General features: G+C 46.5%; 2 protein-coding genes across 3 annotated transcripts; both read left to right on the top strand.

Moving 5' to 3' along the window:
* Positions 1 to 7746: 7746 nt before the first annotated feature.
* On the top strand, positions 7747 to 53499 carry LOC103181848 (metabotropic glutamate receptor 8-like). Of its 2 annotated transcripts, none has more exons than XM_042335318.1 (9): positions 7747 to 7873; positions 17751 to 17886; positions 22732 to 22886; positions 23074 to 23211; positions 32159 to 32359; positions 33641 to 33780; positions 34492 to 35427; positions 50495 to 50748; positions 53380 to 53499. In XM_042335318.1, exons 1-9 carry the CDS (start codon positions 7762 to 7764, stop codon positions 53429 to 53431), a joined length of 2124 nt encoding a protein of 707 aa, XP_042191252.1. In that variant the 5' UTR covers positions 7747 to 7761; the 3' UTR covers positions 53432 to 53499. The 2 variants fall into 2 exon arrangements, with proteins under 2 accessions (XP_042191252.1, XP_007896768.2); XM_007898577.2 differs by having other exon boundaries at positions 50495 to 50741; positions 53379 to 53499.
* A 40339-nt stretch (positions 53500 to 93838) lies between these two features.
* pot1 (protection of telomeres 1 homolog) lies at positions 93839 to 123228 on the top strand. The gene is made up of 20 exons (XM_042335715.1): positions 93839 to 93882; positions 96551 to 96675; positions 96822 to 96894; positions 97400 to 97491; positions 97720 to 97830; positions 99043 to 99111; positions 104453 to 104555; positions 106932 to 107062; positions 107262 to 107552; positions 108673 to 108828; positions 113139 to 113287; positions 113605 to 113693; positions 115406 to 115489; positions 116159 to 116315; positions 116647 to 116849; positions 117038 to 117173; positions 118352 to 118440; positions 119311 to 119405; positions 119950 to 120055; positions 120863 to 123228. The coding sequence occupies exons 2-20, from the start codon at positions 96553 to 96555 to the stop codon at positions 120976 to 120978; spliced, it is 2373 nt and encodes a 790-aa protein (XP_042191649.1). The 5' UTR covers positions 93839 to 93882; positions 96551 to 96552; the 3' UTR covers positions 120979 to 123228.
* Positions 123229 to 137077: the final 13849 nt, after the last annotated feature.

Consider the following 137077-nt stretch of genomic DNA (forward strand, 5'->3'; position numbering starts at 1 on the left):
TTACTGTGTGCAAACTAGCTGCCGCATTCGCCTGCAAAACACACAGTCACTACACTTTTCACTACACGTCGGTTTGCGACGTCCTCCCGAAAAGCGCTGTCTCAAACGTAAGGAGCGTTTTGCAACAGCGGGGCAGGCATTCCAAGATCAGTCATTCAGAGTACATCAGACGGATCGCGCCCATTCAACAGTTATGAGGAGTTAGATTTAGAGAGATTAACATAAGGATGGGATTTATTTGAAGAGTCAAATTGGCAATTGTTGAAATCAGCCGCTTTTGCTCTGGTGAAGTGAGCGAGTGCAGGTGAGGGATTAAATCTCCATTGATCTCCAGTGGAAAATGACTCAGTGAAATAATCACGGTTTGGTATAGGGACAGGACATCCCACTCCCCATCTAAACATCTTGGCTTTAGCTAGTTTAAAGCTGGTGTCAAGCGCTTTTGACATCTGGCGTTTAAGGCGCGTTATAAATGTAAATTTGTGTTAAACTTCACCATTTACGCCAAAACACACTCTGAGGTGCCTTTGGCTCTCGCCAACCTATACCTAATATGCTCCGAATTAGGCAGGTTGTATTGCATTCCAATACACCTGAATTTCCATATCTAGATGGGATGCATACTCAATCGGTATTGGGTACTTCGTTGCATCGTGATGGAATTCTGCATGTCAGACACCCACCTTATCACGGATTTACATGTGTGTCAGACACCCGGCTGATCACGTTGATAGGTTTTCACGACATGATGGGGAGAGCAGGAGAATGGGAATGGAGGAGTGAGCTCCAGTGGGGGAGAAAACACCAGCACAGATATGATGAGAAGAGTGCACGGGAATAGAAGTAAGGTTGAGAGCTCCAGTGGGGGAGAGAGCACCACCACAGATTCTTGTGGGCTAAAAGGCTTTACCTGTGGTTTAAATCGATGTTTCCGGACAGCAGACTGTAAGTGGTTTTGATTTATTTCCAGTGATGTTTTATCGACTTTTCATCTTCTGTGAGAAAAAGTTCTCAAACACGACAGTTTCAGCTACTATAGTTTAAAATATAAATAAAACAGGCAAATATGCTGGTGCGGTGAGAAGACTGAGCCAGCCATGAGCAATATAAGGAACAGATTGCCTCCTAATGCAGCATTCAGAGACATGGAAATGGCAGGCAGCCAACAGGCCAGAGTGACACCCATTCATATCTTGCTGATATTGGAGGTGCCGTCCTTCAGATGAGACATTAAACCGAGCTCCCCATTTGTCCTCTTCAGGTGGATGTTAAAGATCCTGTGACCCTGTTGGAGAATAATTTCTCCCAATGTCCTGGCCAACAATCCCCCAGATGAAATCATTGTCACTTTGCGGCTGTTTGTGGGACGTTACTGTACGCAAATTGGCTGCCTCATTCTCCTACAAAACACATAATGGTTTTACTGTATATATGAAGTGCTTTGCAACGACATCCCGACGTGAAAAGCACTGCATCAAATGCAACAGCGTTTTGCAACAGCGGGGCAGACATTCCATGATCAATCATGCAGAATACATCAGACGGCTCACGCCCGGTCTTCAATTTTGAGGAGTTAGATTTAGAGGGAATAAAGCAAGAATGGGATTTATTTGAAGAGTCAAATTAGCAGCTGTTGAAATGAGCCGCTTTTCCTCCGATGAAGTGAGTGAGCGCAGGCGAGGGATTATATCTCCAGTGATCTCCAGTGGGAGATGATTTCTGTGCACTCAGTGAAATAATCACCGTTTGGTGTATGAACAGGATAACGGTCATCCCACTCCCCATCTAAACATCTCAGCTTTAGCTAGTTAAAAGCTGGTGTTAAGCACTTTGGACATCTGGCGTTTAAAGCGCGATATAAATATAGATTTATATTAAACTCCAACAGTTACCCCAACACACACTCTGAGGTGCCCTTGGCTCTCGCCAACATGCATAATACGCTCCGAACTAGGCAGTGTGTATTGCATTCCAATACACCTGAATTTGCATGTGTAGATGGGATGCATAGAACTCTCAATCTATTTGGATACTCTGATGCACAGTCCAAGATTACTGCATGTTAGACACCCAGCTGATCACAGTGACGGGTTTACATGTGTGTCAGATACCAGACTGATCATGGTGATAAGTTTCGACTTGACGATGGGGAGAGAGCAGGGATTAGAGGAGTGAGCTCCAGTAGGGAGCAAGCACCAGCACGGAGATGAAATGAAAAGAGCAGGGAATGGGATTAGAGTAGGGAGCTCCAGAGGCAGGGAGCGAGCATCACCACAGATATGATGGGGAGAGAGCAGAGGGATGGGGTTAAAGTAGAGAGTACCAGTGGGGGAGAGAGCACCACCTTAGACCCCTATGGGCTAAAAGGCTTTACCTATGGTTTAAATTGATGTTTTTGGACAGCAGATTTTGGAGTGTAAGTGGTTTGGATTTATTTCCATTGATGTTTTATTGACTTTTCATCTTCTGCGAGAAAAAGTTCTCAAACACGACAGCTTCAGCTACTGCAGATTAAAATATAAATAAAACAGGTAAATATGCTGGTGCGGTGAGAAGACTGAGCCAGCCACGAGCAATATAAGGAACAGGGTGCCTCCTAATGCAGCATTCAGAGACATGGAAATGGCAGGCAGCCAACAGGCCAGAGTGACACACCATTTGTATCTGTGGTGGTGTTGGAGGTGCTGTCCCTCAGATGAGACATCAAACTGAACTCCCCGTCTGCCCTCTTCAGGTGGATGTTAAAGATCCCGTGACCCTGCGTTTCACAGGATTTTCAGTTAAGTGTAGTGACCGAGGCAAGCCGATGCCTAACACAGCAACAAAATTACATTTGTATGGTGCCTTTCACGTCAGAAGGATGTCCCAAGGTGCTGAACAGTTAAGTGTTTGCACCCGAGTTGGGGATTGGAATCAAGAGGTTGGAGGATAAGTCCGGGGAGGATGTCCGAAAGCACAATCAAACAGGAAATTCGAGATGGACCTTGTTGAGAGGCAAGGGAGGGGTGAGGCAGAGGGACTCTGGGATGGAATTTTAGAGGCTGGTGGCAGAAAAGCTGAAGGCCTGATTGCTAATAGCGGGCAGGGTGGGGGACATTGAGAAGATCAGTGCCTGCCGAGCGGAGGGACCACACAAGTTGGTAATGGTGTTAATAGGTCGCACACTTAGTGAGGAGCAAGGCCATGTAGGGTTTTTAAAGTGAGGACGAGGAGATCCTCTGAGTAATGGGGAGCCCATGGAGCCAGGCGAGGATGAGACTCATCAGTTCACGGAATAACAGCTTGCATTTATATAGCACCCATCACGTGGGGTAACATCTCGGACAATGACGGGGTTGGGAAATTAGAGGGGCAAGGGGGAGCTGTTGATGATGTGGCAGGATGGACAAGAGAGAGGCTAGCATGTAGAGTGGGATCAGATGTGGGGAGAAACCACAACACAGACCTCGATTAGCAGATGGTTCACTGATGTGATAGGTGTGTCTGGCACTGATGATCATTGTCAGGAGCCGAATTCAAATCAACAAGACCCAAAAGTGCCGCTGCTGTGATTTAAACCTCGCTCCGTGTGCGAGGCAGCATCTGACGGCCAGTGATTACTGTGCCTGGCGGGAGTGGCACGGAGGAATGTAAAGTGAGAAACTTAACGTTCACTGACTCCTCATCCCCCAGAGGATCGAGTTCAAGATCCTTGTCCTCACCTTTAAAGCCCTGGTCTTGCTCCTCCCCATCTCTGCAAACTATTCAAACTTCACCAATCAGTCTGCTCCTTCTGCTCTGCAGGCAACCTGCTCCATTGCCCAAGCTCGGCCTGCTCCACTATCGGAGGTGAGGCCTTCAGCATTTATGCCCCAACCCTCTGGAACCTCATCCCAGAGCCCCTCCACATCGCTCCCTCCCTTGGAACCTCCAAGGCCCATCTCAACACCTTCCTTTTCGACCGTGCCTTCGGTCATCTTCCCTCCTCCGTTCCCTTGTGCTCCACCCCTCTCTTATCCCAACCCGCAGCTCGGGTGCAAATCCCAACGTGAAAGGTGCAATATAAATGCAATTTGTTGTTGTTCTTGTTGAAACTCGCTGAAAGCTATCTTTAGCTCTGATATTGCTGGCGAATCAGCAGTGAACATCGGCTCGTCACCATCTGCTGTGAGGCTTTACTGCCTTTCATCTTTTTGACAGATTTAGATTCCAGGTGTAGCCAATCCTGGCACACATTCACAGCAGAGCCCCCTTCACTTTTCGAGCAGTGCTTTGGGATCTGAATAGGCAAACGGGGGCCGCTGTTTAACGTCTCATCCAAAGTACAGCATCTCTGATATTGTGTGCAAATTGACTGCCGCGTTCACCTACAATATACACAGTCACTGCACGTTACAGTAAATCTTGTCAAGCGCTTTGAGGCGATTTGACGACCAAATAAAGTACTATATCAAACGCAAGGATTATTAAAATCATTCGTTACATCCTTGCTTGCCCTGGGGAGGAATGGAGAGTGTGAGATATGGTCGATTTAATTCTGGCTGCTGTGGCCACATTGTGTAATTACATGTCCGTAAGTTGTGTTTTATGTTGATTTGCCTGATAGTTATTCTCCAAAGGAGAGCCCAACAGGATATCGCCATCTGCACAAATAATAATAATGAATAATCCTTGCATTTGATATAGCGCTTTTCACGTCTTCTCGACGCCTCAGGAAATATTTCAGGAATTGACTATTTACATGTAAATAAAGGTGTCAGCCCGGCTCAGTCTCTCGCTCTCTTACCTCAGAATCAGAAGATTGTGGCGTTAAGACCCACCTTGGGGGCTTTGAGCTCACAGTCTAGGTTGATGCTCCGATGCAGTGCTGTTGTGTGGGGGCGGGGGGTGGGAGGTGGGGTGCTACAGTGTTACTACAGACTGGCTTTCAAAGAGCTTATTGATCTGTTCAGGCGAAGGCACAAAGCTCTTCAGAGTTGATTCATCTAAACTTAATGAGCGTTCCACACAGTTAAGAAACAAATTCTATCAGCCAGAATGTGTCGGTCTGTTTCAATCGCCTACATTCTTGCCTCCAAGTCGGAAGACTATGGGTGCTCCAGTTCAGTGCTGGGTGGGGGGCAGCACTGCATTGTCTCATCTGATGCTTCAGTGCAACAACAACAACAAAATTACATTTGTATAGCGCCTTTCATGTCAGAAGGACCTCCCAAGGAGCTTAGTGCTGGGGGGAGCACTGCATTGTCAGAGACACCATCCTTCAGATGAACTGTTTTACGTATGAGCTCAAAATCCCAGGCAGAGGACCATGAGACAAAATAGGGCAATTGGGATTAGGATTGATGGCTTCTTTGAAGGAGAGAAAGCCTGGACAGGTGTGTGAACATGTTGGTTTAGTCAGCAAGCTGAGGGGTTGAACTCAGAACAACTTCCCTGTGCTTGAAGGTGCCAAGAAAGAGCTCAGCCTCGTCTAGGCTGCTATCCGTTATTTACTTGCACACAACAACAGTAGCACTTGCATTTATATAGGGCCGTTCATGCGGGGCAGCGTCTCTTGTACTCGGAGCACAAGGTTTGTGCGAAAACCCCTATCCTGCTCACCCTGTCTGTGCTGGGCTGGGCTTCGCTTCCCCCGCCTTCAGGGCAGTCGCTCTCTGGTTTTACAATTTTCACCCCAAGCACGACAGGGCTCATATTGTAACAATGATTATCCTTGCATCTGATGTTCACTTCATCACATCGTTGAGATGTCGCAAAGCGCTTCACAGAATTTTGCTGTAAAGTGTAGTGATTCTGCATTTTGTGGATGAACATGACAGCCAATTTTGCACAGCAGTGTTCCACAAACAGCCATGAAGTGTGTGACAAAATTAGCCTCTATACCTGACAGCAATCGGCAACAAAGCTTGAAGCTTTGAGATATTTTGTTTACCAACAAAACACTTTACAATAAATCCTGTGAAGTACTTTGAGAAATGCTCCTGCCGTCAAAGACGCTTTATTATTTTTACGTGATGAGCCGCTGGAGAAACATGATTCTTGCTTTCTTATTGTGTGTTCCAAGCAACAGGAAGACAAAATCGTGACAATACAATAATAATGGACCAACCCCTGTGCTGATACAGTGCTTTCCCACCTTGTCGAGGCATCACAAAGTGCTTCATGGGATTTGACTGTCATGATTTTGTGAAACAACCAATGGTTGTGTGTAAAGAGAGTGGAGAGCACGAAATGTGATATAGCGTCAGCCAACAGGAGGGGAAAATGAGCTGAACATCTTCAGGATAGGAAGGGAGAGAGGGGAGAGAAATGAATAAGAGATAAAATCGATCGATCTTGCTCTGGCTCCTCATTCATGCATTTCCAATGTAACTCGATTGTCGGATCGTTTTCAGGGGGTAATAATCCCTCCCCAAAATTAAAAAAATAATACTAACAATTCAGTCACTCAATCCACTACTGTTTGTGGGACACTGCTGTTCGCAATTGGCTGCAGCTTTTTTCCCACAGTATATAAAGTCAGTTCTCTTGACAGTATATTCTGAATTGCTTTGAGATATCTCAAAGACGTGATAAAGCATGACATCAAATGCAAGGATTTATTATTATTATTGTTTCATCTGCTTCTTGAGGACTCAGGTCGCAAAAAAGTCTTGCACCGAGTCTCCTTGTTGACACTCCTTTTGGGTCCCAGAGACAAAATGATGGAGGTTAACAATGCATGGCAGTGAAGCCAGATGTTGCCAAGACATCAAGCTTTTAACTAAACCCCAGGGCTATTCCTGAGCATAAGCAGCTTGTTTTATTCCTTGTTTGTTGGCCGGCCTGAATTTATTTTGCTAACTATGCTGGAGCGCTGCTCAAGTCAGTCTGACGGAATCATTCCCCAAATAAACAGTGTTTTACATCTGTCTCCACTGTGTAATTCACTCTGTGTAACTCCCTGCACAATTACACTGCTCTGTGTGACTTGCTGTGTAATTACACTGCTCCAAGAGTGGTCTGACCAGTGCTTTGGGTGGAATGCCCTGGCGAAAGCAATGGTTGAGGCAGAATCCATATTTGCTTTCGAAAAAAGAACTATAGAGATAGCTAAAAAAGAGTAGACTACAGGGGTATGTGAGGGAGGGGGGCAGGAGGAGGAGGACAGGTAAGAGGGACTGAAAGGATTGCTCTAAAAGGAGCTGACAGGCACAGTGGCCTTTTTCTGTGCCCTAAATTTCTATGATGCTATGGTTCTAAATCAAATGCTAGATTATGATAATATTATTATCATTATGTTTTACAGTTTAAATCATTCTGTAGAGGTAGTTTCTAAGTGGTTTGCAGGGATGGGTCAGCCAGACCAATAAAACCACCATTTTACATATGAATAGTTGTTACTTTTTAAAATTTATTTTATATTTAAAATTCCTAAATCAACGTTTTACAGGAAACTGGTATTTTGTTCACCAGGTATTTTGTCAAGCCATTTTTTAATAGTCTTATCAACAGTCCTAGGTGCACTGATGATTTATAGGAACCATGTTTGTTTCCTATTGCCACATACATCTGCATTAAATTTTAGATTTATTACTATTATTATATTTTTATTGGGAATAAAACTTGGACCAGGGGCTGTGTATTGTATTTTGGGGGATGTATGTCTGACCATGTCCGTTGTTCCTTTGCCCACAGATCCCTCAGATCAGCTATGCATCGACAGCTCCTGAGCTGAGCGATAACACAAGATATGACTTCTTCTCCCGAGTGGTGCCACCTGACTCCTACCAGGTCCAAGCCATGGTGGACATCGTCACCTCGTTGGGATGGAACTACGTCTCTACGTTGGCGTCGGAGGGTAACTATGGGGAGAGCGGGGTGGAAGCCTTCATTCAGATCTCCAGGGAGACTGGTGAGTGACTGCTTCTCACTGAGGTCTCTCTGTATCTCTCTTCACCAACGTGTCCACTTCCCTGTCTCTGCAGGCACTGGCCTGCTCCACGTCCTCCGCCCTCCTTCTTTCACCCTCGATGGTAGGACCTTCAGCCTTTCTGTCCCACCCTCTGAAACTCCATTCCAGAGCTCCTCTGCCTGGTCCCCTCCCTCACCTCCTTCAAGGTCCTGTAGCTGGTGGTTGGGTGGGGGAGGGGGGGAATCTGTCCCTCGATCATTGATGGAGAATCAGGAAGGTTAATCAGAGTTTTCACTCAAACTGTGTGTGTCAGCCGCCTCAGTGATTACACTCTCCCCTCAGGAGGTTGTGGGTTCATGCCCTACATCGGAACTTGGAATCACATTGTCCATAGCTGATGCTCCAATTCAGTGCCGATTAACTAGGACGATGAAAGGGGATCAGGAGGTAGAAAAGCTGGAAGCAGGCAGACCCGAGTAGAGGGTTTTTGGTTGGATTGTTTGATTTGTAACTTGTGAGCTGAGAAAAGAGTTTTCTACACACTAATTGTTGAGCACATAACAGGGGGAGTGCTTCTTTTTTGGATGTGCTGTCCTTTGGATGAGATGTTAGTACAAAGTCTTGTCAGCCTGTTCAGGCAGACATTAAAGATCCCATGGCAATATTCAAATAGAGAATGGAGTTTCTCTCTCCTGTTGTCCTGGCCAACAATCTTCCAAAATAAAATTGGTCACTCACCCAAGGCTGTTTGCGGGACCCTGCTGTGCCCAAACTGGCTGCTGCATTTCAAACACAGAATACACAGTCAATCCACTTTACAGTATATTCTGTGAGGCACTTTGAGAAGTTTCAATGACATTTTAAAGCTCTGTATCAAATTCAAGGATTATGATTATTATAATCATCATTATTATTATTATCACTTCCCGAGTGATCGTCCTGCAACATCGCACACTCCTTCTCTCACGTCTCACCGCCAGCCCTGTGGTGACACAAAATGTTACTGACCTCCACACACACATGAGGATGTTGTAAAAGAGATGGGAGCTTCTCCCCGAGTCTCGGTCAAAAAGACTAGTCCGTTGCTTCACAGCTGTCTGCAGGATCTTGCTGTGTGCAAAATTGTTTCATAGTCAATCCTGTGAAGCGCTTTGAGATGTCTGTCGATGTGAAAGGCACTGTATCGAATGTGAGGATTATTATCATTCACTGGGAAGCACGTATGAAAGAGGCGGAGAGCGTTCACCCGACAGAGCTGATCTTAAAGCCACTTTAAGGCCATCAAACCTAATGAATTTTTTAAATCAGCACTTGCACTGGGTATTGTTGCGAGTGTCTGCTAGGCCCAGGTATCAACCAGTAATCTCTCGGGGGGTATTTGTTGCTGGTGGTTCTTCACTCTGGACCCTGTCAGCACAGTTTACTTGCCGCCTGGCTGCTTGGAGCACTTCAGTTGGGTAGTGTTATGGAGCCTCATTTTATTTCACATTAAATAATAATGCCTGCATTTTATCCAGTGCTTACAACAGTTTACAGCCAAGCAACGCAGGGCCTTCCACATCGGAAGGACATCTCGGAGAATGAAGGGTTTTCCCTCTCCCCGTTGTCCTGGCTGACAGTGGCTCTCCCGGATAAAATCGGTTACTCACTTCATGGTGAGTTGTGGAACTTAGCTGTGTGTAAATTGGCTGCCACGTTTGCTTACAAGTCACTGTACTTTCCAGTAAATCCAATGAAGTGGTTTGATACGTCCTTCCCATGTGAAAAGGGCTATATCGTTACCAACCTGCCCGCTCCCTCCCTTTCGTGGGTGGGCCTTCAGCCTTTCTGACCCCACCCTCTGAAACTCCATCCCAGAGTCACTCCACCTCTTCCATCTCTTTGATTGTGTCTTCGATCATCCCCTCGCCCTTAATCTCCACCCAGCTAGCCCCCAGCTCAAAAGTACACCCTTCACTGTCCATTGCCTTGGGACGTCCTCCTGACGTGAAAGGTGCTCTATTTCACACCAATTTGTTATTGATGTAGTATCAAGCTTAAGGATTATTGTTTTACTGCTTACAGAGTTGACTGGAAGCCCCAGGGGAGGGGGGAGAACCTGACCAAAAGCATGGTGTGTGAGTCTGTGTGACAATCAGTGTGTATCAGTGTGTGTATGACAGTGTTGTGTTTTGTACAGATGAACTGTACTGAGGGACATTAAGGTGTTTAATGAGAAACTGCAATGTTTGTAGCAAATCAATCGAACGAGGCGACAGGCAATTGTTCACGGCTTGTAAATTCAAATAAAGGATTAGAAGGAGGTGTAGCTGTGAAAAGCTTTCTCTCCTGTTTTCTGACGACAAGAAAATACCCCAGTTTCGATGCAGAAAGGGGAGTGAACCAGAGTCTCCCTTAAGGTGGCAACAGAATGTTAGAATCGAGTCCACCCTCTGTGGCAGTCTCAGTAGTCCGGCTTCCAAGCCAGGCGGGTCCACAGTATTCCACAGCACTACGGATGACAGCCCAGCCAGCCTGGTCATCGGCAGGACTTGGAGGAGCAAACCAGGCAGCGATCCACTCAGCTCCTGTAACCCTGATGGCTAGGGTGGTCCTTGCAGCTAGGGTGGGATGCTTGCCAAACAATGATATCAATGGCAAGTTGTGCAGTTTTCGCTGATTAATCTCCAACAATATTTCAAAGCATACTCTACAGTCCTCAAGCCTTGGTTGTTGCCAGCCTGTGCTCAATACACTCCAGAATTGGGTAAGCATGTTGCCTACCTCTGCGGGGAGAGAGTGCACATTCCATTCCAGACACAGGCAAATTTTCTTGTGTAGGTGGTGTACATATGTGGTTTGGTGTCGAGTGTCTTGGGACTTCCTCCCTAGAGGAATGCAATTTACTGTTGTTGTTGGATACTCTTAAGCCCGTAGATAAATTTGCATGTCAGACACCTATCTGGTCAAAAAATATTGAGGTGTGTCTATATCACAGTTTGTCTGTTGAGCAGCTGGTTACATTAAATAACTCCCATCCCCAACTGCTAGTCTCACTTCATCTCAGAGGAGACAAAATATACCTCAATGAGATTGAGAAAGTAAACCCAGAATAGTACTCTCTGATATCCCCATGTACTGAGACAAGAGGACACAGGTTCCGGGTTGCAAAAGGCAATTTCAGAACAGATACCAGGATTGTGTTATTATCCTAGAGAGGAAATATTAATAATAAAAATAATAATACTTTAATTTGATGTATTGCCTTTCTTTTTGGGAGGATAATAATAATAATAATCCTTGCATTTGATTTTGCTCTTTACCACGTCGAAAGGGTTTCTCAAAGCGCTTCAGAGGATTTACTTTGAAATGTAGTGACTGTGTATTTGTCGGCCAGCACAGCAGCACAATTACACACAGTGATGTTCCACAGACTGCCAGGGAGTGAGTGATCAATTTTATTTTGGGGATTGTTGGCCATGACACCAGGAAAGATAAACTCCATTCTCTTTTTGAACAGTGCCATGGGATCTTTAACGTCCACCTTAGCAGGTAGACAGCAGTTTAACATCTCATTTGAAGGAACATACCTCTGAAAATGCAACACCCCCCAGGTCTGAGTGTCAACTCAGACATTGTGAGTTCAAGTCCCGATGTGGGACATCTCAAAGCGCTTCACAGAATTTCACTATAAGTGTAGTAACTATGTGTTTAGTGGCAAACAATTAAATTAATGTGTGGTTGCCAAGAAGGACGATTCAAGCCAAGTCTGTGTGAAGATGGTCAGGTGGGGATTCTGGAGGGATGACGTCTGATGGGCTAAAGATTCTTCATTCAAAACTCTTGTGATTTTGGGTTTGCACCAGTTTGGGCCAAGATGTTGATCATAAAATTGGAGCAGGTCATTATTTTTAAATCAGTTTTGTTATAAATCCTAACTTCCAACTCTCTCTCTCTCCTGCAGTGTTCTAACTCAATTCAGTTTTCTCTGAACGATTCCATTAATTTGTTTACCTAGCAGTAAATAGGAACCCGGTTGTTAGTCCATGCAGATCGCTTTCCCACATAAGTAATCCCTCAAAAAATATGTGGTCACTCAATCCAGTTTGTGGGAAACTGCTGTGCGCAATTGACTGCTGTGTTTCGTCCACAAAATACACAATATATTCTTGTGCAGCACTTTGAGGTGTCTCAACAATGCGATAAGACGCTGTATCAAGGATCTTTATTATTTTAAGCACTCCAAGATGCTACCCGCGTATCTCGGATGCTATATAAATGCAAGATTGTAATTTTGCAAGGTGTTGTATTTTGAGCTCACAGTTTAGGTTGATCTCCAGTGCAGTGCTGGGGGAACGTGACATTAAACCAAGGTCCAGTCTGTGCCTGTTCACGCTCTTCACCCCCACCCCCATCACCTCCTCCCTCTTATGGTAACCCTTTGAGCAGCTAAAAAAAGAGCGTGAGTGAAAGAAAAAATTCATTAAAACCTGCTGGAGATGTGCTCTGGGCTGAAACAATCTCTCAGCCCTTGTTTATTCCCCACAGACTCGCGTCCTGTCTTGTCCATGTTGTCACGTGAAGTTATTTTGGTTGAGGGGGGTCGGGGGAGGTTAAGTGGATTTTAATTATTCCAGCAATTCACTGAGCTGCTGATTCATTTAATCATCGTAACTCATATCCGGCTGATTCCAACCAGCCAGCAGCAAAGCCAGCAGCTTGTCTCATACGTGCAGTTTCACTTTTCAGTTATAATCCTTGCATTTATATAGCTTCTTGACATCATTGAGACGTCTCAAAGCGCTTCACAGAATATATTATCATGTGAATTGGCTGTATATTTTATGGGTGAAACATGGCAGCAATTGTCCACAGAGGTGTTCCAAAAACAGTCGTGGGTACAGTGACCAAATTTCTTTTTTTTTTGGAGGGATTATTATCACTGGAAAGTGAACCGCCAATCAACTAATAATCAGGTTCCTACTTACTGCTCGGTAAACAGAGGCGTGTAAAGTAAGGAAACTTGCCTAAGATTTTACCTCACCCGGAAATGGAACTTGGGTCCTCTCGCTTGCTCTAACTGATATGCGACACGACCACAGTTTGAGTCTGAGCTCACAGTCCAGGCTGACGATTGGAGGGAAGCGCCACACTGGCAGAGACTTTAAACCCATCTGTGCCCGTTCGAGCGGATGTTAAAAGATATTGCCACGCTGTTGAGAAAGAATCCCATGGTGCGATTGGAAAAGAGAAGGAAGATTCTCTCTCCCGGTCTCCTGGCCAACAATTCCGCCAGATAAAATAGTCACTCACTTCATGCCTTCATTTTGGAGACATTGCTATGTACAGTTTAGCTATTGTGCTTGCCCACAAAATACACAGTTACTACAACTTCCAGTTTTGCCAGCAAGAAATAGGTCAATTGACACAATATAAAAAGTTCTCTCATTCAGTGAATAGATCCGAAGTGGTTATATGACAGGAGGATAATCTAAGTCGGGCAAGCAGGGAGCTACTGCTGCGAAGTGCCTCAGACTTTTAACAAGACACATTTAATGAACTGACACCCCAACATTTCCGGTTTAAAGATCAGTAAGTCGAGGAGCGAGTCAGAGATCAGTCCGGGTGTCATGTCATTAAGCCCAGTTTCCGATCTGTAACACATGGACAGACGTACTATTTGGTAAGCTGAAGGCAAGACAGGGATATGTGGTTTGTCAGCACCTGTGTGCAGGAGGAAGGAGGTGAATGCTTTGAACATCGTTGTTGGTCTGTCATTTTATAATAGTAATAATAGCCTTGAGCTAGCCTCCCGATGTGAAAGGCACAATATAAATGCAATTTATTGTTGTTCCAATAATCCTTACATTTAATATGGCACACATCACGTCATTGAGACGTCTCAAAGGGCTTCACAGGACACTGTAAAATGCAGTGACTGTGCACTGTGTGGGCAAACGTGGCAGCCAATTTGCGTGCAGCAATGTCCGACAGAATGGGAAGCTAGTTTTATTTGGGGTAGGCCAGCTCATTCAGCTGCTGCCGAGACGATCACTATCTCGATAAGGTGTACAATTCACTGTTTGTGTCTCTAGTGTAACTGGAGACCCATTGCACGCACTCACTCTGGTGCTCTATTCAACATCAGCTATCCAATGGTTCTATCAATAGTCACAGCCTCCCCATAATCAGCGCAATGTAGCAATGTGCATAAGAGCAATACTTATCTGAAAGCACTCCCACAAATGCTGCAGATTGCAAAGGTTGTGAATGAACCCCCTCCCCAGCTGTTTATCATTAAATTGGCCCCAAACAATGGGAAGGATTTTGAAGCTCCTGACAGGGTGAGAAGCAGGTTTCCTCTCCAATTCCCTTCCCTCTCTCTTTCCCCTCGAATTCCCTTCCCTCTTTCCCCTCCACTCCCATTCTCTCATTTTCCCCTCCAATCAATTTCTCTTTCCCCTCCAATTCTCTTCTCTCAATCTTTCTTCTCCAATTCCCTTCTCTCTCTTTCCCCTCGAATCCCCTTCCCCTCTGATGTTCTTCCTGCTCACTCGCTGAATATGCTAAAATGCTCTGTTGAACACTCCACTCTGCTTCAAGCAGTATCTCTTTCCAACTCTGAGAATCCTCTGGGAGGCAAAGATTTCTTCTCCAGTCCTGCTGTAATCTTACATTGATATCCATCTCACCATCCACGCAGAATATCAGGCCAAGAGCCGTGCATCTGGGGTAACATTCTCATCACTTGCTTGTAAGTGTGTGTGGATCTTGCATTGAAATATCAATATAACAACTGAGAAGTGAAGATTTCTATCAGGTTGATGGAAATGCAAAGTTTGACGTTCTGCTCAATATACCTCAGTGAGATCCCGCTCTGAATTGTGAATATTACACCATCGCTCAGTGGTTTTCACATCACTGATACCATTCAAGAACAGAAGTTGCCATGCATTTGTTTGTGATCGAGGCCTTGATCGGGAGAGATGTGTCTTTATCACAAGGTATGTCAGCCTGAGTCAGAAGATTGTGGATTCAAGCCCACATTGGAGATTTTGAGCTCACAGTCCAGGCTGACACTCCCAACTCAGTGCTGGGGAGCACTGCATTGTCCGAGGACGTTAAACCAAGGTTTCATCTGTGCCTGTTTAGGCGGATGTTAAAGATCCATGGCACTATTTGAAAAGAGAAGGGAGTTACTCTCTCCTGGTGTCCTGATTAACAATCCCCCAAAATTGGTCATTCACTCCATGCCGTTTGTGGGACGCTGCTGTGCACAACTGGCTGCCTCGTTTCACCTAAAAAATGCACAGTCAATTGTATATGCTGTGAAGGCGCGTTGAAATGTCTCAATGTCATGATAAGACGTTATATCAATTGTAAGGATTATTATTATTATGAGGTTATGATCATTAGTGTAAGGCATCTTGTAAAGAAACCGGGACTCACAGTCCAGGCTGACGCTCCAATTCAGTGCTGAGGGGCGCACTGCATTGCTGGAGGTGCCCAGCTTCAGATGAAACGTAAACCCGAGGTCCCGTTTGCCTGTTCAGGTGGGCATGAAAGTAATGTTCCACAAACAATCATGAACCTCTGCTACCTCTGCTCCCTCCCTACATCTGTGACCTGCTGACCGCATATCAACCTGTCCTCTCCCTCTGCTGAGCAGACTCTGGCTTACTCCACGTCCCCCGCTCGGCCTGCTCCACCATCGGCAACCGGTCCTTCAAACTTTCTGCCCCATCCTATGGAACTCCATCCCACAATCCCTTTGCCTCTCCCCCTCCCTTGCATCCTTCAAGACCCATCTCAACACCCTCCTCTTCAACCATGATTTCGATCACCTTCCTTCCCCCTCTGTCATCCACCCTTCCCAATCCCGACCCCCAGCCAGTGTCTGAAACGCTGACTGTCCAGCACCTTGGAGCATCCTCTCGACGCTATACAACTGTAATTTTGTTTGTTGTTGTTGTCAGTCTACACTGTGAGCTCAACGTCCCAATGTGGGGTATTAATCACACAGTCTTATGACTCCGAGACGAGAGGTCGGGCGACTAAGCCAACCTGATCTGCAAATGGAATTTGTTTCTTAACTTTGCGGAATGCTCATAATCATTAGCTGAATTAATTCTAAAGAGCTTTGTGCCTTCGCCTGAACAGATCAATAAGCTCTTTGAAAGCCGGTTTGTAGCGAGCAATAGGTCTCCTCTTTATTGGAGATAATGAGAAAATCAACTACATCTTAGTTAAATTAATCTCCTTTACAGGAGAGAGGATATGCACTCGAGCAGTGCTGAGTGGATATGTACACCTTATCATGACATCTCGCTTTTTTCAGCATCTTGCTCGATCTGACGAGGAGCTTTCTGTTTTTTTTTGGTCAGCTGGGTGACACATGTGGAAACTCATTGTGGTGCTTAAAAGTATCCAAACCAGATTGAGTTCCACATATCAGTTAAACAGGAACACACCATGCTTACCTGATTAGGTGGGAGCCAAGGCTCAGGGATCCCAGAGTGTGCGTTGGGATAACTGCCTGAGTTGCACCAGTTAAAACCACAGAGTTTGCCATTGAGAGCACTGTCTGGCAAGCTTCCTGCTGGGGTCAGGGCACCATCCTTTGAATGAGATATTGAGAATCGAGGTCCCATTTACCAGTTCAGGTGGACATCAAATATCCCACATCACAGTTCAACAAGAGAAAAGAAGGTCACTCACTCTCCTGGTATCCTGGCCAACAGTCCCCCATATAAAACTGGTGATTTTCTTCATGCCTGTTTGGGGGACATTTCTGCATGGAAATTGGCTGCTGCGTTCACTCACAAACATAGTCACTTTACAGTAAAAGCCTGTGTAGCACTTTGAGACCTCTCAACGCTGTGATATGACGCTGTATCAAATGCTAGAATTTTGAGTGGTGTGGCCGATGGGAGCAGAAAAGTCTTGTGTTTATTGTGATGGAGTGTCACTGGGCAACTTGGCTGCTGCATTGCTATCCCAGTGTTGTAACTCAGCAGAAGGAGCCGGGTGATTTAAGCCGTCCGACCTTGAGTGTGCAGACTGGTACCGTCCACTGCTTGTGTGTACATGATACTTAGCTGGCTCCGCATCTCTGAGTTCAGAGAGTCAGGGCCATTGATCAACAGAAACCGATAGGAGCTGAGCTGGGAGATCAGACACTCCGTACCTGGTGTCTGTCAGTTCCTCTCTGCCAGAGACCTGCTCAAGTTCCCTCTGACGGTGAAACCAAAAAGCAACCAAACACAAGTTGTCCCCTCCTCCCCAGTGATGTATTCCAACAGAGCCACAATCCATTGATATACCTATGTGACAATAACAAGAATAGCAAATTGCATTTGTATCGAACTTTTCACATCGGGGGATGTCACAAGCCATTGGACACTGAAGGCTTTACTCCCGAGTTGCTGGTTGGAATCAATAGGGGTGGAGGACAAGGGGGGTGGGGGTGGGAGTGTGGCTGAACTCACGGTCAAACAGCGACAAGGGAGGGGGTGAGGTGGATGGGCTCCGGGATTGAGTTCCAGAAGGTGGGGTCAGAAGTTGGAGCAGGCGTGGTGGGGAAGTGGAGCTGGCCAGACGAGTGGAGGGAGCGGACAGGGTTGGTAATGTGTTAATAAGTCGCAGAGGTGTGACCTCCTGAGACCCGACATCCCAGCCAGCCACTTGCTACGTTCAGCAATCATCAGTCTGCGTCACATCTGTCTATCCATCCGTCCGTCACAGACACAGGGAAATTTCCATGTTTCCGTGGCATACCTACGTAGCAATCACAGTCTGGTGCGTCAGATACCCGGATGATCTGTGCATGAGACAAATCATTGAATGGCAGTGTGTGTGTGTATGAGAAATCGTTATTTTGTTTCTTTCTCTCCCTCAGGTGGGGTCTGCATCGCTCAGTCACTGAAAATCCCCCGCGAGCCCAGACCATCCGAGTTTGACAAGATCATCAGTCGTTTGCTGGAGATGCCGAACGCTAGGGGGGTGATTATATTTGCCAATGAGGATGACATCAAGTGCGTATCGCTGTTGCCTGTTCCTCTCTTGTATGCAGCAATTCACTGCAGACACACACACACAACATACACCAGCCACACATACCACAAACAACACACACCAACCACACACACCACAACAAACAACACACACCACACACCAACCACAAATAACACACACCACACACAATACACACCACACACACACCAACCACAGACACCACAAATAACACACGTGACACACATACACACACCACACACACCAACCACACATCACACCCGACACACACCGTACCCAACTCACAGCACACACGTACACACCACACACAACACACACCGACCACACACACCACAAACAACACACACCACACACGCCAACCACACAACACACACCACATACATACACACACAAACCAACCACACAACACACCATATACCAATAACACACACCAACCACACAACACATACCACCCACATCACACACATGCACACAGCATACACACCAACCACTAAACACACACCACACATTACACCAATCACACACACCACACCATATGCACCAACCACATACACCAACCATACCCAAATCACACTACACAAACTAACCACACAAACAACACATACACACCAATCACACACAATACATACCACACACATACACACACCAACCACTCACACCATGTACATCAACCACACACACCACACACACATACACACAAACCACACATACACACAATACCACATACACCACATACACATACACGCAAAACATCACACACATACACACACCGCCTGTCTGCCCCAGGGTCAACAAAAAACAAATTAATGACTCACGTTGATACAGCACCTTTCACATAAATAATAGTCTTGAATCGCTTTATAATAATAGTTCAGTGGTTAGAGCACTCGCTTTGCAAGCGAGAGACCCGAGTTCAATTCCAGGCAGGGCGAAACCTTGGGCAAGTTTCCTTACTCCACACGCCTAATAATAATCCCTCCAAAACAAAAAACACTAATAAATTGGTCATTTTCAATCTACGACTGTTTGTGGGACATTGCTGTGCGCAATTGGCTGCCGCGTTCGCCCACAAATGTACAGTCAATTCACTTTACAGTGTGTTCTGTGAAGCGCTTTGGGACGTCCTCTCGACGTGAAAAGCGCTATATCAAATGCAAGGATTATTATTATTATTATTATCATTCCAAATTCGAACAACTAGCTGAGTGAAAATATTTCTTCTAACCTCCCCTCTGCTTCTTTTGGTAGATATCTTAAGACTGTGACCACGGAAACAGCTTTTCCTTATCTAGCCTGTCGAAACCTTTCATGATCTTTAAGACCTCTATCAGGTCCCCGCATAACCTTCTCTGCTATAATGGGAAAAGTGCTAACTTCTCCAGCCTGTCCTCATAGCTAAGGTTAACCATTCCTGGTAACATTCTCGTGAATCTCCTCTGCACCCTTTCCAGTGCCTTAATGTCCTTCCTGAAGTAAGGGCCCAGAACTGGACGCAGTACTCCAGCTGAGGCCTAACCAGTGTTTTGTATAGATTAACCATAACCTCCCTACTCTTATACTCTATGCTCCTACTAATAAAGCTCAGTACACCAAATGCCTTTTTTACTGCCTTATCTACCTGCCCCGCTACCTTTAATGATTTGCTTACTTGAACACCCAGATCTCTCTGTACGTTCACCCCCTTAAGATTGAGCTACCAAGTCTATATTGCCTCCTATCATTTTTCCTACCTAAGTGTATCACCTCACACTTATCCACATTGAAATCCATCTGCCACATGTCAGCCCATTCCACCATTCTGTGTATGTCTGCTTGCAGTTGGTTACAGTCCTCCTCACTATTTACTACCCTACCTAACTTTGTATCATCTGCAAACTTGGAAATAGTGCTCTCTATGCCCAAGTCCAGATCATTAATATATATTAGAAAGAGCAGTGGTCCCAATACCGATCCCTGGGGGACACCGCTGCACACCTCCTTCCATTTCGAGAAACACCCATTAACCACCACCCTCTGCTTTCTGTCACTCAGCCAGTTCTTAATCCAAACTGCCACTGTCCCCTTAATACAGTGGGCCTCTAATTTTTTTATTAATCTCTTATGTGGTACTGTGTCAAAAGCCTTTTTAAAATCCATGTAAATAACATCCACCGCATTTCCCTCATCAACCCTCGCAGTCACCTCTTCAAAAAATTCTATTAGATTTGTTAGGCAAGATTTGCCTTTAACAAATCCATGTTGGCTGTCTCTAATTACCTCATGTTCCTCTAAGTAGAGATTTATTCTGTCCCGGATTATGGTCTCCAGTAGTTTTCCTATTACCGAAGTTAGGCTGACTGGCCTGTAATTTCCGGGTTTGTCTTTCTGCCCCTTTTTGTAGAGGGGGTAACATTAGCCACTCTCCAGTCTCTTGGCACCACTCCTGTGTCCAATGAAGATTGAAATATAATGGCCAAAGCCTCCGCTATTTGAACCCGTATCTCCCACAGCAACCTTGGGTGAAACCCATCTGGTCCTGGTGACTTATCAATTTTGAGCCCAGTCAATCTTTTCAGAACTTCCTCTCTGTCTATAGTAATCTGATCTATTTCCTCTACCCTCTCATCCAATACTGCGGCATTTGGGGCATCCATTTCCGTTGTGAAGACAGATGCAAAGTACTCGTTCAGTACATCAGCCATGCCCTCTGCCTCCACAACAAGATTGCCGTCATTGTCTTTGATTGGCCCCACCCTACCTTTAACTAACCTTTTTTCCTTTATGTGCTTGTAAAATATTTTAGGATTCCCCTTTATGTTACCCGCTAACCTCTTCTCATGCGATCTTTTAGCCTGTCTTATCACTCTTTTAAGATCACTCCTGCATTCTCTATAATGCGCTTTGCTATCCTCAGTATCTTGCGTCTTCCAATTGTCGTACGCCGTCTTCTTCTTTTTCATCCTAGACAGAATATCCCTGGTCATCCAGGCTGGCTTGGTTGTCGCACATTTCCCTTTTGTGGGAATATATCTATTTAGACCTTGAGCTATCATATCTTTGAAGATCTCCCATTGCTCATGAGTCGTTTTACCTGCTAGTCTTACTTGCCAGTCCACCAACTCTAGGTCCCTTTTTAGCCCATCAAAATTAGCCCTTTTCCAGTCAAGCATTTTCACCCTTGACTGTACTTTGTCCCTGTTCATGAGTAATCTAAATCTAATAATATTATGGTCACTGTTACCTAGATGCTCCCCTACCGAAACCTGTTCAACCTGACCTATTTCATTCCCCAGAACTAGATCCAGCAATGCTTCCTTCCTTGTAGGACTGGAGACTCAAGAAAATTTTCCTGTACACAGTTTATGAATCTTTCTCCTGCCTTGCCCTTAGTGCTGCTATTTTGACAGTCTATATTGGGATAATTGAAATCTCCCATTATCACAACTCTGTTCGTCTTACATCTATCTGCGAGGTACTGTCCTGGGGTATTGTCACTGGATCTTTAACGTTCACCTGAACAGGCAGAGGGGACCTTGGTGTAAATGTCTTATCCAAAGGATGGCACTTCTGGCAATGCAGCAATGTCAGGGATAATGTCGGAATTGAGCCCACCCTCCATGACGTTCCCGTTAATCAGTTTCTAAGTGGGGGCACTGCTGATAACAGCACAGCCACCCTGGCTCATGGGTGGGACTTGGAGTGGCAGACCAGCCAGTGAGGACAGGGACTCCTCCCACTCAGCTCCTGTTGACTCTGCAAGCCAAAGCCCAAATAATAAAATGTGTGTGGAGTAAGGAAACTTGCCCAAAGTTTCGCCCTGCCTGGAAATGGGAAAGCATGCCAGGTAGAACTATTGCTCAATGGGAAGAGACGTGCCTGAGCTGTGGCAATGCTCTCATACATATCATGTTGCTAACCAGAAAGCTCACAGAGAGTTCTTGGTACTTGCCATCAAGTGACTCACCTTCCATGGCTGTTTGTGGCATATTGCTGCGTACAAATTGGGCTGCCACGGTTGCCTACAAATACACAGTCACTCCACTTTACAGTAAATTCTGTGAAGTGCTTTGAGACATCTCAATGGTGTGATAAGGCACTTTTTCAAATGCAAGGATTATTATTATCTGAGAATCTGGAGCCGTCGAAAGGTACACTCGGTGTTACCAACACACACCCTCAGCACCAATTCTTGACCATCGCGTTTGATCTTTTGGTGTCTTGGCCGACAATCCCCCATGTTCATTTTGTGGCTGTTTGTGGGATGTTGTGGGATAAAAATTGTCTCTGCGTTTTACAACAGAACCCTGTGAAGAGAATTAAGAGGTCCTCCCGATGTGAAAGGTGCTTTGTCAAACACAAGGATTATTATTACAGTAAAACTCATATAAGTCGTATCAGTCGGGACCAAAACGTTTAATATCATTTACGCAGAGTCTAAGTTGCAGGTAAACTGTAGAAGTCATATAAAATCCGATTTAATCAATAATCTACACTGAGCATGCGTAATTCAATGCAGCCAGTAAGTGCAGGAATAATAGAGGATAGGAGAGTAATGTTACGATTTACGAGTGATAATTACGAGTAGTGCAAAGAAATCTAAGTGATTTTGATAGGAAACTGAATGGGATTCGGGTGGATGTATGACTTAGTCGATTATACAATTTATTTAAGTGAAGACAAGTGAGTTTTAATGTCTTAATAATAATTAACATCTGGAAGTGGGTTACCGGGACGAGAGATTGAGGGCAGAACTTGATAAGAACTTGCTGGGTGCTGTGTTGGGTGGAGGGTTGGGCGGGATTTGTGGAAGGATGAGATGGGCCGCGGGGTTTTGTCCACCCAAACCTGTGGTGTAATCTTCTCCACAGGCGTGTGCTGGAGGCAGCGAGGAGGTCTGTGCGGATCGGACACTTTCTGTGGGTCGGGTCAGACAGTTGGGGTGCCAAGGTGGCTCCTGTATATCAGCATGAACAAATGGCAGAAGGAGCTGTGACCATCCTGCCCAAAAGAGCCTCCATAGAAGGTAACAACACTGCGCTCTGGCTCCTTCCCCAACATAGAACAGAAACAAATCATAGAAACCCATGACACGTTGCAGAAACTCGTCAGGCATTGCAGAAATGTATCACGTATCGCGGAAACAATGTAAGCTGTATTATATTACCACGCTAAGTTCACACAGTCAAACTCTTCCTCCACCTCTCCCACAGGGTTCGATAAATACTTTAGAAGCCGGACACTGGAGAACAACCGCAGGAATCTATGGTTTGCCGAGTTCTGGGAGGAGAATTTCGACTGTAAATTAAGTTGGCACGGGAAAAGGAACAGCAAGGTCAAGAAATGCACAGGTAAACCAACATTGCTCAACACTCAACCCTATGTGTGGGACAATCTGGGTCTGGGTTGCACTGGACTAGGCTGCGCAGGGCTGAGTCGGACCGGGCTGGACTTGGCTGGGCTGGACTGGCTGGGCTGGGCCGCACCGGGCTGGACTCGGCTGGGCTGCACTGGGCTGGACTGGGCTGGGCTGGACCAGGCTGGACTCGGCTGCGCTGGGCTGCACTGGACTGGGTTGGGTTGGGCTGGACTTGCTGCAGGGAAGGTCGGAGTGTGTGTCAGCCAGGCTCAGTCAGAAAATTGTTTGTTCAGGGCCCCCACATCGGGACTTTGAACTCACGTTCTTCTGGAGGGATATACCCTACTTACCAAATTCCAGAAAGTCTTTGGCATAGGTTCCATGGAACATTGCTGTCCACAAATAGCTGTCCTTTTTCGCCCACAATATACAGCCATTGCGCTTTACAGTACATCCTGTGAAGCTCTTTGAGACAACGTGATTCAGCTCTACATCTAATGCAAGGATTATATTTTTAAATTGAAGAGCACTGTCCCAAGCTTTCCCACTGCTTGCCCAGCCAGGATCACCCTACCCAGCTATTGCTGACTGATCCTTACCTCTAATTCCTGTCGATGAGCCAGCCTGGCTGTAACTGCCACCTGGCTCAGGAACCAGATTAAAGACCATCACAGAGGGCTGTCTCGATTCTGACATTCCATTGCCAAGCACATCACCTTGGAGCCAGATGAGTTACAAGGAGACCCCACTTACCTCCGCCTTCGCCCTCCTTCCAAGGTCGTGCGATATGACTTGTGAGGATTGTTACTTAAAGAGATATTTCACAATTGGTACTTACTGTGCCTGTTAAACGTGAACTGTAATTTAATAGCCAACTAATTGGCCGACAGCCAACTCTCCTTATCTGTCAAGCAGAGAGGGTGAGAAAGTGGCGAAGAGCTTTGCCTCAGAAGGCGGTAAAGATCCAAACAAACTGGGGATGTTTTTGAAAGGGAGACGGAGGGATACTCAGGAAGTGAGGAGTCCAACAAAGTGGAATTGAAAAGATCCGCTGTGATAAAAGAGATATCTTGAGCTGCGTTGGGACTGAGTTCTTTAATGTAATTTCTGAGGAGGCTAATGGCCGCTAGGTCATATAATATTTATTAATTTTACCCATGTGTGTGTATGTGAAAGGGTTAGAATTTTGAATGCAGGCTCACGCGAGGCTTTTGAAGGCGAATCTGGAACAGCACTTGAAAGGGAATTGGATTAAGGGTTGAGGAAAATGGTGTGAAGGGTATGGAGGAATGGGATTGGACGATTCTGCAGCTTTTGCTGTGATCAAGCACGAACCACTGTGAGAGCAGCGATTGAAGTGTGGCTCCTGAAATCCAACAAATCCACTTCACACTCTGTGCTGTTCCATGGGGCTGTCAGTGTCCTGCAGTGTATTGGTGTTTACTATCTGTTAGAGCACTCGCCTCGCAAGCGAGAGAACCCAGATTCCCGGGAGGCAAGTTTCCTTACTCCTTACGCACCTCAGTTTACCTAGCAATTAGTAGGAATTCAGTTAGTCGATTGGCAGATTGTTTTCCAGGGGTAATAATCCCCTTAAAAAAATCGGTCACTCAATCCACAACTGTTTGTGGAATACTGCTTTGTGCAATTGGCTGCTGTGTTTCACCCTCAAAAATATACAGTCAATTCACTTTATAGTATATTCTGTGAAACGCTTTGAGATGTCTCAACGATGTGACAAGGTGCTATATCAAATGCAAGGACTATTATTATTATTATAATTCTGCTGCTCTATTGTGGGTAAAGGTATTGAGAGATTTCTCCATTCCTTGCCAGGTGTGGGCATGGCTCACCGATCGCATCTCTCCATCTGCCTTTGATTGGACGAAATGGCAAATTGCAGCCCGCTAACAACTGACAAACCTCTCAACACTGCACAATTGACAGTAATTCCCTGGAAGCCTGATAGAGTGCTGCCTTAATGATACCAAGACACACGATGCTTGACGAATCCTCATTTCTAGCCTGTTGCAGGCTTGGAATCTGTTTAATATCAAAATATTTCAGTTTCCTGTCATGCATATAGAGCAGAAATGGGAGTGATTTCGACTGGTCGTTAGTCGAGTTTCTTTTATGACGTGCATCTTAAGGCATCAGGCTCGGTTAATAATAATAATAATCCTTGCATTTGATATAGCGCTTTTCACGTCGGGAGGACGTCCCAAAGCGCTTCACAGAACACACTGTAAAGTGAATTGACTGTATATTTGTGAGCCAACGCGGCAGCCAATTGCGCACAGCAATGTCCCACAAACAGTCGTAGATTGAAAATGACCAATTATTATTGTTTTTTGTTTTGGAGGGATTATTATTAGGCTCTGTGTGGAGTAAGGAAACTTACCCAAGGTTTCGCCCTGTTTGGAATTGAACTCAGGTCTCTCGCTTGCAAAGCGAGTGCTCTAATCACTGAGCTACAGGACTCCAGTTGTTCGCATTCCCCACTTCCGAGGCAGAAGGTTGTGAGTTCGAGCCCGAAGACGGGGACTTTGAGTTCACAGTTTAGGCTGACACTCCAGTGCGGTGCTGTGGGGAGCGCTGCAATGTCAGAGGTGCCGTCCTTGGAATGAGACCATAAACCGAGATAACGTCTGTGCCTTTTTAAGTGCAGTCTTGAAAAAGGAAGGGAGTTTCTGTCTCCAATCCCCCAGATAAAATTGGCTGCTCACTTCAATGGCAGTTTGTGATACATTGCTGTGCAAAAATTGGTGAGAACCAGTGCAAAGCCAGCCCATAATAATGATGTCACGCTTATTTGACACATCGCCTTTCACATCAGGAGGACGTCTCAATGCGCTTCACAGGATTCACCGCAAAGTGTAGTGACTGTCTCTTTATAGATGTATAAAACGAGAGGCAGATGGTTCTGGACAGGACAGAGCTTGATTTACTTTGGGGTTGTTTGTTGAATTCATACTATTTCTTCCTGTTGTTTCTCCCTTCTCCTCCCTCCCACTTCCTCCACCAGGAAGAAGGCGATAAGCCTGCATCAGTGATGAGAGAGAAAATTCTTTGCTTTGTTGGCTGAGTTTATGTGTGACCTCTGTAATCACCGCGAGGGCTCAGGGGATTTTGCAGCAGTGCCTTGGCGGGGACAGATGCTTTATTGTGTGACCGTTCCTTTCAGCTGAGGCAGCGAAATTCAATAAGCAATAATAGGAGAATGATTATATATACATATATATTCATTGGGGAGCACAGCACCTGTAACATTTTATATATCTTGTTTTGGTCAAAGTGACAAATGACCTTCTGTCCATCTGTGACCAGGACTCCCTACTTGCCCTCTTTGACCTCTCTGTTGCCTTCAAAACCATTAACCACTCTATCCCCCTCCACTACCTCTCCTCTTACCTCAACCTTCACAGTTCTGTCCTTGAATGGTTCAGATCCTACCTCTCACACCATCTCCACTTCATCACCACAAACGGTTTCTCCTCTAGCCCCCGCACCATCTTGTGCGGCAATCCTCAGGGATCTGACCTTGGTCCCTCCTCTTCAATACCTATATGCTCCCTCTTGGTGACATCATCCGCATGGTCAACTTACACATGTATGCGGATGACACCCAACTCCATCTCTCTGCCTCCACCCTTGACTCCAGGTCCATTCCTGTCCTGAGAGAATGTCTGTCAGATGTCAAGTCCTGGATGATAGCTAACTTTCTTTAGTTGAACGTCAACAAGACCAAGGCCCTCTTCATTGGCTTCCATCAGTGCCTCCACACCACAGGCGCTGACAGCATCACCAAGGATGCACATTCAACCTTACTAAGCCAGTCTGGAACCCTCTTGTTTCACACTCAACTATCCTCTCTACCTCACATCCGTGCCATGACCCGCTCTGCCTTCTCCCACCTCCGCAACATTGCCCAGCTCCACCAGTGTCTTACACCGCAGGCCGCCAAAAGCATTCATAACATCCAGGCTTGAGTATGTAAACTCCCTGCTTGTCAACTTCCCCAATTCCTCTCTCCATAGACTTTAGATCAGAACTCTGCAGCCCGTGTCCTCTCCCGCACCAGGCTCCATAATCCTATCACCCCGATCTTCGCCTGACTCCACTGGCTTCCCATAACACAGAGTATACAGTTCAAGATCCTGGTCCTCACCTTCAAAGCCTTCCATGGCCTTGCTACCCCCTTCACCTCCCCAGCCTCGCCCACCACATCATTAGCAGGCGAGCCTTTAGCCAATCTACCATCTGGAACTACATTCTGCAGTCCCTCCGCTTTGCCCCCTCCCTTGCCTCCTTCAAGATCAATCTCAAGATGCTCCTCTTCGACCGTGCCTTCAATTACCCTCCTTTCCTCCCCCCCCACCCCACTTCCCTCCACCCGCCCCAATCCCGACCCCCAGCTCGGGTCCGAAACACTGACTGTGCAACGCCTTGGGACGTCCTTCCAATGTGAAATGTGCTATACAAATGTAATTTTGTTGTTTTGTTTTGCAACTTTGGAGAAGGAGCAAGTTTTGGTTTTGATGGTGTGGCTCTGACTAGATGGGAAGTCAGCCTGACTGAGTTGGTAGTTCTCTTGCCTTTGAGTCAGATGGTTGTAAATTGAAAACCCGCGTTGGGACTTGGAATCGTATAGTCTACAAGATTGACAGAGATGCCATACTTAGGATGAGATGAGATGCCGTGTGCCTGTCCAAGTTGGACATCAAAAATCCCACGGAACAATTGGAAAAGTGAAAGACGCTTCTCACAGTGTCCCTGCCCCACCAACAATTGATGACTCACTTTGTGTCTGTTTGTGGGACATTGCTGTGTGGAAACTGGCTGCCATGTTCAACTAAACGTAGACAGTCACTACACTTCACAGCTTATCCTATGAAGCGCTTTGAGAAGTCCTCCCGATCTGAAAAGTCCCAGATTTTATTTTTTATCAGATTTCACCTGTCCTCATGCTCCGCTCTCCCACTTCCCTCATTTGTGCAGTTTCTTCTCATCATTCTCATCAATTCTCTTCTTTCCTATCGATTGACACTTGCATTTATCCCAGCCCTTCACCATGTCACAACCATATTGGGATGAGGTGCTTAATCGGGAATATTAACAACAATCCTTCGCTCTTGGCACCATTTCACATTATCGAAATGTTTCAATGTGCTTCACCTGTAAAGCCCAGTGACTATGATCCATGAAGTGAAAAATGCAGCAGCCCATAAGTGCACTGCAATGTTCCACAAACAGCCGTGGAATGAGTGACCAATTTTACCTGGAAAATTGTTGGCCAGGACACCAGGAGAGAGAAACGCTATTCAATTTTCGAATTGTGCCGCGGCAATTTTAATGTCTACCTATACAGACACAAATGGGACCTTGGTTTAATGTCCCATCCAAAGGACCCCAGGCACCTCCAACAATGCAGCACTTCCCCCAGCACTGCACGGGAGTGTCAGCCAGACTATGTGATTCTAAGTTCCGACGTGGGGCTTGAATGCACAATTTTCTGACTCAGAAACGAGAGAGAGAGCAGCTAAGACAGTCTGATACCAGCATTGTTCTGATGTCAGGAGTGTCTTTACTGTAATATTTAATCTGGGGCAATAAGCACTTGAAAAATTGTATCCACTTGGCATTCATTTGCCCCCCCAGTGCAAGTGGGCTTTGTGAACGGGTGTAGGCTGGATGGTCTCAGGTGAGAATGGTGCTGTCCTTATTCATTTGACTTTGCCTTGTTTTTGAAACATTTTATGGAGTTATTTGTTCAGGGGCTGCCAAGCAGAAAGATGGTTTGTACAGGAGAACAGGGGAGAGTGAGAACAGGGCATAATCCAGGAATGACTGATAGACAGACTTCAGGGCAGACTGAGCGAAACAGAGAGATAGAGAGAGCCACAGAAAGGGCAGAGAAAGAGACCCCAAGATAGAGAGAGAGAAAGACAGAAAGAGAGAAAGATAGCCAACAACAACAACAAATTACATTTATGTCGCGCTTTTCACATTGGACGTCCCAAGGTGATGAACAGTTAAAGGTTTGCACCTGAGCTGGGGGTTGGAACCAAGAGATGTGAGGGGTGGGTTGAGGGTGGGAATGAGACTGAAGGCATGGTCAAAGAGGAAGGTCTTGAGACAGTCCTTGAAGGATGCGAGCAATCGGGCGAGGTGGATCAGAAAGGCTGAAGGTGGGTGGGTCAGAAAGGCTGAAGTCCTGTCCGCCAATCATTTTCAGGGCTGGGTCAGCCAGACCAATAACACTGCCTAACACTAATAACACAATAACACTAATATGTATGTTACATATTACTTTTATGTTACTTTTCTTAGTATTTTTGAGCTTCCTAAAATTCTTTTGCAGGAGGTTGATATTTTGTTGTCAAGCCATTTCTGAATAGGCGTATTAGCAGTCCCAGTTGCACCGATGATTACAGGAACTATGTTTATGCTGCCACATACGTCTGCACTCAATTGTACATCAATAGATTTCCTAATCTTTTCTAGTTCCATATTTTTATAGCCACACCAATAACACTACATGTTTATTATTATTATTACTATGAAAGGCAATGGGGTGAGGGCGGGGAGATCAAATTCACAATATTTTCAGACTTGCTGATGAATTAATTTAAGAATGTCAATAACTACCGGCACTCTGTCTTGTGATGGGATTAATAGAGGGAATCAATCCTCTGATTAAGAAACACCAAACATCGCTACACTCACTGGAGAGTTTACAGTAATCTGCTCATCCGTGAAAGAGGTCTCAGGAATTCAATTTGTACCAAACTGTGGCTGACACAAAAGGTGCGATTTGCTGGAATCAAATTGAATTGTGTTATCTTATTAGGAATTGCGACTGGCAGTCTTGTTGCTCTCTACTTTATCTCTGGTGAAATTCAGTGAGTTCGCCAAGAGCACAGATAGGCCAACACACCAGATCGTGTTGTTTTATTCCCATTTCCGCACCTATTCTCTATTCTCCTTAATTGTCATACTCTCTGAGCATGTGTGCACCTCTGTCTCTCTCTCTATCTCTGTTGATCTCTGTCCCTCTTGTCTGTCTGTCTCTCGCTCTCTCTGCGTGACTGTGTCTTTCTCTGTCTGTGTGACTCTTTTTTTTCTCTCTCTCTGTGTGTTTGTATTTGTGTATTGGTCTGTATGTGCGTGCGTTGACCAACACATGGGGCTGTGTACGAGGTGCGACCACACACACACACACACACACACACACGTGTCCCATTAAATGAGACAGCACGAGTCATTAAACACAGGTGTTTTGGAGCCCGGCTGCTGTGTGATTGCCGTGATTGGCCTCTGAGGAATGCTCCTTTGGGCTCTGCGAGCCGGCACTGTAAGACTGAGCAGCAGCTGCTCTGTGTTGAGATGAGGAGGGAAATCTCAATGGTGCAAGAGTGAAATGAGACTCAGAGGGAACGATGGTGAATGGAGTTTAGTGTAAAATGAGAGATTCCTGATCCAGTTTTGTCAGTAAATCCCGAGCAGCTCAGCAGGACGATTGTGTGGCTCACTGAGGAGTCACTGGCACTCACCCCTCACCAACACACCACATCTCTTGGGTTATGGGTTCAAGCCTCACTCACACACTCACACTCATACCCCTTATTCTGGCTTTGCTTGACAGCAGATCAGACTACACCTGGAGTATTGTGTCCATCTCTGGTCAGGTCACACCTAGTACAATGCCAGGTTCTGAGCAAGGGAGGAGAGAGTGAGAGATGATCCTGACAATCTCCTCCCTGAGTCAGAAGGTTGTGAGTTCAAATCCTCCCTCAGGACTTGGAATCACATAGTCCAGGCTGATGCTTCAGTGCAGTGCTGGGGGAGAGTGGCATTGTCAGATGTGTTGTCCTTCAGATGAAATGTTAAACCTCGTCCTCACCTACAAGGCCATCCACGGTCTTACCCCCTCCTATCTCTCTGACCTGCTGACTCCCTACCAACCTGCCCGCTCCCTCCGTTCAGCGGGCTCCGGCCTGCTCCATGTCTCCTGCTCGACCTGCCCTATCATCGGTAGCCGAGCTTTCAGCCTCTCTGTCCCCAGACTCTGGAATTCCATCCCACGGTCTCTTTGTCTCATTTCTTCCCTTGTCTCCTTCAAAGCTGGACTCAAGACTCCTCTTCAATCGTGCCTTCGGTCGCCCTCCCACCTCTCTGCCTTCCCTCACCCCTACCCCACCCCTTCCTCATGCTCGGGTCCTGACCCCTGACTGGCGCTCTATAAATGTAATTTTGTTGTTGTTGTCACCGAGATCCCGTCTGCATCTTCAGATGGACGTTAAAGATGCTATGATACTACTGAAAAAGAGAAGGGGTTTCTCCCAATGTCCTGGCTGACAATCCTCCAGATAAAATTTACTTCACGGCTGTTTATGGCATGGCTGTGCGCAAATTGGCTGCCATATTTGTCTACAAAAAACATTACTGTTTGCCGTTATGATGTTTTAGGCTCTGTTTCATCGTTTCACAGCTTTGATTTTACGACTTGATTTCCCAACTCTTCCCCCCATAAGATCAGATTATTCACAACTCTGCAGCTTGTGTCCTCTCCCACATTAAACATTGTGAACTGATTACCCCCATCCTCGTCGGCTCCACTGGCTCCCCATTCCCCAGAAGATCGAGTTTAAAATCCTCGTCATCACTTTTAAAGCTCTCCCAGTCTTGATATTTCCTGCAATCCGCAATCTATTAAAACTCCTTTTCGCCCCTGCCTTCAGTCATCTTCCCTCCACCATTCCCCCTTGCCCTCACCCCTCTCTGACCCAATCCACAGCTTGGGTGCAAACCCCTCATTGTTCAGCACCTTGTGACGTCCTCCCAACAAGAAAGATGCTGTATAAATGCAATTTGTTGTTGATGTGCTGTAAGAGGAAGAAGCCTTTTTTGAATGGAGCAACAATGTATTTTGATTGTAGGTCTGGAGAGAATTGGAAGAGATTCGTCTTACGAGCAGGAGGGCAAGGTGCAGTTTGTCATCGACGCCGTATACGCCATGGCTCATGCTCTCCACAACATGCACCGTGAGCTGTGTCCTGGCTTCATCGGGCTCTGCCCCATAATGAGCTCAATGGACGGTAAAGAGCTTCTGAGGTTCATCCGCACCGTGAACTTCAGCGGTGAGTAATCAGTAGTTCATCCGCACCCCACACACATACACGTACTTACACAATCATACATTGACACTTATTCAGTTGTTGTTGTTCAGGTGGACTATAAAGATCCTATGACATGATTGTAAAAGAGAATGGAGTTTCTCTTTCCTGGTGAATTCACTGACAACCCCCGGGTAAAATTAGATCATTTACTTTATGACTATTTGTGGGAATTTTCTGTATTCTGCAGCTGTTCTCACCCCTTGATGTATGTGAAAATGTTATTAGTGCTTTTGTACTAAGTGGCATCTGCTTCTCTCCTATCCCTGTCGGTCTGAGTCCCTATTTCAAAGTTGACTCAACCAAGTCAGAGTCACACACACAGACAGGTATTCCCAGTTAAATCCCAATGCCCGGTAACTGGAATGTCGAATCGGAGTCTGCTCGCACTAGTAGACCGCCGATGTTGACAATTACCATCCTTTTCTTGTCTAGAATACTACAGAGACTCGAGGATACATTTGGTGGAAACAAGCTCTTTATTAAAACCTAGCAACCCTAGGCTACTCTGCACATAAGGAACACAACAATGGAAGATATACAGCAATGGGAACAAACATAACAATCACATATAATTTAACAACTGGCAGCACAATATTCCGTTATAAAGGAATATAAAACCAACCCTGACTGTACAGTAGCCTGTACACATCAGTCACACTGAATGATGACCATTAGTTAACGACCATGAGGAGTGCCAAACGATGCCTTATATATGCATGTGGCTCCACCCACCGTATGATACGAATGCGAGTTTTTTCCCGCATTAGCGCCCATGTGTTATTTTACGCTGCAACTTCTTGTTAGCTGACTGGATCTATACCTTGTTGCAAACTGATGTCCGCTGTTTACTAACTCTGTGCCCCAAGCAGCTTCTGTAATTTGAAATCTTACAGAACCTATTTCAAGGGCCAGGCTTGCCCATTTCTCTTAAATATTATTATATAGTTATATATACGTATTATTTACACATTACAAAAGACTGCAAGAATAGGGTAACCGTAACAGTTTGTCCACAGTCACTACACTTTAAAGTGAATCCTGTGAAGCGCTTTGAGATGTGCTCCTAATGTGAAAGGCGCTGCATCATATTTCAAGGTCATTATTACTATTTGTTACCAAAGTGTCCTCACATGTTTCTATCCAAGCTCTGCTTGCGAGCCTGAAGCTGGCCAAGTGTAAGACACACTGCGCAGTAAAGAGGACTGTCTTTATTTTCCAGCTCTCTCTGTTTGTGATTCACAGGAAGTGCTGGCACCCCGGTGACATTCAACGAGAACGGAGATGCCCCCGGCCGGTATGACATCTTCCAATATCAGGTGACCAACGTGTCACTCCATGAGTACAAGATCATCGGCCAGTGGACTGATCAACTCCACCTGCACGTAAGACAGCGCACAGCTACATGCCTCACACACTGGGTCACACTATATACCACTGGGTACCTAATCCACATACGCTACTGAGTATCTCAGCCTTGGCGTTCACTCCAATGCAGTGCTTGGGGAGTGTTGCATTGTCAGAGGTGCTGTCCTTCAGATGATGCATTGAACAAGTTCTCTTCAGGTGGACGTTAAAGATCCCATGGACACTATTCATAAAGAGAAGGCAGTTTCTCTCTCTTGGTGTCCTGGCTGACAACCCACCAGATAAATTTGGTCACTCCATGGCTGTGGGACGTTGCTGTGTGCGAATTAGCTGCCATGTTCACTACAGTCACTACGCTTTTCAGAGACAGTCCTGCATGATAGACACCATATGAAATGCAAGGATTATTATAATTCTGTGGTGCTGCGAGTACTCGATGTCAAGACATGGTAGTAATAATCCCTGCATTTGCACAGCGCATGGAATCTTGATACATCTTAAAGTGCTTCGAGGTAAGCGTAGTTACTGTAGGTTTCCCGGTGAAACCTTGGGGTCAGCTTGGAACGTTTCCAGGTATACCTCCTGCCTCCCAGGAGTGCAGTTAATATTTTGATTACCCCCTTTTCTCCCCTTTTGTATCCGTGCCGATGCATCTCCTCCCCTCTCCCCTCAAAAAAGTAATTGTGTCTCTTCGGGATCCTTGAACCCTATGTCATTGGGCTTTGCAGATGGAGGACATGAAGTGGAGTGGAGGGGACCTGGCTATCCCGCAGTCAGTGTGCAGCCTGCCTTGCAAGCCCGGGGAGAGGATGAAGACAGTGAAGGGGGTTCCTTGCTGCTGGCAGTGCGAGCGTTGTGAAGCCTATCAGTACCAGGTGGACGAGCTGACCTGCGAAATGTGCCACTTCAACAAGAAGCCCAACGAGAATGGCACGGGGTGCGATCCCATTCCTATCATCAAGCTGGAATGGCACTCGCCCTGGGCCATCGTCCCCGTCTTCATCGCCATGTTGGGCATCCTAGCCACCACCTTTGTCATCGGCACCTTTGTCCGGCACAATGACACACCCATCGTCCGGGCGTCCGGTCGGGAACTGAGCTATGTCCTGCTGACGGGAATATTCCTGTGTTACCTGGTGACCTTCCTCATGATTGCCACCCCCGACACCGTCCTCTGCTCCTTCCGCCGCGTCTTCCTCGGGCTGGGCATGTGTATCAGCTACGCGGCACTGTTCACCAAGACCAACCGCATCCACCGAATATTCGAGCAAGGAAAGACGTCAGTCACTGCTCCCAGGTTCATCAGCCCAGCTTCCCAGCTGGCCATCACCTTCAGCCTCATCTCCATCCAGCTGCTGGGCGTGTTTGTGTGGTTCGCCGTAGACCCCCCTCACACCATTGTGGACTATGGAGAGCAACGGACAATTGACCCCGAAAAGGCCAGGGGCATCCTGAAATGTGACATCTCAGACCTCTCCCTCATCTGCTCTCTGGGCTACAGCATTCTGTTGATGGTCACATGCACTGTCTACGCATTTAAAACCAGAGGAGTCCCAGAGACATTCAATGAAGCCAAACCCATTGGATTTACAATGTACACCACGTGTATCATTTGGTTAGCCTTTATTCCAATATTTTTTGGTACAGCGCAGTCAACGGAAAAGGTAAGGCTTTCAACTGGCTTCCAACTCTCCTTTGCTCATGCGCCTGTGAAGTGCTGTGATAAATGAAGGGCTAATATCTATGGTCACATCGTTGGCCCCGCCAACACGCACAGAACGTAGGGTTTTGATATTACTTGGGATCCTCTCTATTGGTGTTTCTTTCATAATTAGCCCTTGAGCTATGAACCCAGCTCGCAATTTAGACTCTTTACTTTCTTCCCCTCGCCCCCTTCCCAATACCACTCATTTGTTGCTCGTGTCTATCCGTGGGGATATTCCTACATCATCGCTCAGGATAATGGACCTGAATGGGTTGCCTCCGTGTCTTCACCCTTTGTTCTGACTGAAGAACATTCCTTATCATGTGTTCTGTGAGAGGCACCGTTTAGGTGATTCATTTGTGGTGCCTCCATATCCACCCACCCTCCCCCCCACCAAATCCACGCTGACAGAGCTATGGTTTACAGACCAAGAGCTTAGCTAGCTCGTTCAAATCCATTCCATACAGAGTTTGCTGGCCTGACTTCCCCAGGTCGGGGTGTGGGGTTAGGGTAAAATAAGACAGGTTTATTGCTCCTGGTCGTCTACAACACACGCTGCAGATTATGTGTGACGGGTGGCAGCTGAGTGGGAAGAGGTCAGGTTCGGCTGTTACGCACTCTCAGTCGAGTGACCTGATGAAACTCACATGTGTTCACCCCGGTCATTAGGTCACGATGACATCACTTCCTGCTTCCCCGCCCATGCTGAGTCTGCCCAGAGTGAGCATTGACGCCAGGGCTGGACTAATCTCTTTATTTCCTGTGGGAGTATTCAGATGTGAATGTCTTCCTGTAGCCTCTAATTCCCCTGTCACTTATTCTTATAGCATCCTCAGGGTCCAAAACAAAGGGAAGTCAGGCCAGGCGGTGTCTCAAAGCGCCTCACATGACTTACCAAAATGTGCAGTGACTGTGTTTTGCAGGTGAACACTGATATCTCAGTGAATTAGAGAGGGGCTTTGCAGCAATGAAATGTAAGACCTGCGGTGATTAATTCCCATTCTCTGTTGGTTCTCCTCTCAGTCCGCCCTTTCACTTTCTCTTAATACCTTGACCACCAGGTCTCACCCCTTGCCCCGTAATGAGTCTAGACTGTAAGTTAAAAATCCTGACGTGGGGCTTTAACCCACAGCCTTCTGACTTGGAGACTGAGCCAGCCTAACACACAATGGACTATTGTTTGCGAGGAAGTGGCTGATGTAGATAAGTTTTCGAGAAAAAAAACATTCACTTTGTTTCCAGTTAATCTGGAAATTAATGCCCCTCGAGACATTCATCTGACAAGAAAGATGCTGTGCGAAGCAAAGTTATCTTTGGGATTTGAAGTGAGAAGCTCTGAATTCAAGACTATGACTCAGGCAGTAAAGGAGAAAAAACAGAAGTCGCTGGGAACACTCAGCAGGTCAGGCAACATCTATGGAGAAAGGAAAATGATTCAACATTTCAGGTCCACGACCCTTTGTTAAAACAGGGGATGACAGGATCCCTTGACCTCTACCCCATTTTCTCCTGTGTCTTCCTTGCCCTGCCTCCCCCCTCTCTGTTAGTCCTCTCCCTCGCACACATGCCCCAGTTCTGACAATGGGTCGTAGCCCCGAAATGTAGACTCACTTTCCTTTCGCCATAGATGCCGCCTGACCTGCTGAGGTTCCCAGCGACTTCTGTTTTGGTTTCAGATTTCCAGTATCTGAAGTATTTTGCATTCAATAAAAGGAGAGGTTTATCAAAATGTAGAATGATTTGATGGGCAGCTGTCAGAGCAGAGCTGATTAGGATCAAAAAAGCATTGGACAGGCACAGGGAGAGGAAGGCATAGAGGGGACAGAAAAAGAGTAGGGCTCTGTGGTTGGGATTGGGATGGACGGATGTTTGGAGGAGCAAATGAAGGGTTGTAAGCAGGCTGTTGTGTCGATGTGTGATATGTTGCTCTGCCCTGGAGCAAGTGATAAAATTGATCAGCCACATGACTTTGCAGAATACAGGGGTCAGAAAGCAGGGCTCAATGTCTGCAAAGGAGTGACCATGGTCTATATTCTCCACTGGAGCTCTCCAATCTCATTGCATTCCCTGCTTTTTGTCTGAAAGATTGTTGGCCTAGTCAACCTGGGAGAAATTCCCTCCTCTGTATGTAGAGTCACGGGATAACTAACGTCCACCTGAACAGCACAGACAGGACCTGGGTTTAACGTTTCATCTGAAGGACGGCACCTCTGACCACGCAGTACCCCTCCAGCACTGCACTGGCATGGTCACCTGGACTGTGAGTTACTGACATGGGGGCTTGAACCCAGAACCTTCTGACTCACGAGGCAGGAGTGCGATCAACCGAGCCAGGCTGACACCAAAGAGACTGATATCTTAAAAAGTAGACTGGCAGTGATTTGGGAGGAAAGGCAGGTAAATGGGACTGAATGGATTGCTCTTTCAAAGAGCAGCAAAGACACAACAATTATTATAACCTTACATTAAATACACCGCCTTTCATGTCGGGAGGATATGTCAAAGTGCCTCACAGGATGTACTGTTGAGCCGAATTGCCTTCTTCAGTGCTGTAAAGTTCTACACTTCAAGATCGATCTCTTTGAGATGTCCACCTGACGTGAAAGGCTATTAATGTGTAGTTGTTGTGGTGGCTTCAATATTAAAGTCTCCACACTGATTCCATGTCCTGTTCCCAAGCTGAGCAGAAAGCAAATGGGACCTGCAGTCGCTGAGACCTCATTAAATCCGTCAGTGCTGAGGGCTGTGAGAGCACAGGATGGAAGGGCTACGTGGATGGATGATCAAAACAGCTGTTATTACAAACAGACCCAATTTAGCTACCACAGCAGGCAATCACCGCCGGTTGATGGCTGTCTGCATTTGCATACCCGTCCACTGATGAGAATGGTCGGAGATTGATTCCAGATTATTGTCTTTACAAGTTATGACTATTTGTTAGGTCAGGATATCAGGGGATATGGGGCAAGGGCAGGTAATTGGATTTGAGGTACAGATCAGCCATAATCTTATAGAATGATGGAGCAGGCTCGAAGGGCTGAATAGCATACTCCTATTTCTATATTTCTATGTTTCTATGACAGGGCGGAGGTCTCCTCAGAGCGAAGCTTTCTTCAAGGTGACGTGATCGGCAACAGAATATCAGAATCGAGTCCGCCCTCTGTGACAGTCTCTAGTCTGCTTCCTGAGCCAGACAGGTTTGCAGTACTCCAGGGCACTTGCTGATGACAGCACAGCCAGCCTGGCTCATCGGCAGGACTTGGAGGGTTAGATCAGTCACTGGGGTAAGGGACTCTTCCCACTCAGCTCCTGTTAACCCTGCAAGCACAGAGTTCCAACAATTTATGCGTGGAATTTCCTTGTGTGGGAGGGATGCGTGGAATTCTCAGTTTAGTTTGGAAACTCTTACGAAATGTGATGGGTTTCCGCGTGTGTCAGATACCTGGCTGAACAGAAAAACACTAAGAACATAGGAACAGAAAGAGGCCATTCAGCCCATTGGGCCAGTTTCTCCAATGTATTAGATCTCAGTAAATCTTTTAATCCCAATTCCTATGCTTTCCCCCAAACTCTTAATATCTCTTAGTCCAGAGCCAGAATCCTAGGCTTATTAATGTCCAGCCTTGCACACTTGCGGCCTCTAGCCCTCTCCTTCTTCCCATTTATTTGTGAAAAGGTGGCTCAGTCGGTCACCCACTCGCCTCGGGGTCAGAAAGTCATGGGTTCAAGTCCAAGCTCCCAATCTAGGCTGACACCCCAGTGCAGTACGGTGGGGAGGCGGGGGGATGAGGGGAGGAGGCGATAGGTTTGTTGTCAAAGATTACATCCTTTGGATGAGATGATAAATCAAAGTCCCTTCTTTGCTTGTTCAGGTGTTCGCAAGAACGGAAGGGAATTTCTCCCTCGACAATCCCCTGGACAAAATTGTTCACTCACTTCGTGGCTGTTTGGTTGTTGCATTCACCTGCAAAATGACATTATTTTTATTCATATAGAGTAATTCACATCAGAAGGACATCTCAAAGTGCTTGATATTCACAGCTGTTGCACCACTTCATGGAGTCCTGTAGCAAAGTTGTTAGCCTGCTTGCCTGTCAAGCGAAAGCATTGGGTTCGGTTCTTGGACGAGACGAAACCTTAGGCAAGTTTCCTTACTCCCCTGTTTGCCTAGCAGTAAGAAGGAACCTGTTTGTTAGTCGATTGGTGGATCGCTTTCCAGGGGTAATAATCCCTCCAAAAAAAAATGTGGTCACTCAATCGAAGATTGTTTAGAACACTGCTATGCGCAATTGGCTGTCATGTTTCGCCCACAAAAATACAGTCAATCCACTTTTCAATAGATTCTGTGAAGTGCTTTGAGAAGTCTCAATGACCTGATAAGGTGCTGTATAAAATGCAAGGATTATTATTAGTATATATTAACATTTTACAGAGACTTTCTGAAGCCCTTTGAGACAATCTTGACATAAAAGATTGGGTGACAGTGGGAAGATTACTGTTATTGTTACGCACAGCCCACACACAGTCCTAATCCCCTCCCCCACCTTACAACCAGCATCAATGCAGCTCTCATCATGTCAGCTGAAGAGCTCCATATCAGCGGTCCCTCTCGCAGAGACAGGACACCTCACCCCTGCATGACCTTTCATTTTGCTGCTGAAATTGATTTGATTTGAGCTCAGTGACCGAGACAAGTTGACTGGAGAGTGACAGGCAGCTCTGGGGCTGGGACGGAACAAACACAAGACCTCCAAGCTGTATTCTAGGCTTGACTGTAGAATGGCGCAGCAAAAGCCGCAAACCCCAGATAAAGCTGAGCTCTTGGTGTGTTGTACACATGGCATAGGAAGCCCTGCCTTCTGCTCACACGCATCACGCGGAGCTTGACAATTTTTTTTAGTCAGCCGGGTGTTTGACACATACGGAAACCCATCACCATATTTAAGAGTATCTAAACCAAGCTGAGAATTCCATGCATCCCATCCACACATGGAAATCACAGAAGATAGGTTGTTAGAATGAATGCGCACTTTCTCCCTGAAGCGACACATCCTGCTTATCTAATTCCAGAAAGTATAAGTACAAGTTGGCAAGAGTCAAGGCTTGGGAACCCCCAGAGTGTGCGTTGCGGTAACTGCTGGAGTCAAACCAACTAAAACCACTTTGAGAGCACTGTCTGGCAAGCTTTCCCACTGCTTATTCAACTAGGACCTTCCTGTCAGAACTTTAGCTTGAAGGGTTAGAAGCTGACAAATGAGCATGCTGTGGACATCAGTCTGGCTCGGTGGAGCTCTCACCTCTGTGCCAGAAGGCTGTGGGTTTGAGTCCCAGTGTCGGGGATGTTGAGCTCACAGGCCAGACGCAATTGGAGGAAAGCCCTGATTGTATAGTGGACAGAGTTCATAGCCACTTAATCTCAAATATTGCACATAAAAAATTAATAATCTTTTGATTCAGAACTTTTCACATCAGGAGGTGTCTCAAAACTTTTAACAGAATTTACTATAAAGTGTAGTGACTGTGTGATTCACAGGCATCCTTTGTACCTCTCTCACCCACATTGCATAGTTACTCTCAGAAGCTCCATTCCCCATTAAGTGTGATATCCTCACTACAGGAGTGTGATATCCTCACTAAAGTACAGTGTGATATCATCACTAGTGTGATATCCTCACTACGTACATTGTGATATCATCACTTGTGTGATAACCTCACTACAGTGTGGTATCCTCACTCCAGTACAGTGTGATATCCTTACTACAGTAGTGTGGTATCTTCACTATAGTAGTGTGTGATATCCTTACTACAGTAGTGTGGTATCCTCACTACAGTAGTATGTGATATCCTCACTACAGTACAGTGTGATATCATCACTACAGTAGTGTGGTATCCTCAATATATTAGTGTATGATATCCTCACTACAGTACAGTGTGATATCACTAGTCAGTGTGATATCATCACTAAAGTAGTATGTGATATCCTCACTATAGTACAGTGTGATATCGCTACAGTACAGTGTGATATCCTCACTGCAGTACAGTGTGGTATCCTCACTAAAGTAGTATGTGATATCCTCACAACAACAACAACAACAACAACAAGATTCCATTTATAAAGCGCCTTTCACGTCAGGAGGACGTCCCAAGGCGCTGTACAGTTGGGTCAGGACCCGAGCAGGGGGGAAATGGTCAGGGTGAGGGGAGGGAAGGGAGGGAGCGAGGAGGGGGGAAATGGTCAGGGTGAGGGGAGGGAAGGGAGGGAGCGAGGAGGGGGAAGAGAGTCGAGAGGCGAGCTGAAGGCTCGGTCAAAGAGAAAGGTTTTGAGACCGGCCTTGAAGGAGGAGAGGGAGGAAGCAAGGCGAAGGCACTGGGGGATGGAGTTCCAGAGCCTGGGGGCTGAGAGGCTGAAGGCCCGACCACCGATGGTAGGGCGATTGGGGCGTGGGACGTGGAGCAGACCGGAGCCAGAGGAACGGAGGGTACGGGCAGGTAGGTAGGGGGATAGTAGGTCAGAGAGGTAGGAGGGAGCAAGGCCGTGGATGGCCTTATAGGTGAGGATGAGGATCTTGAAATCAATCCTCTGGGGGATGGGGAGCCAGTGGAGGCGAGTGAGGGTGGGAGTGATGTAGTCGCGAAGCCTGGTGCGGGACAGTACACGAGCTGCAGAGTTCTGAATGACGTTCTGAATTCTGTACTCACTACAGTACAGTGTGTGATATGATCACTGCAGTAATAATAATCCATGCATTTGATATAGAACCTCCTCGGGTCTTTGAGATGTCTCAAACTGCTTCACAAAATATACTGTAAAGTGAATTGATTTTATATTTTGTGGGTGAAACGCAGCAACTAATTGTTCACAGCAGTGTCCCACAAATAGTCGTGGATTGAGTGACCAATTTTTTTTTGAAGGCATCATTGCCCCCAGAAAAGCGATCCGCCCATCGACCAATAATCGGGTTCCTACTTACCTTGCCTAACGTTTGGGCCGGCCTGGGAAACAAAACCGAGTTATCTCGCTTGCAAGTGCCTCAAAGCAATACGCTATAGAACTCCAAAATACAATGTGATATAATCAGAACAGTGTGATATCATCACTATAGTACACAGTTTGTTATTGTCTCTGCAGTTCACATACTGACAGAGTCCTCTCTGGGATCTTTCTGGGATAGGTTTGAGTGAACTCTGATAATCACAGTGCTATAGAGTTTTTGGATGTGAGCAGTAATTAAGCAGACTCCCAGCAAGCGTGCGACCGCATGTCCCTGTGGAATGTGGACACAGTAAATGGGGTGTAAAGCAAAGGCAGCCCAAGTGGAAGAACCCCCGGTCATTGACTGGATCGCACAGCAGCAGATGAAAGCTGAACGTCAGCCAGCTGCAATAATGTAAGGTGCAATTTGTCTGTGAAGTCCTGCGAGGCGTCCTCTCTGGACTTAAGCCTGTGTCCTTAAGCAATTAATGGTCCCAGAGTCAGACTGAGAGCTTTCAACAGACTCATGCAGGGGTTTGTTCCAGTTGCACAGTGTTCCTCTTGAAGGAAGAGTAAAATCATTTTGATTTTTACATGATCTCCTGTCTCTCAAGTCGCAACACTTCACAGCTGTTCAAACAATTTTCTGTAAGAGTGAAAGTGACCGTGTGCTTGTGGGCAAATACGGAAGCTAGGTTTCGGCACCGCAAAGCATATTGCAAGATAATAAATAATAATAATGATAATCCTTGCATTTGATATAGCGTGAGGTGGAATGGAGGAATTGTGAGGGAGGTGGACTGGCGGGATTGTGGAGTGGAGAGGCTGGAGCAACCTGTCCCATGCTTTGGCAGAGTTTGACAAGGGCCAAGGTTTCGGGAACCTAGTGTGCTGGGTTGGGTATTGAGCAAGGAAGAAGTAGGAGTGGGAGGTGACCATAAAACAGGATTGCAAAGTGAGGAAAGATTCAGCTAACAGTCCAGGCTGGCATTCTAGTGCAGTACTGGAATGCCATTGTCAGAAATGCCATGCTCAGATCAGACATTAAACAAAGGCCAGCCTGTGCCTGTTTAGGTGGACATTAAATATCCCAAAATTACATTTGTATAGCACCTTTCATGATGGGAGGATGTCCCAAGGCGCTGGGCAGTCAGGGTTTTGGACCCGAGCTGGTGGTCAGGATCAGGGAGTGTAGATGGCAGGGAGAGTAGGAGGGTGGCCGAAGGCTTGGTCAAAGAGAGGATTTTGAGACGCATCTTCAAGGAGACAAGAGAGTGAGTGAGGAAGGGGGAATGTGGGATGGAGTTCCATAGGGTGGAGGCAGAAAGGCTGAAGGTCTGACCGCCAATGGTGGGGGAGATGGGTGGAGAATGTGGAGCAGGCCACAGCCTGCTGAGCGGATAATAATAATAATAATAATCCTTGCAATTGATATAGCGCTTTTCACGTCTTCTAGACGTCCCAAAGCGCTTCACAGAATATACTGTATAGTGAATTGACTGTATATTTGTGGGCGAACTCGGCAGCCAATTGCGCACAGCAGTGTCCCAATGACCGTCTGGTCATTGATTGAAAATGACCAATTTATTACTGTTTTGTTTTTTGGAGGGATTATTATTAGGCGTGTGGAGTAAAGAAACTTGCCCAAGGTTTCGCCCTGCCTGGAATTGAACTCAGGTCTCTCACTTGCAAAGCGAGTGCTCTAACGGATGGAGCAGACAAGTATGGGGTCAGCAGGGCAGGATACAGAGGTAGGAAGGGGCAAGACCATAGAGGCCTTTGAAGACTAGTATTGACTTTGAATACACAACCATTGAACTTCTCGGTAAATTTGGCATTGCTTTGAGTAATTTCAATATTGCAGGCAACTATTGCATGTAATTAATGCAAATTCCCTTCTCTTTTCCAATAGTGGCAAGGATTTGTGAAGCTCATACTTTGTTTGCAAGGTGTGGAGTTAATGTAACCCCATTCTCTGTAACTCCAGCCGTGGATGTTAAAAATCCTACATCACTGTTCGAAAAAGGGAGTTTCTCTTGGTGTCCTGGTGAACTGGACTTTCTCTTCCTGGCTTTTTGTTAGACACTGTTATGCACAACTTGCTGCCGCGTTTCACCCACAAAGTACACAATCCATCCACTTTGCTGTATATCCTGTGAAGTACTTTGAGATGTCTCAATTACATGATATGGTGCCATATCAAATGCAAGGATTATATTTATTTTTAATAATGTTGTTCACAATTTGACTGTCAAGTACATCCACAAATACCCAGTCACTGCACAGTAAATCCTGAAGCACTTTGAGACATCTCAAGGATGTATTTAGGCGCTGTATCAAAAACAAGCTGATTAATAACTGGTGGAGCAGTTTTGTTCCTGTTCTCTATGTTCCTGTGTATGGCTGGAAACATAGGAGGTCTTGGATTCAAGTCAGATGGGAAATCATACTAATCATCGAGGCTAATAAGAGCTCATTTACATATGCTCATTTGGTTAATTAGATGTCAGACATTTCTCGGCTTCATTAAGTTTGGAGGTTATATGTTAATTTGACAACACACGCATTGTCCTCACTATCTAGATAATTTCCCCACACGCAGAACTCCCTCTTATGTGCCAACTGTCGGTTACTCAGAGTTTGGTGCAATGCTCTTTTGCATTGTTTAGCAGTGAATGTGAGGGAAGTGTGCTGAGATAGAGCTCTTCAAATTCATGGGCTCCATGTCAGCTGCCAGCCTGACTCAGTTGTTCACCCTCTCACTTCTGGAATCAGAAAGTTGTGGGCTTGAACCCCACATTGGAGACTTTGAGCTGATAGACCAGGCTGTCACACCATTGAAGCTCTGCATTGTTACAAGCATTATTCTTCGGTTGAGTTGTCAAACCATCCGTGCCAGGTGGACGTTAAAGATCCCGTGGCGCTATTCGAAAAGAGAAGGAAGTTTCCTTCTCCCGGTGTCCTGGCTAACAATCCCCCAGATCAAATTAGTCATTCACTTCATGGCTGTTTATTGGGCATTCTGGGAGGAAATTGGCTGCCATGTTTTTCCTACAAACTACAGTTACTACGCTACTACATATAACCACAATTCCCATAACCGCCCCAGCCAACTGAAGGCTTGTGCTGTCCATTTATCCATTTGGTTATTCTCCTGGAGGGGGTGAAAAGTTAGTGGGGTCTTCTGGAGTGACCTGCTCAGCAACGGAATATCAGAATCAAGCCAACCCTCTGTGACAGTCTCTAGTCCGGTTCCTGAGCAAAATGGGTCCCCAATACTAGGGCACTACTGATAACAGCCCAGCCCAGCCCGACTCATCAGCAGGACTTGTGGGGGCAGACTAGTCACCAGGAATAGGGACTCTTCCCCCACTCAGCTCCTATTAACCCTGCAAGCAAATGTCCTAACTAGTAGGATGGTCCTAGCTGCACAAGCAGCAGGAAAGCTTGCCAGACGTGCTATCAATGGCAAGCTGTGGTTTTAGCTGGTTAGACTCCCAATGGTTAACCCAACGCACGCTCTAAGGTCCCCAAGCTTTGGCTCTTGCCAACCTGCATCTAATACTTTTTAGAATTGGTTTAGTAGGGTACATCCCTCCAGGGAGAGAGTGCGATTTCTGTTCCAGATACAGCAAAATTTTCATGTGTAGATGGCGTGCGTATATGGAACTCTCAACAACAACAAGATTTCATTTATAGAGCGCCTTTCACGTCGGGAGGACGTCCCAAGGCGCTGGACAGTTGGGTCGGGACCCGAGCAGGGGGGAAATGGTCAGAGTGAGGGGAGGGAAGGGAGGAAGCGAGGAGGGGGTAGAGAGTCGCGAGGGGAGCTGAAGGCACGGTCGAAGAGAAAGGTCTTGAGACCGGCCTTGAAGGAGGAAAGGGAGGAAGCAAGGTGGAGGCACTGTGGGGGATAGAGTTCCAGAGCATAGGGGCTGAGAGGCTGAAGGCCTGGCCACCGATGGTGGGGCGGTTGGGGCGGGGGACGTGGAGCAGACCGGAGCCAGAGGAACGGAGAGTATGGGCAGGTAAGTAGGGGGATAGTAGGTCGAAGAGGTAGGAGGGAGCAAGGCCGTGAATGGCCTTGTAGGTGAGGATGAGGATCTTGAATTCGATCCTCTGGAGGATGGGGAGCCAGTGGAGGCAAGCGAGGGTGGGAGTGATGTGGTCGCGAAGCCTGGTGCGGGACAGTACACGAACTGCAGAGTTCTGAATGACCTGCAGCTTGTGGAGGGAGGTGCCGGGAAGGCCGGCGAGGAGAGAGTTCCCATAGTCCAGCCTTGAGGTGATAAAGGCGTGGACCAGTGTTTTAGCAGCGTGAGGGATGAGGTAGTGCCGTAGTCTGGCGATATTCCGGAGGTGATGGAAGGCGGTGCCAGTTGTGGTGCGGATATGAGGAAGAAAGGATAGCTCAGGGTCGAACAGAACGCCGAGGTTCCTGACTGGCTTTGAGAGTCTGGTTGGAGACTCTCAAACATGGTGATGGGTTTCCCCGTGTATCATATGCATGTATTTGGAGTGTAGTTGGTACTCTGTTTATAGTGAAGGTGAACACGTTTTGATATCAGTAATATAGAAATTGCCGGCCCAAGCAGCCGATGGCACCCTGGGAGCGAGAGATAGTGTTGGATCTGTGAAGAGATGTGATTGTAAATCAGAACGATTGGTAGCTACCCCTCTGTCTAAACCCTTAAATATGTTGACTTGCCCAGAGCGGCTTCAGCCAACCATCACCACTTAGACTCACCACTTGCTGCCTCCTGGGGCCACCTCGTCTTAACGTATGAAACCATCTTATCTCGACATTTATACAATACACTTCACATTTATATGTAAATATATGGAGTGGCTCATTGTTGGAGGTGCTGTCTTTTGGATGAGACATTAAACTGAGATCCCGTCAGTGCCTGTTCAGGTGGATGTCCCACGACACGATTCAAAAAGTGAAGGAAGTTTCTCTCTCCTGGTGTCCTGGCTGACAACCCCCCAAATAAAATTGGTCATTCATTTCATGGCTATTTGTGGGACATTGCTGAATGCAAATTGGCTGCTGCTTTTGTCCACAAAGTCACGGTAAAATCCTGTGAAGTACTTTGAGACTTCTCAACAACCTGATAAGGCATAATATGGAAAAGCGAGGATTATTATTTATCAGATTGAATAAAATGTTGGAACAGTCTCGAAGGGTTGAATGGCCCTCCTGCTTCTGTTTTTCCGATGCCAGGATCTCTTTCGTGTTAATCTGGTGAGGACGTCCCTCTGCAATGTAATTTGTGACCTCCTGCCCGTGTTCATTTGTTAGCTCCGAGCAAAACCCATTACCTAACATTGGAAAATGTGTCATATTGCGGGCATCAGCAAGTTCTGCTGAAGCAGGAAGGTAGCCACGGCCAATTAACCATAGTCTACAGAGCAGGCAATTCTGTCAGACCTTATGAGGGCATCCAAAGAGCTCTGTCTTCCAGTCCCAGTTGGTTGAGGCAACAATTGCCTAACAAGCCTTAGGCTGCTCATTCTGCAACACTGGAGAAACTCATCGAATCTGATTTTACCCAAGGGCAGTGGCAAGTGGGCTGCAACCTCAGTTACCCACTCTCATAGGTGAGATATTCCACTCACCAACTCATGATCAGCCCAGCTCAACACCAGCTCAGCCCAGCACCAGCTCAGCCCAGCACCCTCCTACCTCAGCCCAGCACCAGCTCAACCCAGCAGCCTCCTACCCCAGCCCAGCACCCTCCTACCTCAGCCCAGCAGCCTCCTACAGCCCAGCACCCTCCTACCTCAGCTCACCACCCTCCTACCTCAGCCCAGCAGCATCCTACCTCAGACTTGCACCCTCCGACCTCACCCTCGCACCCATCACAGTTGAGGTGGAGGGTGTGGGGGTTGAGGTGCAGGGGAGGAGGTTGTAGATTGTCTAATGTTCGGGTAGTTCAGGTTACAGTAAGCTCGTTGTGTGCACTGTAGGTGCTGGATTTGAGTCTGAGACGTGACTGAATGCAGTTTGTAGCTTGAGGCCATCGCTATGTAAAGATCACTAATGAAAGTTAGCTAATGCAGTCATGCTGGGACCCTGTGTGCCTCCGCGTGTGTGTGCCTGACTCATTGTGCACTGAAATGACAAACTTCCTCTGCTGTTGTTGCTTCATTAGCCTCTCGGCTGCTGGACAGATACATTTGTTGTGTTCGCCTCAATGCAGACAGCAGACAAAGTGACAGCAGACAAAGTGAGTCTCAGAGACTCTTGTTGATAATAGGGTCTGATGGACTCTTCTCTTCCCCTGTGTTTGGTGACACTGGCAGGCTGGCATTTACTGCTTGTCATTTGTTGAGTTGAGTCGCTTCACAAGGTACAGTCAGGGTTAGAGATTAGGGGAGAGTCAGATGTGACTGGAGAACGGACGACTTAGCGACAGAGAGGGAAAGATACACTTCAAAAGAGACAGTTTTTTGTTGGTGATCAAGGAGAATGACACATGCAGAAACCCAGCACTGTGCTGAAGTCTACAGCATTCCACTTGTGTAAGCCACATTCACATGAAAAATGGATTGCGCACTCTGTCCCCAGTAGTGTCTCGGAGTGCAGCACAGTGGTGAGTTTAGAAACTGAGCAAGGGATGTCCTGGCCAACAACCCTCCAAATAAAATGGTTGTTCATTTCATGGCTATTTGTGGGACATTGCCGTACTCAGATTGGCTGTCACGTTTGCCCACAAATACACTCCCAACAACAACGTAGCTTGCATTCATATTGCGCCCTTCATGCAGGGTAGCATAAAGATGAAATTCTTTGAAGCACCTTGGGACGTCCTCCAGACATGAAATGCAAGGATTATTATTATTATTATATAAGTAAAGGGCGAGACTCGGAGAGAATCAGTAATGGAGTTGGATACAGAGATAGAGAGGGACACCAGAGATAGGGAGAGAGTTAGAGAGTGCATTTTAAGAAATTATAAAACCAGTTTCAGTTCAGATTGAATGCAAACATTTTCCAAATTATGGACACTCGGAAATGCTATATACATAGAGTGAATCCATACATGTGTGCAATTTTACCTTGTGCTTTCAGCTGTTGAGTATTGTGTGAGATCCCCATTAATCCCTCAGAGGTGCTAAACCAAGCTCCTGTCTGTGCCTGTTCAAGTGGATATTAAGGCAGCATTATTGAAAAAGAAAGGAGTTTCTCTCTCCCACTCACTGGCTAACAATCCCCCAAATAAAATTGGTCATTCACTTCTTGGCTGTTTATGGGACATTTCTGGGAGCAAATTGGCAGCCACGATTCGCCCACAAAATACGGTCACTCTGCAGCAAGTCCTGTGAAGTGCTTTGAGACGTCAAACGCAAAGATTATTCTATGTTATAATAATATAATAATCCTTGCGTGTGAGCCTTATCACGTCGTCTAGACTTCTAAAAGCACTTCACAGAATATACTAAATATATATTAACTATGTTTTGTGGGCAAAACGCAGTATTCAATTACGCACAGCAGTGTCCTACAAACAGTCGTGGATTAAGTGACCAAATTATTATTTTTTTAAGGAATTATTACCACTGGAAACGCGATCTGCCAATCAGTGAACAACCGGGTTCCTACTTCCTGCTAGGTAAACAGAGGCGTGCGGAGTAAGGAAATTTTCCCAGGAATCGAACCTATGTCCTCTCGTTTGCGAGGCGAGTGCCTTTACCATTAAACTACAGCACTCCACAGGATCTTATGTTAATCTGGCTTGATATTTTATTTCAATCATGATAAATTCACTCGCTGCTCACTCAGGACTTCCACGAGATGACTTTGGTTCCCAAACAAAATTAGACCCTTGGGTTATGCAAAAAAAATACAGCCCAAAGTGGAGTGGTGTCCTTTATATGCTCTGCTTGCAGACAGAAATCACTTCAAGCCTGTGTCTTTGCAGCTCAATCAGTTCACGCTCCATTTGATCGTAGGCATGAATTTGCTTTGCACACTTGGTTGGGTTCGGATTTTCCACGGTTTATTGGATCTCAATTAAAAAACGTTGCCTTTCTGTTCTTCTTCCCGCAGATGTACATTCAGACGACGACGCTCACTATCTCGATGAGCTTAAGTGCGTCTGTGTCTGTGGGCATGCTCTACATGCCCAAGGTTTACATTATCATCTTTCACCCCGAGCAAAATGTACAAAAACGTAAACGCAGTTTCAAAGCCGTTGTGACAGCAGCAACAATGTCCAACAAGCTGACGCAGAAAGTGGCCGGCCGGCCCAATGGAGAGGTCAAGACCGAGCTCTGTGAGAGCCTTGACACCACCAGTAAGTAACTTCACTCTTGTGGCTCATGCGCGTACAACAAAGCTGTGAACAAACAGAATGGGGCGCCTGCCTCACCCTTTTTACACCTGCACTCCATCACCTGGTTAGAAATGAGGTACAGCTGAGGAGAGCGACTAGGTTGAACCCCAGTGTTAGAGGTAGAGCAGAGGAGAGCGAGGGGGCTGATCCACAGTGTTAGAGGCAAAGCAGAGGAGAGTGGCGAGGCTGAACCCCAGTCTTAGAGGTAGTGCAGAGAAAAGTGACAAGGATGTTAATCAATGTTAGATTCAGTGCAAAGGAGAGCGACAGGACTGATCTCTAGTGTTTACAACAACAACAAATTGCACTTATAACCTTTCAGTCTGGAGAACAGCCCAAGGCACTGGACAGTGAAGGGTTTGCATCTGAGCTGGGGTTTGGAGTCAAGAGGGGTGGATGGCAAAGGGGGTGGTGGAGGTGAGAGGACAATCAAAGGCAAGATCAAAGAGGAAGGACTTGACACTGGCCTTCAAGGTGGTGAGGGAGGGGGCAAGGCGGAGGAGCTCCAGGATGGAATTCCAGAGGATGGAAGAAGGCCGAAGGCTCAACCACTGATGGTGGAACAGTGTGGGGGATAATGAGCAGGCCAGTGCCCACTGAGCGGAGGGAGCAGGAAGGTTAAGTAGGTTGCAGAGGTAGGAGGAGGAAGACCGTGGAGGAATTTAAAAGTGAGGACGAAGATCTTGAACTCAATCGTGTACGGGATGGGGAGCTGTGGAGCCGGGTGAGGACAGGCATATGGAGCTTGGTGAGGGAGATGACATGAGCTGGCATATGAATAATCTGCATCTTATGGAGGGAAGAGTTGGGAAGTCCGGCAAGCAGGGAGTTAGCAATTTGGCTGATCTAGATCACTCTGCCGTAAGATAAATTAACGGCACCTCTTTTTCTCTAAATTTCTAAGTACTCTTACTTACAAAGGGGTGAGGAAAGCACGGTCTTCTTGGAGCTCAGCCAGCTCCTACTTGACACTTGGGTCTGGAATGTGGAAATCAAATCCACCATCTCTTTATTCCCATCCTGAGCCAGGAAGGTCCATAGTACTCCAGGGCACTATAGCTGACAGCCTAGCCTGGCTCGTCAGTGGTACTTGGAGGGTCAGACCAATCACTGGGGAAGGGATTCTTCCCACTCAGCTCCTGTTAACCCTGCAAACCTAATGGGCTGGGGTGATCTGAGATTGACAAGCAGTGTACTATACACTCAATAGCACTCTATGAGGTTTTAGCTAGTTATTGTCCAGCAACTTCCTCAACGCACACTTTGGGGTCACTAAGACTCTTGCTAACCTGCGCCTAATACTATCTGCAGCTGGATTCAGCCCTCCAGGAAGAGAGTGCATATCCCATTCCAGATGTGAGGAAATTTCAACATGTAGGTGACATACATATGTGGAACTCCCATCGGTTCGTATACTCTTAACCAAGACAATAATAATAATCCTTACATTGATACAGCGCTTTTCACATCTTCTAGACATCTCAAAGCGCTTCACAGAATATACTGTGAAATGAATTGACTGTATATTTGTGGGCGAAACGCGGCAGCCAATTGCACACAGCAGTGTCCCATAAACAGTCGTGGTTTGGAGTAACCAAGCTGATTTTTTTTTCTTGAGGGATTATTATCAGGCGTGTGGAGTAAGCAAACTTGCCCAAGGTTGCACCCTGCCGGGAATCGAACCCAGGTCTCTTGCTTTTGTGACGAGTGCTCTAACCACTGAGCTACAGGACCCCTAATGGATAATGGGTTTCTGCAGATGTCAGATATCCGTGTGAACAATAAAGCATCCAGATTATCAATCCATCTGCACTTGAGCTGATTCTACTCTTACGACTTGCTGGAGGCAGTGACAGGTCCACATTCTGACCGCCATTTTGAGTTAGCTGAGCTCAGATCTTTCCATTGTCCACCATCTTGAGTGCAGAGTGAATCAATCAATGGTGAAGGAACTGGCTTTGGGGCCAGACATCGTGGACATTAAATACTTTTGTGGAGTCCATGTGTTTAGCCTATGGTTTGCATATAGTTTCCATGTGGTTAACACATAGTTTGCACACAGTTTGCACATGAGTCTGCCCATCATCTGCAGTATCCTTTACCTTTTCATGTCAGCCTGGTTTAATGGGTAGCACTCTCGCCTCCAAGTTGCGGGTTGAAGCCCTTCATTACCATCCAGGCTGATGTTTTAGTACAGTGCTGGGGAAGCATTGGAACTACCGTCCTTCGGATGAGACGTTAAACCGAGTTCCCATCCACTTGTTCAGGTGAATATTAAAGATCCCACAGCACTTTTGGAAAAGAGAAGGAAGTTTCTCTCTCCTGGTGTCCTGGCCAACATTCCCCCAAATACAATTGGTCATTAACTTCATGTCTGTTCACAGGAAGTTGCTGTATGTAAATTGGCTGCCTGTTTATTTAAAAAATACAGTCATTGCACTTTACTATACATCCTGCTTTGAGACATCTCAAGGTACTGTATCAAATGCACAGATTCTGATTATTACTATATATGGCGATCTCATTGCCGGTCAGCAGTGGGTCCTACGAGCTTGCAGAATAATTGCTGAACTCTGGTTTTGTTGATCATTCCTCCAGCTGCTTCTTCCACCAAGACGTCTTACGTCAACTACAGCAACCACTCAAACTGACCCAGCAACAGGTGATGTGCCCCAGACCTGGTCTAACCAGACTGCACACACCAAATTTGAGTTCTGGAGTCCTCGCATTCGGAGAGCGGGTCAGAAGGTGCGACCCAGCATGAGGCTGCAACAGGAACCGTCGATCCTTACCCTTCCCTTTCCTCTTGGACCACCCGCTCAAAAACATGTCCGGCGTAGGGGCTCAGATCCCAAGCCTGACTTGGAACGACAGACACAGATCACTGTGCGATCTTCCATTCATTCCTTTTTATTGTCAAGAGAATGCCAGCAATGGGGGTGGGGGGTGGGATGACCATACTCGTCGTGCTGTTTATTGAACTTGTGTTTGTGAGAATTTCCGTTTCCCGTCCAACCTGAATGCAAGGCATTTCTCCCATTCCCTCACCCACCCACCAATCCAACCACATTCCCCCTTCACACCCTGCCCAAGGCAAAGTGTCCATTGTTGTTCTGACTGACTGAGTATTACAACTCTTTGGGACACAGCCACAGCCAAGGTTAATGCACGAGAATCAAGCATGTGCACATTTTCTACAAGTGGTTTCTTTGTAATAAAGGAGTGCGTAACTTTTCTCTTTTCCCTTTCGTTGGCAAAAAAAAATTTCAGAGTATTTTCGGTTGCGGGTACAAATCGTAGGTCAATGTGCAATGTGTTCAAATGTTCATAAATTTGGGGGAGTGGGAAGGGGTGGACGAAACACCCACCTAATTGTTGGAAGCTGTGATGTAGTTTGTAAACTCAGTCACACCACACGGTCCCATTGTTGATGTTCAAGTGCTCGCCAATCTTCAGCAGCGTGTCTTGAAAGTGCTGTCGTTGGTTTTTCTTGGCAAGTTCAGCATTTCAGTGGTTCTGTGATTGTTTTCTTGAATTTAAGATGTTGCTTGATCTCTGGCCGCGCTCCTGGTGAATCTCTACCATTCGGTGCCTGGCCCGTCTGCTGTGCCAGGCTGTACCAGGCTGCTGTAGTGTGGTAACCTCACGGTCAGGAGTTTGTGGGCTCCTGTTTCCGTGCTCTGACCTGACCCGAGCTGTGCTCCCAAGTCCAGAGTGACCCTTCCCTTGTTGGAGGTGAAGGTCCAGAAGTGAAGATTCCCACACATCTGTTTGGTGCAGAGGGCCTTCCGATCTTCCGATCAAATTCAATACCTTGACTCAATTGCAGATCTCAGAGGATCGGGCTTGACAGGTGTGGGTCTCGGCATGTACAGGCGAAGCTATTCAGTCCATCCAGCCTGTTCCTCCAGTCTATCAGATCATGGCAGATATTTTAACCATGTTTCCCCGACTTTAACCCTTCCCCTTGAACACCCTGATTTGCTGAGTGTCTGTCCAATACCCTTTAATACATCTCGGGTGGAACGTGCATCCTGAAACCTTTGCTCCCGCCAACTGTGACCCGTCTCTGTTCTGACACAATCTCAAGCTTGGTAGTTTGAGCGATGGAGTCAGTGCAGCCTTCGGTGTTCCCGGACAGAAGACGATATTTCCGAGTGGGAATTGACAGCTCATTTCGGAAACTCGAAGCTGGTGACTGGTGCTGGAATTTAAATGGCTGCAATTTGAATTTCCCTTCACAGTGTGTTTCCCCCACCCATGCCCCAACACCCACCATGAATGAGCTCAACACAACCACAAATCGGAACAAATCAGGTCGCACAAAGAGGATCTGATCTGAGCTGTGTTTGGAAGGTGTGGATGTTGGGGGCTGTTGCTTCACTTACATAGTGCAGCAACTGTCCAAATCCATTTGTCTATCCATGGGCCCCATCCACTTGCAAAGAGTAAGCAATTCTCACCCCCTCGCCTCCCCACTCCCACCGTGATTGAGGATGTTGATGTCGTGTGTTTAAGAATGTTTCGATGAGTTTATCTGACATGGTTTTTTTGGTGTATTTATCTGGTATTTTTTTATTAACTAAAAGTTATTGAATTTTTATGATTGTCTCTTGTTTCCATCTCTTGGCTTCGCAAAGAAAAAGGTGAGCACATGCATGGTGCTGCCGTGCGCTCAATGAAACATGGTGCACACTCATGTTTAAGCACTCTGACACGCTACCCCGCTTGAAAGGTGCTGTGTAAATGCAAGCTGCTGTTGTTAGGCTGCATGCAAGAGATCTGAGATCCCTGGTCTTTCCTGAGTAATGGGTTCCCCCCCACACCCCCTCCCTGAGTCCATTATCAACTGGGAGCAGCCAGCGGTGCAGGACTGGAGCCTAGCCTGGGATTCCTAGGTTTGTACGGCTCACTCTACACTAGGACATTACTAACTAAGCCATTTCAATGCTGCTAATGTGACTAACTGGGAACCTGCGTCTGGTGTATTAACCCGGTCCAGGACAGAGCTTCCATTTATAGCAGAGATGCTTCTCCTCAGTCATCGGGGCCACCTCCTCTCCCTCCAGTGTGGGTAAGCAGACAGTGTGGATAATTGGATTGGTTGCAGCGCCAACTAAACACTTCCATTAGGAGTTATACTGTCACTCTATACACACACCACTGTGGGGGTTCTCTCTTTGTCACTTCCTCTCCCATTCTGCCTTTTCCTGTCTCATTCCTTTCCTTTCACTCTGCCGCGTTCTCTCTCTCTCTATCTCTCTCCCCGAGTCTCTCTCTGTTTCCTTCTAACTTTCTCTCTCTCTCTTTCTTTCTCTGACTCTTACTCTTTCACTGATCAAAAATGGTCAGGAGATGGTAAAGAATACAAGTTAACACAGACAAAGAACAAGATGGTATGAGTGATGGTGTGGGATGGGGAGAGGGCAGTTTCATTGGAAGCGGCACTTCTGGAGAAATGTTTCAGAGAGAAACAAACATTTGAGAGACTTGAAGTATCAAAGGAGTGAATTGGGCTATATTCACTCTGCCTGACGGGCAGTGACTTTGAAGGGACGTCTCTGAGAAGACGAGAATATCCAAATGTGGATGAAACCAGGACGGCATCTGTGATGGAAGTCAGAAGATCAACTGCCCGAGGAGCCGTGGGTGAGGTAAGGTAAGTTGTCTGCTTTTGCTATTTGCATTAGTGAGGTGAAGATGAAGCGTTAGTGAGGTGCATGGGAAGTGTTGGTAAGGGAACAGAGACATGTTTCTTAAACCTGTTTTTCTACTGCCTACTTCCGATTCAGAACATCAGAACAGGAGTAGACCATTCCACAACAGCAACAACAACTTGCATTTCCATAGCGCCCTTCATGAGTGGTAGCATCCCGGAATGCTTGACAGTGGTGGTCAAGGCTCAGCCCCTCGAGCCTCTTCTGCCATTCTGTTGGATCATGGTTGATCTGTACCTCAACTCCATTTATCCACCTTTGCTATCAACCTCGTCTTGAAAATTTCAATTGATTCAGCATCCATGGCCTTTTGGGGAAGGGAGTTCTATATTTCCACTACCCTTTGTGTGAAAATGAGGTCTGTCTGCCCGTTTAAGTGGATTCTACACCAAGTGAGTGTCATGAATGGGGCAACAGGCCCAGGCTCGAGCCCCGCTCCTGACACTGTCTGGAGGTGGCAGCACCAGGAGTGGAGAGATTTCTGGCGTGGAATGCGCTCAATGCCAGACCCAAATTGCTCTGCAGCCAGACCCACACGACAGGCACTGGTCTGCTTTAACCCTGTCCTGCCTAACTCATTATCAGCAGTCACGCTTTCCACCAATCTGCCCCCAACTCTCTGGAACTCCATCCTGGTGTCCCTCCAACTCATTCTTTCTCTCACCTTGTTCAACTTCAGTCTAAAGACCTTCCTCTTTGATTGTGCCATTGGTTATCTGTCCCCTCTCCACCCCCTTTCGCTCCTAGGCCCAGCTCTGGTGCTGAACCCGGATTATTAAGCACCTTGGGGCGTCCGATCGATGTGAAAGGCACAATATAAACATAAATTTACGTACAATGAGTTATCAACAAGGTGATCGTGCGATTGATTTTGAATATTGAAAAGTATTGTTTGCCTCAGTTATGATTCTCGGCTCCGGATCAAACATTGAAACTCACAGACCAGGTCAATGTTCCAGTGAGGTACTGGGGCAGAACTGCATTGTTTAAGATCCTGACCTTGGGTTGAGATTGTCTGTGCCTGTTCAGGTGGACGTTAAAGATCCTGTGAAACTATTCTAAAAGGGAAAGCAGTTTCTCCTGGTGTCCTGGCCGACAATGAGCCAAATTTAAAAAAAAATTCACTTCATGGCTGTTTGTAGGCATTGCTCTGCACAAAATCGACTGCCACGTTCATCTGGAACATACACAGTCACTACACTTACTGGCCAGCACTGATGTCCACTGACCAGTCCTGACCTCCCCTGACCAGCCCTCCCGTGATGCCCCCCAACCTAGCATTTTATTAGAAGTCTTTTGACAGAGGGTTGACGTCTGAAAGTTACACAATGGGTGGTGAGTATAAAGGTCCATTACCAGCTGATTTGCTTTCCTGCAGTGAGGATGTTGATTGAAAAGTAGAATTACATTTTCTGCACAGAAGGGAACCCATTTGGCCATTGTTTCTGTGCCGCTCAGCTCCAGTTCTCTCTTCCCATGATCATTGGCGGGCAATGAGGGTAGGCACTAAGTGCAGTCAGGCTAGAAGAAAGGCTTTTCGTTTGCTGGGCAAAAGTTTCTTCACTAAATTTCTGCTCTGCTGCTTACAATCAGTGAGAGAGCTCATGTCACCTCCTGGGTCTACTTTCTTCACGGCAATAATAGGCGTCAAACAGGCTCAGTCGGTCAAGGTCTCATCTCGTCAGTCAGGCGATTGTAGGAATTTGAGCTCGCAGTCCTGGCTGATACACCAGTGCAAAGGTAGGGAAATGCTGCATTATCCTTCGGATGAGATATCAGATCGAGATCTGTCTGCCTGTTCAGGTGGAATAAAGAACCCCTTGGCACAATGTGAAAGGCACTGTTTCAGATGTAAAGATTATTATTCAGACTGCCCTACTCTTGAATTCAAATCACTCAGAAATCCAAAATTAGAATGGGTTACGTCTAAGTGTAGTATAAGTGATGGCATCAGAGGCAGCCGGTCTACAAACAGTAGAGAGGCGAGGGCACCGATTGATCTGAATTGGTTTTGGGAGGGGGGAATAGACAAGTGTTCTACTCAGAGGTGCAGAAAGAGAGGTACCTCCTGTGTCGTAGTGAACCAAGTCAGTGTGAAACATTGCAGGCCCATTCTGCACCTTGTGCAAAACGTTTGCTGCAGTTAACGCTTCACTGAGCTCACATGTATCCTGAGACATTCATTAAACAAATCTCTACGGACTTTTGTTGGTGCTTATGAAAAAGACCTCTTCATTATCTCCAAATTTGTTAGAGAATGAGACGTGAGCAGTCACTGAGATGCCATTAACACTGATGGTGAGTCTTGCTGTATTGATCGGTGGGGAAAGGAGATGCAGGCAGGTAGGCACCGCAGGGACATGGGATCTGCTGGATATGGTCATAATGTTTTACAACACAGATCATAGTGTACGTGATGGCATCAGAGGCAGTCACATCCTGTCTGTGCTGGCCCTCTGTTAAGAGATGTTGATTTCAGGCCACATGATTTCCCCAATCACTGATATTAAGAGTTTATCCACTCAGTGGAGATATCTGGAAGCTCTATCACTTTTTGGGTCAGAAGGTTGTCGGTTCAATCCTTGTGTTGGGACTCTGAGCTCACTGTCTAAGCTGACAGTCCAGTGCAGTGGTGGGGGAGCACTGAGATGTTGGAGGTGCCATCCTTTGGATAGGATGTTAAACCGAGGCCCCGTCTGTGCCTGTTCAGTCGGATGTTAAAGACCCTGCAGCACTATTGGAAAAGAAAAGGGAGTTTCTCTCTCTCAGTGGCCTGGCCAGCAATCCTCCAAAATAAAATCATTCACATCATTGCTCCTTGTGGGAGACAACTGTGTGCAAATTGGCTGCCTGGCCTTTGAGCTCAAAGCCTGTACTGACCTGCAGGCGAGAGTGTGAGTAACTGAGCCAGGCTGGCAGGTCATCTGCTCACTACATGGCTTTTTGTGGGACAGTGCTGTGCACAAATTGGCTGCGGTGTTTGCCTTAAATTACCCAGTCACTGTGCCGCACAGTAAAATCCCAAAAGGTTTGGCTTTGTGATAAGGTGCTACATCAAATGTAAGGATTATTACATCTGACCACTTCTTTGAAACACCTTCGTATTTCTCTTCCCTCAAATGGCAAATTCTGAATCCTGCTTTGAGTTCCCATGTTTCTGCTGAATGAGAAATGACAGGGAGATGAATTAATTTACTAATTAAATAACACCTCAATTCGCCTGAAACAAAATGCTGCCAGAGGCAGAACAGACGGTGATTTCACTGGCTCATGGCTGATAGAGTCTGGAGAAATTGAGGTTTAACAAGCGATCGGAGTGAAAGGTTTAACTTCAAACCTTTTTACTCTGGAGTAGATGGTTGAGAGAGAACCTAATCAAGGGGTTTAACATACAATGCAATTGAACATAGAATAAAATAATAATAAAATAATAATGATTTGGTCACTCAATCCACGAGCGAGGCAGAGATTTGTATGACAATCTCCAAATCTACATGTCAGCCTGGCTCAGTTGGTAGCGCTCTCACCTCTGGGACATTGCTGTTTGCAAAGCAGCTGTCGCGTTCTTCTGCAAAACACTCTACACATTACGTGTATCCTGTGGATATCCTTTGGGCCATCCAATCCATGTGGAAGATGGGATACCAAATGCAAGGATTATTAACCCATCAAGACTTGTGCCTGAGCACTGATGTGAGGCGGTCATTCTCCCCATCACAGGGCATCAGGGCTGTGTGACATGTGGTGGGAAAGAGCACTGTATGTGTGTATGCAAACGTACGCGCGTGTATGTGGAAGGAGGAGGAAACACAGGAGCAATGCATTTCTGTTGAGCCATGAAGCTTGCCCTCACAGGGTGGCGTGTTTCAGTAATTGAAAGTTAAATATAGAATACTTCGCACTTCTCTTTCTCGCTCCCTCTCATTCGCAAGTGTTTGTTCTCAGAGGAGCAGAACTGCAGTCACGAAAATCTTTTTCTGATAACACTCCTCTCCCTTGTTCAAAAAGAGTAATTCACCCCTTCTCAGTTAATGCATCACGCTTGCTCTTCCACTGGAGCTCTCTACTCTAAGCCGATTCCCTGCTCTTTCCTCCCAAACTGGTGTGTAAAGGTTTTCACACATGTCAATATTGCAGCGTGGGAATATTTTGCAGGCAGACTGTTTCATTAACAGTTTCTTTGTGTAACCAAGACTGAAATCTAACACTTTCCAGGTGAGATTCCTGCTGTTGTGTGAAGCTTTGCCTCTCCCTGTAATTTTGTCTGCTAGTTTTGGATTAACACCATCTCTTGTGAAGAATCCTGTGGTCAGTGTCTGCCTTATTCAGGGCCTTGCTCAAACCACTGAGCTACAGGACTCTGTCAATTACACCGGCTGGCTTTACACAACAGAAAGATTGATCTTCTTGGATACGATGGCGAGAAAGCTGACCATGTAGAACAAATATCCATCATATCTGTGCTGGTGCTTGCTTCCACATTCAAACTCTCTACTTTAATCCCATTCCCTGCTCTCTCCCAATCGTGTCATTGTGAGTGCTTGCTCCCCCACTGGAGCTCTCTACTGTAATCCCATTCCAACAACAACAACAAGATTGTATTTGTATAGCGACTTTCACGTCGGGAGGATGTCCCAAGGCGCTGGACAGTGTACAGCATTTCAGATCTGAGGCGGCGTGACTGGGGCTGGAATTCCAGATGTTGGGGGCAGAGTGGCTGAAGGCGCTCCCACCAATGGTGAGGCGGGTGGGTCGGAGGACATGGAGTAGGCCGGAGCCTTCTGAGCGGAGGGAGTGGTCGGGTTGGTAAAGGTTTAGGAGGTCCCAGAGGTAGAGTGGGGTGAGGCCATGGAGGGCTTTGTATGTGAGTTCTAGGATCTTGAGCTGAATCCTCTGAAGGAGAGAGAGCAAATGGAGTCGGGCGAGAATGGAGGAGATGGCATCTTGGAGTTTGGTGCGGGAGAGGTCACGGGCTGCAGAGTTCTGGATTATCTGCAGCCTGTCGAGGGAGTAGTTGGGAAGGCCGACAAGCAGGGGGTTTGCATAGCCGAGCCTGGAGGTGATGAAGACATGAACAAGAGTTTCAGCAACTTGAGGAGTGAGGTAGTGACGGAGTCGGGCGATGTTACAGAGGTAAGGGAAGGCAGAGCGTGGATGGCTTGGATGTGGGGAAGAAAAGACAGTTGAGGGTCGAACAAGACACCTAGGTTCCTGACTGGCTTGGTGAGTTGTAGTGTGCAACCATGGAGGTTGATGCTGCCAGAGCCTGAGGTGCTGAGGCGCTGGCACGAGCCAATCAGGAGGGCCTCAGTCTTGTTCACATTCAACTGTAGGAAATTTGCCCTCATCCAGGACTTGATGTCCGACAGACAGTCTGTCAGGGCAGCAGTGGGCCTGGAGTTGAGGGTGGAGGCAGAAAGATAGAGTTGGGTGTCATCCGCATACATGTGGAAGTTGACCCCATGTCTGCAGATTATGTCACCAAAGGGGAGCATGTAGATATTAAAGAGGAAAGGTCCAAGGGACGCCAGACATAACAGTGGGGGTTGGAGGAGAAACCGTTAGAGATAATAAAGTGGAGACGGTGAGAGAGATAGGATTCGATCCAGGCAAGGGCAGGTCCGTGAAGATTAACTAAAGAGGAGAGATGGTGTGTGAGGATGGAGTGGTCGTCAGTGTTGAAGGCGGCAGAGAAGTTGAGGAGGACAAGGAGGCAGAGCGAGCCCTGATCAGCATGTTCAGCATGTCATTAGTAACTTTGACCAGGGCTGTTTCCATGCTATGGGCAGCACGGAAGCTGGATTGGAGGGGTTCAAAGAGGGAATGGCGAGAAAAAAGGAGCAGAGCTGGGACGCGATGACTGGTTCCAGGACCTTGGAGAGGAATGGGAGGTTAGAGATGGAGCGGTCGCTGGAGAGTAGTGATGGGTCCAAGGATAGTTTTTTTAGGATGGGGGTGATGACGGCTGATTTTAAGGGAGTGGGAACTGAACCTGTGGACAAGGAGAGGTTGATGACGTTGGACGGGAGAGGGGCCAGAAGGTAGAGCTGGGAGATGAGGAGAGAGGTGGGGATGTATGGAGGGAGCAGGTGGTGGGTTTGAGTTTGCGGAGCTCTCTCTGCAGCGTATCTCTGCTGGTGCTCGCTCCCCCACTGGAGCTCTCTACTGTGACCATCTGTGAAGCTTAGTGTCCTGGCTAATAGGTCTGGTGCAGAGTGGCCCTGGGGCTGCTATTAAACTGCTCGCATGGGAAGCGCCAAGAGGACCTACAAGCAGAGATAGGTTTGATTCTCTGAGAAAGAAATGAAGAGAAGAGAGAAAGAGGTTAAGTAAGCCCTGGAGAATATCAATATCACTCAGAAATAACCCTGTTTTTGCATGTTCACTACAGTGTTTTTAAAAATGCTGAACTTCATATTAGCAGTAATGAATGCAGAACTTCTGAAGTTTCATAACAATAACAATTCTTGCAGCAACTCATCACATCAAAACATTTCAAGTGTTTCACAAGATTTACAGTGACTGTGTTGTTTTATGAGTGAATACTATAACCGATACGTGCAGCAGCGTCCCATAAATCTATGAAGTGAATGACCAATTTTATTTGGGGGATTGTTGGCCAGGACACTGGGAAGAGAAAAATTCCTGTCTTTTATCCAGTAGCAAGATGGGGTCTTTCATGTCTGCCTGAACAGGTACAGACGGGACCTCGTTTTAATGTCTCATCTGAGGAAAAGATAGTTATCTTTCTTGAAATGCAATGTTTCAGCTGTATTGCTCTCTTACTGAATATTTATTTGCCCTGTGGGTAATTGTTTTCTTGAACGAGGTTCCAAGGAAGGGTGGCTGCCAGGACACTGAGACTCATTATGTGATGGGAGGATGAGATTAAATGAGCCGAACGGTCACCTACAGCCTTCAGCCTTTATGCCATCACCCTTTGGAACTCCACTGCCTTGCCCTTGCTTCCTTCAAGGCGCATCTCAAGACCCTCCTCTTCGACCACTCCTTCAGTCATCCTCCTACCCCACCCTCCCTGCCCTCCACCCCTCCTGATCCCAATCCCCAGCTCGGGTGCAAATCTCTGACTGTCCAGTGCCTTAGGACGTCCTCCTGAAATGAAAGGTGATATACAATTGTAATTTGTTGTTCACATAAATCTTTCTTGTGAACGATCCAGTTCTAGTTTTTAAGGAACTGATGAATACAGCCTCGCCTCAAGGTTGTGGTAGAGAATTCCACTTTCCCCCATCCCACAGACCGCATGTTTTGTGTATCAAACCCATTTCATGCTTGGAGTCCTGTAGCTTAGTGGTTACAGAAATTGCCTCACAAGTAAGAGGACCTGGGTTTGATTCCCGGGCAGGGCAAAACTTTAGGCAAGTTTTCTTACTCCACGCAGCTCTGTTCAACCAGCAATAAGTAGGAGCCCAGTTGTTAGTCGATTGGCAGATCATTTTTCCGGGGGCAATCATCCCTTAAAAAGTAATAATAACAATTTGGTCACTCAATACACGACTGTTGTGGATCACTGTTGTGTGCAATTGGCTGCTGCATTTCGCCAAAAAATATGCAGTCAATTCACTTTACAGTATATTTATGAAGCGCTTTGAGATGTCTTGAAGACGTGATATGGCGCTATATCAAATGCTATGATTACTATTATAATTTCACTGATCTCCTCTTGCAGCTTTAACATTGTAATGCGCATGGTGATGATGGAGGATGTGGAGAGGAGTGGATGATGGAGCAGGCAGTGTTTGACGATCTTCTGCACCACCCAGAACCTCTTTTAAGAAATGATCCCTGGCACTGGTCAGACATTGCCCTTCTCAAAGGGGAGTTCAATCCACAATTTTACATGCTTGCCCATCTCTCTCTCTCTCTCTCTCTCTCTCTCGTGCTCTCTGCCCAGGTCAGGCAGGCAAGAGCAATTATTCATCACTGTGCAGAGCATTAACTCACAGTCTAAAGTTCGCATGTGACCTAAACCCATTTGGTGGGGATCTTTAGGCCAGGAGTTTAATGAGACCCGAATGTATTGCAGGTCAGAACAAGTGCCCAAAAGGTGAGCTGCCGCTTCCAGCCCATTTCCAGATCAGTGCCCATCATGTAGAGGCTGCACAATGTCTTCAGAGTGCTGTATCATCTCTGGCACTGGAGTCTACCACAAGGGCACGGATTCTTTGCATGAGTCTTCGAAGCTTGGAAGCGGGATTTGGAACAATCTATTCTCCCAGAGAAAGTCAATTGCCCCTCCACCAACCCCATACCCAACCCACTGCCCACCCCACCATGTCAACTGTCTCATTTGATTGTACTCTTGCCTCTGGACTAGCATGACATAACTGGGACATCCTCCTGATAATAACAATAATATAATAATAATCCTTGAATTTGATATAGCGCTTTTCATGTCGGGAGGGCATCCCAAAGCGCTTCACAGAACCACTGTAAAGTGAATTGACTGTATATTTGTGAGCGAATGCAGCAGCCAATTGCGTACAGCAATGTCCCACAAACAGTCGTAGATTGAAAATGACCAATTTATTATTTTTTTTTTGGAGGGATTATTATTAGGCGTGTGGAGTAAGGAAACTTGCCCAAATTTTCGCCCTGCCTGGAATTGAACTCAGGTCTCTCACTTGCAAAGCGAGTGCTCTAACCACTGAGCTACAGGACTCTAGCTAAAGGAAATAGATCAGATTACTATAGACAGAGAGGAAGTTCTGAAAAGATTGACTGGGCTCAAAATTGATACGTCACCAGGACCAGATGGGTTTCACCCACGGTTGCTGTGGGAGATACGGGTTCAAATAGTGGAGGCTTTGGACATTATATTTCAGTCTTCATTGGACGCAGGAGTGGTGCCAAGAGACTGGAGAGTGGCTAATGTTACCCCCCTCTACAAAAAGGGGCAGAAAGATAAACCCGGAAATTTTCTAGCCAGTCAGCCTAACTTCGGTAATAGGAAAACTACTGGAGACCATAATCCAGGACAGAATAAATCTCTACTTAGAGGAACATGAGGTAATTAAAGACAGCCAACATGGATTTGTTAAAGGCAAATCTTGCCTCACAAATCTAATAGAATTTTTTGAAGAGTTGACTGAGAGGATTGATAAGGCAAATGCGGTGGACTTTATTTACATGGATTTTAAAAAGGCTTTTGACACAGTACCACATAAGAGATTAATAAAAAAATTAGAGGCCCACAGTATTAAGGGGACAGTGGCAGTTTGGATTAAGAACTGGCTGAGTGACAGAAAGCAGAGGGTGGTGGTTAATGGGTGTTTCTCGAAATGGAAGGAGGTGTGCAGCGGTGTCCCCCAGGGATCGGTATTGGGACCACTGCTTTCTAACATATTTAATGATCTGGACTTGGGTATAGAGAGCACTATTTCCAAGTTTGCAGATGATACAAAGTTAGGTAGGGTAGTAAATAGTGAGGAGCACTGTAACCAACTGCAAGAAGACATACACAGAATGGTGGAATGGGCTGACATGTGGCAGATGGATTTCAATGTGGATAAGTGTGAGGTGATACACTTAGGTAGGAAAAATGATAGGAGGCAATATAGACTTGGTAGCTCAATCTTAAGGGGGGTGAACGTACAGAGAGATCTGGATGTTCAAGTAAGAAAATCATTAAAGATAGTGGGGCAGGTAGATAAGGCAGTAAAAACGGCATTTGGTGTACTGAGCTTTATTAGTATGGGCATAGAGTATAAGAGTAGGGAGGTTATGGTTAATCTATACAAAACACTGGTTAAGCCTCAGCTGGAGTACTGCGTCCAATTCTGGGCCCTTACTTCAGGAAGGACATTAAGGCACTGGAAAGGGTGCAGAGGAGATTCACGAGAATGTTACCAGGAATGGGGAACCTTAACTATGAGGACAGGCTGGAGAAGTTAGGACTTTTCCCATTATAGCAGAGAAGGTTACGCGGGGACCTGATAGAGGTCTTCAAGATCATGAAAGGTTTCGACAGGCTGGATAAGGAAAAGCTGTTTCCGCTGGTAGGTGTGTCTGTGACCCGGGGTCACAGTCTTAAGATATCTACCAAAAGAAGCAGAGGGGAGGTTAGAAGAATTTTTTTCACTCAGCGAATTGTTCGAATTTGGAATGATCTGCCTGAAATGGTAGGGAAGTCCGATTCGATAACAGCTTTTAAGAGAACTGGATAGGTATCTGGGGAAGACAGGTTTGCAGGGTTATGGGGAGAAAGCTGGTGATTGGGGTTAGTGAAAGTGACTTGCTCTGTCAAAGAGCCGGCACAGACTCGATGGGCCGAATGGCCTCCTTCTGTGCTGTAACATTCTATGAATCTATAAATATGAAAGGTACTTTATAAATGTAGCTTTGTTGTTCGTGTTGTTGGAATCATATATCTATGCTGCTGCTCCAGTGTACTGCTGGGGGCATGCTGCATTGTTGAAGGTGTGGGCTTTGGATGAGATGTTAAACCAAGGTCCCACCTGTGCCTGTTCAAGTGAACATGACACTATTGAAAAAGAGAAGATAGTTTCTCTCTTCCGGTGTCCTGGCCAATAGATAAAATTGGTCACTCAGTCCTTGGCTGTTTGTATGATGTTGCTGTGTGCAAATTGGCTGCAGAGGTCTTCCCTACGAAATAGTGTGACGGGATCTTAGCATCTACTGAACAGGCACAGGCAGGATCTCGGTTTAATGTCCCATCTGAAGTACAGTGCCCCCCAGCTTAGACTATACAGTTCCAAGTCCCAGCTTGGAGCTTGACTCCGCAACCTTCTAACTCAGCGGTGAGAGTGCTACGACTGCGGCAGGACAACACTGATACCATTGTTTCCCCACTGGTACACAAACATTGTCTCAGAAATTATAATAATCTTTACATTTGATATAGCGCCTTATCACATCGTTGATTCCCCAAACTCCCAAAGATCTCTCAAAGCAATTCACAGAATATACTGTAAAGTAAATTGTATTTTGTGGGCAAAACACGGCAGCAGTTTCGCACGGCAATATCCCACAAACAGCCATGGAGTGAGTGACTTTTATTTGGGGAATTATCGGCCAGGACATTGGCAGAGAGAAACTCCCTTCTCTTTTTGAATAGCACCACGGGATCTTTAACATCCAGCTGAACAGGCAGACAGGACCTTAGTTTAACATCTCATGCGAAGGACGGCACCTCCGACAATGAAACACACTCCCAGCACTGAATTGGAGTGTCAGACTATACGATTCCAAGTCCTGATATGGGATTTCAGCCCACAACCTTCTCACTCGGAAGGTGCTACCACTGAGCAGGGCTGACATACACAAATGATGCCTTTAAAGATGGAGCAGCCTTGAGTATAGCTGCCTGTTTTGAAATCCTGTCTGTCCCCAAGTTGTTTATACAAGGGTCAGCAGTTTCCCGGAGACAGGAGTGGAAATATCATGATCTGAAGTTATTGAACCACAAATGTTTATTTCAGAACATGCTTTCTTTACTTCTTACTTTTTTACAGAGAATATAGATTTGCCATCACATAACGTTGGTTCCGAGGATGTGTTTATGTGTGTTTGTTGTGGGTGGGAGGGTGGGAACGACCCTGTGATGTTGAATTTTCTTCTGTCTAATTGTGGTTGGGGGGCGTCAGGGTGAGGGAGCGGAGGGGGGGGTGCGTGAGTGGACATTTGCAGCTCAAAGCATTTTGAGTCGACCTCTGTCGCCTACCATCACATCAGCTGTGGTTGGAGCTAACGGCTCACCGCAGAGAACAGCAAAGGGATTTGTAAAGTGATCTGTCGGCTGACCTTTGAATCGGGCACAGACTGGCTCACAGGGGTCTCCGTGCCATCATTCAAGCAGTGACTGGTTCATGTCACCGCCTGACTGACTTCTGACTGACAAACAGGGAGAGCACCATAAGAAGGAAGACAATCCCTGAGTTTGCCTTATTGGGTTGGCAAAATCACTCAAAGCGCTTCACTGTCAAGTGTGGTGCTCGTGTATTTTGAAGCACTGCACAATACAACACTCATCAGCCCATCAGGTCTGTGCTGTGAGCTCTTTAAAAGAGCAATACTTTCAGTCCCATTTACTTACCTCATATTCCTCTTTTAGGTATTTATCTTGTTCCCTCTTGGAAGCTCTTGTAGATTCTGCCTGGCTCCAGGAATATTTGGGAAAAGATGTATCGATACAGGGAAGCCCCATGATAATATGTTTCATTGTGGCGTGGATTTGATTGTTCTGTCGACCCCACTCACTACACATGCGCTCAGCTAACCCATTAGTTTCCCACATGATCCAGGGTCTTCATGTTAAAGTCTCTGATGCCTGGGCTCATTAGGTCAAATGGACTGGGCATTAACACTGAGTGACACTGACTTTGTTCCACCCGGTCTGGCCTCCTCTTTGTCCCCCGAATCCTCCGCTCCACCATCGACGGCCGTGCCTTCAGCCACTACACCCCGAGGCTTTGGAATTCCCTTCCTCGCTCCCTTTGCCTCGCCCCCTCTCTTCCTATTTTCAGGTCTCAGCTGAAGACCTTTTTTTTCAACCGTGCCTTTGGTCACTTTCCTCCCCCTCCCCCGGATCGGCCCCGGGATCCGTTACTGTGAAGCACTCTGAGATACCGTCCAGCGTGGAGGGCGCTATATAAATCCAAGTTGTTATTGTTGTTGTTGACACTGTGGGTAAACATGGCAGCCAATTTTGACACAGCACTATGAAAAACTGGGGTAAACTCCTATATCTTTATGGAATAGCGCCACGGCATCTTCAACGTCCACAGATGGGACCTTGGTTTAGTCTCATCTGAGGAACAATGTCTCGGACAATGCAGCACACCCCCAGTACTCGGCTGGACTGCATTCACTGAAACAGCAAAGGGAGAGTTAATCAGAGTCTTTTTTTAACCTCATAAATTGTTAGTTTCTTGGAATTTCTGCCTTGGTTGAGTTGAGAAAAGAAGAAAGAAGAGTGTGTGTGTGTGGGGGGGGGGGGGGGGGGGAAGAATGGGACTGAAGAGATAGCTCTTTCAGAGTGCTGGCACAAGACACTTTGCATTTATATAGCTCCCTTCAAGCAGGGTAGTGTCTTGGAGTACTTAACAATGGCAAAGCCTGATGCTGAGCTGTGAGAGAGGGGAGGTGATCCTAGGTGATCCATGATCAAAGAGGAAGTTCTTCAAGTGCAATCTGAAAATAACAATATAATAATAACACTCCTTGCATTTGATATAGCACCTTATCACGTCTTCAAGACATCTCAAAGAGTTTCACAGAATATACTGCAAAGTGAATTGACTATATATTTTGTAAAATGGCAAAGGGGGCGAAGTAGAGGTTCAGGCGTAGTGGATGAAAGCATGGTGGTGCAGAGGGAACAAGGAGCATGAAGGAGGCCAGAGCCAGCTGAGCGAAGTAGCGGGTAGAGGAATGGGGTGTGAGCAGGTCAAGAGGTAAGCTCTCTGAGACGCTACCACGTGTGAAGCGCGATATTAGTTTTTGTTGTTGTAGTGAGTCGCCAGGGAATGAAGGAGTTTGTACATCAATTTGAGGATCTTGAAATTGCGTGGCATAATGGGACAAATGGCCTCCTTCTCTGCTGCACTAGGTACCTACGATCGTATTTAGGTCCACGTGCTGCACCATGTGAGACTGACAAGACATCAGGAGGACAAGATGCCAGTTGGAAATGAAGGGGCACTCATTAACATCGGTGGCAGCTTGGCTCAGCTGGTAGCACGCCTGCCTCTGGGTGCCTGTAACATTGTGGCTTCAACCCTCCCACTAAGGCTTTGAGTTCATAATCTCAGCTGATCAAAACAATAGGGAAGGTTTGGCAAGCAAGATAGTGGGCGATTCATGGAAAGATCTAAAACACGGACATAGATTTGAAATTGGCTGAAGGGAAGGAAGCGGAGGGTCGTTGTTTGGGGAGCTCGGTCAAAATCCAGGGAGGTATCAAGTGAGGTGCCTCAGGAATCTAACCTCACATATATTAATGACCTGGATTCACAGACCCAATTATAAGGGAGTTAAGTGCAATTGAGACCAAGTTAGAGGAACTGTGGAATCAGAGGAGGCAGCCAAACCTGATTGGGAATTCACATGAGCGCAGAATGAAGTTTAACACAGATTTCCATTTAGGAAGCAAGAGTTGGAATTACAGTATTCCATGGATGGGATAGACCTTGCCAAGGGGGAAGCTGAAAGAGACTTGGGATGTTAGTTGAGTTATCACTCATATGTAAAACAGTGAGAGGCAGCAATAAACAAGGCAAAACAGGATACTAAATCATTTGCCCCAGACATCTTACTCGAGTTGTACAGTGCTTTGGTCAGAAACCTTGAATACTACTTAACAGTTCTGTGTCACCATGACATAAGGGCTGCCCAGTTCCGAGAGGCAGCGCAGAGGAGATTAACAAGGATGATCCCCAGTGTTGGGAGGAATGAGCTGTGAGAAACGATTAGATAAGCCAGGGCTCTTCAGTCTTCGGAGAAGACAACTCAGAGGGGATCTCATAGAGGTGTATAACATTTTACACTGGATTGAAACAATAAACCCAGATCAATATTTTTGGATGCAACAAGAGGACGCAGGTTTCGATTTGTAAAGAGCAATTTCAGAACAGACACCATGAAGTGCATTTGTGCTGCTGGGTTCACCTACAAAATGCACGTTCGCTTTACTTCACAGTAAATCCCATGAAGCGCTTTGAGACATCCTCCCAACATGAAAGGCACTGTACCAAATCCAAGAATTATTATGTTTTATTACTTTGAGAGTAAGAAGATTAGGGATGTGAGGGGAAGTGGGATTCAAATCCAATAAGCTGGAGGAATGTGCTGAGCAGGCTGCTCATGTTTGATTATCACTTTTGTGTAGGCTTTTCTCAGTTTCTGGGGGAGATTTATTGTCTAGAGTTCGGTTCTTATTTCTTTCTCCGGCTTGTTTTCATTTCCGATATGCTGATGACATCAACGCATTTTTCCTCTGACCGTCCAGCGCGTTGCAGGCAGCAGCTCTGCATTGTCAGAGGCATTATCCTTCAGATGAAACATTAAACCGAGGTCCCGTCAGGTAAAATCCCATGAGTTTCTCTCTCCCAGTGGTCCCCACTAAAATTGGTCATTCATTTCATGGCTGTTTTTGGGACTTTACTATGAGCAAACTGGCTGCTACGTTTACCTACAAAATACACAGCACTTGACAGCAGTTCATAATAATAATTATTAATCCTTGCATTTATTATAGCGCCTTATCACGTTGTTGAGACATATCAAAGAGAATATCACAGGATATTCTGTAAACAACATACAACAACAAAATGACATTTATAGAGCGCCTTTCATGTCGGGAGGATGTCCCAAAGCACTGAACAATCAGGCGTTGGGGCCTGAGCATGGGGGAAGGGGGTTGTTGTAGGGGTGAGGGAAGGCAGAGAGGTGGGAGGGAGACCAAAGGCACTGTCGAAGAGAAAGGTCTTGAGACCGACCTTGAAGGAGGCAAGGGAGGAAGCGATGCAAAGGGACCGTGGGATGGAGTTCCAGAGTGTGGGGGCAGAGAGGCTGAAAGCCTGGCCGCCGATGGTAGGATTGACTGTGTGGACGAAATGCATCAGCCATTTGTGCATAACAATATCCCACAAACAGCCATGGAGTTAGTGACCATTTTTTTATTTGGGGGATTGTTGGCCAGGACACTGGGAGAGAGAAACTCTCTTCTCTTTTTTTGAATAGTGCCCTGGGATCTTTAACATCCATCTTACCAGGCAGACGTGACCTCGGTTTAATGTCTTATCTGAAGGACGGCACATCCGACAATGCTGACGGCATATCTGACAATACCCCCAGTGCTGGAATGTCAGCTTAGACTATGTGACTCCAAGTCCCAATGTGGAGCTTGAACCCACAACTTCCAGACTCATAGGCGAGAGTGCTACCACAATTATGGTGAAGAGCATTGAGATTTGACAGAGGCCTCCCGCTCGTCCCTCGTCCCCTCCGCTCCACTGTTAGCGGGGATGCTTTCAGTCATACATCACAAAGCTTTGGAACTTTTTACCTCAAACCCTTCGCCTTCCCCTCTTTTAGATCACCACTAAAGACCTTCCTCTTCGATCGTGCTTATGGTCACCTGCTCCTGGCTCAGCGTCAGACTCTGCCTCTACTCCAAGATGCTATGTATATAATTATATTTAAATATAAATGCAAGTTGTTCTTGTTGAAATTTAAGATGCATTTTAAGACAAAATCTTCTCATGATTTGCGCACAGTTCACAACGGATTAGAAAGAAATGCTGAGGCAGTGCATTCTAGCCCAAATCTCTCCCAACAGAGAAGAGTGTGACTGGAAAAGTGAGCGTTGGCATGAATTGAATTCAGGAGAGTTTGAATGCTGCTGCAGGCCTGATCAACACAAGAGTGTCATTCACTATGTAATTACCTCCCACTGATCCATTGTCAAAAGGCAAATGTTTCAGAATGTCTTTCATTCTCTTGTTTTCCCTCTGATGAGGTACCTCCCCTCTCTCTGGAGACTGTTATTAATACCTTGCATATAAAGCCCTTCATGCCCTAGCACCTCCCTACCTCTCTGAGCTGTTTGTACCCCACGCCTCTGCTCGTCCCCTTCACTCAGCTAACACACCACGGCCATGGTGCCTCCACACCACTGTCATTACTGTGTCTTCAGCCATTATGCTCCTAACTTCAGGAACTCCGTATTCCTCTCCCTCTTATTCTGTCTCTAAATCCTATTTGACATCTATGGTCACCTTCCCCTCCTCCCTAGCTCAGACCCCAATCCCACCACTGAGCGGAGCACCCACTCGTCCCACAACTGTGTATAAATGCAAGTTGTTTTTGTTGTTCAAGCATCCAGTCAATTCACTGACTTTGCATCAACTTCTGTTCATGACTTGTCTCTTCTGTTTCTCGGGGGTGAACTGGCTCCACGGTGATGTACTTGGGAACACTTGACCTCTGTGGTGGTCTCAGTTGTTGGTGTCTGAGTCACTGCTGAAGACAGCACAGCCTGGCTCATCAGCAGGACCGGAAGGACAGTCCAGCCACTGGGAGCAGGGAGTCTTACCACTCAACTCATGTTAACCCTTCAAGCCAAAGCAGTGGTAAAGCTTGTCAGATAATAATATCAGCTATGTGGTTTTACCTGGTTAGACGCCAGCAGTTACCCCAACACACACTCTGGGATTCTCAAGCCTCGACTCTCTTGCCACCTGCACCGAATACTTTTCAGAATTAGGTAAGCAGGTTACATCCCTCCAGGGAGAGAGTGCGCACTCCATTTCCAGACACAAGGACAATTCTGTGTTTCAGTGGCATACATATGTGGAACTCTCAGTCTGGTTTGGATGCTCTGAAGCATGGAAATGTTTTTTGTATATGTCAGACACCCGGGTGACCAAACAGAAAAACCCCTCTCTTCACTCACCACCCACTTCACACCCACTCCTCCATCTTTTCAGAATACAAGAATCAGTTGTTATTACACTCCACCTCTGATTGTGTTTCAACCCGCACAGTCTTACAGTTCATACTGACACTCCATGAAGACCCATGTACCAAATGCAATGATTATTATTATTCTCACTAACAACCCTTGATACAGTGCCTTTCGCGTTGGAAGGACATCCCAAAGCGCTTTGCACGATTCACTGTGTGTTTGCTATTATATTTACAGAATATACCACATGTTGATATTTCTGCTCTCTCGTCTCGTCATCTGCATTTAGCTCTGACAGAGATTGGTTGTACCAATCGCATACAGTATTCAACATAGCACAAGAGAGAGAGAGGGAAAAAATCAATTTCATATTGTTGATTAAAATCCACCATGAGACCTGCTGCCCCTCTCCATCAAACTACTTTTCTCTACATCAATAATAAATGAGGCTCAGGGGCTACGGCAGATTGTCTGCTGTTGTCTCGGGAGGCTTGCCTTTCTTTCAGTTTTTCCATCAATTTCCTTACTAGGACTAACTCTGCCCCCGAGATCCCTGGGCTCTGAGCCTCCACACCCTCCTCCCCAGTCTGAACAAACACCTGAGACAGATAGTCACCAAGGGCTGGAGCAGACCACACCCCACATACATGTGCACAAAGATCTGTCTCCAGGTAATTAACAATGATCAACAACCCCTTCCTTACACAGAGCATTTCACACAGGTCGGACGTCTTGGAGTGATTCACAGAAACTGAGCGGGGAAAACTTGACAGAAGGCAGCATCAAAGTGATTAGAATTTGTTTTTAAATGGGGTTTCAAAGCAGGGAGGTGGAGGGATTATGGGTGAGTATCATAGAGTTGAAAACAGAGAAAAGTGCTTGAAAGCTTGCTTCCTGAATCATGGAGCGGAGTGAATGAAACAGGCTGGAGCGGGCGAAGGAAGGAGTGGTCGGGACTGGAAATAGGTCAAAAAAGACCGTGGAGGGATTTGAATTCTAATAATAATAATAATCCTTGCATTTGGTGTAGAACCTTTCAGGTCAGGAGGGTGTCATAAAGTGCTTCATGTGAAGTGGAGTGACTGTGTTTACAGGCGAACACAGTAGCACAATTTATGCATAGCAACAACCCATTGACTAATATTTATTTGGGGAATTCTCGGCCAGCACACTGGGAGAAACTCCCTTCTCTTTTCCCATAGTTCCATGGGATCTTCAATGGCCACCTGAACAAGCAGAAAGGATCTTGGTTTAAGGTCTTGTCGAAAGGATGGTACCTCAGATGAAGCAGCGATTCCCCCCAGCACTGTAACGGAGTGTCTGCCTATGCTATATGCTGTAGTTCCAACATGGGGCTTTAACAGGCTGACACCAGTAATAATAATAATAATCCTTGCATTTGATATAGCGCTTGCTTTTCACGTCGGGAGGACGTCCCAAAGCGCTTCACAGAATAGACTGTAAAGTGAATTGACTGTATATTTGTGGGCGAACACGGCAGCCAATTGCGCACAGCAATGTCCCACAAACAGTCGTAGATTGAAAATGACCAATTTATTATTGTTTTTGGTTTGGGAGGGATTATTATTAGGCGTGTGGAGTAAGGAAACTTGCCCAAGGTTTCGCCCTGCCTGGAATTGAACTCAGGTCTCTCGCTTGCAAAGCGAGGGCTCTAACCACTGAGCTCCAGTACTCCAGCTATGGCCTGAGCAGACACTATATAACTCGAGTACATCTGGACATCTGAACCCAAATTATTTGGTAACATCGCCCAGCATCCTGTTTGTTTTATTTATTGCTGCCCAGCTTTGTTTTGACATAGGGAATGAGTCACCTAATCCCAGATATTTCAGCTTCCTCTGTTGCACTGGTGTTTGAGGTGAGGTCTGTTTGAACAGCTGATGTGGAGGCTCTGCAGAATTGTACAGATGAGAGAGAGAGGTGAGATTAATAAAAATGCCATTTAGAAAGTCAAACAGTACAACCACCAAGGGCTCATGCCCTCGTCATTTGCACAATATCGCTAAGTTTCTATTCAGAATTAATCCTCGACTCCGCCACCTACATCAAACTCTGCATGCCCATCACCCCAGTCCTCGCCAAGCTCCGTTGGCTAACGCTCACCTGAACAGGCAGACGGGACCTCATCTGAAAGACAGCACCTCTGGCAATGCAACCCATCCCCCAAGCAATGCATTGGAGTGTCAGATCAGACTATCAGTGGGATTTGAATCCACAAACTTCTGTATTAGAGGTGCATTATTAGAGGCACTGTCCTTCAGCGGCAATGCTGATGTCCTTTGGAAGAGATTTTTAATGTCCACCTGAACAGACAGAGGCCAACAACCCCCAGATAAAATTGGTTGTTCACTTCATAGCTGTTATGGGACATTGCTTTGGGCAAGCTGGGCATTCAGACCAGTTTCGCAGCTGTCCAATAGAATATTCAGTCACTACACTTGATAGTAAAATCCTGTGAAGTGCTTTGAGATATTTAGATGTGATAAAGTGCATTAGCAAATGCAAGAATGACAATAATAATCATAATTATCCTTGCATATGGATAATGTATTTCATGTCAGAAGGACGTTTCAAGGTGCTTCACAGGATTTACTGTGCAGTGTAGTGACTGTGTATTGTATAAATGAACATGGCAACCAAATTGCCACAGCAATATCCCACAAACAGTCACAAATTGAATGACTAATTTTATCTTGGGCGATTGCTGGGAGAGAGAAACTCTCCTCTCCTTTTGAGAAGTGCAAAGAGATCTTTAATGTCCACCTGAACAGGCACAGATGGGGACCTCAGTGTAACATCTCATCCGAAGAACAACATCTCCCAACAGTGCAGAGCTCCCCCTGAACTGTACTGCAGTGTCATCTTAAATTATATGACAACGTGGGGCTTCAAAGCAGAAACTTCTGACTGAGAGGGGAAAGTTCTCCTGACTGAGCCAGGTTGACACATTAGCACTGTCTTTCCCTTTGAAATGTGAATAGGATTGGCCTGCCAGGCTCAGATTGGGCTGTAAATTTGGTTTGAGGTCTCTAAGCGTGTATATTGTATGAAACTGCTGGAGGCAATTGCTGTATAGTCATAGAAAGCGTTAAATAGTTAGTGATCCGGTGAAAACTGATTATTTTCTTCAGTTACAGATGCTCTGGGTAATTACAGCTGTGCCTTGTGTTATATAATGAGATCATTTTGTGGTTTCCTCACTATAATTAAATGTGATGGAGCTTTCCCCCCAGGATCGTGCTTCACCATGCGTGTGGGTTTGATACTTTACGGTATGCATTTGTATTTATTTGACTGTAATTGGTACTAACTGGACAGTCACGCCTGCAGAAACTCATAGAGAGTCAAGCGTGGAAGGACTGTGGTTGTGTGCTCGCCTCAGTGACATGGGAAACACAGTGGGTCAGGGCTGCAGCCACATGGATTTCATCTCCAGAAATGAGAGCAATGTATTGCGTTCGCCTGCTGGTGACAGTGAGGGGGAGGGGGGAGTTTGAGGCATTTCTGCAAAGAGTTAATGCAAAACCTGCCTGAAAGTGGGAGCTCCTCAGCAATACAAATGACTGAACTGCAAAAGTTTCAAAAAGTAATCAAAAAGGCCAATGGAATGTTGGACTTTATCCCAAATGGGGCTTTAATACAAAGTTGAGGAAATTAATCTTCAACTTTTATAGAGCCTTGGTCGGACCCCATCTGGAATACTGCACTGAGTTTTGGGCAACACACCTCAGGAAAGATATATTGAGCCTGGAGAGGGGACAACTCAGATTCACCAGAATGACACCAGAGCTTAAAGGGTTAAATTATGAGGACAGTTTGCATCAATGTGGCTTGTATTCCCTTGAGTTTAGAGTTCAAGATCCTGGTCCTCACATACAAAGCCCTCCATGGCCTCGCCCCACCCTATCTCTGCGACCTCCTAACCCCTACCAACCCATCCAATCCCTCCGCTCAGCCGGCTCTGGCCTGCTCCACGTCCCCCGACCCACCCGCCCCACCATTGGAGGGAGAGCCTTCAGCCACTCTGCCCTAACCTCTGGAATTCCATCCCCCAGTCACTCCGCCTCGCTCCCTCCTTAGCCTCCTTCAAGTCCCGCATCAAGAACCTCCTCTTCGACCATGCCATCGGTCACCCTCTTCCCCTCCCCTCTCTTCTCCCCCCCTGACCCCAGCTCGGGTCTGAGATGCTGTACACTGTCCAGCACCTTGGGATGTCTTCCCCACGTGAAAGGTGCTATACAAATGTAATCTTATTGTTGTTGTTGTATATTAAATGCAAGGATTAATATTATTATATTTTACAGGACCTCGGTTATATTGTGGAGTCCTGTAGCTCAGTGGTTAGAGCACTCGCTTTGCAAGCGAGAGACCTGAGTTCAATTCAGGCAGCGGGAAACCTTGGGCAAGTTTCCTTACTCCACACAGAGCCTAATAATAGCCCCTCCGAAACCAAAAACAATAATAAAAATTGGTCATTTTCAATCTACGACTATTTGTGGGACATTGCTGTGCGCAATTGGCTGCCGCGTTCGCCCACAAATATAGTCAATTCACTTTACAGTGTGTTCTGTGAAGCGCTTTGGGACTTCCTCCCGACGTGAAAAGCGCTATATCAAATGCAAGGATTATTATTATTGTAATATTTTAGTGTTATTCTCCCATCTGTATTCCTGGGCACTCTTTGTGTGAGCTAGGCCTATGTTTTTAATCTATAAATTGAATGGTCAGACCCCCTGTTAACCACCAAGTGGGAATCAGGATTTGGAGCTGTGCTCTTTGCCGCTCGTGTATTGCTGAATCCCGTCTCTGAGGTCAGCACAGATCCTTCAATCATTTTTTGAATGCCTGATGCTCTGTCAAGTAAGGTGGGGGGAGGCACTACCAGTATACGTTTCAAGAAGAAAGTAGACATGAAGGATAGAGGTTTGAGAGGATGGGCAGTGGCATTGAATAGGCAGTTTGCCTTGAATGATGGTGCAGACTTATAAATGCCTATGGTCCTCTATTCATTGTTTAAAGAGCAGCAGATGTGACTGAGAAGAAGAAGTGGAGCAGCCTCCACCAGCAGGACTGGGATAGAAGATGGATACGACCATTGGGTGATCCATTCCTCTGTGCTCTGCAGGTACGTCTCATCACCAGCCTTTATATTATTAACTGCACTAAATTTTCATGTTACTAAGTGCCTTAGCTGTGGGCAGTATTAAAATTCAGCTCTGCTAATGTTCTATGTTCTTTTCCTTATAAATTGAATCTCGGTGAATCAAGTTTTACTGAGTCAGGAGAATGCCCATTATATTACTGTCTGCTCCCATTGTCTTTGTAGATAAAACTCTATCGCACCTTGTTCAACATGTTTTGTTTCACCCACAGAATAGCAGTCAATCCATTTTACAATGTATCATTGTTGTAAGAGGGAACGAGCTGGGATGAGAATGGGTGGCTCTTCGGGAGAGCGAACCCTGACGTGGTGTAATGGCCTGCTCTCCGTTTGTTCCTTGAGACCTCGAAAATCTGTGAAGCTGTGATCTCAGAAAGTCTGGTCTCATTCTCCATGGCTGTTTGTGGGAAATTAGCTGCCGTGTTCACCATGAAACACAGTCATTGCACTTTACAGCATGTCCTATGAAGCGCTTTGAGACAATAATAATATATTCATATTTATTGTTATATGAATTATTACTATTGAGATGGTCACCCCATGTGAAAGGTGTTGTACCAAATGATTTTATATAATTATACAATGCAATTAAATGTATAATTATATAATAAAATAAATTATGTAATTGATGATATAATTGGGATATGGGGTAAAGGCAGGTATTTGGAGTTGAGGTACATATCAGCCATGATCCTTTCAATAAAAGGGCTGGATAGGCTCGAGGGACTGAATGGCCAACTCCTGTTGCTATGTTCCTATTGTAACTAATTCCCTTCTTCAAGACTTTCCTTTGCTCACCTTCTCTCCTCCACTTGCCCTCAGCCCCTCCCTGATCCCAATCCGCAGCTCTGGTGCAAACCCCTCATTGCCCAGCGCCTTGCAATGTCCTCCCAATGTGAAAGGTACTTTATAAATATAATTTGTTGTTGTTATATAGTATACTGTATAATTGAATAAAATTATTATATGCTTTGCATCAGTGAAAAGGCTTGAATGTGGTTCCACTATTTCAGAGCTTGCTCGCTCAGCAAACAGTCCCTTCTCCCCAAGTGAGTTAAAAGCATCTGAGGTGCTGTGAGGTTCAAGACGTTAGCCCCTGCATTCCTTATCCACTCTGAAAGTGATTTCCTGCCGCTATTTAATATTATAAGAATAATCATCCTCACATTTGATATAGCGTGGATAATGTCACAGCACTGTATATGCAATTGTTGTCAAGCAGAGCTCTTGCCCTGTGTCCATGCACTCACAGAATGTTTCGTACAGAGTCATATCATATTTAAGATGTATAAATAGCAGGTCTGAAAACGTTACATTATTAGGACAGGTTGCATAAACTTGGGGAGAGATAGAAGGGGGAGAGAGAGGTGGGAGAATGAGAGCGGGGGAGAGAGGGGGGAAGAGAAGGGGTAGAGAAGAAGGGGGAGAGAGGAGGAGGGAGGTGGAGAGAGGAGGAGGGAGGTGGAGAGAGGTGAAGAAAGGGGGAGACAGAGAGGGGGAGAGAGGGGGGGAAGAGAGAGAGAAGGGGAGAGAGAGGGTGCCGGGGGGAAGGGGGGAGAGTGGAGGTGCACGTTCACCAGGAGGGAGGGATGGAATGGAAGTTGGAATGTTGGAAATGGTCGGGTGCTGCATAAAATCACCCACTGGACCTCTGGCAGCCCACATGATGCCCATTGGACCACGCTGGGTTAGGACATCAAAAGATATGGAGCAAATGTAGGTAAATGGAGTTTTGTTTAAAAAGAAACAGCTCTGCCTCTCACAACCCCATGACCGCATCTCCCCACCCCTAGTGTTGTGGGGGTGTTGTGGGAGGGGGAGTGGGGGTGAGGGTCCTAGTCCATTTCTGTGAGACTATTTCATCCTTCCTACATATGGAAATCCCAGAGATAGATTGTTGAATGGAATGTGTAGGCTCTCCCTGGAGGGACACATCCTGCTTACCTAATTACAGGAAGTATTAAGTGCAGTTTGGCAAGAGACAAGGCCTGGGGACCCCAGAGTGTGTGTTGGAGTACTGCTGGAGTCTAACCAGCTAAAACTGCACAGCTTGATATCAATAACAACAACAAATTCCATTTGTTTAGCGCCTTTCACATTGGAAGGGCATCCCAAGACGCTGGCTAGTTAAGGATTTGCATCCCAGTTGGAATCAAGAGAGGTGGAGGGTAGAGGGTTGAAAGTGTGGCCAATGGTATGGTCAAAGAGGAATTCGAGCCTTGAAAGAGGCAAGAGAGGGGGGCGAAGTTCTCCTGCTGCTTGTCCAGCTAGGACTATCCTAATGTCAGCACACAGTGTTCTGATGAAACAAGACCCAAATTAAACAGCAAGCTTGTCCTTTCTGAACAACAAATAAACTCTGACCCTCACACAGCTTGATTTCCATAATTGCCTCCCAGAATTGATGTGAAATCTGCTGGGGGGCGGACAGCCATTTGCCAGGACAGAAAGCAATTTGCAAGCTGTCTCTCCGAACCCTTACGCCACACCCCATGTCGTTGCCAAGATGCACACTACACTAAAAGTTACAGCTACTGGAAGGGACAGAAATGAGCTCCTCAACAATAGCCAGCTGAAACTACACAATTTACCATTTCTGGCCGACAATCCCCCAAATAAAATTAGACAGCTCCATGGCTGTCTGTGGAATATTGCTGTGCAAAAAAGTGGCTGCCGTATTCGCCCACAAAATAATAGTAATCGTTGCATTTGTTATAGCATCCTATCATATCGTTAAGATGTCTCAGAAGTGCTTCACAGGATTTACTGTAAAGTATCGTGACTGCATATTTGTAGGCAAGCCCACAAACAGTCATTAAATATCCAAACAACTGACCAATTTTTATTTGGGGGTTTGTTGGCCAGGACACTAAGAGAAACTCCCTTCTCTTTTTGAATTGTGCCATGAGTTCTTCAACGTCCACCAGAATAGGCACTGACGGGACCTTGGTTTAGTATTTCATCCGAAGAACGTGTCAACTTTGCTCACCTTCAATGCAGCATACCCACAGCACTACATTGTAGGGTTCTTCGATGTAGCACTACATTGTAGGGTTCTTCGATGTAGCACTACATTATAGAGTTCTCCGACAATGCAGCATACCCACAACACTACATTGTAGGCTCAGCTTAGACCATGTTAGTTCAAATCCTGATGTGGGATTTGAACCCACAACCTTCTGACTCAGAGGTGAGTCTGCCTGACACACAGTCACAATTTTCAGTATGGAGTCCTGTAGCTCAGTGGTTAGAGCACTCGCCTTGCAAGCGAGACACCTGGGTTCAATTCCAGGCAGGTCAGGGCGAAACCTTGGGCAAGTTTCCTTACTCCACACAGAGCCTAATAATAATCCCTCCAAAACAAAACAATAATAAATTGGTAATTTTTAATCCACGACTGTTTGTGGGACGCTGCTGTGCGCAATTGGCTGCCGCGTTTCGCCCACAAATATACAGTCAATTCACTTTACAGTCTATTCTGTGAAGCGCTTTGAGATGTCGAGAAGACGTGAAAAGCGCTATATCAAATGTAAGGATTATTATTATTATTATATCCTGTGAAAGGCTTTGAGACGCTTCAATGGCATGAAAGGACTGATGGACGGTTACAGTGCTGTGTTTCACAGGGGTAAACTGACTGATGCTCTCCACATCGTTCACTCAGCTCTGCTCCAGTGAGAAGGGTGACTGTAAGAAGAGGAGGAAGAAAAAATGTTCCTTTCAGTGAATGTGAAATGATTATTATGTTGGTTATTATGATACTGATGGTCTGATGAGATTGATGTTCAGTCTGTATTGCAATCTCTTGTCTGACTCCATTGAATATTGGTGTCAACCTTGCTCACCTTCAAATGAGAAGGTTGTAGGTTCAAACTCCATGGTAGTGCTTTCAGTGTTGTGGGTGTGCTGCATCGTTGGAGATGTTAAACTTAATTCTTCATCTGTGCTGTTCAGGTGGACGTTAAAGATCCCACCACGCAATTTGAAAAGAGAAGACAGTTTCTCTCTCACGGTTTCATGGCCGACAATCCCCAGATGAGATCAATCATTCACTTTGTGGCTGTTTGTGGGACATTGTGTGCAAATTGACAATCTCCTACACAATACACAATAAATCCACTTTACACTGTAAATCTTGTGAAGCACTTTGAGAAAACCTCCCAAATGTAAGGCTTATTTTTAAAAAGGATCTAAGTTCAGATCCAGTGTCCTATCACCACCATCCTGAGACATTCACACAACCCGTAACCTTTACCTAGATGATTCACTAGCTTAACAAATGGGATGAAGGGGCTAAGCTTGGTAGAATTTGGCGTTAAATTCCTTAATTGCTGAGCAAGTTGAGGTGTGTTATGATCAAGATTAATACAGTACTACAGAATTGACAAGTAAATCAGTGGACGACTGTTCCCTCTGGTGGATGCTCTGGAACAAAGGGACGTGAGAGCCAGGATGGTGAGATGTGAGATCAGTATGCATCACCATGCATGTCCCGGGAGATTGGACAGACCATCGTTTGTGATGAGATGTTGATGAAGTGAGGCAGATGGTCACTTTGGGAAGTGCGAGGATTTAGGGTGTTGGAAAAACAACAACAACAAATTGCATTTATATAGCACCTTTCACGTTCAGGGGACATCCCAAGGCTCTGGACAATGAAGGGTTTGCACCTAAGCTAAGGGTTGGAACCAAGAGAGGTGGAGGGCAAGGGGGTGAGGCTGCAAAGTTGGCCAAAGGCACGGTCGAAGAGGAATATTGAGATGGCCGTTAAAGGAGTCAAGGGGCGAGACAAAGTGCCTCCTGGATGGCGTTCCAGAGGGTGGGGGGGCAGAAAGGCTGAAGGCCCGACTGCCATGATGGGATGGGCATGGCAGGGACTTGGACCAGGCCAGTGCTTGCCAAGTGGGGGGAGTGGATAGATTGGTAAAGTTATATTATTTTGAAGAGATAGGGCGGGGCAAGACCATAGAAGACTTTAAAAGTGAGGATGAGGAGCTTGAACTCGCCCCCCCATCTCCTTGTGCAAGGATAGGGGTGATCGGCTCATGGAGCTTAGTGAGGGTCCTACAAGGTTCTGAATTATCGGTGGAGCTCGTGGAGGCAAGATTTGGAAAATGGCAGGCAAAATGGATTAAAGATTGTCCCTGATGTAATGAACCGGTGGAACATGCACGAAGCGCTGAATGGTCTCTTCCTGCCCCTGTGATGCTTCCTGGAATGTAGCAGACAAGTTTTATCGTACGTTCTGACCTCTGACATGCAGATCTCTTGTGTCATGTGCAGGACATTGTGTGCAAAAAGAGCTGCCGCATTCATCCACAAAATACACAGTAAATCCACTTTGCACAGTAGCTGTGGTGTGAAGAGCTACAGGAGGTCAGGGAGGGAGAAGTGTCAAAAGTCAAGATGCGGACTGGATAATAGCCTCCTCTTACCAGCATTGCTTTTCTATTGCAAGCACAAAAATGCAATGCAGTCACTTGTGAGCAGGGACTCCAATTTATTGTGTGTCTTGCTGCTCAGTCGAGGGGGGGGGGGTGGGGGGGGCGGTGCGGGGTGGAGGGGGCAGGGGGAGGTGGGCCTATGAATAGAGCAACTTTTTGTCTGAGTGTTCTTATTTATTTTGAAGCACTTCGAACTGCATTTTTGTTTCCTCACGCTGATGTGTTTTCATTGAAGTTTAGCCTTTCGTTGCGGGAGGTTTGCACCGAAGAACTGTGTTCACGTGAGACACAGTGTTTGAAAGAATGGCAGAGCTGCCAGCCTAACTCAATCTCTTACACTCTCGCCTCTGGGTTGTGAGATTGTGGGTCAAGCCACACATCAGGGGCTTTGAGCTCATAATCCTGGCTGACGCTCCAGTGCAGTGCTGAGGGAACGCTGCATTGTCAGAGGTGCACTCCTTCAAATGAGACGTTAAATAGCGATCCTGTCTGTGCCTGTTCTGGTGGACAATAAAGATCCTGAGGCACTGCTCGAAAATAGAAGGGAATTTCTCTTGCTGTCCTGATCAACAATCCGCCAGATAAAATTGGGTGTTCACTTCCTGGCTGTTTGTGGGACTTTCCTGTGCACAAATTGGCTGCCAAAATACACAGTCACTACAGTGTCAGCCTGAACAGTGAGGTGTCAGATCAAGAGAGGCCAAGAGCTGATCAAAAATTACAGTTACACAGAGCCTTTTGCCTCAGTGGAGATGTCTCAAAGTGCTTCACAGGATACACTGTAAAGCAAGGATTATTATTATTATTAATTCGGCAGCCAATTTGCACACAGTAATGTCCCAAAGTGAATGAACAATTTTGTCTGGGGGATTGTTGACCCCGACACCAGGAGAAAGAAACTCCCTTCTCTTTTCCAAAAGCACCACAGGATCTTTAACAATCACCTGAACACAGAAAGACTAGACCTCGGTTTAATGTCTCACCTCCGACAATGCAGGGCTCCCCCAGCACTGCGCTGGAATGTCAACTTAGCCTTTATGGGTTCCATGTCTCGAAATCCTTCTAACTGAGAAGCAAAAGTGCTTCCAATTTAGCCGGGCTGACACACAGGTGTCTGTAAATATGTCTTTATAGACACAAAAGGAGAGGAGAGCTCCTGCTGTGATTCACAATTTGCGAACATGCCAAGTGACGGGAAGAACAATTGGGAAGACAGGCACCTATTACCCAATATCAGCCCCTTTCAACAGTGATGACTCCTAATAACCATTCTCTAAGAAATCACAGTCTGAGACAGTTCTTAATAAGTGGGTAGTGAAACGCTGGTCTTCTTTGCACATGTTAATTGTCCCGTTTGTGCTGAAAGCGATTGTCAAGGTCTTTGCGGCACACATCACGTCCTGGAATTCTTGATTTATCTTTGGAAAAATAATTTGATCAATGAATAAGAGACACGGGTAAGATTGAGCTGAGTGGGCAGTTGCCCTGGAAGGCTTTAAATCGTTTAGCCCACAAAATATACTATCGATTCAATTTACAGTATATTCTGTGAAGCGCTGTGAAGCGTCAAAGACGTTATAAGGCACTAAATCAAATGCAGGATTATTATTATTGAATCGGGTTCCTCCCACAAGAGACAATCTTAAGCCCTCTTTGTGAAGGAAAATTGTACCATTTTTACTCTTGTCCAAAAGCTAGAGGATATAAATGCAAGCTCGCCACTGAGTAATCTAATAGGGACCTTAAACAGAAGCTCCATCTCTGCCTGTTCAGGTGGATGTTAAAGATCCCGCGGCGCTATTGGAAAAGAGAAATGAGTTCCTCTTTCCTGATGTCCTGGCCGACAGATAAAATTAGTCATTCACTCCATGGAAGGGATGTTGTGCCCACATCTAGATGCTGCAATGTTTACCTCAATCATTATTTCTGATAGCTGGCACAAAATATACAGTCAATTCACTTTATAATGTATTCTGTGAAGCGCTTTGGATATCTCGAGAAGAGAGCCCAGCGCAGAATGCAAGGGTAATTGAGTGAGGTGGAACAGGGTGGGAATTCTGTGCAGGAATTTGGTGAGAGTATGAAATAGGTGCAGAGGAGGAAGGAGGTGCATAATTATTAAATAATTAATATAAAAAATGTTTGGGAATGTGGCAGGGCAGCTAAAATATTGTGCGCCATATGGGATCTCCAGGATGTTGCATCTGGCCTGGACAAACAGATGTAGGAAGTACCTCCACTGCTCGAGGAGAAGCTGGTGTCACTTCACAGCATACCTGAGGCTGAAGGGTTCATGGATCGAATGTTTCAGGAGGTGGTCACCCCACAACCACAGTGGGTTCAGAAGGAGAGTGAGTGGGTGACTACCTTGCACGATAGGAAGAGGAGACAAATAGAGCAGAAATCCTCGAAGAGTGTGGTACTCGCAAACCGGTACTCTGTACTGAATACCAGTGAGGGTGCCGACACTTGTGGAAGGGTAGTCCAATGCAAATTGATATACCCGGGGACACAGGGAAGAATGCTAATACAGTTGTCACTGAGGACACAAAGGTCAAAGGGATAGACAGGCGTTTCTGCAACCACAGACGTGAGTCTGGCATGGTGTATTACCTTCACGCAATGGGTACAAAACATTCTACTGGGGGGGAAGGGGAACAGCCAGAAGTTGTGGTCCATGTTGGGAGCCATGACGTTGAGAAAAAAAGGACTGAGACAGTTACAGAAGCTAAGGAGAAAACTAAAGAGCAGGACCTCAAAGGTGGTAATCTTTGGATTACTCCCACTGTAGTATACAAGTGAATATAAGAACAGCAGGATAAAACAATGAATGCAAGGCTGGAGAAATGGTGCAGAAAGGAGGGCTTCAGGTTCATTGGGACCAGTTATGGGGCAGGTGGGACCTGTACAAGGTGGATGGGTTACACCTAAACAGGATTGGGACCAGTGACCTCGCAGGTGCTGTGGGGAAGGGTTTGAAAATGACCAATTTTTTTATTAATGTTTTTGGTTTTGGAGGGATTATTATTAGGCTCTGTGTGGAGTAAGGAAACTTGCCCAAGGTTTCGCCCTGCCTGGAATTGAACTCAGGTCTCTCGCTTGCAAAGCGAGTGCTCTAACCACTGAGTTATAGGACTCCACATGGCAATAACGGAGACTCAGCTTAAACAAGGGAAGGAATGGTAGCTAAATATTCCTGGCTACAATGTATTCAGGATTAGGGAAGGAAAAAAAGGAGGGTAGTGGTGGTAACAGTATTGATCAACGACACTCTTACAGCCCTGGAAAAGGATGATGTGCTAGAGGGTTCAACACAGAATCTATTTGGTTAGAGTTAAGGAGCAGAAAATGGGGAGTTACACTGTTAGGTGTACACTACAGATCACCACCAGTGGGAAGGAAATAGAGGAGGAAATCTGCAAGCAAATTTCAGAAAGATGTAAAACCAATAGAATATGGGAGACTTCAATTATCGTAACATAGACTGGAAAATAACAGTGTAGAGGGCACGGAGGGGGAAGAATTCTTGAAATGTGTACAGATAAACTTTCTTGATCAGTATGTTTCTAGCCCAACGAGGAAGGAAGCAGTGCTGAATCTCGATCTGAAAAATCAAATGGGGCAAGTGGAGCAGGTTTCAGTGGGAGAGCATCTGGATAATAGTGTTCACAATATTATTAGGTTTAGAAAACTTATGGAAAGGGACAAGGAACAATCAAAGGTGAGGACTTATTTCAGTGAATTGAAAAGGGATCTAGCCAAGCTGGACTGGAAAGAAATATTGGTAGGTAAGATGGCTAACGAGCAATGGGAAGCCTTCAAGGAGGAGATAGTTGGGGGACAGAACAAATACATGGGGAAAGGTACGGCATCCAAAGCTCCCTGGATGACTAAGAAAATTGGGGTTAAAATAAAACAGAAAAGGAGGCTCATGGTGGATGTCAGGTCCAAAATACAGAAGATAATCAAAAAGATTATAGAAAGTACTGAAGAGAACTAAAAAAAGAAATAAGAGGGGCAAAGAGATTTTATGAAAAAAGATTAGCGGTAAAATAAAAGGGAACCTTAAAGTATTTTACAAGCATATAAAGAATAAAAGATTAGTCAAAGGTAAGGTGGGGCTGATTAGGGACCAAGGAGGAAATCTTTTTGTGGAGGCAGAGGGCATGGCTGACATACTTTCATCTGTCTCACAAAAGAAGAGGATGTAGTCAATGCCACAGTATTTAGAGATGATAATCTGGGACAAAATAAATTTTCACTTAGAAAAATATGGGTTAATAAAGGACAGCTAAGACAGATTTGTTAAAGGCAAATCATGTCTAACAAACCTGATAAGAGTTTTTTGATCAAGTAGCAGAGAGTGTGGGTGAAGGTAGTGCAGTTGATGTAGTATATATGGATTTTCAAAAGGCTTTTGATAATATGCCACCTAATAGACTTGTTAGAAAAAATGAAGTCCACAGTATTAAAGGGACAGTGGCAGCATGGATACAGAACTGGGTATAGGGAGTACAATTTCCAAGTTTTAAGATGATGCAAAGCTAAGAAAAGCAGTAAACGGCGAGGAGGATAGTAGCAGACTACAGGAGGACATAGATAGATTAATACAATGTGTCAGATTAAATTTAATGCGGAGAAATGTGAAGTGAAGCATTTTGGTAAGAAGAATGAGGAGAGGCAATGTAAGTTAGATGGTTTAATCTTAAAGGGGGTGCAAGAACAGAGAGACCTGGGGGTCCACATAAGCAAATCTTTGAAGGTGGCAGGACAGGTATATAAAGCTGCTAAAAAAGCGTACGGGATTCTGAGCCTTATAAATAGGGGCATAAAGTACAAAGTAAGGAGGTTGTGATGAACCTTTATAAAACACTGGTTAGGCCTCAGCTAGAGCTCTGTGATCAGTTCTGGGCACCACACTTTCGGAAGAAGGTCAAGGCATTGGAGAGAGGGCAAAGGAGATTTACCAGGATGGTACCAGGAGAGATTAGAGAAGCTAGGATTATTCTCCTTGGAGCAGAGAAGGTTAAGGGGAGATTTAATAGAGGTGTTTAAAATTATGTAACCAGAGGAAACAGATTTAAAATAGTTGCCAAAAGAAACAGAGGGGAGATCAGGAGAATTGTTTTCACACAGCGAGTTGTTCGGATCTGGAATGCATTGCCTGGAAGGATGGTGGAAGCCGATTTGATAACTTTCAAGAGAGAAGTAGATAGAAATTTGCAGGGCTATGGGGAGAGAGCAGGGAAGTGGGATTAATATGAACAGCTCTTTCAAAGAGCCGGCATGAACACAATGTGCTGTACAATTCTATGACTCTATCATCTTAACATTGTGATAAGATGCTATGTTAAATGCAAGGATTATTATTGTATCACGAGTGAGGATTATTCTTATCACATGGCTCTCCACTATAGTGGCTCGATAATTCTTTCCCCTTGTTTAATCTCTTCCTCCTTTTACCAAATTTCTCTGACATTGAAGATGACAGAATGAATTGCCTCAGGCGTGTGTTGGAGCAGAGTCAATTTGGAGGGGAGGGAACGTTTAGAAGGCATATGTGGAGGAAGGGGATTAGAAGGGACAGGGAATGAGCAAGGAACTGAGATATAAGAACATAAGAATTAGGAGCAGGAGTAGGCCATTCGGCCCTTCGTGCCTCCTCCTCCGTTCAATAAGATCATGGCTGATCTTCTCGCCTAACTCTGATTACCTGCCCTATCCCCATATCCCCTAATCCCTCTATTTTTCAAGAATCTATCAGTCTCAGTCTTGAAAAGGTTCAAGGACTGAACATCTACAGCCTTCTGGGGTAGTGAATTTGGAGAGGGTTTTATTGGAGGAGCAAACAGCCACTATCCCTCCCGCTATAAGTTGCTCTGTCAGGTTGAAGTCAGTGTAATGTTAAGGGCAGAAAATGACAGCATTTAACAGGCTGAAAGTTCAAGGTTACGGAGTCTGCAGTCTGCTCTCTATTACTCCCCCCAGTGCTTTCACTCCGGCCTGGAGGTTCCTTTGCACGTTGCTCAGGAGCACTGAATGCAGAAACAGAAAAAGAGGCACAAACTCCCTGGGGGGCTTTTGCTCACTGAGGCAGTAAGAACCGTCTGCAACACTGGAAAATAAGATGATTGCAACTTCACAAGTAATGCCGTCACTTTGAGGAGGAAGGATTCAGACAATACACAGCAATGGAACGTCGACAGCTCCAGGCCTTGGTCCAATTTTTTTCTTTACGCAGGTTGATCAACAGGGTTACCAGAAAAAGATGGTTGAGCCCTGGTCATTGGACTCATTTAAAAAGCAGCTCGATGTTGTGATGGGGTGGGGGGGGGAACGGTAGGGTGGGTGTTCTGGAGGGATGAGATCAGATGGGCAAAAGGGTCTTCTTCATCCAGACCAAGCTTGTGCTTATTGTTGCTCCTGTCAGCTCTTCCCAGACCGCCCTCACCCTCTGTCTCTGTCTCTCTCTCTCCTCTCTTATCACCTCCTTCCACCCCCCTCACCCCCCCACCCTTACAAAGGAAGGACTTTGGGGATAATAATTTGTGACCTCACATGATTGCCCAGAAACATGAGGAGGCCATTCTACCCATCAATGTCTTGGGACATCCCCTCGACATGAAAGGCACTGTGTAAATGCAATTTGTTGTTTGTTGTTCTAATAATGGTAATAATAATAATAATCCTTGCATTTGGTATAGGACCTTATCATGTCAGAAAAATGTCTCAAAGCGCTTAACAAGAATTACTGTGAAATGGAGTGACTGTGTATTGGTAGGCAAGTGCGCCAGTACAATTGCGCACAGCAACGTCCCACAAACAGCTGTGAAACAAATGACCAATTTTATTTGGGGGATATTGGCTAGGACACGGGGAGAAATAAACTACCTTCCCTTTTCATATTGTACAATGGGATCTATTAACGTTCAACTGTACAGGCAGATTTAATCAGTTTAATGTCTCATGTAAAAGATAGAACCTCCGACAATTTACTTGGATGATACCAGGTATGAGAGGTTTGACTTGTCCTGGTCTTTGCTCACAGGTCAGACCACTGTGGTATATTTTGAGATTTGTTTTGAACTGAACAAGTGCCTCTGACTCTCACGCCCTCCCCTCGATCAATTCGACTCCCTAAATGTACCTCTTTGATCGTGCTTTCTGTTATCTTCGGAAGGGGCAAGGTGGAGGGATAGAGGAACCGTGTTCCTTAAGTTTTGGGCGTAGTGGCTAAAAGCGTGTCCACCAATGGTGGAACGGAGGGCACAATGGACAAGCAGGACATCTGAGTCAATCGAACGAAGGCAGTGGGTTGAATGTTGGGAAGTAAGCAGGTCGGAAAAGTAGGGAGTTGCCAGGGCATGAAGGGATTTGAAAACTTGTGTGAGGATCTTAAAATTGATCCATTCCGCAATAGGGAGCCAATGGAGCCTGGCAAGGACTGGTATGATGGGGTTATGGAGTTTATTACAGGTGAGTAAGCGGGCGATAGAGGTTTGGATCAGCTGGATGGTGGAACTATCGAGAAGGACATTTGAACAGTCGGGGGGTGGGGGGAATGAATGCATGGACGAGTGTTTTGGCTGCGTCTGGGATAAGGTACAGTCGGAGGCAGGCAATGTGGTGGAGGTGGACGAAGACGGACCTGGTTAGGGACTGGATGAGGGGTAGGAAGGACAGTTGTAGGTCAAACCTGACACCTAGGTTGTTCACCGCTTCAATGAGTCTGAGGGATTAGACCGAGAGCACTAATTATCCTCTGGGTAAAGAAAAACGTACTCGTGTCTATCCTGAAATTGCCCTTTACAACTCTAAACCTATGACTCGTATTCTACTATCTCTGTGTATCCGAAAGTATTGATACAATACAAAACAGATGTACATTTTATATAGTGCATTTTACGCACATTTTTTCAATCCGATTTCAGATTTTAACCACTTCTATGAGGTTCCCTCTGAGTCATTAGTGCCGACCAGAGACGGGTCTCTGTGTGTGTGGGGGGGTGCAGTTTAAAAATTCAGCTCAATGTATTTTCTTAAGCCTGCGGGGGCTGAGCTTCTAAGAAAGCAGACATTGCTGACAAGGGAGGGTGTGGGTGGGAACTGCCCACGCAGAACGTGACAGTGTACAGTGCTTAATGTTCACTTATTTAAATGCCGGGGGGGGGAGTGGAGAATACAATCTAAAATTCTGCCAGTTGCATGCAAATCCCCCAAATAAAATCGGTCATTCAATTCATGGTTGTTTGTGAGATGTTGCTGAGTGCAATTGGGCTGCTGCGTTCGCCCACAAAACAGACTCACACTACCTTACAGTTTGAGGCAATGCTCTCTGAACTGTCTCACAGCCTGTTAATGCAATGCTCTCTGCACTATTTCACAGCCTGTTAATGCAATGCTCTCTGCACTATTTCACAGCCTGTTAATGCAATGCTCTCTGCAGTCTCACAGCCTGTTAATGCAATGCTCTCTGCAATCTCACAGCCTGTTAATGCAATGCTCTCGGCACTGTCTCACAGCCTGTTAATGCAATGCTCTCTGCACTACTTCACAGCCTGTTAATGCAATGCTCTCTGCACTACTTCACAGCCTGTTAATGCAATGCTCTCTGCACTATTTCACAGCCTGTTAATGCAATGCTCTCTGCAGTATCTCACAGCCTGTTAATGTAATGCTCTCTGCAGTCTCACTGCCTGTTAATGCAATGCTCTCTGCAGTGTCTCACAGCCTGTTAATACAATGTTCTCTGAGGTCTCACTGCCTGTGAATGCAATGCTCTCTGCAGTGTCTCACTGCCTGTTAATGCAATGCTCTCTGCAGTGTCTCACTGCCTGTTAATGCAATGCTCTCTGCAGTGTCTCACAGCCTGTTAATGCAATGCTCTCTGCAGTCTCACAGCCTGTTAGTGCAATGCTCTCTGCAGTCTCACAGCCTGTTAATGCAATGCTCTCTGCAGTCTCACAGCCTGTTAGTGCAATGCTCTCTGCAGTCTCACAGCCTGTTAGTGCAATGCTCTCTGCAGTCTCACAGCCTGTTAGTGCAATGCTCTCTGCAGTCTCACAGCCTGTTAGTGCAATGCTCTCTGCAGTCTCACAGCCTGTTAGTGCAATGCTCTCTGCAGTGTCTCACTGCCTGTTAGTGCAATGCTCTCTGCAGTCTCACAGCCTGTTAGTGCAATGCTCTCTGCAGTGTCTCACTGCCTGGGGAAAGGGAGGTTGAGTGAGTGACAAGCAGAGTCCTGCCCCTGTGCCTGATCAGTTCCGGGTTGGAGGTTTATCTCAGTCCCTGGCTGTGGGTTTGCAGATAGGTGAGTGCATGTTTTGTCATGTTCTGTGTTCTCCCCATTGCACTGGTCGCCGAGGTTCATTTCGAGTGAAAAAGTGCATTTTAGGGAACATTCCTACAGATGTTGTTCGGTGACTGTCTTCAGACAGAGCCCTTCCTGATGTATTCACAGTCACCAGCCCCCTCCCCCCCCCTCCCACTCACTCACATGAATACATACACATAAATAAAATGATTGCATGCTTCAGCCTCAACGACCCCCCCCCTCCAAAAAAAAATAAACTGAAAGGAGAGAGCGAGAGCGAGAGAGAAGCGCCTGCAAAAGTTTCTTAACTTCTTTTAAGAAAGAGTTGGAAATTGTTTCCGACTCCCAGACAGGTGTGAGTTTGAGACGTTGAGCTCGCGGTCCAGGCCGACAGGTGCTGGGCTGGACTGGGCTGTCAGAGGCGCTCTCCCCTTCAGAGGAAACTAAACTGAGACCCCCCCCCTCCTTCCCCGCCCCTCCCCAAAGCTGTGCCCTGTTCAGGTGGACGTTAAAGATCCTGCGGGAATATTGGACAATCCCCCGGAGAGAATCGCACGTTCACTTCATGGCTGTTTGTGGGATGTCGCACGAATTGGCCCCCGCGCTCGCCCACAAAACACGCAGCCGCTCACTCCAGAACCCCCTGTGAAGTGCTTTGAGATGTTTTGATGACACGATAAAAGGTAAGGATTATCCTCCTCCTGCGCTGGAGTGTCCGAGCTCACAATTCCCAGCGTAGGGCTCACACCGCAGAGAGGCTCTGCGAACGATTATTTCAGACAGACACGCGGAAGCACATTGATTTGCTGCTGATGTTAGTTTTCGGTATTCAGGCCTCCAGATCATGAGCAAAAGAGACCTGAGTTCAATTCCAGGCAGGGCGAAACCTTGGGCAAGTTTCCTTACTCCACACGCCTAATAATAATCCCTCCAAAAAAACAAAAACAATAATAAATTGGTCATTTTCAATCTACGACTGTTTGTGGGACATTGCTGTGCGCGATTGGCTGCCGCATTCGCCCACAAATATACAGTCAATTCACTTTACAGTATATTCTGTGAAGCGCTTTAGGATGTCCTCCCGACGTGAAAAGCGCTATATCAAAATGTAAGGATTATTATTATTATTATTAAAAGAGTAGGATTAATGGTTCAGTCGCTATTGGAGAGAGAGAGAGAGTGAGAGAGATCAAAATGTGAATGTCCGGCAAGAAATGAACTGAACACCCAGCACGTAAACAACTGTGTGTACGTTTGTACGTGACTGACATTAGTTACTGTGGGTGTGACTAACATTAGTTACAGTGTGTGTGTGACTGACATTGGTTACAATCTGTGTGACTGACATTAGTTACAGTGTGTGTGTGACTGACATTACTTACAGTGTGTGTGCGACTGACATTAGTTACTGTGTGTGTATGACTGACATCAGTTACAGTGTGTGTGACTGACATTAGTCACAGTGTGTGTGTGACTGACACTGGTTACAGTGTGTGTGACTGACATTAGTTACAGTGTGTGTGTGACTGACATTGGTTACTGTGTTTGAGTGACTGACATTAGTTATTGTGTGTGCGTGAGACGGACATTAGTTACAGTGTGTGTGTGACTGACATTAACTACTGTGTGTGTGTACCTTTGTATGTACACATCTGTACCTCCCCAACTCCTCCTTCCATAGGCTTCCGATCATCCAAAACCCTGCAGTCCGTGTCCTCTCCTGCACCAGGTTTGGTGACTCTTCTCACTCCCATGTCGCCCGACTCTACTGGCTTCCCATCACACAGAGGTTACAGTTCAAGATCTTGGTCCTCACCTTCAAAGCCCTCCATGGGCTTGCTCCCCCCTACGCCTACGACCTCCTAACCCCCTACCATCCAGTTCGCACCCTCTGCTCAGCGGGCTCCAGCCTGCTTCACGTCCACCGCCTCGCCCGCCCCACCATTGGCGGCCGGGCCTTCTGCCGCTCTGCCCCCACCCTCTGGAACTCCATCCCACAGTCCCTCCGCCTCGCCCCCTCCCTTGCCTCCTTCAAGACCCATCTCAAGACTCTCCTCTTCGATCGTGCTTTCGATCAACCTGCTTCCCCCTCTGCCATCCACCCTCCCTGATCCCGACCCCCAGCTCGGGTCCCGAACACTGACTGTCCAGCTTCTTGGGACATCCTCCTGACCAGAAAGGCGTTATACACATGTAATTTTATGTTGTTGTTGTATGTGACTGAGGTTAGTTATTGTGTGTATGTGACTGACATTTGTTACGGCGGGTGTCTTTGAACACATATTGGTGAAACATCCCAAAGTGTAGTGACTGTGAAATTTGTACGCAAACTCAGCATCCAATTTGCGCACAGCGATGGGCAGCAAACAGCAATGAGGTGAATGATTCCGTTTTCTCTGGGGCATTGTTGGCCGTAACACCGGGAGAGAAAAACTCCTTCCTCCTTTCCAATAGCGCCACGGGATCTTTAACGTCCACCTGAGCGGGGCACAAGATGGGACCTCGGTTTAATGTCTCATGATGGCACCACTGGTGATGTAGCCCTCCCTCCAGCCCCCCCCTCCCCTGCCCCGGATTGTCAGCCTGGACAACAAGTGCTGGCTAGATGTGATGTGGAAATTTCAGTGTGAATGCAGGTTGATTTTGAATGTGTTATGTTCGACAGCCATGCCGCTGGAGGTGCTGAGAGAGTGTGATGGGGCTTTCAGAGCACAGCTGCCCCCTGACCTACAAAGCATCAAACTGGACAAACTTCAGATGGGGCAGGACTGTGCCGACAGGTTTGTTCAGGTAAATGTACCCACATGTAGGGGAGTTTACCTGTCTCTACACCGTATCACTGTGTGTTAGTGTTTACCTCTCTCTACACTGTGTCACTGTGTGTTAGTGTTTATCTGTCTCTGCATTGTGTCACTGATGTAAATCTCTCTTCACAGGGTGCTGTGTTTCTGAGGTATCCACCACATCAACTTGGGACCATGGAGAAAGTGATCAAGCTTGTGTTAGAGGGTAATTAGCCACTGTGTTTCTCTATCTCTCCGATAATACTGACTGTCTCTCTCTCTCACTCTCTCTCTCTCTATCGCTATCTCTGGTAACACTAGCTGTATCTCTCTCTCTCTTTCTCACTCTATCTCTAGTAATACTAGCTGTATCTCTCTCGTCTTTCTCACTCTATCTTTGGTAACACTAGCTGTATCTCTCGCTCTCTCTCTGGTAACACTAGCTGTATCTCTCTCTCTTTCTCACTCTGTCTCTCTGGTAACACTAGCTGTATCTCTCTCTCTTTCTCACTCTATCTCTCTGGTAACACTAGCTGTATCTCTCTCTCTCTCTCTTTCTCACTCTATCTCTCTGGTAACACTAGCTGTATCTCTCTCTCTCTTTCTCACTCTATCTCTCTGGTAACACTAGCTGTATCTCTCTATCTCTCTCTCTCTCTTTCTTTCTCTCTGGTAACACTGTCTGAATCTCTCTCTCTCTGCTAACACTGGCTATATCTGTATGTGTCCAGAGTCCTCTGAAGAGGCCCTTGGCTCAAAACAAATCAATGTCTTCCTTTTCGGGTCCCTGGTGGACGAGTGTGAGCCTGCTCTTCAACAAGGGGTGAGTGACTGAATATACAGGGGGTGGGGGGAGTGCGAGGGTGGGGGGAGTGTGAGTCATCAGTCAGTGTGAGTTACAGACGGTGTCAGCGATGCAATGTGAGTGACACCCTGTGTGAGATGGGGATCGAGATGGGGATCACGCAGTTATTATCATTGATATTTTGCGCTTTGCAATGGACTGTATCTGTGACCATCTGAACCTCTCATTACCTGCCCTGTCTCCCAGGTCACCGTGGCTATCACTGGCTTCCAGGTTAGTCATTCTCCCACCTTCAGCAAGGATGGACGTCACACACTCCAGCTGGAGCTTTCAGAGCAGACAGGAGCAAGAGTGTTTGTGAGTAACTTGTCATCAGTGTACACCTCAATGTCGGCAACAAAGTCTGAAGGTCTTCTCGGTGCCTACCTCTCACAATTCTGGTTTGCACATGTCTCTGAATCAAAAGGTTGTGGTTCAAGCTCCAACGTCGGGGACTTTGAGCTTCAGGCTGAACTCCAGTGCAGCACTGGGGGAGTGCCGCATTGTCGGAGGTGCCGTCCCTCAGATGAGACGTTAAACTGAGGCTCCGTCTGTGCCTTTTCAGATGGCCATTTAAGTTCCCGCGGGACATTTGTAAAAGAGAAGGGAGTTTTTCTCTCTCTGTGTCCTACCCGGCAATCCCTCAAATAAAATTGATCATTCACTTCATTGCTGTTTGTGGGACGTTCCTGTGCCCAGATTGGCTGCTGCATTATCTTACAAATTACACAGTCACTACACTCTACAGCAGTTTTCTGTAAGGCACTTCCACACATTTCAAGCGTAAGCGCTGTGAACCAATCTGGATCGTGACTAATCCTTGCTCGCTCTCCCACTGGAGCTCTCTACTCTAATCCCATTCCCTGCTCTCTCGCCTCAGCCTGTGATATTGTGTGTTCAGTGAGATGCTACGTGTATTGCAATGTGAGCAGCGCAAGCTCTGTCGGTCCGTGCAATAAAATAAGCCTGTCAGTTTTGCTCGGATTTTCATAATTAGGTAATTTGGATGATTCTCTTGTTTAAGAAGTTGTTGACATTTTCCTGCGGTTATCTGTTCACTGGCAGGCCTACATCTCTCATTGTGCATCGTTGCTCTTTAATATGTGAAGCTGACAAGCGTAGCATTGAGAAAGAGAGAGAGAGAGAGAGAGACACTCCGGGGCTTTATTTATCGCGACTGCAAAATAGATACTGGGGCTGACAAAGTGTGGCTCGAGATCGAGCATGAAAAATCACCAACTCTAGCATTCACTGTCAGAGAGGGACCATGTCTGCAGATAGCTCGATAGGTCTTCCCGGGACCATTGGTTTTACATGTTAGTTCAGCCCCTACGTTTCAGTAAAGCTCTGGGTGCAAGGGGCTGAGCCAGAGCAGGACATTGTTTTCAATGTTGTAAATTCCCCCCACCGCACGCACACACACACACCCAACACACACACACACACACTCTCCCGCACACTCATGTACACATACACAAATGTAAACACTTACACAAACTATTGATGTTGAGCCGGTGTTTTGTTCTCCAGGTGTACGAGCAGACACTGGGAAGACCTCCAGTGACGGGAACTAAAGGCCCCATCGTTCAGAGGACCAAGGTAAATCTATACAATAACTCATCTGAAATTCAGCCAGACACCAATCAGCCAAAGGTGTATTCAGGTCAAGGGTGGTGAACGCTGTCAGCTTGGTTCAGTTACTCGCTCTCTCTCCTTGAGTCAGAAGCTTGTGGGTTCAAGCCCCATGTTGGGGACTTTGATCTCACAGTCTAAGCTGACACTGACGGGGAGCACTGCATGGTCGGAGGGTATTTGAAAACCATTTCAGTGTTACAGGCAATATATTGAAAGCAAGGATTATTTATTTGCAGCAGAGCGCTATCGAACATTACCAAAACATTACAGAGCGCTACCAAAACATTACGGTACGAGAGAGGGGAGTTTATGCGAGTGGTGTATGTGTGAATGTTAAAGATCCCGCGTCACTATTCGAAAAGAGAAGGGAGTTTCTCTCTCCTGGTGTCCTGGCCAACAATCCTCCAGATAAAATTGGTCAATTCATTCCATAGCTGTTTTTTGGGACATCACAAGTATATTAAAAGTCTGTGTGTGTATGTATGTGTGTGTGTGTGTGTGTGGATAAAGTTAACTGGGCCTTGTCATGGTTTGATTGAACCCACACGTGAAAGTCAAAAGAGAAGGAGTTTCTCTCTCCTATTGTCCTGGATGACAATCCCTCCCCCACCCCAGATAAAATTCCCCCCGGGCTGTATGGGGGGAACCTTGCTCGGCATAAATTGGTAACTAACAGTGCTTTGAGATGTTTTGAAGTGCTGAAGCGCTGCGTCAAGAACAACAACAGGTCCTTCTCGCTGGATAGCGTCTTGGAGCAGTGCTGCACAGTGATGGGGTTGGAGGCTTATTGAGGGAGAAAACGGAGGGGGTGGTGACCAAGGCTCTGCAGGCCTGTGTTAGCTGAGCAAAGTGTGTATGGGGTGGGGGGGGGAGCAGGGCAGAGGAATGGGGTAGGAGCAGGTCAGAGAGGCAACGAGGTGTTCAGGTGAGAAGTGATTTGGAGGAGAGGGTGAGGATCTGAAGTTGATGTTTTTGGAGCTAGGGAGCCGGTGTGTCAAATGAACCAGGTATGAATGTGAGGATGGTTTGTTGTTAGAAAGTGGAGAAGCACTGACTCCCGTGTCAGAGAGAACTTCCCAGCCTCAGAGGCCAGAGGTTTGTGATTGAATCCAAACCTCAGCAACATCCTGAATTGTTCAAGCTCCACAACAACAAAAGTGCAATTGGGTTATTGATTCTCCCCCGCACCCCACCCCGCCTCTACCCTGAGGGGCATCGCAATATAGTATGAGCTGTCATGAGTGACTGTCAGAGCATGTGGATAAGCAAACACTAGGCATGTAGATATGAGGACATTATAGTTATCCAGAATGTGGATAAGAGGACATAAACTTAACAGGTATGTGGATAAGACGACACATAACTACTAGATGTGTGGCTGAAAGGAAGCTTATACCAAGTGTGTGGATCGTGGTGATTGTGCTGTGATTGTGTGGGCTGAGACTTGCGTGCTCCCTCAGTCGCCCCGCTGCGTGGTTTATCACAGTCAGAGAGCTGAATGAGGCAAAGAGACATCTTTTGTGCGTGGACAGGGCTGCAGGCATTCATTTACTGTAACACCTACTTTCACTAGCCGCAGATCAAGCGTGTGGAGCTCAGATTGAATTTAGATATCCGCTCAGACACACATTGGAGAGTTTGCATCAGATCAATAGCTAAATCTGTAAACGAGAGCTGGGGCCAACTCTCTAGGAAATCACTGCTAAACAATTGAGCTGCAGGAAAAGATGACCGAAAGCACAGTCAGTGAGGCCGTGGAGATGTTTACAAGTGAGGACGAGGATTGTAACCTCGGTCCTCTGGGGGATGTGGAGCCAGTGAAGAAGCCAGGTGAGGATTGGACGGGGAAAGCCTGGCAGAGCCTGCTGTGCGAGTGAACATGAACTGCGGAGTTCTTGTGGAGAGAAGAGCTGGGAAGTCGAGTGATTGGAGTGTGAGCGTAGGCGAATGCAGCAGCCATCTTGCATGCAGTCCCACAAACAGCCACAACGTGAATTACTTTACCATCCGGGGTCTGTCTTGAAATTGTGCTTTGCAACCCTAGACCGGTGTCCTACTGTTCTGCTGTCCCAGTGCATCTGAGAGAATTGTTCTGGATAGTTCCTTTCAAAGTCAACTTCTATATAGGATTAGGAGAGCGCCATTTTGGCCTATTCCGCCATTTTATTGGCAGACCTTTTAACCACAATATCCCGCTCTTTATCGTCCCTGTTAAATCTTTCCACTGCCCAAGTCTCTGGCTGTCCCATTTTTGAACATATCTATTGATTCTATCTCTGGGGCAGAGCACTCCACATCCTCACAAGCCTCTACATGAAAAAAACACTTCCTGAGCTCAGCTCTTGGTTCTCTTCGAGGTTTGAAATTGGCGGCTAAGAGAGAGGTTTGGAGACAGTTGTGGGTCCCCAAGTCATGGGAGCCCCTGAATCAGCATCATGCTTGTCTCAATGTAAAGTGTTTTCCCTTGGTCCGGTTTGCTGAGCTAGCTCACTTCCATCGATGTGTGCTTGAAATGACACCATTGGCAAATGGGACACAAAATAATAATGATCTCTGTATCTAACGCCTATAACATAAAATCATAATGTCTCAACTTACCGCACAGGGACTCAAGTGTTGTGATTGTTTACTTTGTAGACAAATGTGGCAGACAATTTGCACACAGCAACATTCCAAGAACAGCCATAATAATAATAATAATAATCCTTGCATTTAATATTTGATATAGCGCTTTTCACGTCGGGAGGACGTCCCAAAGCGCTTCACAGAATATACTGTAAAGTGAATTGACTGTATATTTGTGGGCGAACGCGGCAGCCAATTGCGCACAGCAGTGTCCCACAAACAGTCGTAGATTGAAAATGACCAATTTATTATTGTTTGGGTTTTTTTGGAGGGATTATTATTAGGCGTGTGGAGTAAGGAAACTTGCCCAAGGTTTCGCCCTGCCTGGAATGAGTGGTGGTTTTATTTGGGGGCCAAGGCACCGGGAGAGAGAAACCCCCTTTTCTTTTCCAGGAGTGCCTTAGGAGCTTTAATGTCCACCTGAACAAGCACAGACGGATGGTCGATTTAATGTCTCACCCAGAGGACAGCACTTCTGACAATGCAGGGCTACCCACCCCCCAGGGCTGCACTAGAACTGTGAGCTCAGTGTCACTGAGATGGAGGCTCAAATCCACATAATTCTGACTCGGAGGCGAGTGTTCGAGCAACCAAGCCAAGCTGACATGTTCCAAAAAACTGGTGGAACAGGCGGTGGGCTGAATGGTGTCCTTCTATACTTGTGTTCCCTCCCCCGCACACACACATTCTGTCCTATTGAGCACCAACCTCAGATTATTCTGTTCCCAGTGATAGATTTAGGCGGTTGCTCTCCCCAGTTAATATAGCTGGTGTTGTTCAGATAAAAGCACTTCCCCAGTGGTTGAGACGCTCAGTCTTGAGGAATCAATGTGGTCTGATGAGACTGTGAGTCTATTTTTGCCACATTGATTTTGTTTCTTGTAGAATTATTGCTGAGTGCTTTTCTTGCTCACTTTTTTTTCGGCAATGTCTATTTTTCTCCCCTCCAGGACATGTTTGTCGCCTTGCTCAGTTCTACTGCTCCTTGGTTCAGGAATGAGGACATGGCACAGAGTTCCTGTATTCTTTAACTATAATATTATTCGCATTTGGATTTGGTATAGTGCCTTATATTGAAAGGACGTCTCAAAGCACTTCACAGAATTTACTGTGAAATGGAACAACTGTATTTGTTGGCAAATGTGGCAGCACAATTTATGCACAGCAAAGTCACCCAAACAACCATGGAGTGAATGACCAATTTTATTTGGGGGATTGTTGGCCAGGACACCAGGAGAGAGAAACTCCCCTTTTCGAACAGTGACGCGGGATCTTTAACACTCACACATACACCACTTGCACAAACTCCCCTCTCTCGTACCTTAATGTTTGGGTAGCAGTTCGATATCGCTCTGCTGCAAATAAATAAATCTTTGCTTTTGATATCTTGCCTTTAACACTGAACTGGTTTTCAGATTCCCTCCAACCACGCAGTGCTCCTCTCCTGTGTCAGCCTAGACTGTGAGATCAAAGTCACCTGTGAGGCTTGAACCCACCAGCTTCTTACTCGAGTAGTGAGTGTGAGCCAGGCTGACAGTGTACCTGCACTTGAACTGAATACACCTTTGGCATATAGTGCCATGGGATCTTTAACGTCCACCTGAACAAGGAGGTGGGACCTCGGTTTAGCATCTCATCCGAAGGACTCCACCACCGACAATGCAACTCCCCCCCACCACCCCCAGCAATGCATTGGAGCGTCAGCTTAGATCAGGGTCTGCATCATTTGATGGCCATGAGGTGGTGTGTTGCACATGCTCAATAAAAACAAGAGGAACGAGTGATAGTTGCCACAGTTTATACAATAAAGTATAAATTTTTATTTGAAGACTGTATCCGGCTTTGTTTTCAATACTAAATAACCACGGAGTCCCATGGCTTCTTCCTCTTGTCTTTTTTGATGATGCGCGAGAGTGATCGAGTGATCGACCGATTGGGGAACCGCCCCCCCTTATGTAGCACCCAACGTGGCTTGAACCCATGACCTTCTGAATCAAAGGCGAGAGCGCAATCACTGAGCCAGGCTGACACAAAAAATATCCTTGAACCTTATAATGTCACAGACAGGTTGCAGCACTGCAAGAGAACTTGTGTGTGAGTGTGAGTGCTCATCCCTCTAACTCTCGGTCTCTAAACTCTGTAACTACGTCCCTCTCCCCCTCTGTCTCGCCACCCCTCCTCCTCTCCCCAAAATGTCTTTAAACTCCCTCCTTAAAACCTATCTGACTGTGCTTACAGTTACCTCCCCTTTCTCCTCTCCGCCTCGCTCGGCATCTAACCCAGTCACTGTGTAGCACTACGTGAAAAGTGCTCCGTCAACAATGAAAATTGTTGTGGTTGTTGGCATTTGAGAACATTCCAGTTTGGCCTCTTGTTATCCTTGTCCTCACCTTTAAAGCCCTCCACAGTCTTGCTGCTCTCTACCTCTTCAACCTATTAAAGCTTCACCACCACTGTCCATTAGCATTGACTTGCTCACGTCCCCCGCTATATAAATGCTTTTGTTTTTGAAAGGCTGACATTCACAGGCTTTGTGTCCTTGCCGGCTCTTACAAGAGCAATTTCAGTTCCATTTACCTGCCCTTTCCTCGCTCTCCTGTAGCTTACGCCAAATTGAACTGAGATCTCCTCTCTTTCAATTGCAGTCATTCTCCCACCCTCTTGTCTCTTGGCCACACAGGACTATGTCTACATCCCCCTGAATGAAGTCAAGGAGGGCCTCACAGTCAACGTGTACGGAGTGGTGAAGTTCTTCAAGCAGCCTGTTCCCAGCAAAGGCACAGGTGAGTGAAGGATCCGGCCACAATCTCTTCTCACCTGCATTTGATAGTGCCTTTCACATCAGGGGGAACGTCTTCATGACTGTGTATTTTGTAGTCAAAATGTAGCCAATTTGCACACAGCAACATCCCACAAACAACCATGAAGTGAGTGAGCAGTTCTGTCTGGCAATTGTCAGTCAGGACACCAGGAGAGAGAAACTCCTCTTTTCTGACAGACCCCAACAGTGAAGGGCAATAATAAAGTGATCTGGCCAAAGGTCACCTCCCATTCCCCCTCCACTGGCTCCCCATCCCCCAGAGGATTGATTTCAAGATCCTCATCCTCACCTACAAGGCCATTCACGGCCTTGCTCCCTCCTACCTCTCCAACCTACTATCCCCTACCTACCTGCTCGTACCCTCTGTTCCTCCGGCTCCGGTCTGCTCCACGTCCCCCGCCCCAACCTCCCTACCATCGGTGGTCGGGCCTTCAGCCTCTCAGCCCCTGGGCTCTGGAACTCTATCCCCCAGTGCCTTCGCCTTGCTTCCTCCCTCTCCTCCTTCAAGGCCGGTCTCAAAACCTTTCTCTTTGACTGAGCCTTCAGCTCCCTCTCGACTCTCTTCCCCCTCCTCGCTCCCTCCCTTCCCTCCCTCACCCTGACCATTTCCCCCTCCTCGCTCCCTCCCTCCCCTCACCCTGACCATTTCCCCCCTGCTCGGGTCATGACCCAACTGTGCAGCGCCTTGGGACGTCCTCCTGACGTGAAAGGCGCTTTATAAATGGAATCTTGTTGTTGTTGTTGTTTCTCTCTTGCTCAGCTTCTGACAGTCACTCTCGCTCCGAGATATTACCTTGGAGTCTCGTAGCATAATGGTTAGCGTGCTGGTGAAAGGACCGGGTTCTATTCTGCGCGGGGTAAAACCTTAGGCAAGTTTGCTTACTCCACACACCTCTGTTTACCGAGCAGTAAACAGGAACCTGATTGTTAGTTGATTGATGAATCGCTTTCTGGGGGGATAATAATGCCTCAAAGAAATATTTGGTCACTCAATTCACTTCTTGTTTGTGGGACACTGCTGTGTGCAATTGCAATCCTGCATTTCACCCACAAAATATACAGTCAATCGACTTTACATATATTCTGTGAAGTGCATTGAGACGTCGCAACAACATGATAAAGGGGCTATATCAAATGCAAGGATTATTATCATTATTATTGTTATCATTATGTTCTGTGATGGCGCTGTGTAAATATAAGTTGCTGTTGTCTCTTTCAAGCCTGTAAGATTCTGATGCTGGATTCGAAACTTTGTTCTTCTGGATTTGGACAAAACTGGGCTTCAACAGAGCTGGAAGCCCAGAGCCTTGGAACAGACTGAATACTGATGAAGTCAGTATGATGGCTGTTTGTAAAAGTCAGATGTAAAGTGGGCCAATTGCTCTGAGCACAGGAAGACCTTTCTCTTTGCACGTCTCTTTCTCTCGGAGGGGGTGTTGGGGGCAGTTTAAGTGATGATGCAGAGAGAAGGCAGCTCTTGGTGTTGACTCACTCACCCGGTCACTATTGCTCGCTCGCCATCTCATCCCCATGATGATAACCGAATTTTGACAGGATGGTCACTGTTCCCCATGTAATCTAGGATGCGACCTTTCAGCCTGGCTTACTTGGCCTCAAGTTGAAGGCCCACAGCAGGGAGTTGGTTGACACTCCAAGCTCACGATCTTGACTGACACTCCAAAGCAGTGCAGGGGATGTGTTGCACTGTTAGAGGTGCCATCCTTTGGATGAGAAGTTAAACTGAGGCTCCATCATGCGCCTCTTCAGGTGGATGTTAAAGATCCAATGTTACAATTGGAAAACAGAAGGAGTTTCTCCCAGTATCCTGGCCAACAATCCCCCAAATTAAGATTGGTCACTCACTCCCCGGCTGTTTGTGGGACACAGCTGTGCGCAACTGACTGCTTGCTGTGTTCGTCCAGAAACTACAGTCAATCCATTTTCCAATATATTCCGTGAAGCGCTTTGAGACATCTAAATAATGTGGTAATTATTATTATTACTAATTATTATTAATAGTGCCAATAGGATCTTTAACGTCCACCTGAACTGGCACAGATGGGACGTCAGTTTAATGTCTCATTTGAAGGACAACGTTTCCGACAATGCAGTGTCCCCACAGCGCTGTACTACAGAGTCAGCCTAGACTGTGAGCTCAAAGTGGGGGTTGCAATGAGGTGTGTTGACCGTGCTGTCTCACCTTTTTCCTCCCCGCAATCCGCAGTGAGAGGAGAGAATCCATTCAGCTCATCATGTGACTTCCTTCTCCACAATAACAACGACAGTAAATGGACATTGTCGATTTCACCAGGTGTTTTCCTGTTTCTCACTGTTGCAGATTTCTACTCCACTCTGACCCTGGTGGATCCGTCCGCAGCTCGGCTACACTGTGTGCTCTTCAGTGGTAGCCTGGATCTGCTCCCCCAAATCTACAAAGTGGGTGATGTGGTGCGTTTCCACAGGCTCAAGGTACGTCCCAACCCTCACTGACAGCTCACCACGCTCTCTCTCACTCTCTCTCGCACCCACTCTCTCACCCTCTTTCAAACACACTCTCTCTCACTCACAATCTCTCACACACTCTCTTACACACTCTCTCTCACATACTCTGACTCTCTTTCACACACTCTTACTCTCTCTCACACTCTTTCTCTCTCTGTCTCTCTAGATACAATGTTATGAGGGTGACCTGCAGGGTGTAAATGGCCCGGGGTTCTCTGCGCTGACCTTTGACGGAGCTCTGGAGGCTGGGGTGACCCCTCGCACAGCCAGCAAGAGTTACCAGTTCACCAGCACCGACCGGAAGATAGTTAGAGAGCTGCGGAGCTGGGCCAAGGCCAACCTGCTGGCCCCAGACACACTGCGGCTCAAAGATATTCAGCAAAACACCAAGTATCTGGACCTGACCTGCCAGCTCCTGGCCAAGGCACGGCTCGAAGCCTCCACCGTCCTGCTCAAGGTGAGCGGGAGAGAGTGAGAGAGACAATGAGAGAGAAAGATATACAGTGAGCGATAGAGAGAGAGAGATGGGGAGAGAGAGAGAGACAGCGCGTGGGCGAGAGAGACGCGATGAGTGAGAGACAGTGAGTGAGTGAGTGAGAGAGAGAGAGAGAGAGAGAGAGAGGATGAGCGAGAGAGATGGTGATCGAGAATGAGAGAGATAGTGACAGAGAGAGAAAGAGTGAGCGAGAGAGAGAGAGAGAGATGGTGAGCGAACGAGAGAGAGACAATGAGAGAGCGCGCAAGAGAGGGAGATAGTGAGTGAGAGAGAGAGAGACGGTGAGTGAGAGAGAGAGACAGTAAGCCAGAGAGACAGTGAGCGAGAGAAAGACAGTGAAAGAGAGGGAGAGACGTTAAACTGTCTGTACCTGTTCAGTTGGATGTTAAAGATCCCGTGGAGCTATTTGAAAAGAGAAGGAAGTGTCTCTCTCCTGGTGTCCTGGATGACAATTCCCCAGATAAAATCGGTCACTCACATTATGGCTGCATGCAAATTGGACGTTGCCTCGTGCAAATTGGTTGCCGCGTTTGCCTACAAAACATTTGAGACACTACACTTTACAGCATATCCTGTGCACCGCCTTGCGGTGTCTCAACTCTGTGTTAATGACAAAGATTTTTTGTTATAATTGGTATTACTATCAGCTATTTTTCTAAATATCAATTTTCCAGCTCTGTTTCCACTGTCATCAAATAGGGCCACATGAGTTTTTTTTTCAGTCAGCCAAATCCAACAAGTGCAGAAACCCTGTAGCACCATGCTTGTATTCAAACAAGACTCTGAGCTCCATATGTCTGCCTGTCTGCTGCCTGCCACCTACCCATGGAAATGTCCCTGTGACTGGAATGGAATGCGCAAACTCTCCCTGGAGGGACGTGCTCTGCTTACCTAATTCTGGAATGTATTAGTCACAGGTTGGGGAGAGACAAGGCTTGTGGACCCCAGAGTGTGAGTTGAGGAACCGCTGGAGTCTAACCAGCTAAAACCGTATAGCTTGCCATTGATAGCATTGGATTTTTAAATAACAGACTTCAAAAATGGCCGATGGCAGGAGACTGATGGTTATCTATTGCTGCAGGTGTGGGATGGCACCAAGTGCCAGCGACCGATTTGGCAAGTGAACTTGGATGGCTACAAGCTGGATGGTGATGCCAATGCCATCGAGAGTCTGCGGGGGCTGAGTGTGGATGTGCTCGTGTACGATAACCACGCCAGCACAGCAAGCAGCCTGCAGGTACCAGGCACCACAGCAAACACACACACACCCTCAGTAAACACACATACACCACACACTCTAGGCAAACACACACACCGAACACACCCTTGGCAAACACATACACACACACTCTCAGCAAACACACATTCACCACACACCCTCGGCAACACACACACACCCTCGGCAAACACATACACACACACACACATCCTACAACAACAACAACAACAAGATTCCATTTATAAAGCGCCTTTCACGTCAGGAGGACGTCCCAAGGCGCTGCACAGTTGGGTCATGACCCGAGCAGGGGGGAAATGGTCAGGGTGAGGGGAGGGGAGGGAGCGAGGAGGGGGAAATGGTCAGGGTGAGGGAGGGATGGGAGGGAGCGAGAAGGGGGAAGAGAGTCGAGAGGGGAGCTGAAGGCTTGGTCAAAGAGAAAGGTTTTGAGACCGGCCTTGAAGGAGGAAAGGGAGGAAGCAAGGCGAAGGCACTGGGGGATAGAGTTCCAGAGCCTCGGGGCTGAGAGGCTGAAGGCCCGACCACCAATGGTAGGGCGATTGGGGCGGGGGACGTGGAGCAGACCGGAGCCGGAGGAGCGGAGGGTACGGGCAGGTAGGTAGGGGGATAGTAGGTTGGAGAGGTAGGAGGGAGCAAGGCCGTGAATGGCCTTGTAGGTGAAGATGAGGATCTTGAAATCAATCCTCTGGGGGATGGGGAGCCAGTGGAGGCGAGCGAGGGTGGGAGTGATGTGGTCCCGAAGCCTGGTGCGGGACAGTACACGAGCTGCAGAGTTCTGAATGACCTGCAGCTTGTGGAGGGAGGTGGCGGGAAGGCCGGCGAGGAGAGAGTTCCCATAGTCCAGCCTTGAGGTGATAAAGGCATGAACCAGGGTTTCAGCAGAGTGAGGGGTGAGGTAGTGCCGTAGTCTGGCGATGTTCCGGAGGTGATGGAAGGTGGTGCCAGTTGTGGTGTGGATGTGAGGGAGAAAGGACAGCTCAGGGTCGAACAAAACGCCGAGGTTCCTGACTGGCTTTGAGAGGTGGAGAGTGCAGCCTTGGATGCTGATGGTGTCGGCGCCTGAGGTGCGGAGGCGCTGACGTGAGCCAATCAGGAGGGCCTCGGTTTTTCGCACGTTGAGCTGAAGAAAGTTGTCTCTCGTCCAGGACTCGATGTCGGACAGGCAGGCTGTCAGGACATCGGTGGTCGTGGAGTTGAGAGTAGAGGAGGAAAGGTAGAGTTGGGTGTCATCCGCATACATGTGGAAGTTAACTCCATGTCTGCGGATGATGTCACCAAGGGGGAGCATATAGAGGGTGAAGAGGAGGGGACCGAGGACAGAGCCCTGAGGGACTCCACATGAGACAGTACGGGGGGTGGAGGAGAAGCCATTCGTCGAGACAAAGTGAAGACGGTGAGAAAGGTACGACCTAAACCACTCAAGGACAGTGCCTTGAAGGTTGAGGTGGGAGGACAAGCGGTGGAGTAGGATAGCGTGGTCGACCGTATCGAATGCTGCCGATAGGTCGAGGAGGACGAGGAGGCAGAGGGAGCCCTGGTCACAGATGGTCAGGATATCATTGGTGACCTTGACCAGGGTTTTTTGGTTTGACCAGGATTATCCTGGAGTAGAAGGACGACTTGGCCGAGGCTAGAGTGGAGCGGTAAATTTTGAGGAGGTCCAGCCAGATTTGTCGGTGGACCGTTAGGCCAGATTTGACACAGGTGCGTTCAGCAGCCCGCACCTGGCTTTTCAGTGAGCGGAGGTGGGTGGTGTACCAGGGGGAGGAGCGGGAGTAGGAGACAGTGCGGGAAGTGATGGGGGCAAGAGTATCGAGTGTGGAGGAGAGGGTATTGTGGAGGAGGGAGAGAGGAGAAGAGGGGTCGGTGAGGGTTGAAGGCCAGAGGGAGAGGAGTTCAGAGGACTCCAAGGCATCGGTTAGGGATTGTGGGGGTAACTTCTTCCAAGGGCGGTAGAAGATGGTGGTGGGTCTGGTGGAGGTGGGGAGGGGGGTGGAGGTGGTGAAGGAGATGAAGTAGTGGTCAGAGATGGCCTTGTCGGTAATAGTGACATCCGAGACACTGAGGCCCCGGGTGATCACCAAATCGAGTGGGTGGCCGTGACTGTGAGTGGGGGAGTTTATGTGTAAGGAGAGGTTGAGTGAGGAGAGCAGGGAAGAGAAGTCTGTGGAGATGGAGCAGGAGGGGGTGAAGTGTAGGTTAAAGTCGCCCAGGATGATGAGGCGATCAGAGCAGAGGCAAAGAGATGTGAGGAGTGTTGAAATGTCAGAGATGAAGGTGGGAGAGGTTTTAGGGGGCCGGTAGAGGAGGAGGATTTTAAGGGAGAGGAATGAGGGGTGGGAGAGGGTGAGGTGCTCAAAGGAGGGGAAAGAGCCAGTGGAGTAAGGGGATAGGGCAAGTGGTGTCCTTGAGATAAGGGCAACACCACCGCCACGGCGGTTGGGGCGGGGGATGTGGTGGGAGGTGTAGCCGGGTGGCGTGGCCTCCGTGAGGGGGAAGGTGTCGCCTGGGGTGAGCCAGGTTTCTGTTAAGGCCATGATATCAACGTTCTCATCAAGGATGAGATCGTTGATGACCAGGGCCTTGTTGCAGAGGGAGCGGACATTTTGCAGTCCGATGTGGAGGGAGCGGTTGACAGAAGGGTGTGTGGGAGGGGAGGGGGTCCAGGTTGTGAGGCAGGGGTGGGGGGAATGGGGATGAGGGAGGAGAGGTTGACTCCCCGGGTCTGTGTCCGGGGTGGGTGGCGAGTGTGGTGGGGAATGGGGCAGTCGGTGTGGCTGCTGCTGGACAGCCAACGCCGAGTGCCACGGTGAGCCCGGCGGAGGATTCCCAGGCTGGAGCAGAGGGAGGTTGTGGGAGGGTCAAGTGGGGATAGAAGACGAGAGGGACGGAGAGAGAGGAGGAGAGAGCGGGAGAGATGCAGAGGGGGGAGGGTTTGGGGGGAGAGAGGAGGGGAGGGAGGGAGGGGGTGAGGGGGCTCGGGTCAAAGCGGCAGCCATAGTGCGCACGCGGGGACCGGGAGCGAGCGGTCAGGTGGATGGCATTATCCCGTAGATTGGGGCAGCAAACGCAACAGGACCATAGTGGGCTCTGATGTGAGCCCTGGGGGGGGGGGCGCAGAGAGTTTTTTTTTAGGGAAACACACACACCACACACACCCTCGGCAAACACACAAACACCACACACATCCTCGGCAAACACATACACCACACATATACACACACACACACACCCTCAGCAAACACACACACATACACACTGCCAGGAAACACACAAACACCACACACAGTGCCAACACACACACACCACAAACACACACACATCACACACACACTGCCAGCAAACACACACACGTCACACACACACACACGTCACACACCCACACAGCAAACATACACACACAGCAACACGAACACGCACACTCACAGCAAACACATGCTGTGGTACAGGCACTGCTGAAACAATAAAACATCAAACCCATGCACAACCATATCCCACAAACAGCCATGAAGTGAGTAATTGTTTTACCTTGGCAATTGTTGAGAAACTCCCTTCTCTTTTCCAACAGCGCCCTGGGATCTTTAACACTGAACATACACAGGCAGGTTTAGGAAAGCTTTAACATCTCATTCGAAGCATGACCTATGATAATTATCAAGCTCTGCCTTATCAGCCTTCAAAACAACAGCCACTACACTTGATAGTAATTTTGAGATGTTTTGACGTGTTCAAGACTGGGTCGAATGGTGGTGTGTCTGTGAGTAGCTCTGGTTCTCCCTGGCGGACATTGCCCGGTACTGCAAACACTGCATCGATCACTGCCTTCTCCCAACACTGGGGAAAATCTCAGGATTGGGAATGACACCAAAATGGGGGACACTGTGGCTTTGGAGGAGGCAGCAAAGCATTTACCGAGGGAGCATGGAAGCATATGCATGTAGGTTCCTCGTTCGGGGGGTGGGGGAGGAGTGGAGGCGCCTTAAAGATCCCGGGACAAGGTTGGGAAAACAGAAAGGAGTTTCCCGGTATCCTGGCCAACAATCCCCCAGAGAAAATCAGTCACTCACTTTATGGCTGTTTGTGGGACTTTGCTGTGGGTAAATTGGCTGCTGCATTCACCCACACAATACAGTCACTGAACTTTCCAGCAATTGCCATTACGTATTTGGATATACTGCAGGTTACATGGGGATTGTCGGTGTGGGGGTGTGGTGGGGGTGGTGATGAGCGGGCTGGAGGGGGGTGTGTGGGTGGAGTGCATTATCCAGCGGCACGGTGATGGCAGCAAGACTCTGGTTCCTTCCTGGCAGGTGGGGGCGTACCTCAGGCTCCACAACATCCACCTCAAGTTGCCAGAGGGGAGCGAGGTGACAGAGCTTCACTTGCACGGGGGGACCTCCTATGGTCGCGGTGTCTCTGTCCTTCCCGCAGACAGCCACGACAGCAAACGGTTACAAAGGTGAGCGGGCGATAGCCAAGAGAGGGCGCAGAAATACCTCATTCCCCTCCCCCAACCCAATCCAATTAACAACTTGGCTATTGGACGAGCCTTCCCTCTGGTGAAGGAACCCAAACAGGTGTTAACATTAGAGTCAGGTAACATCTCCTCACAGTTTGTGGAATACTGCTCTGCACAATTGGCTACTGTGTATTGCCCCAAAAATAGACAATGAATCCACTTTACCATATATTATGTGAAGAGCTTTGAAACGTCTCAATACTGTGATGTCGCTGTATCAAATGCAAGGATCCGTATTATATTACTTTTTCGTGCAGGTCTCTGGAGGCTGCGGTGAGGAACGATGCGGACAGCCTGGCCCATCTGTCTCTGATGGAGGCTCTGAACATCTCCACAGCACCCGCAGGTAAGAGAGGCTTTGCTGGCCTGAGGCCTGCAGACCCACACAGCAGCTCATCCTCTACAACAACAACAACAACAACAACAAGATTCCATTTATAGAGCGCCTTTCACGTCAGGAGGACGTCCCAAGGCGCTGCACAGTTGGGTCATGACCCGAGCAGGGGGGAAATGGTCAGGGTGAGGGGAGGGAAGGGAGGGAGAGAGGAGGGGGGAAATGGTCAGGGTGAGGGAGGGAAGGGAGGGAGCGAGGAGGAGGAAGAGAGTCGAGAGGGGAGCTGAAGGCATGGTCAAAGAGAAAGGTTTTGAGACCGGCCTTGAAGGAGGAAAGGGAGGAAGCAAGGCGAAGGCACTGGGGATGGAGTTCCAGAGCCTGGGGGCTGAGAGGCTGAAGGCCCGACCACCGATGGTAGGGCGGTTGGGGCGGGGGACGTGGAGCAGACCGGAGCCAGAGGAACGGAGGGTACGGGCAGGTAGGTAGGGGGATAGTAGGTTGGAGAGGTAGGAGGGAGCAAGGCCGTGAATGGCCTTGTAGGTGAGGATGAGGATCTTGAAATCTACACTGCAGCTGTCACACAGGCTGCATAAGACTGCCCCACAGCCCACATTTGTGCGTTGCTGGGTCCAGGAGAGGTGAGAGGGAATGAGCGAGAGGGAGGAAGGGAGGAAAGCGAGAGGGGGAAGAGGGAATGAGTAAAAGGGAGAGAGGAAGTAACAGAGAGGAAGGAAAGAGAGAAAGAGTGGGAGGGAAAGAGCGAGGGGGGAATAGAGAGAGGGAGAGACAGGGCCGAGAGTGGGAGGGATCAGACAGTGTGAGTGCCCAGTGTTAAGGGAACGCTGTTTCTTTGTCTCTCGCGAGACCACCCACTGGCTTCCTGACTGTGAACACTGAGGCTTGATGGTATAGGCTTGATAGTATAGGGATAGGGCAGGGTGGTAGGATTGAATAAACAGTTAACTCGGAGAGCCAGTGCAGACTTGATGAACCGAATGGCCTCCTTCTGCACTGTATATCTCTATGATCCCAAGCATTTGATCGATATCCTTTCACCAGCAGAGGGTTTCATTCCCACAGACTCCACAGCACCAAGATGCAGAGATAAACACAGAGTATTCAGCTTGTCACATCTGTGCTGGTGCTCGCTCACCACTGGAGCTCTCAACTCTAATCCCATTCCCCTGCTCTCTCCCCATCACATCTGTGCTGGTGCTCGCTCACCACTGGAGCTCTCAACTCTAATCCCATTCCCCTGCTCTCTCCCCATCACATCTGTGCTGGTGCTCGCTCACCACTGGATCTCTGTACCATGTTTGGAGTGAGTTCCAGTACCAGAAGACGCCCCAATTTATGTGAGAGATTCCCAGCTGGGTCTCCCTTATCCTGACGCGAGGAGAAGTCCAGTTTTCGGTGAAGGAGTTGTGGAAGGAATCTTCCATCGCGCAACTTGTGGGTGGGAGACAAACAACTTGAGCGAGGTTCCATGAACTGAACCACTGTTGTCTAACCTCGCAGGACCTAAAGATAAATAATAGTAATAATGCTTGCATTTAATATAGCACCTTATCACACCGTCGAGACATCTCAAAATGCTTCACATGTAGTGTAAAGTGAATTGACTGTATATTTAGTGGACGAATCGCACACAACAGTGTCCCACAAACAGTCATGAATTGAATGACCAAATTATTCTTATTATACTTTATTATCACTCGGAAAAGCGACCTGCCAATCGACTAACAACTGCCAAAAGACTAAAGGTGCATCAAAGCCCGAGCAGCGCTGCCAGGAGGAATCTGCCGCAGGTGAGCATCTGTCACGTCATATTGGGATCGTCAGAGGCTTTGCCACCTCTGCCTCAGTTAGTAACACTCTTGCCTCAGAATCAGAAAGTTGTCACATCAGCACTTGAACTCACACAGTCTAAGATGGCACTGCAATACAGTGCTGAGGGTCGGTGGCGGAGGTTACGTTGGCGGAGGTGCCGTCCTTCAGACGAAACATTAAACTGAGATCCCGTCTGTCCTTCCAAGTCCAGGCTGTGCTGTCATCAGCAGTTGTACTGCGGGCCAGCCTGGCGCGGGAACTGGACTAGAGACCGCCCCTGAGGCCTGGCTCGGTTCCAGGGTTACATTGACGTCACCTTGGAGCCAGGTCAGACGCCTTCACTGGATGAGAGGCTTGCCTGTCAGTACTCTCAATGGCAAACGCAGCGGTTTATCGCTGGTTTTACTCCAGCAGTTAACCCCAACACACACTCTGGGGTCCCCACGTTCGGATTTCCTCCCCCTCAAGGAGGATGGTGAGATTTTGATGGTCGATGGTGATTGAGTCATTTTAAGTGTTCCGGGACGCTGCCCGCGTGAAGGCGTTGTTGTTGTTGAGTCATTGACCTGCTCAGACACGTTCATGCCGGGCTGGCGGGGCTGCGTGTGTGGGAAGCTGAGCTGAGGGCTGGTGTGTGTGTGTTACAGTGCTCACTGCCCACCAGCACATCGCGGCCACAGCGCTGGGGGCCGTGCTGAGCCAGGAGCCCCCCTGCAAGTACCGCATCCGAGCCCAGCTGATGGACTTCCAACCCCGAGGCCTGCATCAGTCTGTCAAACTGCACTGTCCTGCCTGCCAGGCCTGGTATGATATGGTCTCCCCCTTCACCCCACCCCTGTCCCCCCACAATATGTCACTCATCCCCCACCCCCACCACACACACCGCAATGTGCCACACCCGCACACACCACAATGTGCCACACCCCCACACCACAATGTGCCACACAACCACACCACAATGTGCAACTCACACCCCATCACGGCCCTGCGTAAAGTCACATGCACCAGCATGTCTGCCACCCCCCCCACCCCTACCTCACCGCAATGTGTTTCCCCTGGTGCTGTGTGTCGGTAACCCCAAAAACCCCCCCAATGTACTGCGTTATGGTGTGATGTCTGCTGTGTTGCCCCTCAGGCTGGAGATTCCAGAGAGGGAGGAGGTTGATGCAGTGTTGAGGGGGGTCCCGGACCTGCTCCCCAGCCTTGCCCTGTGCCCCGCTCCCTGGTACCAGACAGTGACCTGGCACTCACTGAGTCCGGAGAAACTGATGGCAGCTCACATTGTCCTGGCCAACGGGGAGGAGGAAGCACCAGAGAGCAAGGCCATCCTGGCGGAAGGTAGGAACCATCCACACTGGATCATATGTCAACGGGACCCAAAGAGCAAAGGCCGACCCCAACATGCCCAGCAATCGTGCATGGCACTGCTGTGGGGTGAAATGTTGTCTGAGATTCCCAGAGCGGATGGGATGGGGACTGAGATTCCTGGTGGGAAGCAAGATGGTGATTTGGATTTGGACTTTCAGGGGTCACAGTGCGGGAGCTGCACAGACTGTCCCGGAGATTTGGGAGTGTCATTCCTGTCTGCAGGCGCTCCGAACAGCTGACGCTGATGGACTGCTCCGTCCCTTTCGTGATTGAAGGCCGGAAATGGCATTACGGGTAACGTTCACAGAAACTCCGATTAATCCCTGTTACGGCCCGGCTCGGTCGCTCACACTCTCATTTCTGAGGTTGGAGCTTGTGGGTTCAAGCCCCACGTCGGGGCTCGTAGCTCACTCAGAAATATAGAAGTAATGTTGTGGGTGAAACTGCTACCATGTTAGCAGCTGTTAGCAGAGTGCCGAGAAACAACAACAACTTGTATTTATCCAGTGCCCTACACACGGGGCAGCATCTCAGAGCAGCCAAGGTGGGAGCAAGGAGCCAGGAAGGGTTGTTGAGACCAGGACACTGGGATTCAATTAAAAAGCAGCTCGATGTTGTGAGGAGGGGATGGCAGGTGGGTGTTCTGGAGGGATCAGATCGGGATGGGATGAAGGGTTTTCTTCATCCTAACGTTTCTCCAGTAAGACCCTGGGATTCTTGTCACGTTCGCTGACTGGGATTCTCCTCTATATAAATACAATACAAAACTACATTTGTGTAGCACCTTTCACATCGGGAGGATGTCCCAAGGGGCTGGAGAGTCAGGTATTTGGAGCCGAACTGGGGTTCGGGATCGGGCAGAGTGGAGTGTAGGAGGGTGGCCGAAGGCTCAGTCGAAGAGGAGGGTTTGAGACCTGCCTTGAAGGAGACAAGGGAGGGAGTGAGGCAAAGGGAATGTGGGATGAAGTTCCAAAGGGTTGGGGCTGAAAGAGTGGGGGCTGTTGGTAGGGCGGGCCAGACCGGGGGGTGTGGAGCATTTTTCCAATGGGGGGAAATTTTTTTCCAAGAGCAGTAGGAGATGGAGGTGGGTTGAGTGGCGGTGGGGAGAGGTTACAAGAACCATCTCCTTGGCATGCACTGAACCCGAGGGGAATTGAGGATCAGAAGTTCAACAAGAACAGTCAGTGTTTACACAGCCGTCTTCATGTATACAGGCAGCTCGGGACTGCTGCCCAGTGATGGGGTTAGACACCAAGCGAGGGAGAAGTCGGAGGGGATATGACTATCGGAACCATCAAAGAGTTTAAGTTTAAGGGTCGAAGTCTTAAGGTGTGTGAGAGAGATTTGCATGTGAGGTTGAGAACCTTGAAGTCATTCTGTTAGGAGACAGGGAGGCAGTGAAGCCTGGTGAGAATTGGAGTGATGGGCATGGGTTGAGAACAAGGCTCTCAACAATTTTCCTTGTTTTTCAGATGCAAGAATTGTTCCACACCTCGACCAGTGGATGCCCTTCAGTCACTGCCCTCAGGAGAGCCATGGAAAGCGTCAGCCATCGCTAGAGGTAACCGTAGTAACCATCACAAACTCCTTCCCTTGGGTCTCACTCAGCTCAGGCACCTGCATGAAAAATATCAACACTACAGGATTGGGTAGTTTCTCACACGGAAGACACAGTTCTGGTTTCATTCTGGTGCTGCTGTCAGTGGAGAGACTGAATGAGTGGGTGGTTTTCCACTGGATTTTTTGGGGTTGACCAGGTGTCTTGACACATGTAGAAACTCATCACCCTGCTTAAGAGTATCCAAACCCAGCTGAGATTCGCATGCATCCCACCTACACATGAAAATCGCAGAGATAGATTGTTGGAGGGATGCTGCTTACCTAATTCTGGAGAGCATTAGGCATAGGTTGGCAAGAGCTAACACCGACACCAGAGTGCACGTTGGGGTACGACTGCACTGCTGGAGTCTAACCAGCTAAAACTGCATAGCTTGCCATTGAGAACACTATTTTTAATTAACAGGGACCACAGATACTGACTGTGATGGTGGATTTTACAGAACGTCTTTGATACAGGGGCTTGAAAGATAAAGAATAACCATTACAGTAACACACCATAATCAACCAGAGAGAAGTTGTAAAACTTTCTGTTTTGTGCTTTACAGAAAAGGCTAAAGACTTCAGGGTATAATCTTAAGCACTGCAAGAAGCTACCAGTGCGAGTTGTTATAATTTTGCAGTAATTCTCACGATAAGAAATGTGAACCTGGCAGATTTCTAAATTCAGCACTTTTAATGATAGTAATTTTGTGAAACAGTCTACGTGCATGATAGGCTGTATAACAGGCTCTGTCTGTCCAGAGTTAGGTGTTTAGACACTGGACGGACAGGCTGTGTGTGGGGTGCTGTGTAACAGGCTCTGTTTGTCCAGTGTTAGGTGTTCAGATGCTGCACTATGTGTTTGTCATGAAGTTTACCCTCTCGGACGGATCAGGCAGTCTGGATGCACTGCTGTGGGATGAAGCGGTGAGTAGCTCTGTCTTTTTATCAGCCGGGTGTTTGCGACGTGGAAACCCATCACCATGCAGGAAAAGTGGAAATCCATCACCGTGTCTGACATTTGCAAAAAGCCATCACGTGCTTAAGAGTATCAAAACAGACCAAGTTCCACATAAGTATGTTACCTACTTTTGGAAATTTCTCCAGAGGGATGCTTACCTCATCAAGAGAGTATTGTGTGAATGATTGACCAGTGGAAATAATTTCTCATATTTACATCCTGTTAAATATATTTATAGCCTTTAAATCTCAGACCCTCAATCAGGTTGACCCTCTGATGTTCAGTGACGAAAGCTACAAACTTAATAACCAATGCTCACATTCCTCCGTACAGGAAATTGCTGATTGCAGTTTGGAGATTGTGCAGATTTTCAGCCTATCTGAACCGACTCTTTGGAACTGCATCCTTCGCTCCCTCCCTCGTCTCATTCAAGATCATTCCCTGAGCTGGTGATGAGGGATGGAGCAGACTGTGCACTCCTCATTCATTTGGATTTCCTTTATCCTTTAGGAAAAATTCTTCGGGATTCCAGCGTCTGACGTCGTGGGAGACGAGTCCTTGCAGGAAAAGCTGAGAAGAATTCTGGAGACACTATGTCCCTCAAAGCAGGGCCCAGGTAAAGGGCTGTGGATTGTGAGATACAGCTTGTTGTCACAATCTCTTCGAAACTCTTCTTTCCTTCCCCCAGCACCGTCCTTTGGATGAAATGTTAAACCATCTGTGCTTATTGAGGTCATTTGTTAAAAGATCCTGCAACACCATTCCCAGTGTCCTGCCCGACAATCCCCCAGATAAAATTGGTCACTCACTTCTTGGGTTACCCGCCATTGCTTCTCACATGGGTGAGAATGAGAAGAGATAAAGTGGGGTGGGGGGGAGGCAAGTACACACAACTACACAGTCACTACACCTAGGCCAATTTGCCTCCAAATGTCAGCTCTGAGTCAGAGGGTTATGGTTTCAAGCCCCACGTGGAACCCATATAGTTTATGTTGACACTGATGCAATACTTGGGAGGAGCTCTACATTGTAGGAGGTTCTGCCCTTCGGATGAGATGTTAAACCAAGGTCCTGTGGATGTTAAAGATACCATAGCACAAAGGAAAGACGGTGGGGGGAACTAAGAGGCTGATTGTGGAGATTCGCCTCATGTGCAGTCAGCAGGCTCCCATCCTGGCCAACAATCTCCCAGATAAAACTGATAACTCACTTCATGGCTGTTCGTGGGACATTTCTGTGTGCAAATTGGCTTCTGCGTTCACCTACAAATAACCAGTCTCTGTACTTTACATAACAACTTGTGAAGCACTTTGGGACATTTTGATGATGTGATATTAAATGTGATCATTATAATAATAATTGTTGTTATGACAATATATTTCACAATAATATTTTTTATTATCATGTGTCTTTCTCCTGACAGAAGGCTATCCCTGGCTGGAGTGTTGTATCAAGTCCTATCGTGTCAGAGATGGTTCCAATGACAAGACTTGCTTCCAGATGTTTGACACCATAGTTGTAGGAATTGAAGAACTTTAACCCTTCGCCTGCCAACAATGGTCTCCCTAACCCTCAGCGAGACACCAAGCTCAGCACTTTTCACAAGCTCCCAGTTATTTTCCCACAGATATAGTTTGTCAACCCCATCAAACCTTCTGCTCAGTCAGTGGAGCTGGGACATTCCGGTTTGAGCTGGCACTCGGTTGGCCCTCCAGTGCAGTGTGGTGGGGTGGGCACTGCACTGTCGGAGATGGCCCCCTTCAGATGAAATATTGAACCAACTTAAATCCTCTGAGCCTGTTTAAACGAATGTTAAAAGGTTCTGTGATTGGGAAGGAGAAGTGAGATTCTCCCAGTTTGCTGGTTGACAGTTCTCCAGATGAATTGCTCGTTCACCTCGTGGCTGTTTGCGAGACCTCTCTGTTTGTGAACTGGTTGCCGCTTTAGCCACAAAATACAGCCGCTGTATTTGCCAGAGGTTACCTGGAGACGATTTGCCACATTGAGGCGCTAAACAGGTGGCAAATGCTTTGGTTTTAAGAAGGCTTTTTCGTGAGGGTATCTTCCGAACAATGGCCCCACACACAAGGCAGTTCACAGAACCTCAAACACAGCAGAGCTCCTCAGCTGTTAAGGAGTTAAAGATCCAAGTTCATTAAAAGTTGAAGCATCTTAATCTGTTTTAAGTGTGTTGGAAGCGTCCTAATGTTCACTCCAGCTCCCTTAGCATCCAGTTATTCAGCAGTGAGAGATTTATTGGGTTGCAGCAAACTGATGTCAATGAGCTCCCATTGAAAGAGCCTCTGAGGCTGATTGTAAGTTCCTTAACGACATGGCCTGAGTCTGGTCATCAGCAGCCTCCCCTACTCCTGGAGGAGAGAGGATGGTTTGTACTTTATCTAGATTATCTTTATTTGGGGGGAAACATTGGGGTTTGTAGTTGTTTATGCTATTTAGTTATCACTTCAGCTCCTTCCTGTCTGCTTTGGTAGAGACTGGGAGACGCTTATTTGGCTAAGGAAGCAGCATGGTGACAGGCTCAGGCCTTTGGTTGTGGGACAGGCCCAGTGAGGAATCCAGGATGGTTCAGGCAATAAAAAGCTAGGCTTCCTCAGACAGTAGAATGGAAGGTGGAAGTGACCAGGCAATGAGGAGACCTGTTCAGTCCCCACACACAACCCCATCTATCAGGAGAACCAGAGACAAGAGAACTTTTCAGCGTGTGACTGAAGTAGAAAGGAGAATCATTTAGGGAGCAAGACAATATTCTGTTAGTCAGTTTAGAGTTTAAGTGCAGACCTGTTGTTGAAAAGTGACTTGATGTTTTCTGTTTGCTGGCTGCAGCCAAAATGTTGAGGCCAAAAGTTGTGTCGAGCTTCAGAATTGAACCATTAATATCTGCAGCTCTGGAGGACAATTCCACCTGTGGTGGCTTTCTGAAAAGCTGTATGTTCAGTCCCTTTCATTGCTCCCTTCACCATTTTCAGATCATTCTCTCAACGTGGTTTTTCACCGTTTTGTATACAAGTAAATGCAACATGGATAGCAGAAATAAGGGGCTTTTGTGTGAATTGATGGCAGTTTTGTACCAGGAGGTAGGCTCAGAGTTCACAGCTCCAACTAACAATCAATGTAAATCTTGTCTTTACAATGAGGTTAGGAAATTTCAACAAATCACCAAATACATGTTGCTTCTGTACATAACCTTTATTGGCACAACAGTCATTCTCATTTTATTAAATGCTACTATATTGTATATATACAGTGTTCAAAGAATTTATATAAGCTGTGAATTAGATACTATGCGAATGCATTGAAGTGTTGTAATGAATCTTTATAATAATAATAATAATCCTTGCATTTGTTATAGCGCTTTTCACGTCGGGAGGACGTCCCAAAGCGCTTCACAGAACACACTGTAAAGTGAATTGACTGTATATTTGTGGGTGAACGCGGCAGCCAATTGCGCACAGCAATGTCCCACAAACAGTCGTAGATTGAAAATGACCAATTTATTATTGTTTTTGGTTTTGGAGGGATTATTATTAGGCGTGTGGCGTAAGGAAACTTGCCCAAGGTTTCGCCCTGCCTGGAATTGAATTCAGGTCTCTCGCTTGCCAAGCGAGTGCTCTAACCACTGAGCTACAGGACTCCACAGGGAGTCCACTCCACAGAGACTTTTTAGGGAAAAAGTCATCTGCTGGATAAACATTGAAGAATGTTCCAGGAATAACATTTTTTGTAACCTTTGGCCAGAATGTTCATTTTGTAATTTGTAATAAATACAACTTTGTTTAAGTATTGTCTTGTCCATTTGACTAGTAAACACTTCCATTCCCAGGTTGTATGTATATAGATGCACACTGCATCTTCATCAGTTGAACTGAGAATATCAGTACAAGGATTTTTTTGCAGTAACGTATGTTTATTAATAGTGAAGTATTGACCACTTGTCTCAAAACAGTCATCCAAAGTATGGATGGGGCATCAGTATGCAGATTTCCCTTCATCTGCAGACCACATAAAATGTTTTGTAGCATCCTGAGATGTCATTAATGACATTTGACTGATGGAATTTGGGGCTGGGGACCCCAGGACTTTTGAAAATATATTGTTTAATGAGTTTATGGTTGGTTCAAGAATAAAATAAACCAAACCTGAAGATTAAGAAAACATCTTAAAACCAATATAATTATTCAGGTCACTTCTATGAAATTAAGCTTCACAAAGGTTGAGTATCTTATGTTCAGCTCCGCAACTGCAAATTTCCTGAATATAGGAGAAAATAGGGGCATTTTAGAAACACTGCACATCCTTTCCAACAGGAAACAAACTTTTGGGGAAGTCCCAGGAATTTTTGAGCTCAGATTCCACACTTTGAAGAATGAGGTCCATTTTGGAAACTTAGCATCCGAGCTGAACAGTAAAACATCTCTTTGAAAACATTTTATAAGCCGACATAACTATCACAAGTAACAACAATAACAAAATGACACTTGTAATTTTCATGGCTGGATAGACGAGTTACGGACCTGAGCTGAGGGTTGGGGTCGGGGAGGGCGAGGAAGTAGGGAGATCGAAAGCACAGTCGAAGAGGAGGGTCTTGAGATGGATCTTGAAGGAGGGTAAGGGGATGGGGGTGGTGAGGTGGAGGGACTGCGAGACGGAGTTCCATAAAATTAAGATAGCCTTTGTGAAGCTTAGGTTCAGCACTACTAGTTTCCTGAATTTAATAACACTACATATCCTTTCAACATGAAACAAACTTCAGTTACAATTTTTCTTACCATAAAAACAAATGATAGAAAGTCACAAACGGATGATACAAACTACACATTTCACAAAAACAATGGCAATTCACACAAGTGAATTCATTTCTATTTGCCAAAAAAAGAAAATTAACCCAATTTTGCTTTGTTCACAGCAAAATTTTGTAACACTACAACCTCTTTCTTTTCTCCCCATTACATTTTGGGCAATAAAATTATCATTTCTTCTTAAGCTTTTCAATCAAAAACTTATTTTCGAAGCATCCCCATATCTCCATCCTGCTTCGACCCACTATTTTGAAACAAAAAAGACAGTCCCTGTTTCCTGATTGGTACATGAGGATAAGGTTCTCTGGACTTCAGACACACCCAAAAGCAATCCACAAACCTCCCTTGAAACAGATGCTGCCAGTACAGTGATATCTTTTAGCTGAATTATACATTAATTTCAGGGACAGAATTGGGAGTATCCCAAAAAACAGCACCAATTTTACTGTCACAACTTGCGTTTTATTTATTTATCTCTCCAACCCAAACCTCACACATCAAAGTTTCCCTAATATTAAATATCTGCTAACATATTCATGGAGCGATTCAGCCCAACTGATCTATGCCTATGGTTTCCTCCGCAAGGCCCTATCCATTATGTAAAATCACCAAATTTACGCTTATATTATGTGATTTACTTCAACCACACCTTCAGGAAAAAAGTTCCTCCTAAACTCATGCTTTTGTGCTTTTGATAAGCACACCTGTAAGCATACAACCATACCTTGTGCTTTTGTTTGCATAATATAAATAATCCTTGCATTTGATTCACCCCTTATGTCATAGATCTCTAGCACTTTATAAGGTAAAGTAATATATAGTAAATGTATCTTAGCTATTTATCCTTTAATCATATAATAATACTTACATTTAATGTAGCATCAATCACATCAGGAGGATGTTTCATCTTGAATGGTTCAAATCCTATCTCTCACACCAGTTCCACTTTGTCTCCACAAAGGGCTTCTCCTCCAGCCCCCGCACTCTCTCCTCAGGGCTCTGTCCTCGGTCCTCTCTTTTTCAACCTGTACATGCTCCCTCTTGTTGTTTTTTATAAGTGTTTGTGTACATGGAAGTACGTGGAGTCCTGAAACTCAGTGGTTAGAGCACTCGCTTTGCAAGTGAGAGACCTGAGTTCAATTCCAGGCAGAGGGCGAAACCTTGGGCAAGTTTCCTTACTCCACACAGAGCCTAATAATAATCCCTCCAAAACAAAACAATAATAAATTGGTCATTTTTAATCTACGACTGTTTGTGGGACATTGCTGTGCGCAATTGGCTGCCGCGTTCGCCCACAAATGTACAGTCAATTCACTTTACAGTGTGTTCTGTGAAGCGCTTTGGGACGTCCTCACGACGTGAAAAGCGCTATATCAAATGCAAGGATTATTATTATTATTATTATTATCATCCGCAGACATCATGTACGCGGATGACACCCAACTCTATCTCTCTGCCTCCACCGTCGACCTCAGGACCACTAATGCCCTGACAGACTGCCTAGATGTGACCCAACGTTCTACAGTTGAACGTACGTGAGACACCGGCAGAATCAGCATCCACTGATGCACACTCCGCCTCACCAAGCCAGTCAGGAACCTAGGCGTCTTGTTCGACCTCAAATGTCCTTTGCCCCCCACATCCATGCCAGGACCCACTCTGCTGTCCCACACCTCCGCAAATTGCCCGACTCCATCACTGCCTCATCCATCAGGCCGCTGAAACCCTCATACACGCCTTCATTACAACCAGGCTCGACTACGTCAATGCCCTTCTCGTTATCTTTCACAATTCTTCCCTCCACAAGTTGCAGATCATCCAGAAGTCTGCAGCTCATGTCCTCTCCCACACCAGGCCCCATGACTCCCCTCAGAGGATCAAGTTCAAAATTCTCATCCTCACCTTCAAGGCCCTCCATGACCTCACCCCTTCCTACCTCTCCGAACTGGCTCCAAGGTGACAAATTTTGCAACGGAATGATTGAATCAAGCCAGCCCTGTGTGGCGGTCTCGGTATTCCAGTTCCTGAGCCAGGTGGGTCCGCAGTATTCCAGGGACAGCACAGCCAGCCTGGCCAGGCCAATAGAAAAGTGAAGAAATATTTGCCAAAAATGTGAAGTGCTTTATAAATTTTGCCGAAGATTGCAGCTAAAATTGCTATATTTTGCAGAAAATTGCAGAGGGCTGATTGGTGCTATTGAGGGACACATTTTGCTGCTCACCTACATTTTTTCTCTTTTCCAATTTTTAAAAACTAAACATGAAGAAATAACAGTTTGCAGATTATTGCAAATTTATTAATGTTTTCTTTAATAAAAACAGAACATAACATCTTTGAAACAATGCAAAAGTGCAGTTTCAACAACACAACTTGCAGAGAAATTAAAATTTTCAAAATCAAATTTTCACAGAAACAACTGTACATTTGCAGCCAGAAGTTTAGTACTGGTTAAATTTTAACATGGGAAAATCTTCCTATTTTCTTCTGTCAGGCTTTGTCTATTATCTTTGAGGAGATTGCATCAACAGAAAATGACCTTTCCATGTCAGCTGTGCTCACTGGTAGCCAAATGTACCTTTTTGCAATTTTAGCAAGTTTCACAAGTGGCTCAGGCTGAGCTCCCCACCATGCTGCTATTTTGTGGTTGCCTGGGATATTTTCTCTTTATGAGCATGCCATTCGAAGTTTGAAATAGTTGGCAGGGCAGGAATCACATTTCAACAAAATACAGCAACAAGGTTACATTTGTACGCCTTTCACGTCGGGAGGATGTCCCAAGGCACTGGACAGACAGAGTTTCGGACCTGAGCTGGGGTCAGGATCGGGGAGGGTGGAGGGCAGGGGGAAGCAGGGAGGTTGAAAGCATGGTCGAAGAGAAGGGTGTTGAGATGGGTCTTGAAGGAGGCAAGGCAAGGGGAGCATGCAGGATGGTAAGGAGTTAGGAGGTTGCAGAGGTAGGGGGGAATAAGACCACGGAGGGCTTTGAAGGTGAGGACCAGGATCGTGACTATATCCTCTGTGATGGGAAGCCAGTGGAGTCGGGCGAGGATGGGGGTGATAGGTCATGGAGTTTGGTGCAGGAGAGGACACAGGCTGTTGAGTTCTGGATGATCTCAGCCTATTGAGGGAGGAGTTGGGGAGGCCGAAAAGCAGGAAGTTTATAATGTGAAACCATGATGTAATGAATGCATGAGTCAGGGTCTCGGCGGCCTACGGTGTGTGACAGTGGTGGAGCCTGGCGATGTTGCGAAGGTGGGGGAAGGCAGAGCGGGTCATGGTGCAAATTTGGGGTAGAAAGCATAGTTGAGGATCAAACAAGACGCCAAGGTTCTGGACTGGTTTAGTAAGGTGGAGCGTGCATCCATGGCTGGTGATGCTGTCGGCACCTGAGGTGTGGAGGTATTGTGAATTCTGTGAAGCGCTTTCAGATGTCCTGACATGAAAGATGCTATACCAAATCTAATGTTTATGATTCATTATTATCTTTTATTAGCAGCAAGGCTGGCAGGACAGGAATTTTGGACAGACTTCACAGAGACCAACCTGGTTCAGTTCAATCAGAATGTTATAGGTTCAAGCCCCACATTGAGACTTTGAACTCATGATCTCTGCTGACACTCTAATGCAGTGCTGAACAGAGCTCTGCATTGTCAGGGGTGCCATCCTTCAAATAAAATATTAAACTGAGAACCCATCTGTCCCTGTTCAGGTAGATGTTAAAGATCTGTGGCACCATTTAAAAAGTGAACGAGCTTCTCCCGGTGTCTCAGCCAAAATCCCCCAGATAAAAGTGGCAATTCACTTCATAGCCATTTGTAGGCCATTGCTGTGGCCAATTGCATGATCCGCCAAACCCAAAGTCACTACGCTTTGAAAATAAAATCCTATTAAGTGTTTTGAGGTAACCTCCCGACTTAGAAGGTACTATATCAAAGATTATTCATTTACTGAAGTCATGGAGGATTGCAGCAATAGATCTGAGACAGAAATGTCCCGAAAGACCAGGGAGATGAATAAAATAATAATAAAATAATTCTCACATTTGAATATAATAAATAATAATAATAATAATTGCGTTTGATATAGTGCTTTTCAAGTCCTCTAGACATCTCAAAGCGCTTCACAGAATATACTGTAAAGTGAATTGACTGTATATTTGGGCGAAATGCAGTAGCCAATTGCGCACAGCAGCATGCCACAAACAGTCGTGAATTGAGTGACCAATTTTATTTTTGTTTTTTTTCTTGAGGGATTATTATCAGGCATGTGGAGTAAGGAAACTTGCCCAAGATTTCACCCTGCTGGGGATCGAATCCAGGTCTCTCGCTTGCGAGGTGAGAGCTCTAACCACTGAGATATGAAACTCTTTTTAGTATAAAACGTGGAGTTTTAAAACGCGGCAGTAAATCAGTAACCTTTGGTCTTTTTTTGTTAAGTTTAAACACCTTTCTGTTCTTATGTTCTTTCTTACTAATATAACAATTATCCTTACATTCTTGCATTTGGTACAGTGCCTCAGCTTCTCAAGGTACTTTACTGGATATACTCTTAAGTATAGTGACTGTATTTTTTAGATGAACACAGCAGCCTATTTTTCACACAGAAATGTCCCACAAACAAGCTTGAATTTTATCTAGGGATTGTTCAACAGGACACTGAGATAAACTCCTTTCTCTTTTCAAATAATGCCATTGGATCTTTAACATCCACCTGAACAGGCTGAGTGACTTCGGTTTAATGTCTCATCTGCAGGACAGCACCTCTGACCATGAAATGCTCCCCAAGCACTGAACTGGAGTGTGTCAACCTTGTCTGTTAATTCAAAGTCCCTCGAACCCACAGACTTCTGACTTAAAGCTTAGCAACTGAGCCAGACTGACATCTCCCTTTCGCATAAGGAGGACGTCTCAGATAGCCTACTGATCACAACAAACAGTTGCTTGAAAGTGGCGGTTGCTTTAAGATGCTTCACCCTCGTGCCCATTGTCCATGTGGCGCTGGTCATTGGGGCATCAAAGTCCAGTTCGTTTCTGCCCTGAAAGAATGTGCCATTCACATATATGCAATTCCAGTAGCATCCAGCAAGGGGAGGTAGGGAGCTAGATAAGTCACACTGAAGAAATCAATAGCACCATACGTTGGTTTGGCGGAAGGCATCCTTCCGATCTAATCTTTTCAGTATATCCATGCTACCAACACAGTGTCAAGCTGATTTTCAAATGAGTTCCAGGATCCTGGCCGTAACCATCCTTCTTGGTAATCCTGTTTCAGTTGTTAATTACTTGTACCTTAACTTTACCTTAACAGAAATAAATATTCCTGCTATATGTCTTGAAATAGCCCCTTACAAATCTAAACCCGTGTCCTCTTGTACTACTGTCTTGGTGCAACCTAAAGAATAATAATAATAATACTTACATTTGATATAGCGCCTTATCACGTCTTCGAGGCATCTCAAAGCGTTTCATAGAATATTCTGTAAAGAGGATTAATTGACTGTAATATTTTGTGAGTGAATACCTTCTGATATACCTAAAGTATTGTTCTGGTTTACTTTATGAATCCCATTTAATATTTTATAATTTTAAGGTCTGTGAGGTATCAAGACTTAAGAGCCTTAGCTTGTCTAAACATTGCTCATAGCTCATTCCTTCAACACTGGGGATCATCCTCGTGGCTCTTCTCCATGGCCTTGCTCCTTCTACCTCTCTAACCTGCTAACGCCATATTAACCTGTCCATTCCCTTTGCTGAGCAGGTTTCGGCCCATTCCACATCCTGCGCTCGGCCTGCCACATCCTTGGCGGTCGGACATTCAGTCTCTCTACCCCCACCCTTTGGAACTCCATCCGACATGGTAAGGTGGACAGTTGGTGTATAAATGTAGCAGGTCACCGAGGTACAGAGGAGCAAGGCAGTGGAGGGCTTTGAAAGTGAGGATGAGGATTTTGAACTCTATCCTCTGAGGATGGGGAGTAAGTGGAGCTGTGCGACGGTGGGGTGATAGGATCATGGAGCCTGGTGCAGAAGAGTACACGAGCTGCAGAGTTGGGAAGGCCGACCAGCAGGGGGTTAACATAGTCGAGCCTAGAAGTGATAAGTGTGAGGATGGGGGTCTCAGCGGCCTGAGAGGAGAGGCAGTGGTGGAGCCGGGTGATGTTGCAGAGATGGGGGAAGGCAGAACATGTCATGCCCCAGATGTGGTGTTTGAAGAACAGTTAAGGATCAAACAAGACACCAAGGTTAAGGGAGGCCAGAGAGGTTGAGGAGATCAGAGCTGGAAGTGAGGAGATATCTGTGTTTAATCACAGGAAATTTCAGGTCATCCAGGCCTTGATATCTGACAGGGAATTGGACAGAACATCTGTGGATCTGGAAATGAAAATATAGATTTGGGTTTCATCAGCATACATGTAGAAGTTAATCCCGTGCCTGTAGATGAAGTCACCAAGAAGAGCACATTCATGAGGAAGAGAAGGGGGCCAAGGCTAGAGCCCTATGGTAGTCTCCAGGTCACCACGTGAGAACGTGAGAAGAAACCATTGGAGGCCCCAAAGTGAAGATGGGGGGTCAATCAGATTGAAACCGGGAGAGAGAGGCCCCATGGAGGTGAATGAATGAAGCCCACAGTATTAAAGGGACAGTGACAGCATGGATACAGAACTGAATGAGAGACAGAAAACAGAGAGTGGTGGTGAACGGTTGTTTTTCTGACTGTAGGGAAGTCTGCCATGGTGTCCCCCAGGGGTCGGTATCAGGACCACTGCTCTTTTTGATCTATATAAATGACCTGCACTTGGCTATAGGGAGTTCAATTTCCAAGTTTCCAGATGATACTAAGCTAGGAAAAGTAGTAGATGTTGAGGAGGATAGTAGCAGACTGCAAGAGGACATAGACAGACTGGTAAAATGGGCAGATACGTGGCAGATGAAATTTAATGTGGAGAAATGTGGAGTATGCATTTTGAGAGGAAGAATGAGGAGAGGCAATATAAACTAAATGGTACAATCTTAAGGGGGTGAAGGAACAAAGTGACCTGTCGGTTCATATAAGTAAATCCTTGAAGGTGGCAGGACAGGTAGATAAAGCTGGTAAAAAAGCATACGGGATACTAGGATTTATAACTAGTGGGATAGAATACAAAAGTCAGGAAGTTATGATGAACACTGGTTAGGCCTCAGTTAGAGGTTTTTTGAGATGTCTCAATGATGATGTTATACATCAAATACAAGGATTATTATTACGACCACCGATGTCCTGACAGCCTGCCTGTCTGACATTGAGTCCTGGACGAGAGACAACTTTCTTCAGCTCAACGTGCGCAAAACTGAGGCCCTCCTGATTGGCTCACGTCAGCGCCTCCGCACCTCAGGCGCTGACAGCATCAGCATCCAAGGCTGCACTCTCCACCTCTCAAAGCCAGTCAGGAACCTCGGGGTTCTGTTCGACCCTGAGTTGTCCTTTCTCCCTCCTATCCGCGCCACAACTGGCACCGCCTTCCATCACCTCCGGAATGTCGCCAGACTACGGCACTACCTCACCCCTCACGCTGCTGAAACTCTGGTCCACACCTTTATCACCTCAAGGCTGGACTATGGGAACTCTCTCCTCGCCGGCCTTCCCGGTACCTCCCTCCACAAGCTGCAGGTCATTTAGAACTCTGCAACTCGTGTACTGTCCCGCACCAGGCTTCGCGACCACACCACTCCCACCCTCGCTCGCCTGCACTGGCTTCCCATCCCCCAGAGGATTGAATTCAAGATCCTCATCCTCACCTACAAGGCCATTCACGGCCTTGCTCCCTCCTACCTCTCTGATCTACTATCCCCCTACTTACCTGCCCATACCCTCCGTTCCTCTGACTCCGGTCTGCTCCACATCCCCCTCCCCAACCGCCCTACCATCGGTGGCCGGGCCTTCAGCCTCTCAGCCCCTAGGCTCTGGAACTCCATCCCCCAGTGCCTTCGCCTTGCTTCCTCCCTTTCCTCCTTCAAGGCCGGTCTCAAGACCTTTCTCTTTGACCGTGCCTTCAGCTCCCCTCTCGACTCTCTACCCCCTCCTCGCTCCATCCCTTCCCTCCTCTCATCCTGACCATTTCCCCCCTGCTCGGGTCCTGACCCAACTGTACAGCGCCTTGGGGCATCCTCCCGACGTGAAATGCGCTCTATAAATGGAATCTTGTTGTTGTTGTTGTTGTTGTATTATTTGAGATGTGTTAGGTGCTATCAAGTGATATGTGTTTCTCTTTCCCATGTGGCTTCTGAGTGAGTCTTTCAAGCTTAATTTTGTTTTGCTGTAAACTCCTGGGATGGAACAGAAAAATTGTTGGTTTCAGCTCGGTGTCTTTGTGAGTTTAAATTCTCTTCACTTTTTGTGTCTAAAGTATTGGATTATTTACAGAGTTATGGAATCAAACCCCATGTTGGAACTTTGAGCCTTGTTTTAGTTAATACAGTACTTGGTAGATTATATTGTTAGATGTGCTGTCCTTTGCATGAGATGTTGAACAGTCTGCCTAATCAAGTGGAAATTAAAGATCCCTAAGGTATCTTGTCTAAACTCACTAGGTAAAATTGATCAATCACTTCATGACTGTCTGTGGGCTGCTGCTATCCTACTATAACTTGCACACTGTATGTGTTACAGTAATTCTTGTGAAGTGTTTTGAGATGTTTACCTGACGTGAAAGGAGATATATTTTTTTAAATATATCTTTGTGTCTGCAGTCTAAGCTGATGCTTAATGGTAATGTATTTCAGCTATGGTTTTGCTTCTCACAGTTCTGCCCTTAAACCAGAATATCTCAACAGTTGAGGACAATTCCAGCCCAGTTTATCTCAAATTGACCTTTTGTGCAACAGTACAAATTGAATCCTTTTGATGGCATGCTATGTTTGCATAAGTTTTTTCCTGCTGATTGAAAAACTCATTGCTTAATCCCCCTGACAAATTGGTATTTCTGGGATCAAGTGGGCTATGTTTGTCCTCAACTTGTGAAACTGTTTCCATGTCAAACACTTAATGATGTGAGACTGGGGGAGATTTGGGATGGGCTGCTGAAAATCTCCTTCGAAGGCAGGAATGGTGGACTATTAAGCATTTCACCAAGCGGTGTTAAAAGACAGAAAAAACATTAAACGGTCAGAGTGCGTGGGGAGTGAGAGGTGGTTCTAGGAGCGGCTATCTGTCACTGGACCTAGTGGCCGAGATAATTATAATAATCCTTGCATTTGATATAGCGTCTTATCATGACATTGAGATATCTCAAAGCGCTTCAAAGAATCTACTGTAAAGTGAATTGATTGTATATTTTGGGGGTGAAACGAAGCAGCAGTTAATTGCACACAGGATGGCAAGGGTGAGTGGGCAGCGTCACCAGCCTGGCTCAAGTTGGTGGCACTGTCACCTCTGAGTCAGAAGGCTGTGTATTAACAATAAACAATAATCCTTCATTTGGTATAGGCTATATCACATCAGGATGTCTTAAAGTGCTTCACAGGATTTTACTGTGAAATGGAGTGATTGTATTTGTAGGCAAACGTGACAGCACACTAATATATCACAAACAGCCAAGGAAAGAGTGACCAATTTTATTTGGGGGATTGTTGGCCAGGAGAAACTCCCTTCTCTTTTTAATATCTAGTTGAACAGGCAGGCAGGACCTCAGTTTAACATCTCATTCAAAGGAAAGCACCTCCCCCCCACCAGCACTGCACTGGAATCTCAGTTTAGATTATGTGTTTTAGGCGAAGATCACACTTGGTTCGGATGAAAACCTCTCAGAAGATTGCTGTGGAAGATAAGGCTGAGTTAGGACTTTGCCCCCCCCCCATCTGATCTCAACGACTTCCCTACCATTCTGTCATCACATTAAGTAAAGGTAAACTTTATTTTTTTAATGTACGTTCTAATTTCTGTTGCGGCTCTGAAGATCTGCTGAAACAATCCTGTTGCTGTTGCCAGTTTTACGGCAATGCCATTTAATCTGGAAGTTATAGCTTTTTCCTCAGAACCTGTGGATCTTCTTGGTACATGAGACCTTGAAACAGCTAGAAATTGTTTATCAGGTGCCATCAAAGGATCTGGTGTAACAAGTAATTAAAGATCTCAAAATAAGAGAATTGTTTCTGGAGTGAAGCCTGGTCCATTCATCTGAAAACTGTCTATTTCTTCCCCCACTACTCCCTCCCCCTTTCTCCTCACGCCCACTCTCCCACTCCTTCCCCATCTGTAGGCAGGCAGAAAGTAGCATGATTTAGCATTGATCATCTGATTCTTTCCCAGTCTTGTTGTCCAAAGATCTCAAGTTACAAATGGTCCTTACATTTTTTTGGTCAAGCAAGTGTAGCAATACAGAAATACTCATCACCAAGCGTGAGTATCAAAACTAGAGTTCACCATGTATGCTACCTAGACATGGAAATATCCCTATCTGGAATATTGCTTACCTGAAACCGGGCAGTATTGAGCTCAGGTTGCAAGGGGTTGAAAACATACAGGAGTTTAGGCAGCTAAAACAGCATGGTTTGCTATTCGCAGCACTGTCTGGCAAACTTCCTGTTGCCTGTGCAACTCGGACTGTATACATTGACTTTGGTTTGCAGGATTGATGAAGTTGAGTAGGCAGACCCTCCCCCACCGCTCAGTACCTGGGTTGCATTTAATATAGCACTTTTCCTATCAATATTTCAAAGAACTTTCCAGAGAATTTCTCTCAAGTGCTGTGACTGTATATTGTAGGCATACTGCATGGACCAAAAACAATAATAAATTGGTCATTTTTAATCTACGACTGTTTGTGGGACATTGCTGTGTGCAATTGGCTGCTGCGTTCGCCCACAAATATACAGTCAATTCACTTTACAGTGTGTTCTGTGAAGCGCTTTGGGACGTCCTCCCGACATGAAAAGCGCTGTATCAAATGCAAGGATTGTTATTATTATTATTATTATGGACAGACTTTGCAAACTAACCATGTCCCAAGGCCATGAAATGAAGTTGCATCAATAACAGCTTGCATTTTTGTAGCATCTTTTACAAAATATGTATTGGCGTGCTTTATAGAGATGGGGTTAGACAGCAAGTTAAGGGGAGGGGAGGCAAGATAAAATGGGACTTGGATGTGTGTGTGTGGAGGAATATAAGTTGAGTTCTGGAAGACTGGGGCATAGTGACTGGAATCTTGGCCACTGATTGTGACTGGGTGAGTAACTGAGTTTGAGCAGAACAGAGGGAGAGTGCTGGAGCATGAAAGGATTTATGTGAGGCTGAGGACCTTGAAATCTGGCAAGGATTCGGATGATACAGGTGTGAATTGGGGTGGCAGAGTCTTGGATTAGCTGGATCTCATGGATTGTGGAACTGGTTGTGGGTTCTAGCATTATCGCTACAATGCAGCAAGCACTTTACTGAGGCCCACTCCACCTGTACAGGTAGATATTAAAGATTCTGTTGCACAAAGAAAAGAACTTCTCTTTGCTAACAATCCTCCAGATAAAATTGGACGTTCTCTTCATGGTGGTTCAGAGACATTGTTGGCTGCCTACAAATAATCACCATCCTTTATAATGTATTTGTGAAGTGTTTCAAGAGTTCCTCACCATGTGAAAGGTTATAATATCAAATATGATTATCTAATTGTCCTCGTGCACTGCATTTACATCAGAAATTTCTCCTCTTGTTGAGATGTTCAGCCGAAGGAAGAGGAAAAGAGCCTCGTCAAATTGAAGATTTTTAAACATCAAAGGTTTTTGGCTTTGCCTGGATTTCCCTGAAGTTTCAGGTTGAAAGAACATTCTCTTCAAAGAATGTCTGATTAGCTGATTACCTCTATTTGCACACAATTCTCTGTATAAGTCCTATTTAGATGTTTAAACACAGGCGATGGAGAGATAATTGTTTAAATGCTGGTCAATGTGATGTTAAATTCCTGGTGCTGTGTTTGCTGTCTTTAATCCAATTAGGCTCTCAAGGAGACTAAAGGCAGAATACATTCTGCAGATCAGCTGAGACACACTCTTAGGAGGTATTCATTCTTTTCTTGACAATTTGGATTTGGGTCAGTTTGACTCAGAGTATTATCACTTTATCACTATTGTCACTTTATTTTAGGTGAGGAGTGTAAATCTGTTACATTAAGTCTCACAATTCTGTATGCATCTTGGCAGACTGAAAGGTTTAAATAATGATTTCAAATGGGGAGCAAGGGATGAGATTGTTTGAATTCCCTTTTGTCAGATTGGCCTATAAAGCACTTGGAAACATCCTTCTTATGTGCAAGACTTATCAGATGCAAGGATTACCTGAAATTAGAGCACAATAACAACAACAACAAAATATTTTTTTTATATCACCTTTCACGTCGGGAGGACGTCCCAATTACTGGACAGACCTGAGCTGAGGGTTGGGGTGGGGGAGGGCAAGGGGGGAAGCAAGGAGATCGAAAACACGGTCGAAGAGGAGGGTCTTGAGGTGGGTGTTGAAGGTAGCAAGGGAGGGGTCGAGACAGAGGGACAGAGTTCCAGAGCAGCACTAGCAAGTGGACAACTGCACCCAATTTAATATCAATGCTGCTTTTAAACCTGGTGCCAAGATCATGCTTCTTTCTGGATGAATAAATATAACAATATTTGCAATATCAAAGTGCCTAATCACTTTAACGAGAAGTGCGAAGTACAATTCCGCTTCAAACAGGCAATTGCAAGAGAAGCTGCAAACTAATCTACATCATAGGGTGTATGTTATCACCTTTTATTGAGCACTGGTTATAGTGTAAGCCATCCCAGGCTCATTACTGATAAAGTGTGATAAGCCACACAAAT

The sequence above is a fragment of the Callorhinchus milii genome, unplaced genomic scaffold (assembly GCF_018977255.1).
Source record: "Callorhinchus milii isolate IMCB2004 unplaced genomic scaffold, IMCB_Cmil_1.0 Scaffold5, whole genome shotgun sequence".
Taxonomy (NCBI): domain Eukaryota; kingdom Metazoa; phylum Chordata; class Chondrichthyes; order Chimaeriformes; family Callorhinchidae; genus Callorhinchus; species Callorhinchus milii.

Excerpts from the sequence above, each read along its gene's own strand:
- LOC103181848 (XM_042335318.1), top strand. The coding sequence starts at position 7,762 with ATGGTGGACATCGTCACCTCGTTGGGATGGAACTACGTCTCTACGTTG. Across the intron at positions 23,212-32,158 it reads CAAGGTCAAGAAATGCACAG|GTCTGGAGAGAATTGGAAGA; the intron begins GTAAACCAACAT and ends TTTTGATTGTAG. Across the intron at positions 33,781-34,491 it reads CTGATCAACTCCACCTGCAC|ATGGAGGACATGAAGTGGAG; the intron begins GTAAGACAGCGC and ends TGGGCTTTGCAG.
- pot1 (XM_042335715.1), top strand. The coding sequence starts at position 96,553 with ATGCCGCTGGAGGTGCTGAGAGAGTGTGATGGGGCTTTCAGAGCACAG. Across the intron at positions 107,063-107,261 it reads TGCGTTTCCACAGGCTCAAG|ATACAATGTTATGAGGGTGA; the intron begins GTACGTCCCAAC and ends CTGTCTCTCTAG. Across the intron at positions 116,850-117,037 it reads CAAGGCCATCCTGGCGGAAG|GGGTCACAGTGCGGGAGCTG; the intron begins GTAGGAACCATC and ends TTGGACTTTCAG.